The 144179-nt window shown below is 39.1% G+C and overlaps 3 protein-coding genes across 6 annotated transcripts; 2 read left to right on the top strand and 1 right to left on the bottom strand.

The window, feature by feature from the left end:
• The first annotated feature begins 9700 nt into the window (after positions 1-9700).
• Positions 9701-22205, top strand: cfap45 (cilia and flagella associated protein 45). The gene is made up of 12 exons (XM_056270224.1): positions 9701-9911; positions 10858-10977; positions 11060-11193; positions 11840-11984; positions 13923-14093; positions 14176-14354; positions 14436-14565; positions 14661-14807; positions 16287-16400; positions 16529-16722; positions 17904-18128; positions 22085-22205. The coding sequence occupies exons 1-12, from the start codon at positions 9909-9911 to the stop codon at positions 22158-22160; spliced, it is 1638 nt and encodes a 545-aa protein (XP_056126199.1). The 5' UTR covers positions 9701-9908; the 3' UTR covers positions 22161-22205.
• Positions 22206-44750: 22545 nt separating this feature from the next.
• tbrg1 (transforming growth factor beta regulator 1) lies at positions 44751-56283 on the top strand. Of its 3 annotated transcripts, XM_056270225.1 has the most exons (15): positions 44751-44909; positions 45017-45162; positions 46714-46771; positions 46848-46930; positions 47017-47053; positions 47320-47382; positions 48187-48399; positions 48896-48966; positions 49297-49535; positions 49622-49761; positions 52990-53136; positions 53230-53327; positions 54541-54651; positions 55289-55452; positions 56061-56283. In XM_056270225.1, exons 2-15 carry the CDS (start codon positions 45047-45049, stop codon positions 56150-56152), a joined length of 1632 nt encoding a protein of 543 aa, XP_056126200.1. In that variant the 5' UTR covers positions 44751-44909; positions 45017-45046; the 3' UTR covers positions 56153-56283. The 3 variants fall into 3 exon arrangements, with proteins under 3 accessions (XP_056126200.1, XP_056126201.1, XP_056126202.1); XM_056270226.1 differs by lacking the exon at positions 47320-47382; XM_056270227.1 differs by lacking the exon at positions 44751-44909 and having other exon boundaries at positions 45083-45162; positions 47310-47382.
• Positions 56284-65298: 9015 nt separating this feature from the next.
• Positions 65299-128645, bottom strand: LOC130103880 (protein jagged-1b). 2 transcript variants are annotated; one of them, XM_056270223.1, is made up of 14 exons: positions 128077-128645; positions 120689-121006; positions 88866-88923; positions 80487-80741; positions 79324-79384; positions 79040-79170; positions 74965-75084; positions 74420-74533; positions 71658-71768; positions 69213-69326; positions 68913-68959; positions 68645-68812; positions 66185-66335; positions 65299-66107 (listed from the first exon to the last, which is right to left on the bottom strand). In XM_056270223.1, the coding sequence occupies exons 1-14, from the start codon at positions 128302-128304 to the stop codon at positions 65677-65679; spliced, it is 2307 nt and encodes a 768-aa protein (XP_056126198.1). In that variant the 5' UTR covers positions 128305-128645; the 3' UTR covers positions 65299-65676. The 2 variants fall into 2 exon arrangements, with proteins under 2 accessions (XP_056126198.1, XP_056126197.1); XM_056270222.1 differs by having other exon boundaries at positions 71658-71771; positions 128077-128643.
• Positions 128646-144179: the final 15534 nt, after the last annotated feature.

Raw genomic sequence — 144179 nt, 5'->3', positions numbered from 1 at the left:
AAACCTGTTAGTACAAAATGTTGCTGTACTTCCAGGGTCCAAGAAGGCATATGTTCTGAGCACCTTGTGTCCTTTCTTAGCTTTCACCTGTACAGGAATGATGGAGAGAGTACAATGTTGATCTCCGGCCCCAGTACAACCACATGCCTGCAGCGACACCAGTGCGTTATTTACTTCTACTTCCTGTGTCTTAGTTATCTTGTCCTTATTGTAGATGTGCAAAATAGTTGGATGTTTCAGATTGCATTCATCACAGGTCAGACGACTTCTACACTCTTTACTCATGTGGCCCACTTTCAAGCATCCAAAGCAAACACCCTTTCCTCTCAAGAATTCAATCTTCTCCCTGTGAGGAATTTTGTTCAAGCCTGGACACTTGGGCAACAGATGACACTGCTTACAATAGTGACAGAATTCTAAGCCTGACTCCTTTGAAGCACTGGGCTGGCTTGGCATCGCCGAAATGTTAGTTGCAAAACTGCTTCCTTTGATATTACTCCTGGACACTGGCCTTCTACTACTCATAGCCTTCAAAGGGCTAGATTGTGTGTCTGCAATATCACCAAAAAGCGGATGAGACAAGATTTTGACTTGAGTCTCAAGAAAGTTCACCATATCAGGAAAGGTGGCTCGATAGCCTCGTCGCTCTTGTAGCTCACAGGCCATAGATCTCCATCTGTCCCGCAGCCTGTACGGCCATTTCATTATCACATTCTTCATATTTGATGGAATATTCAATTCCTCCATACATTGTATCTCAGTCATAACATTGCAGCAGCCTCGTAGGAAAAGTGCAAATTCTTGCAATGCCTTAACATTCTCAGCCTTTACGATAGGCCATCCGAACACCTTGTCCATGTAGGCGGTTGCTATCTTCTGTTCACTGCCAAAGTGCTCTCTCAGAAGACCTTTTGCTCTTTGATATCCTTGCTGCGATGACATATGTAAGCAACTTCGAACCAGCTCTCTAGGCTGCCCTGTAGTATATTGCTCTAACAGGTACAGACAGTCTTGATAGCTGCTAGTTCTCCCCTCGATACAGTGTTCAAAAGCTCTAACAAATGAAAGAAATTGTAATGGATCTCCATCGAATATGGCAATGTCTTTCTGTGGCAAACTTGATGACATTTGCTGCTGCACAAGCATTGCTGTAATCTCATTCTGCTTTTGCAAGATTCCACTTATAGCATTCCGGTCCACAGTGCTTTGCATTGGTGGAGTGTTCTGTGCTGGCTGAAGCCTGTGCAATTGCTGTTCCTGTGCAGCTACTGATCCAGCAGGCACAGTTGTTAAGGTTGTAGGAACATTTTCAAACCGATGCTGTTGGCCAGTACCATGTATTCCATTGTGTGGCTGTGACTGCAGTCTAAAAGTGCTATCCCTTGCTGATGATATGACACGACGCTGTTCGTGATTCTGTGAGCGTGCAAAGGGGTCCTTGACATGCATAGGAGACAAAGGTGGTTCTCTTGAGGTTGGTTTTGTAGCCATTATGCTTTGTTTAGGAACATAAATGCTTGCGTTTGGATTAAGTTCAAGACTTTGCCCTTTACATGCCTTACTCACATATGAGTTCATTCCATCTGATGCAGCCATTCCCACATCACTGCCTTCCAGCACTGAAAGCCTTGCAGCAGCCATAGCAATTTGTGCATCAAGTTCCAACTGTTCCTTTCTTTTCCTCAGCTTGACTCTTTCCAATCGGAGTTCCTCCTCTTGTTCCTCGAGCTGATGCTTCCTTTGTAAAGCAGCAGCCTTCTCCATCAAAGCTGCCTTTTCTGCCTTTTCCTTTAACCGTGCGGAAGATGTACTGGAACTGCCATGGCTTCTTTTGCTTGATCTTTTGCTGGACACATTAGACACACTGTCCCCTGGCCTAATGTCATCTTGACACACAGATTGAGCATCTTTGTTTTTCACCTTTCGTTGTGCACCCTGGCCATCACCATCATCATCATCATCATCATCATCGTCATCATCATCAACAATGTCAGCGGCATCATTCACATTTTCATCATCACATGAAGCTCCCATCTCCTTCAACCATTTATACACTTCCTCAACAAATGCATCATTAACGGACCTTTTTGACTGAAACCATTCTTCCTGTCTTTTCTGTTCCTCTTCAGGCAGAGAAAACTCATTGAGCAATGTATTGTGAAGATCAAAGGCATTTTGACATAGAGACTTAAACCCTTTTAACTTTTGTTGAACGTTTGTCACATTTGCAGGAACCCTTTCAACAGAACACAAAAACGGGACGATATCTGCTTTTATTTTGCTTGTTTTTTTTAAAAATCATACTTCTTTCCTTTTGAAGTCTTTCAATTATCATAACAATTCCTTTAGCGGTAGGCTTTCTTGTCCTTTTTTCGCTATCCTCAAGTTGCAACTCTGTAGCTTCATTTTCATTATTGCCTTGTGTGTCACTCATTTTCAACAGATTACTTTATACGATTCACGGGCCTTGTTATTGCACTATGTCGACTATTGCCTTTCAATTTTCCTAGGCAACACACTCGCAACACGTGACCTGTATAGCAATATTATCAACACTGCGTCATTTGTTGTGCAGACGTAAAAGTCTTTCAGTTCGTAACCTGCTTATCAAGAACGTCCAAGTTTTCCTTTGCCGGTCAATGATAAAATGATTTATCCTACCTTAGGATTGTCGATGGATGACCCAGTTTATAACTTTACCATGCTGCAGTTTCAGGCTCGATAAAGTAATCCATTTGCTTATTCAACTTCCAAAGCATTCCACAAACGAAATCCAGTCGCTGTCCCACTTCCAACGTATCCAAACGAAACCAGCTTTTCATTTGTTCTTCCTCCAGGACATCTCAGCGAGATCGGGGTTTTTACTTGTGTAGTGACTGTCTTAACGCAAATCAGACACTCGGCAGGGTGAGGGCTAGATCCTGTTTTTGACGCGCTGTTTGTCCACTTCGGATGAATTTGAAGTCCACAACGTTTAACGTCTTTGGGTGATGTTCCCATTTAATAGAAAGATGGTTTACAGAGTTCAAAGTATATGCAAACGTGAGGACTAATCTAGCTGTGGCGTGCCAGCGGTAAAAACCGTGTGATCTCCCCGCCACCCTAGCATACTTTCCCTCGCTACACCTGTGCATTAAATCAGCTGGCGCGCCTGTGCCACCGTAACCTTCGCTACTATAGCACAAGCACACTGCCCTCTAGTGTTGACCACCACCACTACATCAACAATAGCAAATGGCTCCCACACTTGTATCAAACAAAGTAGAAAAAATACATTATACAACAATTTAAGACTAAAGGAAGCTGAGATATAACCTTTTCTCTTTTCAGCGGGGGCCAATTTGGATTTTATGGATAACTGCCACTAGGGGGACCACCCCAACTTGTATCCATGGATTTTTGAAAACCTTAGGCCTATACCTAACACCCTGCCAAAAATCAAAAACTTTTCCAGAAGTGCCCAATTTTCATGAATTGCATCCTAGCTATACATGATTGGCTGTTAGCGTGTCACTCCCTACGTTGCTAGGTTACCAGAGTGAGTGCCTTTGTTAATGCAACCAAACTTGCTTCGCAACCTGTGGTTTCTTCTGATGAAGAAAAAAAATATCAAAAGTTTTATCGAACAAAATTTTTATTGATATCGATTACTTGTCTATCGCGATACATATCGTTATCGTGTTATCGCCCAGCCCTAATCAGTTATAAGCAGAGCCGGCTCTCCCTATAAGCGAACTAAGCGCTGCTTAGGGCCCCGTCGCCACTAGGGGGCCCCCTAACTACAGATGGTAGTCGCCGCTCAAAGTGTGGGGCGCGCCCCACTGGTGGGGAATAGAGACGTAACAGGTGGGGCGCGCCAACGGGAGGAAATTTTCCTTTTTATGCCTTTATATCTTTATTCGTTCATGGCGAGTCCGCATCGTCAACTTATTCTCTTCGCAACGACGCAGAAAACACCAGTTTATTAATAAACAATTAAATGTCTCCTTGCTATTTTTTACACATTCATAATCATTAGCCTGGCTACTTTTGCCGGTTCGTGCGCTTATAACACTCATTATCCTGTATAGCCTATTTAAGTTATTAAATCAAAATAAAGGGGTGATTTGTCCACTAATGGCTTAAATAAACAACTACTAGTCGACTAGAAATAACTTTAGTCGGAGGCAGCCCTTATTCCACATATTTTCGAACCAGCAGGGTTGAGCGCCGGAATGAGCGAGTCGAGGAATATTCAGAAATGTGCTCTGATCGGAACAAAGGAATATTAAAATAATTAATCATTAGTTTATATCCCATATCAAACACAGTAGCCTGTTATGTCTATTTTAATTTTTTTAAATAGACCTGTCTTGCCAAATGGATTTCTCTTCTTTTCTTTTTTTAACAGATTGCAAAGTGGCACTTTTATTTCTTTTCTATTTGTGAACTTGATACACATTTTGACACAGCTGCACTTTTATTTTCTTTATTTTTCAACTTGTTGTTATGTTATTTGATGTAGATAGTTAGTTTGTATTTAGATACTTGTTACTTCAATAAATTGGAACATTTTAAGCTTGTTGCGTATTTCATTGGCACTGTGTTGGGGCGATGGGGGCAGTGTGGCTTGAAAATTCCCCCTTGTCCAAAGTGGGGAATGACCGAAAAGGTTTGAGAACCACTGCGTTAAGTCAACCAACCGTGTCAGATCGTTGTCTTCTCTGGACTTGGAAATTTGACCGCAAAAATGAAATGAGTCTATCCATCGGGTGCAGAAAAAAGAAGAATATGTTTAAATCACTTTAGAAGGAAGCAAAGAAATTACTGGTCCAACTTCTCCCTCTTTTTAAAGTGTGGAATAGGGAAAGGTTCAAAGATCAAGACTCCAGTATATGCAACAACTTTATTGAAGATTTGTTAGATTGGGGTTAGATAGTTGCTGGTTTGCGGTGGCAATACTCCATTATTTACTGCAAGGCAGGGCCCCAAAATTTTCCTGCTTAGGGCCCCCAGATTTACAGAGCCGGCCCTGGTTATAAGGAATACGGCCTTATTAAATCAGCACGTAAACTTGTGTGACCTAACGTTACCACTTTGAATGCTCATGCAGGTTCATTCTCGTGTTACACAACACATTTGATCTTCCACAGGAACCAATGAGGTTCATTCTCGTGTTACCGTGTTACACATCACGTTTGAGCTTCTTCAAGAACCAATGCAATGAGCGTGTCAAGCAGGTTCGGTTGAGCTGCTTATGTGTCGCTGATCAATATTTAAATGTAAATTTGGACTAACATTAAACCACTAAACCACATTTGAATAAGAAACTATATCCAGTCGATAAAACGCATCCAAACTCCATGAAGTACAGTGAGAACACAGCATGATATTAACCGTGATCAGACTGCTCAGCAATTTTTTTGCCATTATACAGCTTGCTATCGTAATGCTGTGTCTACGCCTTTAAATAAAAGGGTTATTGAGCTGTTTACAGTGTTATTTACAATAAAAGAGCCTGCACAGCGTCAAGAAATAAAAATTAGCACAAAGTAAACTCCCTACCTTACACAACACCGAAGGTGTCTGTCTGTCTGTCTGCAACGGTCACAATATGACGTCACACTCTGCAAGTATGTGCAGCACCCAAAAAAAACACACACAAAAAACTGTGCAGCACCAGCGCCCATAGAGCCTCCGTCTATGAAAGCCTCATGTATTTAAACAAATTAGGTTAAAGATTTCAAGAGGGTTTCCAATGGATGTGTTAGGGGTTGGTTAGGACAAATGTAAATAAAGCCGCGTTTCCACCGCAGGAACTTTCCCCAGGAACTAGGAACTTTGGGGTGGTACTCCGTGTGTTTACTAGGGATGGCTGACGCGAAACAGTCGTTCCGAAGCTTTGCGAGATCCCGAAGCGCAGATGATTCGAAACACTGATCCGAAGCGTGATTCAAAACACCCACGTCACGTGACTACGGCTAAATGAAGCTTCTGAGTGTTTTATCAGGTGGAGTGCGAGTCCGCCGAGTCAGGGTTTGATTGACAGGTCGGTCGGGAAAGATCACACTATCACACACAGTATAAAAGTGAAGTCAACGCATTTTCACATCGTGGGTTTTTGTGAAAGGAGTTTGGTTTTGAGGTAGCGGATTTTTGGTGATATAGTGGCATTTATAGTGCGATTTGTTTAGTTATATTTAGGCTTCCATTTAAATTTACACATTGACTGAGAGACAAAGTACATATAGTGACACATTAATAGATGCATAGATAGAAATATATATATATATATAGACAGATAGATTATTAGATATATACATGGATTAATAGATAGATACATATAATAGATAGATAGATAGATAGATAGATAGATAGATAGATAGATAGATAGATAGATAGATAGATAGATAGATAGATAGATAGATAGATAGATAGATAGATAGATAGATAGATAGATAGATTATTAGATATATACCTAGATTAATAGATAGATGCATATAATAGATTTTCATTTTCATTCAGAGCCACAAATGTCAACATCAGGCCATCATCATCAACACCAGTAGAAACACAGGACAGTTTATGGGAACATTTTGATAATCATATCCGTGAAACCCAGATGATACACAATGCTACAGCTAATGCGACAGTGGAAGTGAAAAAATACCTCAACGATGCGTATTTGCCTAGAACTCATGATCCACTAACTTACTGGAAAGAGAGAGCAGTAATCTTTCCTCATTTGTATGTCCTTGCTAAAAAAATATCTTTGCATGACAACAACAAGTGTCCCTTGTGAGAGGATTTTTTCAAAGGCTGGAGAAATGATCTGTAAAAAAAGAAGTAGGCTGAGTCCTTTGACAGCAGAGAGATTGATATTTTTGAATAAAAATCTATAAGAAAGTGAGACATTGTGGCTTGATTTCTTTTATTCATTTTTCATGACCAAAATAACATTATGCAATGTGAAGAGACTACAGGTTACAAGCTTCATATATTAGAAACATACAATAAAAAAAAAAAAAAAAAAAAAAAAAAGTTTTTTATTGGCTCGTTGTATTAAAAAATCAAAGTTGTTTCAGATCAACACCTGCAAGTGACCACTAGGTGTCACCGTGGAGACGGGTGTCGGATTGATTCGAAGCCTCGAAACAATATGGACCATTTGGTTCAACTGTTTCATTGCTTCACGAAGCCTCGATCTGCCCATCACTAATAGTGACATTTATAGTGCGATTTGTTTAGTTATATTTAGGCTTCCATTTAAATTTACACATTGACTGAGAGACAGAGTACATATAGTGACACATTAATAGATGCATAGATATAAATATATATATAGACAGATAGATTATTAGATATATACATGGATTAATATATAGATACATATAATAGATAGATATATTATTAGATATATTTATATAGATTAATAGATAGATGCATATAATAGATTTTCATTTTCATTCAGAGCCACAAATGTCAACATCAGGCCCATCATCATCAACACCAGTAGAAACACAGCACAGTTTATGGGAACATTTTGATAATCACATCCGTGAAACCCAGATGATACACAATGCTACAGCTAATGCGACAGTGGAAGTGAAAAAATACCTCAACGATGCGTATTTGCCTAGAACTCATGATCCACTAACTTACTGGAAAGAGAGAGCAGTAATCTTTCCTCATTTGTATGTCCTTGCTAAAAAATATCTTTGCATGCCAACAACAAGTGTCTCTTGTGAGAGGATTTTTTCAAAGGCTGGAGAAATTATCTGTAAAAAAAGAAGTAGCTGAGTCCTTCGACAGCAGAGAGATTGATATTTTTGAATAAAAATCTATAAGAAAGTGAGACATTGTGGCTTGATTTCTTTTATTCATTTTTAATGACCAAAATAACATTATGCAATGTGAAGAGACTACAGGTTACAAGCTTCATAATAGAAACATACAATAAAAACAAAAACAAAATAAAAAACAAGTTTTTTATTGGCTCGTTGTATTAAAAATCAAAGTTGTTTCAGATCAACACCTGCAAGTGACCACTAGGTGTCACCGTGGAGACGGGTGTCGGATTGATTCGAAGCCTCGAAACAATATGGACCATTTGGTTCAACTGTTTCATTGCTTCACGAAGCCTCGATCTGCCCATCACTAGTCACTATATCACCAAAAATCCGCTACCTCAAAACCAAACTCCTTTCACAAAAACCCACGATGTGAAAATGCGTTGACTTCACTTTTATACTGTGTGTGATAGTGTGATCTTTCCCGACCGACCTGTCAATCAAACCCTGACTCGGCGGACTCGCACTCCACCTGATGAAACACTCAGAAGCTTCATTTAGCCGTAGTCACGTGACGTGGGTGTTTTGAATCACGCTTCGGATCAGTGTTTCGAATCATCTGCGCTTCGGGATCTCGCAAAGCTTCGGAACGACTGTTTCGCGTCAGCCATCCCTACACTTAAAAGTGTAAAAGCATCAACAAGGTAACTTTCAACAGACCATGAATAATCTCAAAAGCATCTTTCCACAGCTAAATCGGTCGGTTAAATATCACTGTGGTAATCTGTATTATGTAACATACGTTGCCTTAATAAAAAAGTGTTTTACTTCAGCATTACGTGATACTATTTTAAAGTGATTTCAGTCATTTTGACAGATAATAAATTGTATTTACCTGTGAAACCAAACCTGGAAAGAGACGTGAGGATTTGGAGAGGATTCCAGTGAATTATTAATGGTATACATCGTAAATTAAATCGGGAGAACAGACCACAAATGTGCAGTATGTGTTGACCTTTGTCATACGATTACAGCGGAATTCAAAAGGAAAAAAGAAAATAATCATGAGGAAAAGAATGCAGAGCTCTTACTATGTATATTCGTGTTATAACATGTCACGTTAAAATACCAAGCGTTACGTTATTCTCATGTTATTCTTAGATAAAACATGAAAGAAAACTGATTGCTCATTAAGTCAAACTGACGGATCAGGTTTATTTGTAGGGCAACCTTATGATTTGAAATGATTCGTTTCAGTCTTTTTGAATGGAAGTTCCCCAAACCGGAAGTGCCGCCCATAATTCAAAACGCAGTAAGCTTGTCAGGAATAAGGTGGATAGCTGATAACAAACGTTCTCTACTTTTATATCTAGCATTACGAGCTTTCTGAAATGAATACGCTTTGGTATTAGTGTTCGTCTCTTTTCTGCCATTTTGTTAATTACCTCCTTAGTAAACCAATAGATCGCACATAAAAGCAGCACAGCTTGAATCTCCTCAATATTAAAACTCAAAACAAGTACGCGCAGACTGGGAGGAGCAGTCGCACGCAGTTCAACGTCACCAGACTAATCTTCCCGGTACTTTAGTCCACGGTGTAAACGCAGTGAGCAATCGTTCTGGGGCAAAAAAAGTTCCTATGAAAAAAGTTCCTGGGACAAATAGTTCCTGGTAATTGCGGTGGAAACGCGGCTTAATTAAACAACTAAATCATTCATGAAAATTAATAAAAACAATTACAGAATCGAATAGTAAGTGCTCTGAAATAGTATAAACTGTTAGTAGTCTACATTAAAATAAATAAATAATAATAAACCCCGAGGGTCCTAGAAATGCGGTCCTGAAACGACAGCCTCCGGTCTTGCAGGAACTCTTCTATTCACTGTCCGTAACCGCAGTAACTGCGTCTCCATGGAAACGCAATAACAAACTACCACTGTGGGGAGTCGGTTTTATTGCTAGTAGGCTAACTGTGGTCAACACAGGTGTTATTCTCTATTTCTTTTATTTTTGCGCCATTTTTAAACACAAAAATTAGAAATAATTGAGTGACATCCGTTTTTACTTTGTCGTGACTCTGTTTTGTATCTGTGTCATAACGTCTATCCTTATGAGCTTTTTCACGTCAGCTCGATAGAAATGGTAAGTAACGTTGCTTTTACACACCAAGTACTTTTACTCACCATATAACTTACACAATATTATGGGCATTAATGATAAAATGTTCATTTATCTGGCTGTCAAAAGTTTGGAAGATTTTTAAATGTTTAAGTGTCTTATGCTCACCAAGGATGCATTTATTTGATGAAAAATACAATACATTCAGAACATACAGAAATCATTTTAATATGCTGATTTGCTGCTCAAGAGCCATTTTTTATTATCAACTTTGAAAACAGTTTTGCTGCTTAACTTTTAATTTTTGTTTATTTATTTTTGGAAACGAGATAGAAAATAGAAATAATAATTTAATTATTGATTATTAAAAATAATAACCATTTACATTTATATTTCAAATAAATGCTGTTATTTTTAACTTGATACTTTATATTAAAGAATGCTGAAAAAAAATCTCATTTTCCACAAAAATATCAGATTTTTTTTTTTTCTTGACAGCAATAAAAAACATCATTAATAATTGAGCACCAATTATAACTGATAATTTGAGCACTAAATCAGCATATTAGAGTGATTTCTGAAGGATTATGTGACACTGAAGACTGGAGTAATGATGCTGAAAATTCAGCTTTGATCACAGGAATAAATTACATTTTAAAATATATTCACATTGCAAATTGTATATTTTTTTTTATAAAATTACAATTTTTACTGTATACTTGATCAAATAAATGCAGCCTTGGTGGGCAGAAGATACTTTCAAAAACATGAAAATTAATAAATAAATAAAAACAATTATTCCAAACTTATAACCACCAGGAAATTCAGCAGGAAGTCTAGTCCAATTCCAGAACGAATGAATGTTATGAGTCGGTTCTTTTATAATGAATAAAAAATTAACCAGAAAGACTCCTGAGACTTAAATCACACAGTGACTCACTAGTAGTTGGTAATTTGAAATGCTTTTCAGCCTCAAAGCACCGGGTCATCATCTGGGAAACTATCGGGCAGCAGCGGTTTGACTCGCCGTTATCACACACGGGCCCTCACCTCTCATGTGGACGAGACCCTTTTTGGGACCCCCAAACAGGTAGAAAAAAAGCTTACTTTATGGTCTTGGACATTAAATGAAAAGTAAAGGAAGATCCAACAGTCTATTGAATCTTTCTCAGCATTCTGCTGCTGATATAAAAGATGATGCTGAAGGCAGAAGCGTGAGGTCAAGGTCACTGTCACGCTCTGCCCCTGCAACCAAAGAGCCAGAGACAGTCCGCATCATCACTAAAGACCTCATCAGAGACCTCAGGCAAGTAGAAGCAAAAGGTTTTTACTCTGTGGAGACATGTTCACGATCAAAGAACGCTCCCTTTATAATCGCTGGAGCTGCCAATCAAACAGTGCAAGTTGTGTCAGCGCAAAGTCCAATATAATCAATGACGCTATCTTCACTGCACAATGAATCTCTTATTCACATTGTGTTTGCACTGTTAGTTATGATGAAAGCATTCGTACGAGTGCAGAAATCGAGTTGCATTGACAAGATCCCCGCATTCTTGTGTCATCGGCTACATGCTCATCGTTGCAACCTGACATGCGACGGGAGTAGATCTAAATATAATGATATAATCAACACTTTTCACAATTATTTTATCTCGACAGCTGTAATAGTAAAAACGTAGTAAATGTTTTATAATACACATATAATACTTATTTAATATGCAAGCCAATCATACCAATGGGCGTTTACACTGAAGTCTCACAGTAGACACGCCCCTTCCAACAGAGCGCTCAAATGAGAGCCTTTTATTTCTAAATTATGACCATTTTTTATGAAAAAATCATACTAACATTATAAGTGTGCACCTCAGGAAACACAAAAAATTAATAATAATAAAAAAATGCAGTTCATAACCCCTTTAAGCCTGCTCTTTGCTCTTGTTTTGTTAAACCAGAATCCCAAGTGAGGACCCATCTGGACAGTCTGTCATCCTGTCCTCGGCTCAGTTCAGGCGGATCATGGTGGAGTCTCATGTTCCTAGTGAAGAGGAGAAGGCAGCTGTGCTGGAGGCCCAACGCCAAGCCCGCGAAGAAGCTATGGTGAGCCTGAGCCAACCATATCAAACTCTCAATCTGTAATTTGTCTTAAAGGACAACTCCGGGACCGGCGCAAAATTAACCTGTTTTCATGATAATCGAATGTAAAGAGTTTTATCTCTAAAATCTGTTTAGCTTATAACGCTAGTAGGCATAGAATAAGTAAAAAGAAATCGCTAGTTAATACCACTAACAAGGCTCAAAATAGCCCCACACGAACACAGTAATATAATGAGGGTTCCTACATGCAAACCGAAGCATTGAGAACTTTGTAAGTGTACAGACCGTTTAATAAGAAGATACTTTATAAAGACACCAATATGTTGAAGTCCAAATCAATGCAGTTTCAAAGGGCTGTGCACGTTCCCAGCTGAGGAATAGGGTCTTATCTAGCGAAACGATCGGTCATTTAAAAAAACAAAAAAACATTTATATACTTTTTAACCACATTTGTTTGTCTTGTGCTGGTTGGCGACACGCCAGGGTTTACGTCATCACGTTGTTATCACATATAAGTTAATTTCAACTTAATTATAAGTGCCATCATTTAGAAATAAATGAACTAGCTGCCATTGTTGTCACTGTGTGTGTGTGTTTGTGTGTGTGAGAAAATAAGCGAGAAAGCGTTTCACATGGAACTTCACATTGATTAGTTGATTTGTTTGTGCAGCTGAAAAAACAAACGTACAAAACGCATTGCGTTTTGATGAAAAGATGCAGCAGAGTCTTTTATGTTATCATGTAACATCAAAGGCTCTGCTGCATCTTTTAATCTAAATGAAATGAAGCTTACCTTGTATACTTTAGCGGGCCGTTCAAACAGAACTCGTTGTATTCCACATTGTTTTTCTAGGTAAACATGCGCTAGACAAATGTCTCTGACCATTAAACCCACGTCTCTTGTCTTTTGCAGCGTTTCATGCATAACACAGTGTTCTTTTCCCTGCATTCCCCTGCCTACATCTCATATTTTTCAATGCAAAAATGAGTTCTGTATTAATGGGCCCCACAGTATTCTTTGGTTGTTTTCCAAGCACTGCTATATGCTTCAGGAATCTAGTTCAGTGGCGTGCCGTGCAGTTGTGTTCTGAAATGAGGAGGAAAAGTCCTTACAGTTTTTAATTTTTATCCAATTTTTTAATCAATTGTAAATTCATGTCCCAGTTACACTTAATGTTGTCACATTTTCCTGGTTAAATAAACATTACTCTACATTACATAAAAAAAGAAAAAAAGAAACCAAATACAATTCTATTTTGTATTTTAACAATGTAATTATTGTTCTATTTATTAAAACCAAATATAAATCTCATTATAGTTTAAGGATGTTTACATTCATTTCAAAATAATATCTAAAGGCAGCAACTATTTAAACAATATGTTTTATTTGTGACCTGATGTTCAGCTGTTGTTTTTAATAGTCAAATTATTTTCGGATCATCAGTCATCAAGCTCGGTAAACACTGGTCACAGACATGAAGATGTACCTTTAATTTTACTAAGCAGATTGCTCACTAAACCAGTGTCATCATGTTTTCAGGCCATTTCAAGTTTGAATTTTGAAGTGACATGAAGCGGTGTTATCTGAGTGGCAGAGCTGTTTAATTACTTTTTAATTAGTCTTCCCATTAACGCATTCATTTTGTTCATTCAGACTGATTAGCGAACATGGAATACGCATGTAAACAGGAGGCGGGATTTATCACACGAACCAATCATAGCGCGATCGAAGGAGGCAATACCTCCTCTCACTTGACTTTCCCCGAATCATTCTTAATTACCCCCCACTAAACCCATCGCACACTTTAGGAGGTCTGTTAACATTTTGAAATATTTGCGTTGTTTTTGTTGTTTTATTTTTCTCATCCTATTTTTTGAGGAGGCACTGCCTCCCTTGCCTCCTCTGAGGAAACGCCCCTGATCTGGTTGTTGTCATATCAGGATTCTGCAGAGCAGAGAAAAGCACAGATGCGTCAGGCGGACCTCTCTCGGCAGAAGAACCAGAACCTCAGTGAGCTCGAGATAGAGGCGAGGGACCGCGCTCAGTACCTGTTGGAACGAGCCAACACCCTGAGAATGGAACAAGAGGACGAAGTCAAGAAGCTCAATGAGGTAGATAGGATCACACTAACAAGCCAAACCATGACGCACTGGTTATTTCCTACATGCAAATGTTGTCTTTGTACTCCTGCAGTTGATTCAGAAAGTGCAGTGCCATGTTGTCCGGGATGCGCAGGTTGAGGAGAAAAAACAGAACCGCACAAAATGGCTGGAGGAGGAGAAAAGGCTGGATGCCATCATGGAGGTGGAGCGTCGCCGAGCCTTAGAAACTCAGGAACAAATCGAACAACTGCGCAAAGAGCAGATGATTCAGTAAGGATGTTTACGCTCTATATTCTATATTCTCTGCATACAATGTATTGCTCCCTGGTTGATGGGTGGGTGTTATTAAAGCGGGAAGCTGCGCGTCCTCGACCAGATCCAGATGCGTCTGGAGGAAAAAATGCTTCAGGATGAGATGAAGGAGCAGGAGGGTCAGCAGGTCCTGGAAAACATGGAAAAGATGCAGATGGAGGAGCTCAAGGTACATGCAATGAATCTCTACATCAATTTGAATCAAAAGTACCGGTAGTTTTCAAACTCACATGCGGACTCACTCTTTGTGTAATGTTATCTCAGGTCATTGAAAGGAAGAAGGAGGAGCAGAGAAATTTGCTTCAGGAGATTCAGAGGATAAATGAGGAGAACCTGCTTGCTAAAGAGCGGAAAAAGGAAGAAGAGAGATTAGCAGATCTGCGTGCTGTAGAGTATACAACCAAGAAGTTGGTAAGAAAAGTCTTTTTAATGGGTTTCTCACTATCGCCTCTCTTGTCGTCCACCGCTGTAATGATCAAACTTTAAAATCAGGGGCAGACTGTTCTTGCAGCTCTTACCTTGTTAATCAAATACAATAAATAAGATTAATTAAGCATTCATATAGGCCAATTCACACTGCACCGACAGACAGCGACCAACGTGGACAAACACCAGATTACAGTACGTCACTTCTCAGACATTCCACAACCCGACAAGCATGATTCAGCATGTTAAATCGACAAAAAGCCCTATAAGCCCATGCCAATAGATGCCAACAGGGGATGCCGAAGAACTGCAGTCTGTCTGCGCAGTGTGAATTGGCCTTATAATGTGAGATCAAATTTTCCCTGATCCCTTTTTGTAAAAAGTACTAGACTATTTAAAGGGATAGTTCACTCAAAATTGTCGCCCTCATGTCGTTCCAAATCCATAAGACTTTTGTTCATCTTCAAAACACACAATGAAGATATTTTTGATGAAATCTGAGAGCTTTCTGTCCCTCCATTGACAGTCTACGCAACTAACACTTTGACCACTTTCTCATAAAAAGTTTGTAAAACTAATCCATACGAATTGAGTGGTTTAGTCAAAAATTTCTGAAGAGACTCGATTGCTCAGTTTTTCTGTCATTTGGCCAAAATCTCAAGTAATAAACTGTGAAGTGCTTTACACAGGCAATTGGGCTTGTACAGGATTGGCTATGACTCGAAAACATGCTAGACGTAGACAATCTTCTCCGCTCCTCAAATACATACTTACATAATTATTCATAACCACCCATTTTACAGAAAAAGTGTTTAAATATGAATATTTCAGTGCAAAAGTGCTGGTAATTATTGTGCTCATTGTTTTCATTAAGATCTGGCCGTGTTGGTAACATATGGTCTAGTTGCAAAAGTTCAAATTTAATCAGAACCTTTATGCATATAAGTCCGACCTCCATGCAACTGGACCGTAATATTTTTCATTGGAAATTAATTATTTCCAGTCTGTCATTTGTCTGTAATGGGGAAAATGCCACTCTCTGCAGCTAAGCGTGAAATAAAATGATTCCATGTTAGTATTTGTAAAAAATACACAAATAAAAAACATTATTTCCAATTTTTCAATTTCCAAACCGTTAGTATATCCTGGTAGCTTTGATAGAGTAGACAAGTCAGTAGTCTGAATGGGCCATTGCTACCCTGGCCATTCTATTGATTTTGCACAATATTAGAAATGGACCACAAGGGGAAAAACATCTTTTCAAGTCTGACCTACTGATACCTTTTCTGTGAACAAAAGAAGGATCATACAATGGTGGATTAATCATAGGAAAATGTTGAGACAAGCTAAACAAAAAACTTCAAGGGCCTGGCAATGGCAACATCAGCAGCTGCAGTTGGCTTTCCCACCAAGCCACAATGAATAGCCACATTAATCCCAGATCATGTGTTTAATGACCTCTAGGAACGAGAGGCAGAGTATGAAGCTGAGCAGATACGAATCAAGAAAGAAAAAGAGAAGGAAGTGGCGCGACTGAGAGCTCTTCAAGAACGGGACAGAGACCATAAAGCTGAGCAGGTAAAATGTTACAGTATGTCTTTATAAAAAATTACTAAATTCCTTTGTATGAGATGTATACCCATGTAATACATTTTGCATGCTGGATTCTGGATTTCAAATAAATTAGTTTTTCTCTTAACTGTGAGGATGAGATCAGGGCACGGAGGAACCAGGAAGCGGCTGCGAGGGAATGGAGAAGAAAAGAGAAAGAGCAAACTACGAAAAAGCTGGAAGTGGAAGAGAAGCTAAAGGCTGCTCGTTTGGTGCAAGTCACTCATAAGGAGCACTTGCTGTCCATTGAAGCTGGACGAGAGAGAGCAGAGTTTGAGAGGGTCCTGAGGTACAAACACCATCACATGTATTAAGTACTATAAGCATGGCCGTACACAAGGTTTTAGAAATACAGAGGTCCAAAAACTAAGCTTGCTAGGGGCATACGGGGACATGATCCCCCAGATCTACATTTGTGTATTTTAAAGGTGCCCTATGTAAAAATTGAGGTAAAATTATCCAAAAAATGAGCTACACGCATCAAAAGAATGAGAAGAAATAAGTGCAATGATGTCATTAAAAAATTGACAAGTTATAGTGCTGCCGAGATATAAACCTAAATTAGCATGCTAAATTACTAGCGCCGGCCCGACTGGTGTCGTAATACCAGTTTCGGTCATGGGAGGCGGTATGCGGGCAACATACATAACCACCAGCCAAACTGCAGTACACGAATAACTCGCACGGCTTGTGGGCGTACTTGAACCTGATGTCAATCGCGTCTATATGAGACCGGCCTTTATAATTTAGTGTTGAGATGTTGTTCATTGAGTCTCTAATCTCTAAAAAATCTCCAAATGAACTGCGGTCTTACTATCGTGTCAATTGATTTGATTAATATGCGCGAGGGAGAGAGCAGGAGGACAGCGCTCGTGTTGTTTGAAGACGTGAGAGTGCGCGCGCGCGGCCGGGGCGCTCTCTCTCTCTGCTCGTTATGCGCCCTGTCAAGCACAGCAGTCATTATATTCTACATCACTCACCGATCAAAAAAGGCTTTGGCGGGACAAAGCGGACGATTTGACGGTTTTAGAAGATTAACAACCCGAAACTAAAAAACAGAGAAGAGTAGGCCAACTTTCTGGAGGTATACTGCCCCCATCTGGTATGGAATATGTGGAGTATGAATTTATTTTTTGGCAGACAATCCACATGGCACCTTTAAAGGGCTCATTTGATGCTATTTTTAAAGTTCATTATTTTGTTTATTGGGTGTAATAGAATAGGTTAACTTGCTTTTATGTTAAAAAAAAACACAGAATTTGTTTACATACTGTACATTATTGCATAGCCTCTATTCCCAGTCTGTCTGAAACGTCTGATTTCTACAAAGCCCCTCATTCCGAAAAGCCCAGAGTGCTCTGATTGGCCAGCTGATTCACTGTACTGAGAGAACATTTTATCTTATGAAAGTGGAGGAGGGGAGAATGGACAAAGATATTGAAGATTGTATGCTGTATACTCCTTTTCCAGAGCACAGCAGGATCTCATTGAGAAAGAACGAGAAAAAGAGGAGCAGCGGCATCAACACATCCAAAGGCATGCTGAGGCTGTGAGGCAGCAGGTACGGGAGAGAGAAGTGCAGGCCGTCAGCCAGCGCAGAGAGCTGTTTCGAGAGGGGGAACGACTGGAAGAGGAGGCGCGCAGTCGCAGAGCCCGACTGGACGAGATTAAAGAAAAGAAGCTAAGGGAACTCAGGTATGTCCTTAGAGTAAAGTAGACAGAAAAATGCATTTCTCTCTATATATACTGTTATATTCCGGCTCGAGGAAGTAACAATAGAAATGGGTTCAGAGTCCAAAAATATATTAAACAAAATATTTATTTAGGTCTAAATTATTATTTTTTTTAAATAGATGTATAACAGTAAATAAGCAAACAATGAAGAGAAAAAGCAATATGAAGGTCTTGCTCCTGAGCACATCTGCAGGATAGGGATCAGAACACTCCTCCCACAAAGGACAGGCATCTTAAACACATTCCTAAAGTCGGGACAGGTGTGGATCCTTATCTGGCAACCTAAAAAAAGAAAGAGAAGATAACAGAAAAACCCAAAACAAACTTGAGCCGTAACACAAATTGGAAAAATGCATTTCTCTCTATATATACACTATTCTCTTGGCCACTGACATTGACTCATAAACACTAGTTTATCAATAAATAAACTACTAGTCAACCAGAAAAATCTTTAGTCGGGGGAGCCCTAAAAATTATATAAGACTGTAATGAAAATATGAGTTATGAATGCGTAATGAAATAAGGAATGATGGATTGCATACAGGAAAGAAGACACGGTGGCCTCAAAAAGTGTTTGGACACTTATGGCACAATTTAAAATGTATGAATTTCATTGCATTAACTACAAAATATCACACCAAGTGGCATTCAGGGTTGTTAGTAATGGGATGAAAAGTGGGAACAAGTCTAAGGGCCTAAAGATTGTCATAAATTCATTGATTTTTTTATGTAAAAAATGTGTAAAAATTATTTGAACCATAACTTTGTATGAAGCAAGTAGTATTTCAATCACGGGTGCCCTATACCACTCCAAAAAAAAAGAAGGAAGATAGAGAGAAATTTGCTTGCTATACAAGAATGAAAGGGGAAAGCATTATAAAGAGTATGCACATGACTTCAAAGTAGGACACTGCACAAAATGGCTGCGTAAAGCTAGTGTTATACTTTCCGCGTGCGCGAGGGTCCGCTAAATCGTCATCGGCGGGTGTGCGCGTAGGGCGGAGGCTCCTTGCAGACGTCCGCGTGCCTCCCATTTTTTGTGTCCGCGCGGTCATTATAGGTTAAAACCGCGAAAATGGACGTCCAATTTGAAGAGAGGCTGTGTGCAGAAGTCCATCGCTAACCGCACCTCTACAATCCGTCGTTAAAAGATCACAAAGACAGCCAGATGTGTAATAATTCCTGGAGGGAAATTGGCAAAGAAAAAAAGAAAGTTTAGGGAAAAAAGGAAAGTCTGTGTCGGCAGAAGTGGAAATATCTGAGAGACTGTTTTGTTAAAGCAAATAAATGAAAATGTTATAATTATATAGAGCTGACACTGCGCAAGAGAGACCGAGTGTGTCCGAGCATTAGTAAATTGGTCCATAGTAATTTATAATTACTATATAAGAGGCATGGAAGTTCGATAAATGGACAACAATATGTTGTCTACTGCGCATGCGTGGAACGCGTTCACCGAGCGGACCTCAGCAGACAGTATAAATACAAGTAGTGCGCGTCCGTGCTGTCCACAGCTGTCCATGTACGCGTCCATACTGGAGTTATAACCGAGCCTTTAGTGTTAAGCTAGTCTTAGGGTGTATTCACACCAGGAAAGTCCGATAGTTCACTTGCTTTGGTCCGGACCAAATTTTTTTTTTTTGTTTTTTTTTTTGGTACGGTTCGCTTTCACACTGCTCTTTCTGCAAGTGAACCAAAATTTGTAAACAAAACCACACGTGTGCTAAGGTCGTCCATTCATTGGACAAGGATTCTCAAGTAGGGAAATCAGGAAGTGCAAAAGCGGCTCAGCATGGAGATATTTCGTACTGCAATATTTGTTATTTGACTAATTTTGTGTTATTCTGTACAAACGCAATATGAAGAAACTGCGCAGAAGACGGATGAGGTATAAAGTTTTCATTCATAGAGAGGGGCTATGTTCACACATTCAAATAATGATGTAGCCTACTGCAAATATATACTGCTAACAAGTGCTGTCAATGTTAATGCTTGCGATTGTTTGTCCAGTTTAACGCAGCATCATCCTTGTATTGTAACTATCGTTACATTATATGCAGACTGATCTCATGAAATGGCGTATGTATGACACGCCAATTCGTATTTCCATTTTTGGCATGCTATCAACACGCATAATCGCTTTTCAGCGTGTTTATCAACGCCTTTAACTTAACGTTACATTACTGTATATAAATATATGACCTACCCCAACCCCGTCCCTAAACCTACCCGTCACTGGGGTTAATACTATTTATGAGTCTTCCCCTACCATCCTAGGAAAAAAAATATTGCTCCACAGATGTAGATATGAATTTTGCTTCGTTTCGCTCGGACATTTAACGGCGTACACATACATGCGGAATCACTCGGAAGTTTAACGGCGTAGACATACACGCAAAAGATGACGGTTCGTTTCGGCGTGGACATACACACTGATAGCTCAAAATGCGTATAGATAACACGCCACTTGACTTGAAAGTGGCGTGTATGTTTACGCAAAGTCATGATGTCATATATGACCTGCCAAAGCTTTTTTTGCATCTATGCGCGATTATTAGACTAAAGAGAACGCTCTGTGTGTGAATGTCCTGATGCACACACTCATTCATTCATTCCATTCCAATGATGCACACACGACGCGCAGAAAGACACGCAAAAGTATCGTGTGGCCAGACAGCGCGCCGGAATGGAATTCTCTTTCGCACTTGAACAACAATAACACAAACCATTACGCCAAAATCTCCGACTACGGAAGCCTGTTAACTCAAAGGCGCAGTGCTGTCTTGCAATTGGGTCGGTTCATGTTCACACCGTAAACGAACCGTACCAGAGTTCGTTTGGAACCGTACCGAGACCACCTCTTCAGCTGGGTCTCGGTTCGGTTGTTTGGTCCGCACCCGAGTTCGATTGCTGTATTCACACCTGCCCAAAAGGTCCGCACCAAGGGGGGAAACGAACTAGAGTTCGATTCAATCGAACCAAACAAGGCAGGTGTGAATACACCCTTAGCCTCAGACGTCACGCAAAGCCATTGTGACGGCAAACCCCTTCATGGAAGAAGAAAACCGTCGTTTTTACATCTGCGACAATGAGCGCTTATGAGGATCAACTAAACGCTGGATATTTAAAAGTATGTGTAGTTTGCAGCGCTATTGTTGCTGTAAACTTGCACTACGTTTTTGAATGTAGAAAACAAACTGTGATTGGTTGCTTTACATGTCCTTAGACGTCATTAGCCAATGAAAGCTGCGATGGAGTCCAGACCTTTTGCCGTCAGTTTGAAGATCTGGCTACGTGAGGATAGTGTTCAGCTTAAATACCAAAAAACTTTAAATGTGAAAGAGCTGCTGTGTTATTGACTATATTTCACAGTTAGGTTAGGAAGGAGGAGAGTTGAGGTGAGGATCTATGTGCAAACAGTACTTCAGTTAATCAAAAAAATGACAAAAGCACTAAAAGAACTAGAGAAAAAACAAACTAAATCCATTTCTAAGATAAGCTCAAACTGATAAATGTTAAGTCATCAATGAAGCTTGCATTTAATTTACAGGCCCACAACTAAATTGTTTCCCCTTTATAAAGTATTGCAAAAAGACCTTAAAAGAACAAGAGAATCAATAATAATACTTTAAAGCAAAACAAGCTTATTATGTGAAAAGTTTTTTTCTTGAGAAGTGTGATTGCACTTTATTTCTGCCATTTAGGTTTTTTATGTAATGCAATGATATTCATTTAAGTGAGGTTTAAGTGTCCAGATATAGAGGTTGTGAAAAAAAAGGGAGTTTCATATTAATCAAACCCTGAAAATCTTTTTCCTTCTCAGAGATTATATTTTGGGCTCATTGTGTCATGTTCACACACATCTTGCAATGATTTTAGATTTGCAATGATTTGCACATTTTCACTTCTGACCACAGGGCAGCTGGGCTCTCAGACAAGTACTGCAAGGAAGTGGAGCGTAAAGTTCACGCTCTTCCATCTTTTTCAAACTGAGGAGCAAGAGAAATGGAGGCTACGTCCAATAAATAAAATCAGAAAAACGTGACATCAGTAACATCAGCAAAATTAGTGTGTAAACATGTTTGTGGAAAAAATGGCATCATCACAAGTGGGAAAGAAATTAAATTTTAAACACAAAATACAATGAGATGTTTGTTTATTTTTCTCTCTGTGTTGCTGACTCAATGTGACTTCATATGTTGATGCCAAACGTGTTTGTCATTGAAAAGTCAGGGTTGCTTTTTTCAGTTACACTTTATTTTAAGGTGTCATTGTTACAGTGTAATTATATATTTAAGTACTGAGTAATATTAAGCAACTACATGTACTTACTATAGGGTTAGGGTAGGATTAGGATTTGGTTGGGGGTTAGTTGCATGTAATTATGGATAATTTACTGTTATTACTATGGTAAGTACATGTAACTTATGTAACAAGGAGACTGTAAAATAAAGTGTTACTTTTTTTGTTTGTTTTTAAGAGTGCTTACTGTATTATGGAAATAAAATACTCTAAAATAATATATTTTAGTTTAAACTGATTGTAATATTTTTGGACAGTTAAATGCAATTAAATAAAAAATGTATTAGAGTTTAAATACAGTTAGCTGAAATTGAGAGCTTTATTAGGACTTAAATACATCTTTGTGTAATTTTATAATTACTAATATTTGTCTTTGAAATATGGTTAAAGTGTGTTGAATGTGCTGACAAAAGAATTTATGTTGAACTAAAATATAATGTCATTAATGCCATTTTTTGATTGTCATGTATTTAAAGCTGCAGTCCGTAGTTTTTCCTCTTTGTCGCCATCTCTGTTCGAAATCTGCAATTGCAATTATTCACGGAATTATCTACTTTACGTGGGTTGTGCCTCGGCACGGCACAGCGCAGATTAATCCAATGTTTGAGGAGAATGTGCGGCTGTCAGTGGCCTTTATGTAACTGATATATTACCAACAATTAGGCCATCCTTAAAAATATTTTGGTTTGCAGTAACAAAAAAAAAAAAAAAAAAAAGGTTGGTAGGTAGGTCTTTTTTTTTTTTTTTTTTTTTTTATTCAATGAAAAAAAAAGGACAATTTTGGTCATGGTGATTACATCGGTATGAATTTAAACAAATTTGCATATCGTGACGCCACTGACAGTGTCTTCAACCCATGCCTTTGGGCGCACCATTGCGAATCTCATTCTGATACAGGTTATAGACAACAAACAATTTGAAATCTTTGTCAAAAAACATGTTTATTGCATTAATTCCAGCTGCATTCATTTGGGGAAAAAGAGTGGATTTTCAGAGGGAAACAAATAAATTAATGACTAATCTCACCAGCGCCGCGCCGACCAATAAAACAGCGCATTTAGCACTATTCGTTTAAATTGGACGGACCCATAAACATCTGCTATTATTAACGGAAATCAGTGAGGTCAAATGGCTAGGCGCATTGTAGAAACTATATTAAGTAGTCCTGACATATTATGGAATGGTCGATTTTCTTTAGTGTAATTTAGTACATTTCGGTATGGGATGTGCTGTTTTATTGGTCAGCGCGGCGCTGGTGAGATTAGGTCGCGCAAGCAAACACTTCCTCCCTGCGCTGTCGAGTCTGTCGCGCTCGCGCGTCTCGGTCCATTGAGCCACGCAGATTACATGTCCGCGCTGCGCGAACTCTGTAACACCCCGCCGTTTCGTCCCACTTTCGGTGTGTTTGGCTTCCCATACTTATGTGTGTTTGTCAGAGCCTGCCGTTGCTGTGTGACGCGCGTTCGCGGCGGCCATATCGTGACGAGCTGCTGGACGCGCTCCGAGAAAAGGCCGTTAACATCTATTCCCTATTTGACCATTAAGAATTTCGAATAATGAGCGCCTTAATGTAGGCTCATACAGACGTATTTCACAAGCAGCCGCGCCGCAGCCATCATCACCGAGCGCGAACCATTGACAGTGAATGAAATGAAGCGAACGCACAGACCATAGTGTGACATGCGTAAACCAATGGTGTAAACATAATCATCATGTAGATGACGGGACGCCACGGGTTTTTATTTAAAAGAAAGAACGTAGCCTGCTTACTATAATATAATTGATATTTTATTGCATTTGTATTAGTTGTTTGAAGAGTAAAAAAAAATCGGTCGGTCTTAATGCAAATTTACAACCGGCAAGTCGGTCGGACTAAAAGGGGAAAAAAATAAAAAATTGGGTCGGTCCTAAATTGACAGGGTCGGTCGGGTTACGGCAAACAAGAATATTTTTAAGGATGGCCTTACAGTTTTTTAAAAATGTACTTTTAACACTCCTCCTTGGAACAAATATCACACAACGCCACCAGTTTCATAAGCAAAGAAAACTTTAATCAGACTGGATTAGAAACTAGCATTCGAGATTGCAAACCAAACATGACAGAAGTGGCCATTTGTTTGGGGGGGCGGGGTCTTTACATAAAGACTTTAGGCCCACACCAAGAACGATAACTATATTAGCGTCACACCAGCAGACGATATTGTTCTGTTTCTTGTAAGCGTTCTGTAGTTTATGTCATCTGTCAACATAAGCTTGAGGGCTTTAAAGCAGGATGGATTCTGATTGGCTGTCAATGATTTTATTGTTCAGTAGCTGGAAAAAATCATTTTGAAAGTTATTCCAACGATATCGCTATTCTTCTATATTTAGAAAAATTTTTATTACTATATTTTATCATTATAGTTATCGTCCTTGGTGTAAACGGGCCTTTAAAGTCCCCGTGAACCGGAAGTTGCAAACGACTTTTCTCCAGTGTTGTGACGTATTTCCGAGAGAAACGGAATACTAAATGAAAAGGCAAAATGGTGGGCGTGGCTTTTTTTCCCAACTAGCACCTGGTTGGATCTAGAAAAGTAGGTGTTTTCATTCAGCCTGTCTACTGTCAGTTGGAGGGGCGTGATTATGGATGTTAAGAAGACGGCCAAACCGTGAAACCTACGTCATCAGGCAAGGTCCTCCAACGCAGAGGGGAGGGGAAATTTCAGATTTTGATTAAAGATTACGAAGCCAAACATTTTTTTTGTGTGGATTGACTTGCATGGATGAATTGTTCACCACAAAACTATCAATTTAGGCAAACAAAGTAAGTATGGTCAATTTTGAATTCATGGGGACTTTAAAGGGGTGATTGACTATGATTTCACTTTTCTAATTTTAGTTAGTGTGTTATGTTGCTGTTTGAATTAGTAAATGTTTGGACCAGAATATCTGCGTTGGTTTCTATGCTAATGTTGAGTGCTAACGGAAGAGATGAGTTTACTGTTTTCAGCTGTCTTCTGAATGCTGTCAGGGATTCTGCGTTCCGGATGAGGGCATGAAGATCATTCCACCAGCATTGTACCGTGAATGAGGATGTCCTGGAGAGTGATTTTGTGGCTATCTGTGATGGTACCATAAGCCGTTGCTCATTGACCAAATCGTGGGCTTCTGGTAGGGATGTAGACTTGTAGGAGTGATTGAAAGTAGCAGGGAGCTGAGCCTGTGGTACATCTGTAAGCAAGTGTTTTGTATTTTGAGACAATTTGATGTTACTTATGAATATTTATGCAATATTTATGGTCCATTTTGCCATTGAAAACTAATTTTTTTATTTTTTTTATTTATAAAAATATTTCTTCAATTATTGCAGTATTTCAGATTAATATAGAGACCTGGCCTTTTAAATCCAATTTTTGAAGTCGGATTACCGCCATCTGTTGAGAGAAAATAAAATAAAACATGTCGTCGCTATACAGGCAACCACTAGATGCCTGTATAGCTTTCTATGGAGAGGCTTGTGAGTTCTCTAATAGTTTTTGGCCAAAATTACCTACTTTTAAGATGTGGATTTGAATGTGGGTTTTTTTTTATTCTCAAATAATATTTTTTGCCATGGTTTATACATTTTTTTTTTATAAATTTGATGTGAAGTGTACACGTTTTTGCATTATTACTACAGTCAAACCTTAATACAGAGAAAGCATTTTGTTACAGGTAACATTACAATTTAATTAAAAAAAATACAAAAGTAAACAGTAATGCTTTTTCACAGCTTATTATTATTATTATTATTTTAAAACATATTAATTTATTATTTTTAATATTAATTATTATATTATATATATTAATTATAATGATTAATTATGTTAGGTTTTTCACTATTGATGTTTTTTCTGCATTGTGGCCGATTTGTAGAGAATTTGTGTTTGTCAATTTCCCATTCATTTCCTATGGTCGGTCAATTCACTGCTGTGTATGTGTATAAAAAGTGTGTTTGTATGTATGTGTGTGTGTGTGTGTGTGTGTGTGTGTGTGTGTGTGAATGTGTCTGTTTTGCACTCCTGATGTTTTAGAGTGTCACCCCTTCATTGTTGAGCACTTTTTTTCTGCATCGTGGCCGATTTGTAGATTGTACACAGTACACACAAAAATTCTCAAAGTTTTTGTGTTTTTGTCAATTTCCCATTCATTTCCTATGGTCGGTCATGTTTGACAGAAGAGCAAAAGTGTGACTCATTTTTTTATGACCACTTAAACTGCTCGAATCATGACCTCGATTTTTGTGTGTTCACATACCTATTGCCATAAAAGTCACAAAGTTTCATAATTTTCTGATGAATCTGTGATTTTTAAATATTCAAAACAGATTTCTTTAATCACAATTTATTGGTGTTTTGTGTATAAAAGTGTGTGTGTGTGGGTGGGTATGTCTGTTTTGCACTCTTGATGTTTTAGAGTGTCACCCCTTCATTGTTGAGCACTTTTTTTCTGCATCGTGGCCGATTTGTAGATTGTACACACAAAAATTCTCAAAGTTTTTGTGTTTTTGTCAATTTCCCATTCATTTCCTATGGTCGGTCATGTTTGACAGAAGAGCAAAAGTGTGACTCATTTTTTTATGACCACTTAAACTGCTCGAATCATGACCTCGATTTTTGTGTGTTCACATACCTATTGCCATAAAAGTCACAAAGTTTCATAATTTTCTGATGAATCTGTGATTTTTAAATATTCAAAACAGATTTCTTTAATCACAATTTATTGGTGTTTTGTGTATAAAAGTGTGTGTGTGTGGGTGGGTATGTCTGTTTTGCACTCTTGATGTTTTAGAGTGTCACCCCTTCATTGTTGAGCACTTTTTTTCTGCATCGTGGCCGATTTGTAGATTGTACACACAAAAATTCTCAAAGTTTTTGTGTTTTTATCAGTTTCCCATTCATTTCCTATGGTCGGTCATTTTTGACCGAAGAGCACAAGTGTGACTATTTTTTTTACGACCACTTAGCCTGCTCGGATCATGACCTCAATTTTTTTTGTGTGTTCACATACCCAATGCCATAAAAGTCACCAAGTTTCAACATTCCGATGAAGCTGTGATTTTTAAAAATGTAAAACATAAATTTTTTCGGTCAGAAATGACTGAAGAGCACCTGAGGGTTAATGCGAGCAGCGAGTGGTAGCCAGTGCAATGAGATGAGGAGAGGAGTGACGTGGGCCCTTTTGGGCTCGTTGAAGACGAGACGAGCTGCAGCATTCTGGATCATTTGTAGAGGTTTAGTTGCACATGATGGAAGTCCAGCCAGAAGAGCATTGCCGTAATCAAGCCTAGAAATAAGCCTAAAAATGTTAGTAGGCATACACCAAAAACAATGACAAGAACATACAGGGTTTTCAATGCAGATGTTTTTGCCTTTATGGAGAATATGCTGAGGACAGAAAGCCAAGTGCGAGAGAGAGGAGAACTTTTTGGAAATGAATAAAAAAACATCCTGAACATGATCCATCCATCCGACTTCCTGAGTATGATGAAACCATCATCCCACATTTTCCTGGAAAGACCAGGATATTGCACCAAAAATAGCAGTATCTGGTGTTGCCAGCATCTGCTTTAAGTATTGCCATGCATCTCGTTCTCATGGACTGGACTGGTCTTGTAGTGAGATGTTACATCACTCTTCCGCTAAGGCCACTTCTTGCAAGTTCTTTAAACACGTCTGGGGGAACATATGGTTAGATGTGGTCTGGCACTGCAAGGTCGATCAGATCATTATATATGTGTACACACAGTACAGTATATTATACATATGTAGTTTTTTGTGTTACATGCAACTATGAATCTTAAAACACTGTTGATACTGGAGTATGCGGTCAACATGCAGGTATGAAGGCGCTGTTGTGGTGGGACGTTCAGTCATGTTTAAGACATATGAAGGGTTAATTCATGTTGATTTTGTTTTCATTTTTCACAGCTGCATATGCGTATAGTACGTGTTTAGTCTATACAGGTATGCGCGTTTGAATATATATGTGTGCAGGCATGTAGTCTTTCTTTACAAATTGACCTAAACAAATTACTTTTTAATTTAAAACTAAACTAAAAAAAAATGATAATACAGATTTTATTTTATTTTTTGGGGGGCTTTCCGCATAGCCATGTGAACCGGAATCAATTCACTACTCACTGCTACTAATGTGTGTGCACTAACTTGGATGGGTTATAGAGGACAAATTCCGAGTATGGGTTACCATACTTGGCCTTCACTTTAAGAACACACCATGTTTGTTTTTGTACATTTCCAGTTGATCAGGAGGCGGTGGTCTGCTCTTATACTAGACAACTTCACTCTGCAAATTACTAATCATTCCAGATGTGTGCACTTTGTGTAGGTGGCCAGTTTATGTTTTTTTTTTTTTTTTTTTTTTTTTTTTTTAAGCTGTTTGCTGACATTGTTGGTGGGTGTCCTTTATCAGATGTGTCATTAAAAAGGATCATGTACAAGTACTGGATTGGACCCCCTCTGTGTTTGAGATACATGTTAAATTAATAAACATTCCTTTGTATTGGCAGAGCATGACAAATATATCAGGTTTGTCTGAGACAAATCTTGTCTGATCAGTAGTGTTTATATTGGTAGCAGTAAAACTTTACTGAAAGAAAACACATGTCCATGGAATGATTACAAGTTTTAAGATACCAGAATGTTTTTTTCACCCAAGAAATCCTCTTAAAAGATCTTTGCGCGATTACATGTGGCCACTGGTATGCAAAGCATGTTGTTTATGAAAGTGGCAATGGATAACATTTTTCCTGGCAAGACAGTAAGATTTGGTTTTTTACGGTTTAAGACATGGTTTTCCATGCAGTCGAAGTGTCTGGTATGTTAGCAGGCATGGGAGTCAGTTTGGTTTGAAATGTGCTGAAGACAGAGATGCATTCAAAAGTGCATTTTCAGAAGTGTGTGCATTTTTCTCTCTCTTTCACGCAGGTCATGTTTTGAAAGACAATGTCCATAGCTTACTAATGTAAATAAATAAATGTGTATACAAAAATGTGATGATGTCCGACTCGTTTTATGAAGAAGAAAGCCTTAAGTTTTCAAAAAGCATTTGACATTTTACCCACTACTCTGCCTCATAAGTAGGCCTACCATGTTGACAATATGACATGACGTGGTTTAATATACCTAAACAATGATTACCAAATTTCTCTCTCATATTGCTCCTCTTAACAACTGAAAACTGTCCAAAAAAAATCGACTTTATCTGACATGAAGCGTTTCTGCTTCATTGAGGCTATTGTAGGAAAAAGATTAACGGTTTAATGTACCTAAACGACGATTAGTGATCACCAAATTTCTGGTTAGATTTTTTGACAGTGTTAAGTGGTTATGATGAGCAATATGAGAGAGAAATTTGGTGATCGTTGTTTAGGTACGTACATTAAACCACATATAGCTTTTTCACGTTAGGCGTTTTAGAATGTCCCAAGGAAAATAGCCCTGGCCTATAGGCTACATGTTGATGTTCAGTGGGGAAATGTGTGGCTATGCCTTTTTGCTAATATTTTGATTTAATTCCCAGTGTAAGGTCCACCCATTGGCCCAACACCGGAATCCAATGGTATGGTCGAAGGAATAATGCGTGTATGTCTTTTCAGCGATCCAGTGAAGTTCACTTAATTTATTGGAATTTAGTTTAAATAATACTTTAGCTCTACGCTTAATCTGACTCCAATTTCAAATGTTAATCAAATTTAGATTGTGTTTCTTATTAGAAAACAGTCATAAATACTGATTATGAGTTAATTTAGATCTTTGATTATTCTGGCCATTTCATAATTTCAAATATTCGTTCATTAAGGACCTGGTGTCGCTTTGAGACGTCACGTCGCGAGTGTGCGCTCACGATCACAAACTAGCCAGTCCTAAAATAGTCAGAGGGTGCAGTGCAAACTATCTTACCCTACGCGGCCGCTCACTGCTGACTCATAGGTGTAATTTTTCTCAATAGTTGCAGCGTACAACATGCTAAGTTAGGAGATAGTCAGGAATCAGAAGGTCTAATGATGTGCCCCATGCTCCATTCATTAGTACCTTAGGTGTGATCTATCCTGGACAGAGATTTGCGGGAACAACAGACTACACATAATCTACTAGAAATAATGATTCCAGAAAACTTCAGAATAATCAAGGTTAACATTTATTTTTGTCAGGAAAAATGTACCGTGCCAATTTCACAAGTAAATGATTAAAAGCCAATTCAGAAATAATAAATGCATGACATCAATTACTCAAAGATGATTCTAAAAGTAAGCAATGCATTCCTGACAGAGACACACAGTAGTGTGTGAGAGCTTTCCAAGGGGAAAGCACTGACACAGCACTGTATGGGGGTTTTCCTGGTTACAGGTCCCAAAGATTGCTCTGTTACCTAGCCTTAAATACCCAGACCAGAAAAAGGGTTGTACCAATATTTTTCCAGTGTGTTTTGGGTCAGTTCCTGTACCCCAGGGGGTAGCACCTGGTCTCGGGGGAGAGGGGAGATGTCTTGAAGAAACATCACCCAAAGAGGAACACAGGATTCTCCTAAGTCCTCAATCTTTCTCATATTACCAATGACTGCAATGAAATTAAGACCATTTTACCAATCGCACCGAGTCACTTAAAATGATACCAAACACGAAAAGGAAAAACAATAGATTCCCAAGATACATCATATATGATATATAAGCATTCTTAGTAAACTTTTGGTGACTTGACTCAGGGGGAGAGGGAGAGGGGGATGCAGAGATAAGGTAGGAGAAACGTTTGGACAAGAAAATGTCCTGTGCTCTGTCTTTGCGATCTTCTGTCCAGGGTGCGTTTTATTGCTTTATGGTGAGTTTTATCTCAGCTTTTGTCTTAGCAGGAAAATCAGTTCTTACACCAGTAGTACAATAAACCATATCTTCACACAACACAACTTCTGCACTACAAATTTTGCCAAGATTGAAAAAGCAAAAATATGTGTTGCACAGATGAACGCTAATGATGACTGACATCACCCAATCACGTGCGATTCCCACACGGGGGATTCCAATCAAAGCAACAAGTTCCATTTGGCGTGCCCCTTTGGGAGCTGTTCTCAGAAATAGTTGCAGCAGGAGACAACAGTAGCTAGATCGGCTAAGTTACCTGAAGTGCAACTCGTGTGAAAAATATACAAACAGTAGCGCCACAAAACGGGCACTTCCAGCATGTCAAGACATATTTGTGGGGGGTCTAAGAAATAAAAAATGGTTTAGCCTATTAGATGAATACAAACGCTGCTTTGTAAATGTCAAGTCAAGTCAAGTCACCTTTATTTATATAGCGCTTTTTACAATACAGATTGTATCAAAGCGCTTCACAGTGATAACATGAAAACAATATAACAAGGTTTGTTTCTAAAAGAAATTGCGTCAACGTCCACCTTAAGTAAGGCAGATCAATAATATTATTGAATATTAAATGTCCCCAACTAAGCAAGCCAAAAGCCAAGGCAACAGTGGCAAGGAACCAAAACTCCATCAGGTGACAGAATGGAGAAAAAAACCTTGGGAGAAACCAGACTCAGTCGGGGGGCCAGTTCTCCTCTGGCCAACGAAGGAACAGTGCATGATTCGGGCAGCATTACAAGTCAGATTGGATCGGAACATTTAGAGTATTTTTTGGAAGTCCAAGTATGCACGCCGGTCTTAAGACGAGTTGTTGAGGATCAGTGGCGTCCACCATAGAGAGTCCATATCGCCCGTGTTGAGTCGTCACTTCATAGGCTTTGTGATTGGAGCATCTGAAGTCTCCGTGAGAGGCTGGATACAAACTGGAGCTGACGAACGCCATTTTCTCGGGACTCGCGTCCCGAGATAACAGCAGAAAAGCAAAGGGAAAATAATTAGCGTAGCTGCTGTTCATAATGATGATTTCCATAACACAGGCGTAAATGATAAAACATGAAGACAGTGACTCTTGCGTCCCAAAATCACCCCCCTCCGTCCCCCACTCAACTCAGCCCAGCTTACTGACCTCTACGTCCCTCCTGCTGCTGAGACCTAACCACAATCTCACAATCTCTCCGCAGCCCAACCATACGCGCCAACCCGTTGACTAAGGCTGTCGAGCCCCACTGGTGCGTGAATAGGCAGTTTCAGTGGACAAACATTTTCAAAATGTTGAAAATGTTTATTAGTATCTTATTAATATGATTCATATTAATGATCGTCTCTTGTTGCCAGTTAGGGCGATGTTTCCAAGCACTTTCGGGCTGAAATAAAGGCTGTTTTCATTTACATTACAATGCCTAGTAGTAACGGTCGCGGGTGCGGGGCGGGACGGGTTGTAAAAATAGATACAGCGGTGCGGTGCGGGCTGGGGCGGGCCAAATAATTTCATAAAAGCCGACCCGCGCATCACTAGCCAGCGCAACTGCAGAAAAGCTAAATTGAGCTTGAGGTTTTCAAAAAAAAAAAGTGGTGGGTACAAAATGACTCATTACGCAAACTGGTGTGAACGTAGGTTTTTACTAGGACAAGCTTAAGTTTAAGTTGGACAACAACAGCCGGTGTCAAGAAGGGCAGCATAAAAATTTCAATAATGTATTAGTAAATATCGAAATTGACATTAACTAAGATTATTAAATGCTGTAGAAGTATTGTTCATTCTTAATGAATAATAAATAACAAATCAAATAAGCTACTGTCAAAACTACAGCTCCTTTTTTAAACCCTGCTGACAGACAAACAAACAAATAAACACACGGAAGTGGACTAAAACATAAACTACTTGGTGCAGGTAATAAATCAAATGTTACAGCAAGGGACACCATTACTTGCATTTAAGTAATCAAAACATTTCTATTATTAGTCATGCCTTTGTTAGTAGATGCTGCTGATGCACAAAATTGTTGTAATTAGATATGCCCCATTGTGCTTCATCCTGGTCCTGCCTCCCAAAATAAAAGCTCAGATGGCCTATATAATCTGTTGTAATACGGTGACCGGGAGGGGACATATTCGGTGCACTTATTTTTGTCGTGGCCACAACACAATATCTCCCACAATATCTCGTGGGAACGTCATATTAAGTCGTGGCCACGAGATCATTTTGTTGAGGTAACGACATAATTATGTCGTGGCCACGCGATGCAAAGTCGTAGCCTCGAGATCATATGTTGAGGGAACGATATATTTTTCTCGTGGTTGTGTTATGTTGAGGGAGCCACAGCGGCCAATAGCCTACTACTTTAACCGAACCATTGCATAGACTGGGCTACAGCAGAGATGGAGATGACAGAAGAAATAACATTTTACTTTAAATTAGGAATGTCATATACATATATAGTGCGGTCTTTGGCATTAAGACATGGGTAGCCTACGTTATAAGTGAAAGACACCTGAGTTCGATATTCGCATTTTAGGGACCGTCTCAAAATTACATGCGACATTGGCATAAACGTTTCCAACTTCAATAGCATTTGAAGACAACGACTTACAATTATAAAACGACCTGCACATTGTTCACCCAGGTCTCATGTATGATGCACACCTTTAAGATGTTTGATATTTATGACAATAAACTGTTAAATCATATGCAAATATTGCTATGTATTTCACTACTGTCACATACCTGACACCTAGGTACAGTTGGTTTTATGACTGTAAGTCATTGTCTTTGTAAGCAGCCAAGTCTATTACTTTAAGCAGCTGATGGCTGCTGGACGGTGCTTGTTAATGGACGCGCTCGCTTGGGTTGTTATTCACAGCAATGTCCACACCAAGTTTAATATGCTTACATTGTAGATTTATTTTACCGTGACTGGTCCTCATTTCCATGTAAGCAAGAGTCCAACAAACAGTCAATAAATCCACAGTTACAATTTCTTCACCCTGGCAGATTTCCTACTGCACAGCATGGTACATCATAGCTCAGTGTAGCATAGCTTAGCGGTCAAAAAACTGTGTGCACCTTCCCTCCAGCAACACATGTCACCTGAAGGAAGGTTCCTACCTATATTCAGCAACCAATTACCCAAAGAGAGACCCCTACTGGACACACACCTGCATAAGGTTTAAATAAAGACAAAATGGCTCTTACATACCGGCCCCTAATTGGGATGAATCAAACATACCAATTCCCAATACATAACAAAGAGCCACAAATAGTGAGCACAATAAACACACATGACGCTTATCACAAAACCCCTCAGCCCATAGACTCGTGTAAAAAACAAAGCTTTGCTACAGGCCTGTCTATAACACTGGTCTTAGTTTGTAAACGCACAGAACGAACCAGCCCCTTTTTGTCAGGGAATGTTTCCAAAACTCTTCCGAGTGGCCAGGAGCCTCGAGGCGCCGTTGGATCCATAATGGCCACAATGTCTCCAGGCTTGAGGCTATTCTTAGTTTTATTCCATTTCTGCCTCTCCTGCAGCAAAGGTAGGTATTCTCTCACCCATCTCTTCCAAAAGAGATCTGAAATGTTTAGAGACAGTGTAGAGAAAAGAAATCTCTGATGACCGAGGCACTCCTTAGTTAAAATGTCTTTATTGGAAAAATGACATGTCCTAAACGGACAATTTTAAAACACCCACGCGTAGCGGCATGGAGCCTTCTTCAGGGCATAGTGAAGCAGATAGAAAACTGATCTTATAATAACAAAGACACACTAGTAGGAACAAACACAGGTGCAAGTAATCATACAGGTGTTGAAGGTCTACACAGGTAATTACTAAGACACGCCTCTCACACGGTTCCCAGTACTAAAACTATAAATCACAGTAAAAAACAAAAACAAAAAACAAAACACAGGCACCAAATAGCATGCATATATATTCATGCATATATTGCTAGGGCACATCTCTCACATGGTTCTCAGCAACGAATCTATTGATCACAATAAAAAAACGAAAAATATACAAGCAACAAAAACAGCATGCATATACACTCATGCATATATTGATAAGGCACACCTCTCACCTGATTCACAGCACTAAAGCTGTTGGTTGCATTGTAAATAAAACACAAGCAACAGGTAGCACGCATGAACTCATGCATACACATATACATATAAAATACATATGAGAAATAGGTAGTCACAAGAAAAACAATATTACAGAATCACAGAAAAGGTCTATAGTCTATCTCCTCATTTAATCCTGGATAATCCATTGCTTTAAAACTCCATATCCAAAAAGTTTCACGTTGCAATAACCGTTTTAAAATGTCACCTCCACGTATTGATTTTTTAATAATTTCAATGCCCTGAATTCTCAAAGATGATGGATCACTATGATGTACTTCTTTATAGTGTTTGGCCATAGGGTAATCTTCGTTGTTGACTCGGATTGCGTATTTGTGTTCATAAAACCGCTCTTTTAGTTTTCTTTTAGTTCTACCCACATAGAAACACCCACATGGGCATTGTAGGCGGTAGACGACATATTCAGAGTTACAGTTAATAAAACCATTCGTCTTGAATTCTCTCTGCGTTCTCAAATCACAAAAAATCTTACTCTGAATGACACCCTCACAATGGCTGCAAGAACCACACCTATATGTCCCCCACAATCCTTTTTCTAACCATGTTTTTTGTTTAGGACCTGGAAGGTAGCTTCTTACAAGTTTGTCCCTTATGGATGGTGCCTTCCTAAACACAGTCATAGGCGGCTCTGGAAAGACGTTTTTCAAAATCGGATCACTTCGAATTAACCCCCAATTGGACATAATTATTTGTTTCATTTCTTATGGGGGACATATAGGTGTGGTTCTTGCAGCCATTGTGAGGGTGTCATTCAGAGTAAGATTTTTTGTGATTTGAGAACGCAGAGAGAATACAAGACGAATGGTTTTATTAACTGTAACTCTGAATATGTCGTCTACCGCCTACAATGCCCATGTGGGTGTTTCTATGTGGGTAGAACTAAAAGAAAACTAAAAGAGCGGTTTTATGAACACAAATACGCAATCCGAGTCAACAACGAAGATTACCCTATGGCCAAACACTATAAAGAAGTACATCATAGTGATCCATCATCTTTGAGAATTCAGGGCATTGAAATTATTAAAAAATCAATACGTGGAGGTGACATTTTAAAACGGTTATTGCAACGTGAAACTTTTTGGATATGGAGTTTTAAAGCAATGGATTATCCAGGATTAAATGAGGAGATAGACTATAGACCTTTTCTGTGATTCTGTAATATTGTTTTTCTTGTGCATGAGTTCATGCGTGCTACCTGTTGCTTGTGTTTTATTTACAATGCAACCAACAGCTTTAGTGCTGTGAATCAGGTGAGAGGTGTGCCTTATCAATATATGCATGAGTGTATATGCATGCTGTTTTTGTTGCTTGTATATTTTTCGTTTTTTTATTGTGATCAATAGATTCGTTGCTGAGAACCATGTGAGAGATGTGCCCTAGCAATATATGCATGAATATATATGCATGCTATTTGGTGCCTGTGTTTTTTGTTTTTTGTTTTTGTTTTTTACTGTGATTTATAGTTTTAGTACTGGGAACCGTGTGAGAGGCGTGTCTTAGTAATTACCTGTGTAGACCTTCAACACCTGTATGATTACTTGCACCTGTGTTTGTTCCTACTAGTGTGTCTTTGTTATTATAAGATCAGTTTTCTATCTGCTTCACTATGCCCTGAAGAAGGCTCCATGCCGCTACGCGTGGGTGTTTTAAAATTGTCCGTTTAGGACATGTCATTTTTCCAATAAAGACATTTTAACTAAGGAGTGCCTCGGTCATCAGAGATTTCTTTTCTCTACACTGTCTCTAAAGATGTTCTACCTTGGACCGAAGAGCACCCAAATTAAACTCAAAAGGAATTGAGCACGCCATTCATCCTGAATCTAAACGAGATCTGAAATGTATTGGACCTGTCTCCACCTTCTTTTTATATACAAATCATGTACATCAAACAATCCAGGAGATAATGTCGGTTTTCCTTTCAGCAACAGGATATGATTAGGGGTCAGAGCTTCAAGATCCATTGGATCGTCAGACAATTTTGGGATTGGTCGATCATTTAAAATGGCCTCAGCTTCACACAAGACTGTGTGGAAACCATCATCATCAAGCATCTGCTGTTGGAGAACTGCAGTGAGGATTTTCCTCAACATGCGGATGACCCGCTCCCAAACCCCACCATAATGGGACCCAGCAGGAGGATTGAAACTCCACTTAATGCCCTTCTGGCATAAAACTCCTTGAATGTTAGCCTGATTCAATGATGAAAGTGCCTCCCTAAGTTCTCTCTTTGCCCCTATGAAATTTGTACCATTATCTGATAGAAGATGCTCCACTTGCCCTCTTCTACTGATAAATCGACGCAAAGCATTAATACAGGCATCCGTGTCAAGAGAAGTGGCCAATTCAAGGTGAACTGCTCTGCTGGACAAGCAGGTGAAGATGACACCATAACGCTTCGCTGTGCCTCTTCCCTTCTTCACCACTATTGGTCCTGTAGTGGCAATTTTAATGATATTCATTGATCTTTAGTTAAATATAGATGATTCAAAGAATGTCACATGTGTGTCTCTCACTTGTAGTGAGAGAGGATTCTGTTTATGTACCTGGGGAGGCAGAAGAGGGAGACACTCCAGAGAACAGACGAACAAGGACCTCTGACCTAGATGTCAGAAGGCCATTTGGTGCAGGGGGGCTTATTGGGCCAACTAGTGACGTCTATGGAAAACTACTGGGAGGAAGGCTCTGGGGGGAAGAAGGCCTTGAAACTAAGATAAAAGCTAGTTCAGTCTGTCTGGGGGTGTGTCACTCTTCTGCACAGGGTAACAACTGTGTATTAGACTGCTCCTATTCTTGCAAGAATAAATACTTCTATTTTATATAATTTGACTCTGAGTGTCTCTTACGCAGTGATGTTTGTTTGAGATGAATTTTTGCCACAACAGTCCAAAATAGTCAACACCTGTGTTGGTAAATGGCGGATGGTCTGGCAGAATCCTCTCCTTGGGCAGGTCAGCCATCTTTTGCCCCATCATCCGACCATTATATCTTTTACAGAAACAACATTCTGCTATGATCTTTCTCACAGCTGAGGTGGCACCTGTGATCCAATACCTTCTTCTTAACGTAGACAACATGTGGTTACGCCCACTATGGCCAAGCCGTTGATGTAAATCCCTCAGTATAAGGGTAGACACATGCTGATCTTTAGTGAGGAGTAGTGGATATTTTGTGTCTTCTGGCAAAGAGCATCGTGTCAGCCGCCCTCCGACTCTCAAAAGCCCATCATCCAACCATGGGTCCAGCTTATAGATGGAACTCCGTTTGCTTACTATATCCTTCCCAGAAGACAAAGCATCGATCTCTTCAGGGAATCTTTGCTGTTGGCAGTAGCAGATTATAGCCAGCTCCGCTTCCATAAGATCTTCTGCTGACAAGATTTGTCCTCCTGTTGCATCTTTAACTATCTGACTCTCTTGGACCAAAGCACTCTGCTTGTTGGCATCAGCAATATCTGGCTCCATCCTTTTGCGAGTTCTTCTCAACAATAATATCCTCTTCAACCTAAGCAACCAGCCAACTGCTACTCGAAGTTTCCTCCAATCTGAAAAGTAAGCCATCAGCCAATCTGTACCCTTCAGTGAACCTTGAGTATTTACCACATTTACAACGGCTTCTTTCTTGACTTCGAGGTCGTCAACCCCTACTGCAGTCTGTACAAGATTTTTGGGCCAATCCTCTTCTGGTTTACACAGAAACTTGGGGCCTTCTATCCATCTGGTTTTCTTAATAAAATCTCCAGCCCTTTTTCCTCTGGATGCATCATCAGCTGGATTCTCCTTTGAGCCAACATATCGCCACTGTGATGTCTTTGTGCCTTCCCTGATAATGGAGACTCTGTTGGCAACAAAAGTATGAAAACGCTTGTCCTCATTCATGACATACTTAAGCACAGATATGCTGTCTGTCCAAAAGACAGATTCTTGCAACTGGAGCCTTAGCTCTTTCTTTAACATCAGGTCAACACGAACAGCAAGCACAGCAGCAGTTAACTCCAAACGGGGAACAGTGATGACCTTTAAAGGTGTTACTCTGGCCTTGCCCATGAGGAAGGCAATATGAATGTCCTCGTTGCTATTCTGGATTCGAAGGTAAGTGACTGTGCCATACCCTTGTTCACTTGCGTCTGAAAAATGATGAAGCTGAGCATGCATGCAAGACCCACAGCTTACGGGCTTAACGCATCTCTCAACTTTGAATTCAGACAGTGCATTCAGCTCCTTCAACCACCTTGTCCAGTCACGCAAAATGTCGTAGGGCACAGTCTCATCCCATCCGTAATTCCTCCGACATAACTCCTGTAGCATGATCTTAGCAGGTAGCACAACTGGTGCCAAAAACCCAAGTGGATCGTATACGGAGCTGGAAACCGACAACATCCCACGTCTTGTGCAGGACTTCTCCTGGACCTCCATTTTGAACTTAAATGAGTCAGTTTCCGCACACCAAAGCAATCCAAGGGCTCTCTCAACTGGCAGGCTGTCCCTGTCCAGATCAAGCTCCTTCCACTCTTTGGCTCGGTGCTCTTCGGGAATGGTTTGCAGGACAGTGCGCTTGTTGCTACTCCATTTTGTCAGAATGAAACCACCTCCCTGAAAAAGAATGGAAAGATCTTCAACTAAGCAAACTGCTTCATCTTCAGATGCCACACTCTTAAGGCAATCATCTACATAGAAGTTTTCTTTGAGAGTTTGAACAACCTCTTCTCGGAACTCAGATTGATGATCATCTGCTGTTCTTCTCAAAGCAAAGGCAGCACAACTCGGAGACGAGACAGCTCCAAAGAGATGGACATTCATACGAAACACTGCCACTTCTTTTGTAAAATCTCCGTTCTGCCACCACAAAAAACGGATGAAGTCCCGGTCCTCTTCTGCCACCCGAACCTGATGAAACATTGATTGTATGTCACCCATGACTGCTACAGACTCCTGCCTAAACCTCAAGAGGACTCAAATCAATGTGCTTGTGAAATTGGGACCTTGTAAAAGGACTTGATTCAAAGATGTTCCATTAAATGCGGCACCACAATCAAAAACCACCCGCAAGTTCCTCTTCTTGGGATGACGTACACCATGGTGAGGAATGTACCACACCTTGCCGCTCTCACCTTTAAGCTGATGAGTGGGCACTTGCTCTGCATATCCCTTTTTGATCATTTCAGTTACAAATGATACATACTCCTGATAAAACGGATCATCTCTCTGGAATCTCCTTTTTAATCCGAGTATCCGCTGTTTTGCCACAGAGAAATTGTTAGGAAGATACACATTTTCGTTTTTAAATGGCAACTTCAAGGTATAATGATTGTCCTGAAGCTTGACAGAACTCTCCGCAATCTCCAAAAACCTAATATCCTCTCTTGATAATCCTTGCTCCTCTGCAGCTCTTTCATTGAAGTCATGGTTATATTGTTTATACAACATCTCCTCCAATCTACACACAGAAATCCTGTTAACCACTGCAGAACAGTCTTCAGCCTCAAAGCTGCCTGCATGCAAAGGACCATTGATGACCCAACCTAATGCCGTTCTCATAGCATAAGGGCCATCCCCACGGCTGTTTATGACTTCCCAAGGCTCTAACATCTTAGGAGCATTGTTTCCAATCAACAAATCAACGTTAGCCATTATGCTGGGAACTTTAACCTTTGCCAGGTAAGGCCACTTAGACAAATCTCCTTTAGACACAATGTTGTCAGAACTTACAGGCATTTGTTTCTGTGTGAGCGTTTGTGGAAGCTGATAGAAGATGTTACCATCAATAGCAGACACTTCCAAACCTGAGAGTGCGTATGCCGATACAACTCTTTCCTGTCCCATAGTTTGTAACAGAAACTGAGTTCCTCTACCAGAAAGATTAAGCCGCTGCATAAGACTTTCAGTACAAAAAGTCGCAGAACTGCCAGGATCCAGGAATGCATACGTCTGGATTATCTGATCTCCTTTACTGGCCTTGACTTGAACTGGTAAGATAGAAAGCAGACAGTGATCTTTTCCGGCCCCTGTATGACCACATGTTTCAGCAGATCCTAAGAACTTGCATGCCTCCGCCTCCTCTGAATTGGCTGTATATCTGTCAACATGAAGCACAGTGGGATGGTGCTGACTACATATCCTACACGTCAACCGCTTGCCACAATTACGACTCATGTGGCCAGCACTTAAGCAACCAAAGCAAAGCTCTTTCTCCTTTAGAAAGCCCATCTTTTCCCTTTGCTTCTTCCTTTTGAATTGTTGACAGTACTCCAATACATGATGTTTAGCACACCACACACATAATGGAATCAGTTTAGAATTGTTTGGTGGCAATTCTGTCCTCATATTCTTAGATGTTTCACCAGATTCCACTGGTGCAATGTTAGTGGCAAAGATGTTTCCTTTAACTCTGCCTTCTGGAGATAGCCTTGGTCGATTAACAGGTCTTGGGATAGTTGGCAAATCCCTAATATCACCAAACAAGGGATCCATTAGTATGCCAACCTGTCTTTCAATAAATTCCACAAGATCTTTGAACAAAGCTCTACATTGAGTAGTTTCCAGAATTCTATGTGCGACAGTTCTCCACCGCTCTCTGAGCTTGAAAGGCAATTTACACATAATAGCTCTCATATTGCTTGGCATATCTAACTCCTGAAGGTATTGCAATTCCTCAGTGACGTTGCAACAACCACGCAGAAAAAGGGCATACGACTGCAAAGCATTGACATTCTCTCCTTTTATTAAGGGCCAAGACAAGGCTCTTTCCAGATAAGCAGATTAATTTCACAACACGTTTTTGTTTGTCCATTTGAACATCAACATCAGTAAAAACACCATTGTTCAACTGAAGCGCTTCCATAGACCTGTGCTCAGTTTCAGCAGGCTCCATAATCCACCGAATATGCGAAGCACGATCGAAGCAACAATGAATCTAGTTCGCAAAGTTATTTATACTCTTTGACAACCAATGCATTGGAATTATGTCCCCATGTTGTGTGCACACAAAGTTTAATGGCCATTCAACAATAAGTAGCGCTACTGAACATACCTCTTCACGTTGGGCGCCATATGAACACAGCTCCTCTGCTGACGTTTGTAGAGCAGCTCCAGTGTCTTTTCTCGCGCTGGTAGATGGTCCCTGACCCAAAAGCAAAGATGCACACATATAATCCACAGATATGCGATGTCCTCCTGTCGTGGCTGCAGCTGATCTCAGTTGTAAACGAAATCGATGCAAAGTTCCTCCAACAATCCACTCAATCTCGTTCCACAGATGATGAAACTCCAATGCAAAAATAGGTAAACTCAGTTCCTTTTGAGTAAACAGTTTTTTGACTAAATGTAAGCAGCCAAGTCTATTACTTTAAGCAGCTGATGGCTGCTGGACGGTGCTTGTTAATGGACGCGCTCCCTTGGGTTGTTATTCACAGCAATGTCCACACCAAGTTTAATATGCTTACATTGTAGATTTATTTTACCGTGACTGGTCCTCATTTCCATGTAAGCAAGAGTCCAACAAACAGTCAATAAATCCACAGTTACAATTTCTTCACCCTGGCAGATTTCCTACTGCACAGCATGGCACATCATAGCTCAGTGTAGCATAGCTTAGCAGTCAAAAAACTGTGTGCACCTTCCCTCCAGCAACACATGTCACCTGAAGGAAGGTTCCTACCTATATTCAGCAACCAATTACCCAAAGAGAGACCCCTACTGGACACACACCTGCATAAGGTTTAAATAAAGACAAAATGGCTCTTACAGTCTTCAAATGCTATTGAGCTTTAAATATTGTCATATTCTGTATATGATTCCTAGTGCAATACATAGCAATATTTGCATATGATTAGCAGTTTATTGTCATAAATATCAAAAAGTTAAGTGTCTTGCTCAGGGACACATTGGATGGGAAATCACTAGCAATATTTGCATATGATTTAACAGTTTATTGTCATAAATATCAACAAATCTAAAAGGTGTGCATCATACATGAGACCTAGGTGAACAATGTACAGTTGGTTTTATGACTGTAAGTCATTGTCTTAAAATGCTATTGAAGTTGGAAACGTTTATGCCAATGTCGCATGTAATTTTGAGACGTCCCTAAAATGCAAAAATCGAACTCAGGTGTCTTTCACTTATAACGTATGTCTTAATGCCAAAGACCGCACTATATATGTATATGACATTCCTAATTTAAAGTAAAATGTTATTTCTTCTGTCATCTCCATCTCTGCTGTAGCCCAGTCTATGCAATGGTTCGGTTACAGTAGTAGGTTATTGGCCGCTGTGGCTCCCTCAACATAACACAACCACGAGAAAAATATATCGTTCCCTCAACATATGATCTCGAGGCTACGACTTTGCATCGCGTGGCCACGACATAATTATGTCGTTACCTCAACAAAATGATCTCGTGGCTACGACTTAATATGACGTTCCCACGAGATATTATCACGTTCCCACGACCCAGATAGCACAAGTCTATTTGATGTGATATTTACATCTGGAAGACGTAGGCCTATTTTTAAGAGTGTTTGCTCATCTGCAATATGTCTATAGGACGTTTCCTGTCAGATGTCAAATAGACGTTTAGAAGATGTCAGTTTAACATGCATTCTAAATCATTACATCTTAAAGACATCTTCTAAACGTCTATTTGACATCTGACAGAAAACGTCATAGACGTCTTGCAGATGAGCAAACACTCTTAAAAATACGTCTTCCAGATGTAAATATCACATCAAATAGACTTGTGCTATCTGGGGAGTTTATATGTTGTGGCCACGACAAAAATAAGTGGACCGAACATGTCCCCTCCCGGTCACCGTAATACCATACGCAGTGGTGTTGAGCAAGAAACAGATCAGATTCTCTGAGGGAAATGGTCGACTCAGCTTGTCCACTGCCTTTCTGTGAAGTGGCCAGATTTATTTCCTCCCACTGTAAAATGTTAATGGCAAACGGAAGAGATTAGCAGAACAGCACAAGGAATGCATGGTCTATAAACGAATCAAACATTCAATTTAAAGAATTACATAAAGTGTACAGTATTAGCACATTTAATAAAAACCTCCATCAGGATGTATAAAAGCAGGCCAAGATCTTAACTCTAATTGTTATTGAGGGTAACTGCATTTCATCATGTGTTTGTGTTTCTGTAAATTCCACCACCCACTCCCTCTCTTTGATTTATTTATTTATTTTTAATCATAAAATATACAGTAGGTGGCATTGAAGCGGATGTAATGTGTGCTCCCTAAATGTGCCCCCCGGAAACATAAACGGTTCACTTAATCGATCAGTGGTTCCCATGCGCACTGAACAAAAATGCTAAATCAAACATGTCAGCAAATTGAAGATCAGAAGCATTTTTATTATGTCCTGCACAGCATGAGTACTGTAATAAACATCGAGTAAGATTACAGGTGAACTTGCATCGGCATTTATTCTGAATTTCTTCACGGCTGGATCGTGTTGTTTTGTTTTGTTAGCCTAGTTAGCACAACTAATGATGTGTGTTATTTCGCCCCAGACCTGGAGGTAAAGCTCAGATCGGGCAGGGATGGATTCGCTGAACTTTGAGTCAGAGATGGAGGCGGATGGGCAGGGCAGTTATTCTCTGTTTCCAGCGCTGGACAGCATGAACAGCCTGACTGGAGCCGCCGAGAGTCTCGACGCGTGAGTTTAGGCGGAGGATCAGTAATTAATGTGTTTTTATCATCTAACATTCTTACGCAATGAAGCCACACAGCTGTTTTACATTAGAGTTTTACTGCAGCGTTTGCACAAAAACGCTGCAGTAATGTTTAATACGCTGTGCCACGATCAGGGTTGAAGTAACGTTAACGTTTACTGTTGTATACCATGGTGTTGTTCTTAAAATTATGGCACTACTGAAGTACATATCCCAAAACATGGGAACGTTAGTAATATAATATCTTGCCCAAAACACAAAATGCTGTCTTACCGAAAACAGGGCTAAAAGCACACCCTAATAAAATAAAATACAATAAAAAAATAATATATATATATATATACTTGAACATTGATGGATCAGCAGATTTTGTGTGAAAATAAATTATAAAAGTGGTTTGTTTTGTTTAAAAATCGTATAAATGTATACGCTGGCAAGGTGGGTAAAGGTAAAACGGGGTAAAACCAGCAATATGCTTAAGTGTGAACTGAATGTAATGTATTTGTATACTTTTTTTATTGTTTATTTATCCCAAAAAAAAAAAAATAATCACTATATGGAAAACAAAAACAAAAAAATGATCCATTTAAAACACTTAAATAATCACAAAAAGGATATTCATTGCATTAAAGTATTAAGTCACTTAAAACCAAAGAATAGATTTTTTATACATTTAACATGGATAAATCCTATACATTCTCTATATGACAATAACAATCAAGCAAAATAAAATACAAAAATATTAAAGAACACCTATTTTTCCGTTCACTTAATTGCATGTTATTTGTAATTAAATGAAAATGCATTATAGTTGACTTTTTTAACCCATTTAAGTAGGACTTAAGTACATCTTTATATGTAATTTCATAATTCTTTTGTCTTGAAATATGGTTAAAGTGTTCTGCTGAATATACTGAGAAGCATTTATGATCAACTAAAATATACTTCACTGTCATTTCTATTAAAACTTGTGTCATGTATTTATATATATTTGTAATTAATTACACATTTGTAATCTTGAAATTTACTACATGTAATATATTAACATTTATTATAATTTTAGCTAGTGTTTTTTGAAATTACATTTAAAGAGCTTAATGTGCTCTAGTATGTTAGTCAACACATCACAATTGTTAGTTAGTAATCGCATGACAAAACATTATTAAAACATAATGGCCTGGTTTCACAGACAGGGCTCAGGTTAGGTCTTAGTTCAATTAGGACATTGAAGTATCTTTTATAAATACGTGCCCAGTGTCAAAGCCCACTAAACCTGCTCTGAAACTCTGAGTTTGTTTAGCTAGGGTCATGCAACAGGCCATACAAGTGCACATTCAATACAAATTAAAAGCACTTTTTCACAAGGGCTGTGCGTCTCAGTGGGTTTTAGTATGAAGCTGTATTATTTTGTTACTATAGCAGTACTATAAATAATAGTTAAACTGATAACTGAGATTACTAGACACTGCTAGATCTATGGTGGATGTGTGTGAAAGCTTTACCTGGTCATATACTGTACTTCTGCTCTTCTTCAGTGAAACCCCCAGTGAGGTTGCAGAAAAACCGAACCTCACATGGCTCGATGCTGCTCAGGTGAAAATCTCTCTTAAACCGTGCTGTTTCACATACATTTCATGTGATCAAGTCAATGAGTTTTCTGATTTTTAAGATTGTTCTGGAAGAGGCTGGGCGGCCCATGCACATCAAGGAGATCAAGCAGCGGATCATTGATCGTGGACTGGTGCAGTCAAAGTACAGAAATATTCCTTCGGTTCAAATATTTACATCACAACGCACAGGTGTCAAGATAATCGCTGTATCTTTTACTCTATTCACAGTGCAAAGTCGAGCCTTGAGGCAGTCATGTATCGAGAGGTGAGGCACTGCATGATTTATGACACTCGCGCTGTTCACTGTCAGTCATGTTCCATATTTACTTTGTTTTCCATTCAGTACCAGCAATGTGTTTAATTTAGTGCATGATTTCACTTGTTTGTCTTTCATTTGTACATTGATTAAAGTTTTAGAATGACTGGTTTAGGAAACAGGGTAAAGTCAGAGCAGTCTGTCACAGAGAGAGTCTCCATGAAAAGTCAGCTGTCAGTCTTCAGCATTTGCTTTAGTTTCACAGTTTGTTACAGACACAGAAAGGCAGCAGACGCTTCAAGAGGATTGAGAGCAGAAATGGAGTTTTTGCGCTGTTGGTAAGTCCATATAAGCACGCGTCAGTTAGCCGTTACACTAATTTTAACTAGGAAATAGTTTTCATTAGGACACATGACGCCTACTAAGTTCCACATTGTTTTGTTGTTGCTTGTTATTTTTTGTGGCATTTTTCAGGCAACTGTCCAGTCATCATTTTCTTATTTTTATGTTGTTTGGAGTCTGCATCAACACATTAAACAACCACATAATTGTTGATCTCAGTTTATATTTTGTGTGGTCTACTACTTTAAAGGCGAATTGAGGTTTTTGCAATACTATAGTGTAATATGGTTCAAAGTTGTGGGAAGAATGAGGTGGGAACTGGCGAACATTTAACAACTTTTAATGACAAAATAAAAGAAATACAAAAAAAAAGATCCGCTAGAGCAACAAAAGAGTAAAGAGAAACAAAACACAACACAACATAAACTCCGGCGTTCATTATCACTCACGCCACCGGCCTCGCGCCGTTCTCTCACGTCCCTCGTCCTCGTCCTGCTCGCCACATATAGGTTTGCCAATTTATTGACAAAGGAAATATTGTCCACACATGCCATTGGTCGAACCAGCAGTTGACATTTGGCCCTCTAAATCAAACAGAGCTGCTGTGTTTATACTCTTTATAAAATCCATCTAATTTTACTTCTATGTTCGTTACACTGAGATGACACACTTCACCTTTAAATAGTTCCCAACAATTTAATGGCATAACCCATGTGACACTTCTGTCAATCTGATAAAAATGCTCTGCTGATTTTTTTTTTGTCTGTTAAACTCTTATTGTTTGTAACTCGCATATGCAGACTGATGAGGAGAGACAGCATGCGTTGCAGGCGTTTTCTGCTCAGTCGACCTTCTCCAGTTCAGGGTCCGGTTCGTCGCTGGGACACCTTCCTTCTCCCACAAGCCACACTGAGTCCAGGCCTAAGGTCAGGAAAGGTCCTCGCAAGAACCAAAATGAGAAGTACCGACTGAAGTACATCCGTCTGCGCAAGGCTGCCCGTTCCATGATATTTGTGAGTGAAGGTTTTTATACCAATAACACAGTGAGTTTAAAGCTGTTCACACTGCAAGCGACAAAGTGACATGATCCCGTTCATTTTAATGACACGAGTGACCTTTGGCGACAGGATACAAGTTGAATATGTTTAACTTCATGCAAATTAAGGGGCGACTTGCGGCAGAGACATCCAATAGGAGTGAAGTTAGCTACATCCTGTAGTGGAGACTGTTGGCAGGAAGATTAGTGGTCAGTAGAAGTTATTTTAGTGGTCAGTAACTATCCTTTCATTTATGATCTCTGTGTACTTACAGTGGTACTCGCCATGCTGACACTGAGCCTGAATGGTCTGGTCAAACCAGATAGACCGGCATTTGACATTTTCAACAGATAAATATCCAGCTAGTCGTTGGAACGCCCACTAGTGACGTCACTGGTGACACTGGCAGCTTAAATGTAATTGCCTAGTTATCGGTGTAACCGTGCTTGAATTGGTGCCCTTTGACTCACAGGAAAACGCAGCACTTTATGATGAGATTGCTCACCTGGAAGAGAAGTTTGTCCGGGCAAAAGAAGAAAGGAGGTGCGCCCACATTCACTTATCTTCATTACAAAATATTCTTGATTGCAATTGAGTTTGTATTTGAAACATATTTTTTTTCCCACACTCTTCATAAAGTCATTCAAAAGTCATTAAAAGCTACAGTAAAGCCATTTATAATGTTACAAAAGATTTCTATGACAAATAAAAGATGTTCTTTTTAACTTTCCATTCATCAAATAATCCTGAAATTTTAGTTTTTTAAACGTTGACAGGGAACGAGTTAACTCTGGGTGTATATATACATATATTATACACTACACACACCAAAAAGTGAGATACAGTCCACTTAATCTCATCCTGTGTCTCCAGATTCCTGCTGAAGTCTTTGTTGCAGTTTCAGTCTCTGTCTGAAGGAGAGGCCGTCCCGACTCCCAGCTGCAGCACACACACACACACACCCGTCACTATGAGCTCCAGCACACCAGGGGGCGCTGCTCTACCTGTGAGCCAAAGCCAGACCCCTGGACTCTCAGCATCTGAAGACTGCCTTTTGAAGAAACCCAAAAAAGAACGAAAAGAGAGAGGAAGAGAGACCGGCAGGGAAGAATGTGAGTGTTTCTCGCTGCTGTGTTCTCTCTTATGTGTCTTTATTTTGATTTAATAGTTACTTAGCATTTGTTTGCTCAACTTTCAGTCATGAAGAGGATTTGTAAGAGGAGGAAGGTTGCAGAGGGAGGAGTGCGTAAGCTTGTTCAGCCCATCTCGCTGGACTCTTCCGGGAGACCACTCTTTCCCATCGTCCTCGGTGGACTGACCGTGTACAGTCTAGGAGAGGTCAGACAATCATCCAGTCCTAATGTGTCAAAGTCAGTTCTTTTAGTCAAGTCACCTTCATTTATTTAGCGCTTTTACCAATATGAACTGTTTCAAAGCAGCTTTACAGTGATAATAGGGAATGAAAGTAACAGAGATTGTTTTGGCTTTACAGCAGCTCTAGAATGAAGTTAGTTTTTGATTGATTCACTTCCATTGCAAAGATCATAAGTTATTAAAGGGTCAGTTCACCCAAAAATGAAAATGATGTCATTAATGACTCTCCCTCATGTCGTCCCAAGCCCGTAAGACCTCCGTTCATCTTCAAAACACAGTTTAAGATATTTTAGATTTAGTCCGAGAGCTTTCTGTCCCTCCATTGTAAATGTATGTACGTATACTGTCCTTGTCCAGAAAGGAAATAAAGACATCATCAAAGTAGTCCATGTGACATCAGTGGGTTAGTTAGAGTGTGTTGAAGCATCGAAAATACATTTTGGTCCAAAAATAACAAAAACTACGACTTTATTCAGCATTGTATTGTCTTCCGGTTCTGTTGTGGATCCGCGTTCACAAGTCCGCAGTGTTACGTCTTACGTCAGCGGCGTCACTGAACCACAACAGAAACGGAAGACAATACAATGCTGAATAAACAGTGGCAGTGGCTCTTTAAGAGCAGAGTTTGACACGTGTGATATAATGAGTTCATAAATATTGTTTTCTTGGCAGTAAGAAGTAGCAGTAGTTAAAGGGATACTCCACCGTTCTTTTCATATTAAACTGTTATTCCCTTAACTAAGACGAGTTGATACATACTAGTGATCGACCGATATATCGGCCGTCCGATATATCGGGCCGATATTTGCGTTTTTTACGTGTATCGGAATCGGCCGATGCGCGGCTGCTGCGTTCGCCGTTAGTTTTTTCCCGGCATTATTTATAGACAGGCGTCCACAGGCAGCTCTGTGCTGCTGGAGACGCTGCAGTTCACGTGCAGACCCTGCACTGTCCCTCCCCCACTAGCAGAGTGCAACCTGCGCTTCAAGATAACGGTAACTTTTAAACTTTCAAAGCATCTTTTAACTGTTTGACTGCTGAAATATTGTCAAACACTTTGAAAATGGAAACACGTTGCTCTATAACTGTTATGTGGTTGCAACTATGTAGCTAAGCAAGTTTGTGGGTCCAAATGGAAAACGCGAATGACTCGTCTATAAAACTGCTTGCTTGCCATTGTATTTAGGGAGCTGCAAATAGCTGTAGGCTATCCGTTCAGTATGCATTAGGGCTGTCAATGAATATTCTAAATACGAATATATATTTGACTAGTTTAAAAAAAACTGAATTTTGAAGGTGAAAATTAATATTCGAATGTGGAAAAACACGCCCGCGGTAGCAGACTAACGTTACCACAGCACAGCTCGCTCGGAGCGCTCAGTGTCGGTTCTATGTACTGTGAAACTTCAATTAATGTATTTGTTTCAATCACTGAATGAAGCCTGCTATATACCTTAAATTGCTTGCACAAAACTCTTGATCAGCACTCAACATTTGTTTGTTGTTCTTCATTTAAACCGGTATGCGCGGAGAGCGTGAGGGTGAGTGCGAGAGAGAGAGAGAGAGAGAGAGAGAGAGAGAGAGAGAGAGAGAGAGAGAGAGAGAGAGAGCGCCTGCGAGTCCGGGCGAGCCAGAGTGAGCTCTGCGGTCTTGGCCATTTGATTTACTCGTTTTTTTTTTGTAGTAATACGTTGTCAAATATGTTTCAACTCAAATAAGCTACTTAATACTAGTAGTTATGTCTCTTTGTATTAATTTGTCCTGTTATTGACGTAATGCGCGTCATTGACCAAATGCACGACGATATGTTCAAATATGTTTTTTTGAAGGGAATATACAAACGCCATTTGAGCAATTTTGACAGCCCTAGTATGCGTACGGTAGCTGTTACGAACACTGGTCATAGGATTAAGTAATACCAACGTTGTTCCGTGCTTTTTGTGGAAGATTTATTCAGCGACCACCTGGCTGAGGTTTGGACGCGTGTGGTGTGTGTCTCCCTCGCCATCGCAGTGATATTAGAGACTAGACATGCTCATTTTATTTTATGTAGAAAAATTTAAACCATGGCAGTAAATAGTTTGTTACTTTTAAAATGAAGTACAGTGTGCACTGTGCACTTTATTATGCTGGTTGCTACTGTGTGCAATAATGTAATTATTTTATTTATGCTTAAATATTTATTTTCAGCAGTGAACTTTTTTTTTTGTTCTACCTCATGTTTTTAATATGTGTTAAATATAGTTTATCTACTTGTTCTTGTTCTACCTCACATGTTTTTACTATTTGTTAAATATTGTTTTTTTACGTTAAATAAATGTTACTTTTATTAAATTGAGACCTGTAACATTTGTTAACATCATGTCATTTTTGACAATGACATGATGTAAATTGAGGGAGCAAAATGTATCGGCTCCAAATATCGGCTCAAGAAAATCGGCAGCCCGTATCGGTCATCGGCTAAGGCTGATGGGAAAAAAATCGGTATCGGTATCGGCACTAAAAAATCCATATCGGTCGATCCCTAATACATACCTCTCTCGTCTAAATCGCTCTCTTGCGGCGAAACTTTGTTAGCACTTAGCTTAGCCCAGTTCATTCATTAGGATCCAAGCAGAGAAGCGACCAAACACCTCCACGTTTTCCCTATTTAAATACAGTTACACGAGTAGTGTAACTCGACCAAGAATGGTGACGCGAAATAAAACGTTGTGCTTTTCTAAGCGTGTAAAGTGGATAACTATAATGAATGGTGGAATACCACAGCAAGTGCTTGGGAGCACTTCGACTCGGCGCATATATATCTATGGACTCGGCGCAGTAATATCATCACTCCGGAGAGGGAGAGGGGGAGATGACTTTTCACGAGTGATGATGTTACTACACCGAGTCGAAGTGCTCCCATGCTCCCAGGTGATCGTGCTTTAGCGACTGCAGGCCTACAGTCTTCCTCTCGACGTCAGATTAGCTCCCTCTGTTTCCACCTTCAAATCTTGTTTAAAGACCTATTTATTCTCTTTGGCTTTTAATACTCCTTGATTTAGGTACGATTATTGTTTATCTATTGTTGTGTGTTCCTTTATTGTTTTTTTTTCTGTTCTATACAGCACTTTGGTCAGCCTTGGTTGTTTTTAAATGTGCTTGTATTGTATCTTTCCTTCCTGAGCTCATATGTTTGTGTTTTCATGGCAGATCATCACAGACAGGGCTCTGTTTCACGACGACACTGCTCTCTATCCTGTGGGCTTCTGCAGTACCAGAGTTTTCGCCAGCATGAAGAACTCTGATCAGAAGTGTCTCTATACCTGCCAGATCAAAGATGGTGGCCAGGGTCCACAGGTGCTCACGTGTGCACATGCATGCTTCTGCACAGTTGACCTGTCCTTGATGATTTTACTGAACATTCTTGTCATTTACTCTTGTAATATTTAGTTTGAGATCGCACCAGAGGATGACCCACAGAATGCAATCGTTGCTTCATCTGCGCTCTCCTGCCACACAAACCTGCTCAAAGCCATCGCCGCCCGCAGGTGAAGTCTTCAGCATGTCTATCAGCTTTATCTGGAGCTCGTACTCATTGCTGAAGGGGATTAAATTAGTCTGCATATTGCAAACCAGCATTTATCAGTGTAAATCTTTTATATTTTCATCACGTTAAAGCACTTTGTCCCCCAACATCAGTACTGTAATGCAAAAAAAAAAAAAAAGATAATTAAATTGTAAAATATATTTATATATCATTGTTATATACTGCTGTTAAAAAAAGGCATTATAATGTTACAAAAGATTTATATTTCAAATAAATTCTTCTCTTTTAAGCTTTCTATTCATCAACGAATCCTGAAAAATATTTCCATAAAAATATTAAGCAGCACAGCTGTTTTCTATGGAAGCTTGTTTCCGCCACAAAATGAAAAATAAAAAAGGTAATTGCGACTTTTTATCTCACAATTCTGACTTTCTTTCTCACAATTGCAAGATATAAAGTCAGAATTGTGAGATATAAACTATTCTGAGGGGGAAAAAGTTACTTTTTTTTTCTTAGAATTGGCCTGATAACTTGATGTCAGAAAAGATGTCAGAATTTCGAGATATAAACTCGCAATTATGTGTTATAAAAACAGAATTGCTCAATTGCGACTATTTCTCACAATTCTGACTTCATATCTCGCAATTGTGAGATAAAAAGGCGCAACATTTTTTTTTTTTTTTTTTTAAGTGGCGGAAACAAGCTTCCATAGTTTTCAACATTGATAACAATCAGAAATGTTTCTTGAGCATCAAATCATCATATTAGAATGATTTCTGAAGGATCATGTGACACTGAAGACTGGAGTAATGATGCTGAAAATTCAGCTTTGCATCACAGGAATAAATTACATATTACAATATATTCACATAGTTATTTTAAATAGTTAAAACTGTAATATTGTAAATCATTTTTACTGTGTTTTTGATCAAATAAATGCAGCCTTTGTGAGCAGAAGAGACTTCTTTCAAAAATATTTTAAATATCGTACCAATCCCAAACTATTGAACGGTAATGTGTGTATAAAATCTTTATAAAATGAATAAAAACATTTTAAAAAAATTAAATCGTAATGATCTTGCATTTAGGTTTATCCACCTTGTGACCCAGAAATGTGTTTGATTCAGCCTATAACCGGTTTACTCTTTGTACTACACAGAATATGTTCCCAAAATGATCATGATTTTTTTTTCTTCTTCTTTTTTTTTATCTAGTGCCAAACCCCTGATCAACGTTGTCCCGTCTGGAGCAGACTTTTTTGGTTTCTCTCACCCCACCATTCAGAACCTGATCCAGAGCTGTCCCGGGGCTCGCAAGTGCAGCAAGTGAGTGACATTCGGGTTTAACAAAATAATGTGATCAGATTAGTTTTATTGCTAGCTTTGAAAATGTCTATGGGCCCTTTCACACCTACCTGGTTTGGTCCGGACTTTCACATTGGTCTCCCCCCAAATGGAGGTGCCAGAGCTCGCATGATTGCTTGCAGTCTTCTCCTCCTTTCCTGCCGGCGACGATAAAATGTTCGCACGACGAGGACGTTCATTTTCGCGAATTTGAACTAGCCTTGTGTATAGTTGGTGCTGCAGGTAATTATGCCATAAAAATTACAATATAGTTGCAACCATATGCGTCGCTGACCACAACACACTGACGTCAGACGCACGTCCATTTACAAAACCAATCGATGTCAAGATGCAGCCCACACAGATGATGACGACAGGACACAAGTATGTCACGTAAAGTTCTTTACTGCGCTCACATAATTGCAGTGTGAAACCAAACCAAAACTTTCTGAAAGTATAAAATGTATCAAAACGTGAACTTTGGTTCGGACCTTGGTGCGGACTATCAGGTGTGAAAACGCCCTAAGAAGCCACAACAAAACTTTTTAGGCCATAAAAAGGTATTTATTAATGACATACTGTGCAAAATATGGAGTATCTGTTTGCCTCCCTGTTTCAGTTATCAGTGGGTGCGTTTCGAGGTTTGTCGGCCTGGGGACGGACAGGTGGCACATGGCCTTTCAGAAGATGATGCGTCTGTGAACTTTGAGTCGTTTCAGCGAGTGCAAAGCTGTGAGGAGAGCCTGACCAATCAGAACCTTCCGGCAGAACACAGCAGCACAGGTCCGACAGTCCCCACAAACCACAGCTAATCATTTATGCAGGATCACCTTATTGTTGCTCGTCAAGTCACGTTTATTTATCTAGCTCTTTATACAATACAGATCATTTCAAAGCAGCTTTACATGAATAAAAAGAATAGAAAAGTTGTAAATAACAATGTTGTAAAATTAATCAATTATGAAACTCAATTTAAGCTGTAAAGCATCTCTACAGAAGACAATAGTATTATTCACCTCAAGTCAATGTTAGGTTTAATTCAGTTCAATAAACATGTTAATATTGCAAAGTTCATTCAGACATTTATCCAGCTCAATTCAGTTCACACGTTTTGTTCTCATCCAATAGTGTCAGTGCAGTTAAAGGTACAACAAGACTGCATTGATTTTTGGTTATACTTCGGCTCTGCGCGACTTTCTCATGACTAAAAAAAGAGATTGTTTTGGAAGAAGGATTGATGACTCATTTAAATTGTTAATTTTAAACAAAAAAGGTTTCATAATGCACCTTTGAATTGATAATATTACTTGTCTTTTAAGCCCCAGGTTGTAGCCATGATAATTAAAATGATTGAGTTTATGAAGGAAATAAGCGGTGTGTTTCTCTGACAGTGCGACCGCTACAGGCCACCATCTCCTCGTCTCTCCTGCTGAGCTCGGCCGCGCTGCACAACACATCTGTCACTGCTCTCTCCAACACTTGAGCTGATTCAAACTCCTGTCTGAGCTTCACTTTCCAATCGAGGATCACTTCATATATCCAGATGGGTCCTGTTTACAGAAGTACAACTGAATCATGGATTCGTCATTTGACACTCAGATCTGCATTATGAAATACTGACGGTTAAACTGGATGCATCTCCGCATGCCACAGTATTGAGTTATATTGGTCGGACTATTTTATTTTTTTTTTACGTGATAAAAAGCAAAGTCCTTGTCATGTCTGTTTTATTCGTTGTACTCTTAAAGTGTGATGATCATTGTCCTTACTGTGAGATGTTTAAGATAAAACAGAGGAAATGGAGGATTCAAACCTTAAGGCTACAGCAATGACTATACCATATAATAGAATGAAACAAAGCATGATATTGTGCTGGTTATTTTAAACACACTGCAGGTTTTTTTTTTTTTATCATCTGCCGCTTTAAACGCTCAAGCTCTGTTTTTACCATTCATGTTTTCAGAAAAAAAAAAGATTCCTTTAAAGTGGTTCCAACAATACGGTTCCTCTGAGCAATTATCATTATAGTTATGGTGTGGAGAGCCTCAACGTCTCCTTCAGAAGCTACACTAAGCAAAACCCTTCAGGCTTTTATCTTTCATTATGTAGGCCATACAGAGAAATTCATAAGAAATATTTTGATATTATACCCAACTTATTTGTAATGCTATGTGATTATGTGGTATATGTGAGCCTTCAGAACATATTAAACTTGAAGTTTCATGCCATGACAAACGTGGTTGTCTGGGAACTGTGATGTTCGTTTTTGGAGGTTGAAATACCTCAGGCATCCACCAGATGTCACTGTATGACTGAAACACAGACTCCTCACGGACAGAAGCTGCACCTTCACGGGTTTAGCTTTAGCTGTTGCATCCAGGCCCGCCGACAGGGGGGGACAAACGGGTCTGTTGTCCCGGGCCCAGGGTAGGGAGGGGGGCCCAGGGTAGGGAGGGGGGCCCAGAACTGGGCCCTCATTAAATGATGGAATAATTGTAAAAAAAAAAAAAAGGCATATTTGTTGAAAAAAAATCTAATATTTGAGTTACATAAAAGCTTTTTATTCGTTTTCTTCCTAATTGTCCTTGAAATAGTGGTCAAGACCCCCCCCCCCCCCCCCCCCCCCAAACAAAAATGGTTTGGCCACTGATCGAAATATGATGTTGTCATTTGATTTGAAGTTCAGTAGGCTAACGTTACGCTCAAAATGTCCGGTCAACACAAGTCCGGTGCTCAGAAAAGAAAAGAGAAGAAGAAAATAGAGGCCTTCGAGATGCCCTAAACAAATATTTTTAAAAAGGTGGTGACGGTGAAGCTGGAACTAACGTTAGTAAAGTCAACGTAGAGCAAGGTAAGAAACAGCGCAGCCAGCGTTTATGAGTGTTGTCAAAGACCCGGCACTTCGGTACCAAGTCGGTACAAATTTCTTTTTAAACGTCACGCCACGGTACCAGGTTTTCTCAAACCCGGGATGCGCGTGCATGCCCAAAGCGCGTGCAGTTGCGTCCTCTTCATAAAAGCGCTGAGACATGGCGACCGGCGGTGCTGCTGCTGTGGTGGCTGTATGCTGTAAATCCACTTGTTGATAAGAAAGGAGGAAAGAGCCACATATGGAAATATTTTGGATATTAGCTCATAATAGCGACGCGGCGCGCTCGTTTTTACAGGCGCGCCTAAGTTTATTGTTGCATAGCAACGACAGACGCCACGGGAGAGCAAACGCTTGTGGAAAGGAGAAAGCGGTGCGAACTGCGCTCTCCATGATGACGAGGAAGTATTAGCAAAGAATTCATTGATTTCTAGCCCTTGGATTAGCTTTACTACTATTTATGGAGATGAGAAATAAAAAGCCGGCTGAAATGCATCACTGTCATCATCGGTGAACAGATAATGGGTCAGATCCGAGTCTATTTTTTCTGCGCTGCTCATGCTTAAAAGTGAAAGCACACTTTTGATGGACAAAAAAGAAATATGATTTCACACAAAAAGTGCCCAAAATGCACAGATTATGCATGTCTAGTGTGTTTTAACAAGAACTGCAGTAGGCTATGTCAGAAAAGAAAATGAAGACATTTATAGAAAATGTACCCATTTAAACGTGTTTTTATTATTCATTGTGGGTAAAAGTATATGGTGTTTTATAAAAATAAAAAAAATCGTGGGGGGGCCCCATCTAAGATTATCTTGTCCCGGGCCCAGGCAAGACTGTCAGCTGGCCTGGTTGCATCCATAGAAAGGTTACATCACATCCGGCTTTGAACGACACAGTTTTAAAGTCATCATGAAATCAGAATTGACCCTCTTAATGTTTTAATGCGTTTTCCTGGTCTTATTGTCAATTATTCAACAGAAAAATGTGCTCTGAGGACACTTTCAGCTGACATCAACCTCTTCTTTTCCTCACATATTTTAACTTTAAACGATTCAATCAATTAACGATGGATGGTTTTACTTAAAAATACGTCACAGTATTATGGGAAAGTATATTTGTGTAATTTAACATTTAACTATTGCAGGTTTGCAGAATATTCTGAGCATTTGCATAATATTCCTTGCATTTCACTGTTTTAATTCATTTTGAGGAATATTGAATTGTGTTTGTGTAAGTGAGACGAGTAAATGCATGTTCACATTTAGTCTAGATCTACAATAATCATGATGTTCACAGTTCACACACAACGTCTCTGCTCTTACTCCTGATTTCTCTGGGACAGGAGAGCTGTCAGTCAAAACATGGGGAAACAGCGTATTACTTTTCAACTGATGCGTTACTTTAGTTACTTGACAAAAGTAACCTGATTACGTAACTCGTATTACCCCCGACTCTGATAGCCACTGCCATATAGTAGCCTACCTTCCCAGAACCTTACATTCTGTGGGCCATTGGTTTTGAAGCGTCTGTGTTGAGTGTTGCATTGTTACATAGAAAACAATGGATTTGAGTTTTAAGATGTGGTGCTTGTCGTACAGCGCAACCCACTTTACGCTTCGTTGATGTTGCCTGGCATGGTTAAACTCGCATTTGGCTGGTTGGTGTATCTAAATTTCAAACTGAAACCTATCCAGCATTTGTAAATGTGACTGGCCACATCATTGTCTCTCTAACCGAACACCTCACTGTCATTGTGACTTCACACTGTTAAAGACAATTGACAGCTAAGACAGGAAAAAGACTAATTGAGATGCTGACCTGCTGGTCTTGAGCACAATGCTGTGAATGAGAGGAGGGTTGTGTATCCTGAGACCCAGCAGGTGTGAGGGAGGAGGTCCCGATTTCATCACTGTCAGTGTGTGTGTGTGACACGGCTCATTTATGTGTTTTAAGAGGACTGAACTTCCTACATTTCCTCTCGGACGGGTGGGAACAGGAAGGCAAGAGTTATATCCGCCCATTCCCTCTCTGTAAGAGGTCAAAGTTCACATTTGTCATAAGGCACTCTCACTTTTTGCTGACCTCTGACTCACTTTCCCTATAATGCACATCAGTTCGCACTTTATATTTCTATCATCGTTCTAGATGAGGAGTGATGTATGTTAGTGAATCACTATTTTGGACCGATTTGTAAAACATTTGTAGTTACGTTCGTACTGAGAGTTAGGTTGATTTTGTGAAATATAATAATAGGGATGACCAACATGTTGCTTGCTACTAAAATGAAATGTATAATCAGTGGTTTAAAGTATATAAAAGTACAAGTACATAAAAGTACAAGTACGTCATCATGATTTAAATCTGTCATTGATTTAATAACTAGTGCACTGTCCGTGCAAAATCCGTTTTTGTGTGTTTTTAGTAATTGTTGGTTTGGTAGGCTATGTTTGAGTTGCTTAGCCTAGGCTACTATTACTCAGGAGCCTAAACTCTGAGAAAACGATAATAAGTGCACCAGAATAAAATATAATATTCAGAATTAAACAGTGTAGCTGACTTTCAGATTCAGTTATTAGTACATTTTTAAAAAGCAATCGATACTTTTTAATACAATGTAATCGATACTTTATTATAATGTAACTATACATAGTTTAAAAACTTGAATAGAACTATTAAAAAGTGAATGATTCACTTTTTAAAAAGTGAATCGATTCTTTTTCAAAAAGAATAGATTCACTTTAAAAAGTAGCAATTCATTTTTGAAAAAGTATTGCTACTTTTTCAAGTGAATCTATTCTTTTTCAAAAAAGAATCGCTACTTTTTAAAAAGTGAATCACTACTTTTTCATAGTTCTATACATAGTTTTTAAACTATGTATAGTTACATTATAATAAACGTATGATTACATTGTATTAAATGTATAATTGCATTATAATAAATGTATAATAAGACTGTAAGAAATGTATAATTAAATTTTTTTCTCTACGTTTTCAAAAAGAATCACTACTTTTTTCAAAAAGAATGTAACAAAATAATAATGTAACAAATGTATAATAATAATAATGTAACAAATGTATAACACTGTAATGTATAATTACGTTGTTATAAACATAAAATTACATTGTAATAAATGTATAATAAAACTGTAATAAATGTATAATTACATTGTAATAAATGTATAATAAGACTAACAAATGTATAATTACACTGTAACAAATGTATAATTAAATTTTTTTACACTATTCAAAAAGAATCGCTACTTTTTCAATAAGAATAATGTAACAAAATAATGTAAGAAATGTATAATAATAATAATGTAACAAATGTATAATAACACTGTAATAAATGTATAATTACATTGTAATAAACGTATAATTACTTTGTAATAAATGTATAAGACTTAAAAATGTATAATTACATTTTTTACACTACATTTTTAAAAAGAATCGCTACTTTTTTCAAAAAGAATGTAACAAAATAATTTAACAAATGTACAATAATAATAATGTAGCAAATGTATAATAACACTGTAATAAATTTATAATTACATTGTAATAAACGTATAATAACACTGTTATCTATAATTACATTGTATAAAATGTATAATAACACTGTAATAAATGTATAATTACATTGTGATAAACGTATAATTACGTTGTAATACATGTATAAAAACCACCTTGAAAAGAATCGCTATCGCTACTTTTTTTACTTCAGAAGTGAACAGTGTAGCTGACAGAATGTTTATTTTTAAACCACAACTTCAATGTCTGCTTCTTTTACAGATATATTTAACGATATCTTTTGCATTTATAATCAAAACAGCGTCAAACTCGGCACTGCACTTACTCGTGCCCGTAGCAAGACACCTGTCAAGTTTGAAATCCATCTGCCTAACGGTTCGAGAGATATGCGATTAACAGACAGACAGACGTTCCTGTAATTTATAGATAGAAAGATAGATAGATAGATAGATAAGAATAATAAATAAATGTGTATCCTGTGATGAACAAGCCAATCAATCATGCTCCCATACGTTTATCTTTCCTTAAACAGCCAATTAATTTCTTTAAAGAATAGTTAACCAAAAAATTAATAAACAAATTTCCTTTATTTTCCCACGTCATTGTCATTCCAAACCTGCATGACTTCAGTGGATCTCAAAAGGAGAAGTTCTAAGAATGTTCATGATTTTATTCATGATGCTGATATGCTTTGATTCATGCTGTGCTGCTTTTTTGGCCAATTTTGGAATTTTCATAATTGTCAGCATCATTAAAATTCCAAAATTGGCCAGAAAAGCAGCGCAGCTTGAATCAAAGCATATCAGCATGAAAGCAGTCCATTCAAGTCATGTGCTGTATTCCAAGTCTTCTGAAGATCTCCATTGACTTCTGTTGTATACGCAGGAGATGTGTTTGTATAATAACCATCATTTGTAGATTAATGAACTCGAGTTAAGGGTGAAAACGGTTCATAATCCATTCTTGATTATCAGTCTAAAAATCACTATATTCAACTCTAAAAATCATCTGCTAAAAAATAAACAGGAGGATCCAGAATCTGCTGTGTCCTATAGTCTTACATAGTCAGAACAATGAGAAATAAGTGGTTTTAACAGGTTTCTTTACAGAGGCTTTCACTTTAGAGTGCTTAAAAAATGCAGTATTTAATGCAATTACATCAGAAGTAACTGTAATTAACTTACAGAAATCCATTACTTTACTTTTTAAGGGAAAAGTAATTCAATTACACTAATTACTTAGTAATGCATTACACCCAACACTGATTTTAACTTGTAAATATTGTCCTTTTTATAGCTCTTTGTAAAATTCTGCATGAGGAGCACATTTGAGTGATGAAGGATCTGTGAATCGAAAATGAATCAAACTCACTAACGCTGAGTAGCTGTAAAATAAACACAAACTGAAATGATTTAGGTGGTCATACGTCTTTGCGAACATGCTGTTATATTATTTATGCTAGTGAACATGAAAGTCAACACTGACACGTACAGTAAAATTGCTGTAAGGAGCAGGACGCTCTGTGAACAAATGTCCTTTTATTCACTTCACACAGCTCACCAAATGGCAATTAGACAGTAAGGAAGAGTCAGTAATACAGAACAATATTACCGAACACACACACACACACCCTGATATACCAAATGTGCTGCAATACCGCTAATGCAATGCACACAAACACGTGCTTTGATTGATAAATGCACTTTAATTACAATTCCATCTTGCAAATACCAGCTGAGTGGAACGAGTGAAAACAGGAAATTAAAATGGCCACATTTTGAAAGGAGTCAGCGTACAAAAATGGCAAAATTTTATATGTACAAAATATGTACAATGGCGGTATATACATCCAAGTATTATAAAAAAAATCATACATCTTGTACATCTCCAACATGACAGGCAATAATTAACAAGATTTTTAAAGACCCACTCCGATGAAAATAATGTTTTTCTAGGTGTTAACATGTTCTTGTGGCATTTTTCTGATGTTAGAGGACATATCTTGAGAGAAATCAGCTCAAAGTTGTATTTCTGAGTATTTCTACATTCAAAAGGCTGTGAATCAGTAGCAGACGCTAAAATGCCGGCTAAAATAGACTGGAGTTGTGACGTAGTAACTCCACTGGGCGTCTCCACACGCGACGTCTTGGAGTGAAATAATGATCGGTGATCGGTGATAACTTTGATTAACTTCGGATAATAATAATTAACGTGTATATAATACTGTTGCCCCACCGGTATTGGGGGTGTAAGCTAGCGGGAGAGACAGAGCTCTCAGCAACGGGCAGGGGGAGGGGCGTCTCCGTGCCAACGGCTCCGCCCACAACGCAGAGGCGAATTGCTAATGAGCAACTGCCGCTCTGCTGAAGCGAATTCCCAGAAAACGGCACAGGTTTTGTGATTTTGGCTAAAAATGGCATAATCATAATTTAAAGACCACTGGGAATGTTTAAAAATAGCTCAAAATATGATCGGAGTGGGACTTTAAGGATGTCACCTGGCACTTTTTCAGTCGGTGCTGCTATTTTCTCCATAATTCCTTTAAATGTCAATCATGGACACAAATATACTGTTTTACGCAAGTATCAAAAAGTCAGTGGCCTCATTTATACAATGTTGCGTAGAAACTCTCAAATATGCCTACGTGTGATTCATCCGTACGCCTTTCTGTCCAGAAATTTATGTTTGTGAAATTTAGAAATCGCAAGTGATCTTGAAATTGTGTGCAGCCGAATGGTTTCAGATCTCCACCTTGTAAACGCATAATTCATGTTATTAGCATATAAAAAAGAGCACCAGTCAATGTCCAAATGCTGTACTTGAGAATAGAGAGCGGCAAGAATTGCTTAGATTTCCAAATAAAATCTAAATGGGAAAAGTGTGTAGACTTGATTAGACCGTGACCTGGCGCTGAGTACTTTTCCACGGCAAAGACCGCTTTTATAAATATGAAAGTTGGCGTGGATTTTAGAGTATGCAAACTCTATGGTCAAATCTGTTCGTACGCATGTTTTATAAATGAGGCCCAGGGAGTTGTGATGATGTGCATGGCTTTGTGGGAATTTATGGTGAATCGTTCACAAACACAGTCATACATATACAACTTACACGCTCACAAACACACACTTACAATCCAACAAATGTGTACAAATATATAGGGCACAAGTGTAAACACAATAAAACACACTTAAATATCCAGGATTCAAAGAAGCTGAAATACTGGACTTTAAAAACACTTCTTGCTCTTTCTTCCAAACTCATTTCTGACCTGACAGGGTCCAAAATTGACTCTCGCCAAGCATGAAATGTGCATAAAAATGGCTTTATGATAACTAAAATGGATTTACTCACCAGTTGGCTGGTAACTTTATCAGGAACTGTAAAATTGATGGTTTAAAGCGATTAGTAAGAACGGAAATCTGATCCTCGCTGATGTAAATGACATGACCGATACAGAATTTTATGATGTCATATTGTACGTGTTATAATATTCCTCACAATTTTGTAGCAGCGCAGTTTCATGGTCTCATCTGATTTATCATCTCAATTATCAATGAAAGAAATGTATTCATTTGTTACAGTTTCATGAAATATTTATGGCTGTTAAATGTTCTTAAAGGCACACTATGTAAGTTTTCGCCACTAGAGGTCGTTTATTCAGAACAAAGGCGTAGCTTGATGACACCTTGATTTCGCAGAATCATGGGAGTTGTAGTCTTCACCTCTACAGCCGGTGGAGAATACGATGGACTCAGGCAGAAATCACATTTCATGGAGGACCAGTAATGTATTAAAGATTTATTAACGTTACGAAAGCTGTCGAGGCCGCTGGAGCGACTGCTAATGAGAGACGAGCTTTTATTGCGCCGCTTCTGATTCTTCCGGTCATGCGTATGTGAATGAATGAATGAGGCATTTATGAAGCTCTTTCATATGTACTACTGTACACCCAAATCGCTTTACAGTTGTATCAGGGAATCTCTGTGTGGGGTAACGCAGCGCTGTTTTATCATATTAGATACATTTGAGTGTGTTGAAAGTTGTTATAATGCTATAACTGCTACTATATGAGACACTTGTTGCTCACTGCGGTAAGCAAGATCAATGTTAGGCATGGTACTCGCGGTATATCAAGAAAACAAGATTTAAACAAAAAGACTAACTGTGTTGAGCTGTATAACAATTATTCGTTTTCTGTCTGTGAAATCGGAAATCGAGGGTAACGCGGGTATGATGTCATCGATAGGCGACTGTTTAAAAACTGCTCATTTCTCTGAATGTAAACATTCTTAGAAACATTTGGGATAATGTAAGTACACAAATCAACAAAATATATAACATTGTTCTATTGATTATTGGATATTTGAATCCAGAAATCTTACATAGTGTGCCTTTAATTCAACGATCATTGGCAAGGCAGCAAATACAAATTTTGGACTCTGTCTGTCAATAGAGTTTCTTCAGTTGAGCGTGCCAATAATATCCTTCCCAGTTTGAACCCTCTCAGATCTCTATAACGCAAAGCTCAGAGGTCAAGGTTCATCAGCAGAGGTTGATTAAGAGACCACAGCAGAAGTCATTTATTCCCCCAGAGGTCACAGTGCAGTCAGTCACACCTCCAGGTCCTGGTTTTCTGCATAGTGGAAGCGGTTGAGTTTCTCGCGCTGGCGGTTGCAGATGTCCATCTTGGGTCCGAGTGCTGGTTTGAGAGCCGGAGAGGGTGCAGGTGAGGGAGGAAGAGTGAGCTCGATCTCTTCGCTGCAGAGCACTGGCGTGGGCACCGAGGTGGGCACTGTTTGGGCAGGAGGCAGCAGAGCCACGCTGTGGTCCAGGTTACGGATGAGAGTGCAGAGCCGCTGGTTGTTAATGGCGTTGTCTTCGGGCGCTGAGGTGCGCAGCTGCTCTTTGGTTCGATGGCGGTGGTGCAGACGGGACAGTAGTAATGCACACACAGAGCAGCTGCCCGACACAAGCAGGGCAAACACACCCACCAACACCATATAAAGACTGAACCCGCTCACCCCTGGGTCTGACACGGCTCCTGAACAGCAAGAAAGATCATTTCAACATCGTTTCACATGTAAACAACTGTTTTATGTGACTGTTTATCCCTCTAACCTTGGCAATGGGGTTCATGACATGGATCCTTCAGGCTCAGGCAGTCGTTTCCAAAGTAACCCTCAGGACAGGCACACTTGTAGCCTCCTCCTGTACTGTGGCATGGCGCCCCCTTCGGGCAGGGGTTGGGATTACAGAGATCCAGTTCCGCCTAAAATACAGTCACAACTTTACAAACTAGATTTGCATTTTCAGCCTATGTAGGTGGTTAAATAGGAGGTCAAAATAGTTGCAAGAAAGAAAGATATCATTTATTATGTATGCAAGAAAGAAGATACATCACAATTGAGCATGCAAATATACAGTGGTATCATCTCTGCCAGTCCCATTTTGAATATATCAAACATTCAAAAAGTATATGATGACTTGGATTCCTTTTTTTGCTTCAGACTACGGTCAGATGCAGTTGGAACTTGGAGGATATCAAATATGATATTTTGAGCTGATTTTAGAGCTGATTTTGTGTTCATTTGTCGTGTCTCAAGGCTAATATTTATGTGTGAATACTCAGTCAGATCCTGTCATTTAAGCATTTTTAAAAATATATATTGCCAGTCAGCGCCAGCATTTAAAAAAAAATAAAAAAATGTATCATTTTCACAAAAGTTTCATGGACCCCAGAAAATTTTGTTGTATGAATATCTGAACATAAAACTATATAAAAAGAAAGAACAGAGCCTGTGCTTTTTATTCTAGCTTCATGCATTCTTTTATCAACACTTGAATGTGGGTAAGTAAGAATGTGAATGTGGGTAACATTTTGAACAAAAAGCTGAGAAAATCACATTTTTGTCAAAGACGAGTCTGGATGGGATTCAGGACGACGATCAAAACACAGATGGAGAAGATCGAGTCCATCAACACACTCAAAGCTTCAAAGTCCTGGGTCGACATTTCATTCAGTTACATTAGGCAGTTTTGATTTATATGTTTGATGATTTTGCGTTATTTTACATGTGCGTCAGCAATGCTTTTATCGCTTGTTTCTGCTTCTTCTTCACCTGTGTTTTGATCAGGAGATTCGTGACTCTTTCAGAAGATCTGTAACAGCGCCCACTACCGATTAATAGTGAAAACACGGAATGCCGGAAAAAAATTCGTTGAAAGAGTTAATGGAAATTGGTTACAGAGAAACATTGGTTACAAGTGTATGATGCCTATTTTTTAAAAATCTTTTCAGATTCAGAGAATTTAACACTTTAATCTTAAATCTCTATATTTAGAAGAAAATTTACCAAAAAAAATTAAAGCGTCAAAAAATGACACAAAAGTACCATAAGTCAGTCATATTTTGTCTCATTCAATATGCAAATATGTCACAATACTGAAGTAAAGTCAGTCGAAACTTCTGGTTCACACAGACTTGAAGTAAGTGTTTCCCAACCCTGTTTCCCAACCCACTCAACATTGCACATTTTGGATGTGTACTTTATCTGACCCATCTATCTCTGGGACTCAAATCTCTACTAATGATCTGATGAGCTGAATCATGTACGTTTGATTTGGAAGAGTTTGAAAATGTGTAGTGTTGGTGTGCCTCCAGGAACAGGGTTGAGAAACACTGCTGATTCGAGCTGAATGAACCTCAGAAACTAAGACTTGTGGGTAACACTTTACCTGAAGGGGTGTGCATAAGACTGACATGACACTTTCATAATCATGACATGACACACGTCATGGATATGAAGGAGGTTTTATGCATGTTTACGACAACTGTCATTAAGTGTCATTCGCTCAATTATGACATTTTTAATGCAAATATGACATTGTTTGAGATGTCTTTGTTATGACAACTTGACATAAACCAATACATCATAACCTGTCAGTGTCTTGGTCATGACAACTTGACATTACCAAGACAACATAAATAAATTGTCATAAATATGTCATAAACATGACATAGCAGATTAATGATCAAACTTAAGAAACCACTTAGCTTTATGGGTTAACATTACATTAAACTGTCATGTGGTTGGTTTTGACATTGGCTGTCATGAGGCCATTATAACTGTGTCATGAATATTTTTCTTGACCTCAACTACAGTGGTACACATTGAATTTGTCATTAAAATGTTATAATGGCCTCATGACAGCCAATGTCAAAACCAACCACATGACAGTTTAATGTAATGTTAACCCATAAAGCTAAGTGGTTTCTTAAGTTTGATAATTAATCTCCTATGTCATGTTTATGACATATTTATGACAATTTATGTTGTCTTGGTTTATGTCAAGTTGTCATGACAAAGACATCTTAGACATTATTTGCATTAAAAATGTCATCATTGAGCGAATGACACTTAATGACAGTTGTCATAAACATGCATAAACCCATATACATGACATGTGTCATGTCATGATTATGAAGGTGTCGTGTCATTCTTATGCACACCCCTTCAAGTAAAGTGTTACCGACTTGTGGGCACTGTTATAATAAACCAAAGCGTAATAATCTCTGACCTCACAGTAGGAGCCAGTGTATCCCAGCGGGCAACTGCACAACATGCCTCTGCCATCCTGACGCTCGACACACTGCCCTCCATTTACACAAGGATTGCTGTCACAGGCGTTTACTGCTGTCTGGCACAGTTTCCCAGAGAATCCCGGCAAACACACACACTGGGAGTCCTGCACATGTCACACGAGGAGAAGTGGTTAAAAGTCAAAGTAACTTCACATCCTCAAGGTCAAGGAGCAAGTAAGATTATCGCGGTGAATCGGTTCTTACCTTACAGTGTCCTCCATTCAGACACAAGCCCTGGCAGCTACTGTTCCCTGTTGAATAGATGACATTTCAAAAAATCAATAGCCAACCAAGTGGAAACCCACAGAACACTGGGTTTCATTGAAGAAAGTGACTAGCTAACTACATTCATCAATGACAGTGCGAGCGGACCATGGTAGGACAAGCTCACAGTGAGTTCACCCTGAAGTCATTTCCCACCAGCACTGAAACTGTCGTGTTTGATTTAAAACTCAATCATACAGTGTTTTTGCTGGTTCTGTGAAAACCACATCTAATACTCACGGATGTCACAGTTTGCTCCTGACCAACCGGGAAGGCAGTCACACAAATATCCTCCAATCAGATTACGGCAGGAGCGAGCATTGACACACACGCCAGTCTCACATTCATTAGTGTCTAAGGAAGAGGAACGAAACACAGTGATGAAGTGAGGCTATATTTAGCATACCACCATACTACTATTTCTGCAGTATATAGTGTGTATAATTGGCGAACTTTACATATGCAATATCCAGATGACCTTCTATATTTGCCAAAATGTGCAACATACAGCATAACATAACGAGCTGGGTTGTGTATCCCACAACTTGACCTCCAATTTCCAGTTTAACTAATGAAGTGAAAGTAATATCCACCACAAATTTTACCATCTTTTTCTAGGGTGCCAATAGACATTTTTATATAGGCTATATAGATTGGAATAAGAAAATGTATTTCCGAGATGACAACTAGATGCCACTCTGTGAATTAACTCTTTCCCCGCCACCGTTTTTTTTTTAAAGTTGCCAGCCAGCGCCTGCATTTCTGATGATTTTCACAGAACTTGCTCATGGCCCGCAGAATATTTTGTTGCATGAATATCTGAACATAAAGAACAGAGACTCTGCTTTTAAACAAACAAACAAAACTATTTTATTCTAGCTTCATGCATACCTTTTTTTATCAACCCTTGTATGTGGGTAAGTTTCATAAAAAAAAGACATTTTGAACAAAAAGCTGAGAAAATTGTGTTTTTTTAAAGACCGTCGCTTATATTTTACAATGCTTTTATCGCTTTTTTTTTTTTTTTGCCTGTGTTTCAATTTGGAGATTCAGTACTCTTTCAGAAGATGCGCCCCTACCGTATAACATTAATAATAATAATAATAGTAATAATACATTTTATTTGTAAGCGCTTTTCTGAATACTTAAAGACACTTTACATAGAATCATAAAAGCAGCAAAAACAACATCAAATAGTAAAAACACTAAAAAAACACACCGGACAAAAACACACCGGACTAAGCTAAACGTTAAATGCAATTAACGTTTGCATTTGACGAAAAAAGAAAAAAAACGTTAAAAACATTGAAAGCCAGAAAATTCCGACAATGGCAGGGAAAGAGTTAAATATGCATATAATAAGGTTTCACATACTATTTAAAACAATTATAGGCAGCTGAGAGTGACTTTATCATGGTTAAAGGATGCTGATTGGTACAAAGTGGAGTTCAATAAATAATTACATGATAATTATAGTTATCAGCAAGTAGTAGTCCATTAGTTAACTGGTGACAACTTGGTTGTCAAACAGCAAAAAATAGCAAAAATCGTTAACTTGCCACATTAACTTTTTCTATTTGAATATATTTTCAAATATAATTCGTTTCTGTAATGCAAAGCTGAATTTTCAGCATCATTACTCCAGTCTTCAGTGTCACATGATCCTTCAGAAATCACTCTAATATGATGATTTGCTGCTCAAGAACCATTCTTGAAAGCAGTTGTGCTGTTTAATATTTTAGTGGAAACCATAATGTTATATAGAGGTTCAAAAACAGCATTTATTTGAAATAGAAATCTTTTGTAACATTATAAATGCCTTTACTGTCACAGAGCATCCTTGCAGAATAAAAGTACTCATTTTCTTACAAAAAAAAAAAATTACTGACCCCAAACTTGCATATTTCTCAGTGTAAAATTTCTCGCTTAAGTTGTTCCTAATAAAATGCTCTAGAAAATATTATTTCTATCCACGGTTGCTGTTTTTGTGCTTATTACAACCCACATCTCGCCTTCAAAGACAGATCTGCTGACGCTGACGGCTGTTTTCTGAGGTGTCACTGTGACACATGAGTGTATTTCACAGAGTGCCAACAGTCCAGAGAGACTGATACTCTCCAGAGAGCCAGAGCTGATCTGGGCCTGAGGGGCAATGGAGTGTGTGAGAGAGACTCCCAGAAGTCAACAGCATCAGCGACACATCCAACCACAGCTCTCTTCATTCAGCAATTAAATATACGGCACACTGTAGCATGAAATTGTCTGATGTGGGTTAACGGATAATGGTCGGCGGAGCAGTGATGCTGATTAATAATTTCAATGTGGTTTGTGCTGATATGGAATTTATAAACACAAGATGTGTGAGCAGAGTTTCCCATCTCTGGATTTGATTGTTATGATTTAGTGGTTTCAAATGGCAAACATGGTGGTGGTCATGGTTTCTGTAATATTTTTTTTTATGGTTTCTTAGATTTAATTCCTCGGTGCATAGCTAGTCCCTGTACCCTGAGAGTGAGGTGAGGAACCGAGCAAAAACAAGAAAGAACAGACGGGTACGGTCTATGACAAGTTTAGGCAGGTAGAGGCAGGTTACGGCAGGTGAGACTGTGGATGGGTATGAGCGTAAGGCCAAGTCAGGCAAGTGTGGACATGTATGGACGGCTCAGGACAGGTTTATATACGTACCGAGCTGGCAGGTTCTGCCGGTCCAGAATGGAGGACATAGACACTGGAAACCTTGCTCCGTCTCTTGACATGTGGCCCCACGACCACAAGGACTGGAGTCACACTGCAACACTGCTGCATGCAAACAGAACATGTTCTCTGTCTCGTCAAGTCCATTCAAGTCTCATCAAGTCATCAAATCCATCCATCCATCATAATGATTTTGAATGCAACTTTCAAATAAAAACATTTATGTCTTTAATTACTTAGTTGCTTGGTTGTTGCAAGGTTTACAAAGTGCTTAAAAGGCTGTGACAGAAACAAGTTCACAGTCTAAATCTAACTTTTGCACCTTCCTCAAATCTCTGGCATTAAACTGAATGTTTTTTTGTCACCATCTCATGTCAACCAAAACTTCCATGACCTTTTCCTGTGTAACACAAAATGATTTAAAAAAAATGTCAATGTCTATCTCATTTCTAGACAACAATTTGGTTTAAAAAAAAGTAATATAATAGATTGTGTCTTAGACCCATGCCTCCTTGCATGCTAAACTGTACCACTAGACTAGCAATTTATACCCTGTAAACCTGTATGAATTTCTTTCTTCTGCTAAACTCAACGGAAGATATTTTAAAGAATGTCTGTAATGAAACAGTTGATGGACCCCATTGACTTCCATAGTATTTTTTTTTTCCTACTATGGTTGTCAATGCGGTCCATCAACTGTTTGGTTACCGACATTCTTCAAAATATCTTCTTTTGTGTTCAGCACGAGGTCCACTTTCCTGCAGAGTTCAGCCAGAGATTTTTGGGAGATACGAGGCTCCGTGACCATTGGAGAAAGCGTAACGGCTAACTTGGATCACGTGTGACTTGATAACCAATCACAACCTTGACGTCATTGAGTTGTGCGACAGTCAATCACTGTTTGCGGATACCATAGAAATGAATGAGAAGTGCTGTAAACTGAAATCTACCTGTCGTGCAAGTGTCCGTGGTTTCTCTGATAAAACAGCATTTTATTTGGTGTAAACTCTAAAGATAGATCAATCCAAAACAAATGTTTAAGAGCAAACATGTTGAAGATTAGCCAATGGGCTGTCGATTCATTAAATAATAAGCTATTTCCTCACAAAAAAAAAAGTTTTTTTTTTCAGTGTAGTGAAGCCTCTCTTCCAATTACATCCATTAAAAAAAAACCGCCTTGTGTCTCTTTCCCTGCAGCGTAAGCCGACGTTATGCTTTTTTCGACTAGGGTTGCAGGCTCGCCTTCAAGTGGCTTTGGTTTAGCTTCAAACCTAATCAAACACACCTGAACAAGCGAATCAAGCTCTTCAGGATTACTAGAAAGGTCTCAATCAGCTCCCTAGTTCAGTAGTCTGGGCACTGATCAGGGAGTCAAACATTTTAAGGGCTGTCTCATGCCCCTTTGACACGAAGGGAAGACACAGATATTTCCCTGCGGTTTGGCCTCTCATTTACACAAAAACCCCGTTTTTATCACAGAAATGTAAATGTGGCCTCAATCTCAAAATCCTTCCAGTGCACCGAAACATTTGATTCTTACTGGCCTAGCATGCATAATACAGCATTTTTTTGTTTTTGCGGATCCGTGTGAACGGGGATCGTTTTGATAACTTTGTTGTCCATAATATGCAAAGATTTTCAAAAACGCAAAGGAAAAACCTTTCCATCTGTAGTGTAAACGTACCCTTAAGCCGAGTTTCAGACTACAGGAGTTTTTCAATCTTAACCGACTGTGAAATCTGGTTGCATAAGGAGAATCTTCACAGATTTTCTTCTTTCAAATCTCAAACCTGCACACATTACAAGATTTGAAAATGGTGTCGCATCACACACTATACAACATATTCTTAAGATTATCATGCCAGATTTAGCACCTCACGTGATTTCACGGGAAAGCGGGTGTAAACAAAATATAATGAGGAGACATTATAAAGGCAGTCGTGTTGTTTCCACATTTTGACCAGCCGTTCCTCAATCCCCGTTGTCCACGTACAGCTGCTTGTTGTTTCACGGTCGCCATTTAAAAAAGTATAGACTTGTAGACTTGTCTCTCATTGGCTATTGTGGAAGTACTGACGTAAATCAACCGATTTAAAATAAATATCAAACTTGTTTCAGGTGTCCCTGATGTGTCCACGATCAGGTTTAAGATTTGATCTGTAAACGCCTCACATTACCATAAAATCTGGGCCGAACAAGGGAACCGGCCAATGCCCTTTTCTCCAAATGTCGGGAGGGATAAACCGGGCATAAATCTGGCCTGGTCTGAAACTCCTGTAGTCTGAGCCCGACTTTCATGTCTTCTAAAAACATAAAGGCATGATGCCCATGCTTAAACTGATGAGAACATGCTTTCCTGTAGCTCAAACAGTAGAGCGTTGGCGCTTGCAACGCCAAGGTCATGGGTTCGATTCCCAAGAAAAAAATGTGAATGTAAATGTGTACCTTGAAATGCAATGTAAGTCGCTTTGGATAAAAGCAACTGCCAAATGCATTAATGTAAATGTAACATGTAAAAACAATGTAATGGTCTTAAAACCAATGAACCAATGTCCTTAAATTTGAGGAGCTCTCACAACCTGATCTCTGAGACACATTATCATCTGAACATCCTACATGTGTGATTGCTGACTGTTAGGGAGCATTATTTTAATGTAGTTCTGACTAAAATTGGCTGCAGCAGCACATGAAATAGCAGCTGCCTTTGATTGGTGCTGATTGCAATCTGTGCAGGTGTGTGTGTGTTTAACTACCGGAGGCACAGGAGGGTCCCGTCCAGCCCGACGCGCAGACACAGCTGAAGCCTGTTGGGTCTTCAATACACGTTCCTCCATTCCCACATGGAGAGGAGAGACAAGCGTGCTCCACTGTTAAGGGGACGAGAGGAAGAGATACTTACTGAACAGCTCTATGTTTGGAGCAGAAATGACACACTTCACCTTTAATATGAACATAAGAGTGTATATTTTATGCTGTATTTGTCGTCTGACAGAGATTCTTGGTTTGAGGCATTCAACTCCAGTACATTCTTGTTGTAAATTTATCTCTTATCAACACCTCTCAGAGTCACATCAGAGATCACACATTAACACGGACTAAAATTATCCTTTCGCAGGAGATAATTGGTCAAATTCATGATGGGTGGCACAGTGAAAAAGAAGAGCTGAAGACATTCAGAGCTGAGCTTTGACTACAAATCTGCTGATTTTTTTCTTGTCCAGCACATCTGTGAGGTATGGTTGTATTAGGCTGTCAGGGCTGACAGAGTTTATGGTTGTGTTTTATAGCGTCAGCTCACCGATGTCACAGTTGCGGCCACGAAAGCCCTCCTGACACACACACAGGTACTCGTTCGGTTCAGTGTTGGTACAAGTACCAGCGTTCTTGCATGGCTGATGGTTACCACAATAATTCAGATCTGTAAGTGAGAGAGATAAAAAAATATTTGCAGTTAGAGAAATCTGACAATTTATTATATTAACATTGATTCGCAGGTGTGTTTTTAAAAAGCAATCAAGAATGCTTGCTCAACGTGTGAAAACCAATGAGGTTCATTCTCGTGTTACGCAGCACGTTTGAGCTTCAGCAAGAACCAATGAGGTTCATTCTCGTGTTACGCATCACGTTTGAGCTTCAGCAAGAACCAATGAAGTTCATTCTTGTGTTACGCATCACGTTTGAGCTTCAGCAAGAACCAATGAGGTTCATTCTCGTGTTACGCAGCACGTCTGAGCTTCATCAAGAGCCAATGAGGTTCATTCTCGCTTGTCAAGCAGGTTCGGTTGAGCTTCTGTCTATGTTCGCTGATCAATGTTTATATGTGAATAAAAGCCTAAATTGAATCTGTTCATCATATAAAGCGATCGAGTCTCTTCAGAAAATTGGGACTAAACCGCTCAATTCTTATAGATTAGTTTTAAGATCCCTTCATAAACTTTCTGAAGCGTCAAAGTGTCAGTTGTGTAGCTGTCAATGGTGGGACAGAAAGCTCTCATTTCATCAAAAAAATCTTCATTTGCGTTCTGAAGTCTTACGGGATTGGAACGACATGAGGGAGAGTAAATAATGACAGAATTGTCATTGGTGATTGCAAAGTTTTGTATCAAACATCCACTCTTCATTTTCCAATCATGAAAACGGATCAAATCAAGTCCTGTCCCACATTTTTTATGGTAATACACTGTTTAGTGAATGTTTATTCATGTTGACTTAAGAAAAAAGAAACTTGTGGTAAAGACAAAACCAATGCAAATGTATCATCATTTAAATTTTCCTTGCAGCAAAAGAGAGGAATAAACAGCACTCCAACCAACTGAGGACAAATTAAAACCACATGATTCAGACAGAGGAACATTGTCTATCTCAAATGATACAAAACACATATACATACAAACACACAGTTTTAAATGATTTGTTATTAAAATCCTTATTGATTATTCAAAATGACTAAAAAAGCACTGATAGCCGTGTGAAAACATATGTGATACATCTGTTCCACTTCCAGCAATACAATAAACCAACATCTGTAATATATATATGTGAATATATGTCTATAAAATCTCACTAAAATGTACATCTCCCACTGGGAACTGTTGCATGAAGGAGCATTTAACATTAAACAATAATTTCAAGCTCAGATTCATGGGGTTAAACAAAACGCCAGTTTGGTCTAGACACAAATCGGGTTTGACAACCAAGACATTGTTTAAATGTAGTTTGTATCATAAATCATACAAAATCTAACCAAGATTCCTACAAGGTCATGCTTGAGGGGATGAGTTACACTCAAATGGATTGTTTCCTGAAGATTTACCCACAACACAAAAGTATGCTTAACTGGAAGAATTACAACCAACAGACACAAACTAAAACCAAATGGAAATGATACAGGACTGGTAGACTGGCTCCTGAGATCTGAGTTTTGTGTGTGTGTGTGTGTGCTCTTTAGTTCTATGACCTCAATTAATCTGTCAGCACATTAGTCCTTTCACCTGTGTGTGTGTGTGTGTGTGTGTGTGTGTGTGTGTGTGTGTGTGTGTGTGTGTGTGTGTGTGTGTGTGTGTGTGTGTGTGTGTGTGTGTGTGTGTGTGTGTGTGTGTGTGTGTGTGTGTGTGTGTCAGTGCCATTCCCATAACTGCTAAATGGCAAGAGCCTGTTTTATCCTCCACCCCAAACAAATGCCCGGCTCAAGTTCTAGTCCGTATCATATGCACGCAAAAACTGCGTATCATATAGATGCAAAAAAACATTTTTGGCGTATAAATGGCACGAGAAATGACATTCGTGGTATAGATATGCACTTTTATGAGATCGGGTTGGATAATCATGATCTATTTACACAAACATTGCCTATGCAGCAAGTCTTGGAATCAGTGAACTTTTTTTTTGGGGGGGGGGGGTATTTTTTCCTCAACACTCGAACCACTGAAAGTGAGATACTTGATGGTGATTGGCTATTTTTTTTCAACGGAGGCAAAAGTCTCTGGCTATGGATTTGCCTCCCCTTCCCTTTTCTTTTCCCTTCAGAATCGCCTTAGCACAGTTTTCCTATCGGTAGATTTGGCACGATCAGGGAAGAGCAGCAGCGGTTCTGACTTCAGTAATATTTTATGGTGTAACAGTGGTGAAATTACAAACAAGAAATACACATTCTGAGACAAGAAATAAAATAAATAACTGGGAATTTTATTAACATTAAATGATCCTTCTCCCATTTTCACCTCAAAATGTTTGGAAGTCTGTGCTTCCCTTGCCTCCCCTGTCGAGCCACCGCTCTTCATTTTATTAAGGTTTTTTTCTTTTTCAATTTGACATTTTCACTTTCATTCTGCTAACTTCAACGTCAGCCTGTCTCCAAAACCCTGCCCTGCAAAGACATGACAGACATGGCGTTTTCAGCAATCCTGCACAAAATGATTGACAGGCAGACACCGTTTCAGATTAAAAAAAATGAAGTGTTTTCCTATTTTAATGACATCTGTCAGGTTGTACTTCTGACGAGCTGCAGAGCTGCAGAGCTGCAGTGCCACTTTATTATCCTCATCTGAAATAAAAAGGTTTTACTTCATAGGTCTTTTTTCGCCATTAATTTTATACATTTTACACTACAATTCACAAGTTTGGGATCAGTAAAAATAATACTTTTATTCAGCAAGGATGCATTAAATTGGTCAAAAGTGACAGTAAAAAAACATTTATAATGTTACAAAATATTTATTTTGAATTTTCCATTCATCAAAGAATCCTAAAATCTTTTTTTACATTTTCCAGAAAAATATGAAGCAGCACAACTGTTTTCAACACTGATAATAATAATAAATGTTTCTTGAGAGCACCAGCATTCAAATGATTATACAACACAGGAATAAATTACAATAGAAAATATAATACAATAGAAAATAGTTGTTCTAAATTGTAATAATATTTCAAAATATTACTGTTTTTCATATTTTTTTATGAAATAAATGCAACCTTGGTAAGCAGAAGTGATGTCTTAAAAAAAATATTTTTAAAAATCTTACGACGCTAAATTTAATACATTTGGACTGTGACGTTAAAGCCAGCTTTTGATTTTTCGGTAACACTTTACAATAAGACTCGTTAGTTAACATTAGTTAACTGCATTAGTTAGCATGAACTAATAATGAACTGCACTTATACAGCATTTATTAATCTTTGTTAATGTTAATTTCAACATTTGCTAATACTTTATTAAAATTTTGTTAACATTAGTTAATGCACTGTGAACTAACATGAACAAACAATGAACAGCTGTATTGTTATTAACTAACGTTATCAACGATTAACAAATACAGCAACAAATGTATTGCTCAATGTTAGTTCATGTTAGTTAATACATTAACTAATGTTAACTAATGAACCTTATTGTAAAGTGTTACCGATTTTTCAGGTCTTTGGTCTTACTAATATAAATCAGATGTATTTATGTGATTATCATATGCATTCATAATTAAATCAACATTTTAATAATTATTATATGTACATTTTTAACCGATGTGTTTAAGTTAAAAAAAAAGTTCACCGCTGTCATCTTTCAGCAGTTGGTCGGTGTTAGGTGAATGTTGTGTGATGCATCATCTCTTCCAGGGTGGAAAAGAGTGTGAGACCGACGAGTGCTGAAACTTGCCTCTGTCTGCTGCCTTTAAATATGCACATATATTACAGATACAGAAGTGTCATCCACACATGTTCCTTAAAAAGCAACTGAGTGTGTTAACACATTAACTACAATGAAATTATGAGGTTAAACACAAGTAAAGATTTAAATTGATTGATGGCCCTTATAATAACAATAGACATTTATGCATACACACGCACCAGCACATTTCCGTGTGTTGCAGATGTCATCTCACCTTTGTCACAGAGCAGGCCGCCCCAATTTGTGTCACACACACACTTCCAGGGTTCAGTGCAAGTGCCATGATCACACCCAGGAAACGTCTCGCACTCATCACACAGATCACCCTTCCAGCCATAATGACACCTACGGAGATAGAGAGAGAGGTTACAACAGTGAAAAAGTGAGAAAAAGACCGAAAACAAAAGCCAGCAGGTACTGCGGTGCATATGACATGCATCAGCGCTCTGTGGCGCTTGTAGACACGGTGTGATATTTCTGAAACCTGGGCAGACTCACTTGCATTCTCCGGGCACATCGCAGGAACCGTGGTCCACGTGACATCTCTGCTTACACACCGCTACAAAGACGCATATAGAAGGTTTATTCAGATATGATGATTAAAATGATCCACTACAAGTCATCTAACAAGTGCAGTGGATCATTTTCATAACACTCATTATAACACAAACTGAATTAGACAAACACAGAAGCTTTGGACACGTAATCCATAGCTAAATGCAGCCAGTCATGCTTCTCTGAGCTAGCTTTATGTTAACAATAGTTGAGTCAATGTTTTGACTTTGGTGGTAATATGGGCTCTTCCTGATCACAAATCATTAGGATGTGGACATTTCTCTCTCCATTAAGTCATTTTCTGCTGGAAAACGATTTGGCCTCTGTGGTGTGTTGGAAAACCATCTGAATAAATAATCCTGTAGCTAAAGTCTAATATGGGTTATTTGCAACAAACTTATGTTAGCTTAATTATAGCTAGGTTAGCTAAGTCCATAAATATCGCCATCATTTTAGTATAGAGGTGTAACGACACCCTCATGTCACGATTCGATACATATCACGATACTGAACTCACGATACGATATTATTGCAATACTCCAAGACATGTGGTAAAAGCTTAACAAAAAAATGACTGTTTATTGAAATGTTAAATTTGGTATTGCATTGGGGGTGGAAATGAATAGTCTTGGACTTGATGCTCGTAACCCAATGCACAAGACAATAGAGACACCAGAATAACAATATTGATGATTCTGAAGCTGAAAATACACAATTATTTTAGGCGAATATGCACTCTGTCACTGACAAGATGTATTTAAAATAATGTAGCACTTTTTACTGGTAACATAAGACATTTGGCATTATCAGGACCCACAAATATTACCCCATTGCATTATTATACATTCAATGCAACATTATATATAGTATTTTAATGTAGTACTGACACTAAAACTCTAAAAACTTGAATTTTTTTACCCACACAGAAATTTTCATTTTGGGTGAACTACACACACTTCATATTGTTACTATCCACGATACATATTGATGCACTTTTGTATTGCGATATATTGTGACACGATATCATGTTACACCCCTAGTTTAGTATGATACGTCTGTTAACAGTTTCTCCGACAAGCGGATGACAATGTGCTGGACCCACTCACCCTGTCGGCACTCTGCTCCAGTCCAGCCCTCCTTACACACCTTAATCCCGTAAGGATCACAGTCAAAATGGCCGAAAAAGTCATCTCGTGCTCGACAGAGTTTGTTGCAGAGTGGGCCGTAGTAATTGGTATCACAGCGGAATCGCAGGCGGTATTCCAGATTAAACCTGTGACCGTGATGGGGGAACGACTGCCACTTCTCACCTGGGTTCAGCATAGAGGAAAGCAGCACTCGCTCTATTAATTCCTCCCGACCTGAGGGGGGCGACAGACAGAGAGAGTAAAATAAAAACTAAACATCTTTTCTCATGTACAATAAGAAAAAATACAATACTATGTCCTTTTTTCTAATACTCTAATATGATGATTTGCCTAAGAAACTTTTCTAATTATCAATGTTGGAAACTGTTATGCTGCTTAATGTTTACATTGTAGCCTATACATATTACATGTTTTTCAGGATTCTTTGATTAATAGAAAAGTTCTAAAGAACAGCATTTATTTAAAACAGTGTTTACGTTTCCTATACATCCTTGCTGAATAAAACTATTAATTCCTTTTCTTTCTTTCTTACTAACCCCAAACTAGACTAATGTGATGCCAATCTTGAATGTTGTGTCTAATCTTTCAACTTCATTTACACAACAAATTCTGTTTATAGAGATTACGGTAACTTGTGGTGATAAGTCATAAGATCTGTTCATTTGTCTCTCCTTTTTGTACTTGGTGTACCAGAGGTTTTCCCTGTGACTGTTTTGACTGCTAGCCTACCTAATCTTAAATGCTGTTACATAGTGCATTATCTCCCACAAAGTGCTCTAAAAAAAAAAGAAAACTTGCCTAACAGATGAGATCATCTGGGCTTAAAAACAAAGCAATGAAAACAGGGAAGAGCGAAGGTGTTCAAACATAGATAAGTTATCATAGCAACTCCACGCACTTAATCAAAATAAACATATCAACCACATACAGTGACCCCAGAAATATTTGGACCTTTAAGGCACAATTTTCACACACACAAATCTGGACATGATGGCCTCGTCCTCTTCTGTTAATGGACTGCAGTGTGAGCACAGTCAGTAATTAGTGGTGTTGTCCAATTAAACATCATTCTACTACAATCCATTAGAGATGTAAATGACTACAGCAGAGCTGCACTCGTGCAGAAAGCCTTGAGCACAGTTTATCTCTGACATGTTCAAGCACATAAATTTACATGAACATAAGTCTGATTTCTCACTCGGCAATGTAAGATAACGATCACACAACATCCATCAAAACCATAAGAGAGGAATAAATTTGGATTTAGAGGGTGGTTCAATAATAAGAGAGGCTGCACATATATAGTTGTACGGAACCAGGATTGAGCAACATTTAGAATAAAAAAATCGTCTCCCCTTCAATTTATCAGTAGGAATAGAAATATCGAAAACCGGTTCCAAATCTCCAAGAACCGTGAATTCAATAAGACACACGCATTTTGATTCTGCTTAACCATTTCTGTGTGTGTATTTCAGACATGGGGACTTGTGACTTGGTGACTTGGATCAAGTCGACTCGAGTCGCTATTTTTATGACTTGTGACTTGACTTGACATAAAATGAAATACTTGAGACTTGACTCGGACTTGGAAGTTAAAGACTCGGGACTTGACTTGACTTGACTTGAGACACGATGACTTGAATGACTTGAGTCAGTGTTAATCACATCATGTTTTCAGTTTGAATATAAAATATAGAAAAAAAAATTTTTTTTTAAGTTGATCACGACACTATCATCAGTCATACCCTCTCGTACCTTACGCACACCACGCCCACTTAGATCCGATATCACATCAAAATGTCGGCCGGAGGGCTACCGAGGGTCATTGCTTTCGGCTTCAAGAATTATTCACACGATGGCAAAAGACGAACAGCGCTTTGCAAGACATGAGATGGGACCAAGTCACACATGTGCAAGTCTCAAGTAAGTCTCAAGTCTTAACCTTCAAGTCTCAAGTAAGTCCCAAGTATTTTTTTCCTGGGCAAGTCAAGTCAAGTCAAGTCAAGTCAAGTCAAGTCACAGGCTAAGTCAAGTCAAGTCAAGTCAAGTCTTGTAGTAGGTCAAGTCAAGTCCAAGTCAAGTCACCTTATTATTGTAATTTTACCTGCAGAATTTGATCTATGGGCGTCAGTTTGGTTTGAAATGAACAGAGGCGCATTCGGAAGTGTATTTGGGAACAATGACGCATTCATTCACTTTTCTCTTTCGCGCAGGTCATGTTTTGAAAGATGGTGTCCTGTAGCTTACTAATTTAAAGAAATAAAAACGTATACAAAAATGTGATGTCCGACTTCTTTTATGAAGAAGAAAGCCTTAAGTTTTCAAAAAGCATTAGACATATGACCCACTATTCTGCTTCGTGTAAGTTATTTATCAATGAATTCAAACGCGTTGGCTGGCGCTGAGCCAGAGACATACGCTCTCAGTGCTGTCATATATCACAACTGTTCAGTGTTTTCAACCACATCATTTTTATTTTAGGTTTCAGACATTTAAATACACATAACTACTAGCAAAAAAATATATTTGTAGTTTGTAAAATATACACTGATGTCTATGGAAGGGTCAATAATAATCCTTTCCATTATAATAAGACGCAAGTTTTATTCATATCAGATACACATTGTGTAAGTAGCTTTACATTTTACCCTTTTCTTCTCCCAGTTCACCGGTCACTTACTTTCATGTATTTCGTGAGAAGTTGAGAAATTGACGTGTTGTAAACTAACGTTAACATGGCACCGCCCATTCGCACATATAGCTCAACTAACGCGATCATTATAAAGGTGTTTAAACAACAAAACACATCCACTTGCACATACCGTAATTCCTCAAATAAAGACCGGTATTCAAATAAACGCCGGGCCTCTGATAGTGGCCGGGGGCGTGGTCAACGCGGACAAATAAAGGCCGGTCTCAAATTAAGGCCGGGGAAAAAATTGTGTGAATAGGTACACTTTAAATGAGTGTACACTCAAAGACGGACGCGCTCAGCGCTTGTCATATATCACAACTATTCAGTGTTTTTAACCACATGTTTATTTTAGGTTTCAGACATTTAAATAGATATGATTTATAGCAAAACAATAAATTTATAGTTTGTAAAATACACAATGGTGTCTATGGAAGCAGCAATAACAATCCATTCAAATATATTTGGCGACGTGTTTTATTCATATCAGATACACAGTGTGTAAGTAACTATAAAGTTTACTCTATTCTTCTCCCAGTTCACCGGCCACTTACTTTCATGTATTTCGGGAGAAACTGAAGAATTCACGCGCTGTAACTTAATACAACAGGAATCTGCGAACTGCGGTGCCCATCTCACGTTACAGATCAAGATAATTTATAAAGGGTTTTAAACGACAAAACAAACTCACTTACACGGATTTGAGAGTCAGAATAGAAGATAGTTGATGACATGGTAAGCAAGTTTGTTAATATTTAGAAATAAAAGCGCTACATCTGTCATACAGCGCTATTTTGGCTGTGGTGAACACGTGCCAAGCATGACGCGTCACCATGGAAACTTGGCTGGCGGGCGGGCGGGGATCGCGAATTAGAAATAAAGGCCTGCCTCTAATAAAAGCCTGCTTCAAATAAAAGCCGGCTATCATCTGCAGTTCAGGTAAATAAAGGCCCCGGCCTTTATTTGAGGAATTACGGTATTTGACAATCGGAATATCAGAGTGTTGCATGTTATAGCTAATACACTTGTGAACATTTTGAATAAAACAGGAAAAATTACATAAAAGCAGATCATTCATTCAGCGCTGTGTTGTGGTTGCGCTGTGTCACGTGACAAGCAATGACGCGTCACCATGGAAACATTAAAGTGAGTGACAGGTTCTAAATAACGGTCGCCTAGAAAAACTCACGCTGGGGGATCAGTTAGAATAGTTTAAACTTACTTGTGAAAGGGTTAATGGCTACTTTAGCTATTACATTAGCTAACTACCAACTAACATTAACAAATTGACAAGCACTTACTGGGCAGAATGGCTCTTCAAATGACGGACGAAATTGGAGGTTGTCGTCTGGCTGTCCGCAATGTTAATGTATTTTAATGTGACTTCAAGCGCAAGAAGACGTGAAAGAGAACTCAATTCATTCAAAGTGCGCACACAAAAAGCCACCTCTCATACAGTGTTCTTTTTCACGTCTTCTTGCGCTTAAATGGACAAATACATGTATGTATGTCTTAATATTAGTGCTGTCAAACGATCAAAATATTTAATCGCGATTAATCGCATTAATGTCATAGTTTAATCGTGATTAATCGCAATCAATCGCACATTTTTATCTATTCTTAATGTTTCTTGATTTCTTTTTGTCCCATTATTTTTTCTCATTTTAATGCTCTTATCAACATGGAAAAGTGGATCGGCTTGCTTTGTGCAAATGTTTTTTATTGAAAACAACGTTTGTTCAAAAGGCTCCTCTGTTACTTGACCAATCGCACCCTTCAACGTCATCACTGATCACGTGCAAAAAGAGGAAAAGCAGGCTCACCGAGCAGATGCAATGAACGCGAGCTGTTCCAAGATGACTCCACTTTATCGAACGTTTGTTGGCAGCATCTCAACATTACTGATGTAATATAGTGTGCGTGAATAGAAAGTAAGTGTATTTTGTCTGTTTTTCCTCAGAATATGCCGATCGTTCATGCCGCGATTCAGATGTATCTAGCGCCATTGCGCCATAGGAATCTGTGTTATCTGCATTATCTAAGTAATACTGTCATCCTGTTATTCCTTTCTCAATATCCATAATAGCTACTGCAAGTAATTCACGCAATTTACAGTAAAATATGACAATGTGTTCGATTATTTCGTGATTTAGGAGGACATGTTATCATTGATTTAAATGTGTTCAGTCACCATAAATGCGCTAAGGGCGCCATCTTGCGGGCTTACACAGAATGACTGTTCTATTTGTTTTCCTAATAATTGTATTAAGGGCTCAAAGATAATGCTATTCATACATATAAAGATCGTTGCCTTATGATCATATTACTTACAAATGTTAAAGTAAATTTATGTAAGTCACTCATTTAAGTTATATTTGTATTTTGTTCCAGAACCACACATGTTACATTTGAAATTATCATCAGTAAACTCTTTCAACGAGACTTGGAGTCTGCAGAGTGAATTCATTACATTTGATGTCATTACACAGTTCTGATCGACTGTCTGCAGGGGTTCGAAACAACCCGAATTAGTGTAAACTTAAACCTCAATTACAACGTTGGCATATACTGTGTTCAATTTTACACTAACATTCTCACTTGGAGCAAATAATCTCTCACACAATGTAAGAAAGAAATACTGAAGAGGTCCTGATATTGACGAGGGGGCGGAGAATTCGCATCAGCTGTGTGTGTGTGTGCGTGTGTGTGTGTGTGCTTGGCCATCATCTTCAGACTGGACGTGTTGCGATCGCGATGATGATAGCTCAGTTCACAACGACAAAACACACAGATCACTTTGGTCTTGTCAATGGAACCATTTGGCAACTTTTTAAAAGTAAACTGTCCATTCAGAATCTTATTGGCATCCATTTCGGCGTCTCGCGCTCGTCATCCACTCAAAACGTAACGTTAACCTACTATTTGGCCGGCTTGCAAGCCCAAACGAGTGTGTGCGGCGTGCCTGTTGTTTTGTTTCCGGTCTAGCTAGATCCGCTTGCGCTTTGGTCGGCGATGCAACAAAACGTCCTCGCGCGGCGCAAGCCATTGAAATGAATGGGTTTCATAGTGCAGCATGCCGCGTCCTGTTGCAAAAGCATGTGAAAAAAACCACAAAGTTTGCTAGGCCAAAAAGACTGTTAATCACGCGATAAAAAAATGAACGCCGTTAAAATGGGTTTGCGTTAATGCCGTTAATAACGCGTTTAACTGACAGCCCTACTTAATATCCCTATAAACACAGTCGTTTTTGTCATAAGTGAACGTAATCAGTTGAGAAAGAAAATGCATGTGTAACAGTCTGTTGGATCCATGCATTCGGTCTTAAAGTGACAACAGCCTAATCTTCCTCCTGCTGTCTGTCTGTCAATAACGATAATCAAACAACAGAAGAAAAAGAAAATCAATCACTTATTTTGACTAAATAACTTTGTAACTTTAACTCTTTCCCTGCCATTTTCTGTCATTAATAACAACGCTTCCCCGCCATTGATGGAATTTCCCGGCAATCCGTGTTTTCACTGTTATACAGTAGGGGGCGCTGTTACGCATATTTTGAAAGAGTACTGAATCTCCGGAAAAAACACAGGTGAAGAAGAAGCAGAAACAAGCGATAAAAGCATTGCTGACACACGTAAAATAACGCAATCATCAAACATTAAACAGGATACAAATCAAAACTGCCAATCGTTACCAAATGAAATGTCGACCCAGGAAGAAGTACAGGACTGTGAAGCTTTAAGTGTGCTGATGGATGCAATCTTAACGATCTTTGTTTTCTGATCCGGATGTAGTCTTTGACACAAAAGTGATTTTCTCAGCTTTTTGTTCAAAATGTTGCTAATTTGTGTTGATAAAAAAAAAGAATGCATGAAGCTTTTTTCTTTTTATATACGTATATATACGTATATTGTATGTTCAGATATTCATACAGCAAAAAAAAAATCATAAAAATAAAAAATCAGTTAATAAGGATTAATCTACATTATTTATAAAAAAAGAATACTATGCAGTGTTGTTACATTTGAATATATTTGATTTCAATTTCTGTACCTGAACTTTGTTCAGTTGTATTTATTTGTGCAATTGTTACTTTGTTTTATTACTGACTGTTACTGATATTTATATTAGTTAGTGTTTGTTTTGCTGTGGTATTTTTGTTAAACCCATAGGCAAAGGTTCCTTGCGTAAGTATTTTGTAGGCTGCTGATTTTAGTTCACGTTATTCATCTGCAACAGAATGTTTCGCAAAAAGACACTAAATAAATGTTTGATATCTAAATATTTGACTTATTTGACCTTACTGGAATCGAAACTGAGAATCGGTTAGAATAGGAATCAAAAAGCAGAATCGAAATGGCTGAAATTTAAACGATACCCAACCCTATTCATGAGTGTGAATTTGAATTGCATTGGTCCACAGGATGTTGAATTGCAATTTGCATTGGAGTGACCAGTAGGAATTTACAGAATTGCAATTCAAAGAAACTTGACATAGTCGCAACAATTACATATTCAGATTAATTAATTCTAAGTATTTCCAGATATTTTGTATTTTGCATCTCAACTAATAAAACATATTTAAAATGTAAAATATACTTCCTTTAATAAAAATACAAATTGCAAATTTTCATCATGTATTGTATACTGTTTAAATTCAGGAATTAATCTGCAATTTAAATTAATTCTTCATTCAATTCTGAATGGCGCACCACCCTGGATAGAAGACGATAAAATAAAAGGGAAACTGAGCAACACTTTTGTCCTTGCCTTTCCCTCTCTCCTTTTCTCACACAAAGTCTTTTTCAAAGATATAATGGGTCAGGACGGACTTTGCTGAAGACTGTTAAAGCTATACGGCACTCAGATACCATATATATAATATGGTTGTATAATAATCCAGAGCTGACAGGAAAAAACGGCTCAACAATTCCAAACTCGCATCATTTAGACTCCTGGATCAGCCCACCTAAGCCTCACCTCACCAGAGACAAGCTGTAAATCCAATGAACGAGAGAAGGGATGGGTAGAGTAAATGAAAAGATATGTCAGGAGCTGGAGGGCATGAGGAAGATAAATTAGGAGAGAGTAGCGAAATAGAGAGAGATTTAAAAGAGAATCAGAGGGAAAGAAAAGAAAATGATAATAAAAGAGAATAAGAGTGCCAGAAAAAAGACACGAGAAGGAGAAAAAGGAGCATGCATGTTTTTCTAACAAATGAAGTTTATGCAAATAAAGCTGCAATATCCAAATGATTAAAATGTATCTCAGCATTGTCTGAAGCGTGCACATGTGTCTAATTTATTCATTAAAGGACATAATTGGTGCATCTGAGTGTGTGTGTGTGTGTGTGTGTGTGCAAAATCCAGCAACATATTTTCAGTCATGGAGGTTTTCTTCAATTATAAGGAGAAACAATCAGAAAACAACACAGGAAATGAAAGAGTCATGGAGCCTGACCCTGTGTATTACTCTCTTGTAATCCCCAGAAGACAGCATGAGGGGTAAATACGGATTGGCTGTCTGATGTCCTCCTTTTCATTCTTTCGTTCTCTGTGCTATTATATTGCTACAAATCGCTTCTGTGAGGACACATTTGATCCATGGATTTTATGTTTTAAGTCTCACACACAAACGTATCATCATACCTGCCTCTGATGTTTCATTGTCATGATCCAGAGCCTCGATCACCAGGGAAAACGATTTCTAGACAAAGGAAAATAAACATGTCAGTGCATTTTATATTGCTGTCCACAATTTTTTGAGTGAAAATGCAACAAAATGCAGCACAAATAAAGTATAAATCATACATAATTCAGTGCAGAGCTTTTAATTGCTGAAATTGTGAATTTTTAATCAACAGTTACATAAAAAGTCAGATCACTTAAAAAAGTAACTACTTCTCTCCACAATAAGAAGTCATTGGATTTGAGTTATTAGCAATTAATGGGGTTATATTATATGCCAAAGTTTACTACTTCCCTTGTGAGTGTTTAATTGTTCTGAATGTGTACTTGTACTGTACTTTAAAGGAGAACTCCGCCGCAAAATGAACCTTTGGTCTAATAAAACATTGGTACCTAGTCAACCGTTCTCTTAGATTCGTTTTCATGATAATCGAATGTAAAGAGTTTTATCTCTAAAAACTGTTTAGCGTATAATGCTAGTAATGGGGGCATATAATAAGTAAAAAGAAATCGCTAGTTAATACCACTAACAAGGCTCAAAATAGCCCCACACGAACACAGTAACATAATGAGGGTCCCTACATGCAAAACGAAGCATTGAGAACTTTGTAAGTGTACAGACCATTTAATAAGAAGATAAAGATAAAGACAGTCCACTTCGTGTATACAGACAGGAGCCATCTTTGGAAAACAGTCTCGACTAATCAAACCACGAACGCCATTCATACAGTTCAGAAGTTCACTGAACTTCATACAGTTCAGCTTACTTAGCACGTCGTTCGTGGTTTGATTAGTCGAGACTGTTTTCCAAAGATGGCTCCTGTCTGTAAACACGAAGTGGACTGTCTTTATCTTTATCTTCTTATTAAACGGTCTGTACACTTACAAAGTTCTCAATGCTTCGTTTTGCATGTAGGGACATTTGTTACAGTGTTAGTGTGGGGCTATTTTGAGCCTTGTTAGTGGTATTAACTAGCGATTTCTTTTTACTTATTATATGCCCCCATTACTAGCGTTATACGCTAAACAGTTTTTAGAGATAAAACTCTTTGCATTTGATTATCATGAAAACAAATCTCAGAGAACGGTTATAGGTACCAATGTTTTATTAGACTAAAGGTTCATTTTGCGCCGGAGTTCTCCTTTAAGTCTTAAAAGCATATATTTTTAGTACACTTATTTTGGTGTGTATTTTAAATGTGCTAAATTGTAACTTCATCATTACAAATTAAGTAAATATACAAAACAAATATATTTAAATACATGACATACAAGTTTCAATAGAAATGACATTAAAGTGTATTTTAGTTTACCATTAATGCTTGTAAGGTCCTTTAACTATAAAGACAATAGAATTATGAAATGACAAAGATGTACTACTTAATTGGGTCGAAAAAGCACTCTAAAGTTCAGCTAATTGCATTTAATATAATTTTCTATAATTGAATCTAATACCGCCTTGCTTTAGTAGGAAATACCTCTTAGCAAACTTTTGGCCATAATGGTGTTGACCGGGTGCAAGAGTTCAAAGAGTAAACGTTTAGCAGGAGTGAGTTACTTTCAGTTTCTAGTGAAGGATCCAGTGTTTATAGGCAGTGGATAAAACCTGCAAAGAATTTGAAATACGGAGAGAACGCCGCAAATGTTTAGTCAAAAAAACCTAGTCATACAGTCATGATACAGGTAAGAAAGCTGCTGCCATAGTGTTCCATTTTACCATAATTTTTACCATATTTGCTGACAAATAAACGTGAATTTCTCAGTCCAGGTAACAGAGAAAGGGTAAACATTGTTCATATACATATACTACCAACATTGTAACAATACAAAGCACATTTTAAATGTGCTAAATTGCAACTTCATCACTACAAATGTAGTAATTATACAAAACAAAAAATCGGCTGTTTTTTTTTTACAAGGATTGGGTGTTTGTTCAAAGTATAAGCAATATAAATGCTGTAGCAAGCACCACTAATACAGTACAGATGTGAAATTGTAAATCATTGTTGTTTGCGATGTGCTCTTCATTTGGACTAGGCGGAAATAATTGCTATTGGATCTCATGGTTTGAGCTCTTTTTTCCGGATACATCTCTAAAGTCCAGTGGGGGAACAGATGGTGACACTGAAAACAACAGAAAACAGAAGAATGTCAGTAGCACTGAGACCAAGCCTGTCTACAGTCACTCTACGTACCCTTCATCCCCTGACAATAAGTGCTTAAACAAATAGAGTACTTCAAACACCATTGAACAAGCGGCCAAAGCATCACAACGTGATTTAAAGGGGGTTGACAAATTCATGAGAACAGAAATAGACAGACAGGGAGACAGAAAAAAAAAGAGGAGGACAATTTTCTTCTTCCTCTCTGTGTTTCCTAAATGAATAATTCAAAGCCACACTTTCGTTCTCCAGTGAGAGGTCCAAACCCTGCCATGCAAATGACACAGCTGCAGCATTCTGGGTAACGAAACTCTAAAAGGCAGTGTGGATGTGCAGTCACGCCTGTCTCATAAGTGTCCACCAGAGGAGAGGAGTGAAGGACGGAGGAGAAGACATGAGAGGTGTAGGAACGATTGGCAGGAGGAGTCGGGGAGCTTGATAAAAGTGGTGTTAAGGGTTGAGAGAAGATGATTCAGTGCTTGAATGGACATGAGATGAAGAAGAATCTTGCACTAAAGAACACACACCCACAACAGAGCTTGAGCTTCATAATTATATTCCTGTTTTAACAGCACACAACAGACTTACATTGTCGCAGCTCAAAGGACAAAAGCTCTTCCATTGTGTCACTAGATTGCGAGAATTAGCATTCCCATATCTATTTGCATATCCATTCACCTCGATGGCTGTTGCTTGGTGCCACTATTTTTAAACATATTTGAATATTTAACATTCAAATACTGCCCACTATTTTAAAGGTTCATTCAGTAGTTTGGTCCTAATTTTGTGTTGTTGTGAAGAGTCGTCTGAATGGAGTACACATGAGATGATTACCCATAATAGTTTTTATAAAAAGTGTTTTATTTTTGTATGGTGTGGGTCACCCTCCTCAATGTAGATGCAATAGTGTTGTTTGGTGATGCGAAGAGCGAAAATTGTTGCTCATGTTTTTCCTTGTCAGAATAAAAAACTACTAAGTCAGTATGAACTTGCAGTCTTACCCTTAGATGTCTACTTTGACAGCAGTATAACAGGTATGTGTTAGCTAATGCTAAGCGTCTAATACATGTTTCGTATAATAAGCTAACAGTCATTACACAATGTAAACAGACATGTTTTACATCCTTAATGGCCCCTTCAGAGACAAAGACAGCACTGAGATAAAACCAAATTTGCATTTTATAATTCCAGAGATGATTTGTGTTGTAAAAGCACACACACTCTTGCTCACTCAAATGAGTTATAGCTTTCCACAATTGCTCTCCACAACAGCACACTCAAAAATAACAACCAGCGCTATACTCTTTTTTTTCTATTCACACACACACACACACACACACACACACACACACACACACACACACACACACACACACACACACACACACACACACACACACACACACACACACACACACACACACACACACACACACACACACACACACACACACACACACACACACAGCATGCCCTTAGAGCCCTAACAAGCTTGAAGCATTCACAGCACCCACACCCTTAAATAAACAACCAGAACAAAGGCAAATTTATCAGACACACAAACAAAAATGTCCACCTACAGTGGTCCCCTCTCAGCCCCCTGCAAAGAGATAACCCAGACCACTCAAGCTCAGTGTTCGACACACACATACACAAGTCTCAGATGGAAATCCAGCTCCAAACTATAGCATAAACAGCCTCAAAGCCCAGACTGCCATTATCAAAAACATAACTCTCCATACGCCACCTTTGCAATAAGTCAAATCGTGAAATTTCTTCCCTGCTAGATATCCCAGGGTCAACTGTAAGTGGTATTATTGGAAAGTGGAAGCGTTTAGTAACAGCAGAAACAGTCACGGAAGCGGGGACACGAGTGATGAAGCGCATAAATTGCGTAAAAGTCGATAACGCTCTGAGGATTCAATTGCTGAAGAGTTCCAAACTTCCACTGGCGTTTACATCAGCAGAAAAACTGTGCGGCGGGAGCTTCATGGAGTGGGTTTCTATGACTGAGCAGCTTCATGCAAGCCCCACATCACTGAGTATAATGCCAAGTGTACAGCACAAGGCCCCTGGACTCTGAAGCAGTGGAAACGTGTTCTGTGGATTGAAAGTGAGTCTCGGTTTGACAGATGCCAGGAGAATGTTACCTGTCTGACTGCATTGTGCTGTAAAGTTTGGTGGAGGGTCTCTTTTTCAGGGTTGGGTTCCAGTAAAGGGAAAACTTAATGCTTCAGCATACCAAGACATTTTGGGCAATGCGCTGCTTCCAACTTTGTGGGAACAGTTTGGAGAAGGCCCTATTCCAGCATGACTGTGCCTCAGTGCACAAAGAAAAATCCATAAAGACATGTTTGGATGAGTTTGGTGTGGAAGAACTTGACTGGCCCTAACAGAGCCTTGACCTCAACCCCATCCAACACCTTTGGGATGAACTTGCGAGCCATAGGGGTGAATTCAGGTGGATTTTGAAATCACTTTTTGAGATGACTGGAAAAAATGTTCTTTCTTATTATTCTTTCAAATTATTATACAAGAACTTAATCTTATCTCTTTTGAGGTAAATTTACCCTTACAAACCCACAAAACAGTTCAGTGGTGGAGTCAGTGGGATTTATTCATGAGACATAGGCCGAATGGACTTTTGTATAAATTGTATGTTAAACCTGGGTTGTTGTTTTTTTAAAGTTTTTGATGACCAGGACTTCCAAATATGATTTTTATTGTATGGTCAAAAAAAACATCATTAATTACATCCAAACATCATTTGGATGTAATTAATATTTCCGTGAGGTGTAGGCTGATTCGTGTCGAGCCCATCGTGTAGGTGTGTTTGTACTGAAGTGTGTGTAATGTCTGTTGTGTGCGTGGGTCGGTTTAGGGAGCCGCTGATATTCTCAGCTCACAGTCTGTGTTTTGGCTCTGGGACATCCTGGCGGAAGAGATGTGGCAAAAGAACAGTGAGTTTAGGAAGTGAAGCTCTCTAAAACAAAACCACACACTAACACACACCCATTACATCAGCGCTGGCCGGTCCCCAGACCTTTATCTCCTATTCCTCCTTTTCTCTCTCTCTCTCTCTCTCTCTCTCTCTCTCTCTCTCTCTCTCTCTCTCTCTCTCTCTCTCTCTCTCTCTCTCTCTCTCTCTCTCTCTCTCTCTCTCTCTCTCTCTCTCTCTCTCTCTCTCTCTCTCTCTCTCTCTCTCTCTGCATCAGCACTGATCAGGCCAATGGCCCCGTTGCAGTGCCAAGGTCATACGCAGGCGTACACACAAACCCATAGGTGAGTGAATCACACACGTGCAGGAAGGGTGTACGAGTGTCTCCTGTCACAGGTCAAGTTCAGAAATCTGCTAAATCACTGTGTGCTTCACCACACCTCTGGCTCCTGATCAAATACTGTCATTTCCGTTCTAGCTAATTTATCTGTGATGCAAGTCGTACGTCCTCATGTTATGATTAATGAGTCATAAATCACTAATCATCAAAACAGCCATAAAGTGTTTTGACAAGAACTTAATGTTATCTCTTTTGAGCAAATTATAAAACAACGGATGATTCTTTTTCAAAACGTCAATTACAATTAATGTCGTGATTTTCAACCAGACTTCCCTAGTGAAAAATAAATATACAAAAATGTATTTGAAATACATTTATTTTATGCGAAGTAGACTACAAATACATTTATATTTATGTACTTAATATAAATATTCTGCAATTGTACAATAGTATACTAAACTAATATACTTAAAGTCTGTTAAATTGGAACAACTAATTGTATACTTGATGTACTTTAGTTATACAGATAGAGATGAGGTCCAACTAAAGATATCCTTAAATATGTTTGATTGTGCTAAAGTGGAACTATTGCAAGTATACTTTAGGTACACTTTATATATCTTGCATTTAAAGACTGATATTATACAGAGATCATGCTATCCTTTATAATAGTGATATTAAAACACATTTTAGGCTTAATATTAAGAAATGTACATTGTGCAGCAAAGAAGTACTCCAAATAAAGTATAATTATAATATTTATATCAGTAAGTTTCTAGTGATATGTCAGTAAATGGATTTGTAGTGTACTTAGTATGAAAAACAAACACGTATTTTAAAAAGATTTTCGTATAGGTTTCTTTCACTAGGGTTTAGAAAGCAAATTTAAACAATAAGTATCAAATTCAGAAAAAATAATATCCTAAGGTAACTTTGACAGCCCTAAAAAATACATTTTGGAAAAAAATGAAAAGGTACTTCAAAGAATACTACTGTTTTAATACCATGGCATGTCAAAAAATAAATGGTAGTACCATGGCATTTTTTGGTACTATTTTTGGTAAAAGTAGATCTCATCAAATATGTTCTTTAGTTTAATTAAAAAAATATTTTACAATTAAACCATATCTTTAGAAAAAAGTGCTTTGCAAAATAGATTGCATATTTACTTTTTTCCATTTAGCAGGATTAGAGGCCAAATTAAGCTTTGATCCACTTGAGCATGTTTCTAATATACAGTGTGTGCTCGTCTGAACTATTGCTAACACACTGTATATAGTTATGAGTTAAGCATTATTTAATTTGTAATTTAGTTAAAGCTTTCCAGGCTTTAACTATGACAGAAAGCTATAATTATCTCTTTGCTCATGCAGTATTCTTGAAACCTGTGGGAACCGTCGAAACAAGGCCAAAGACGGTCCCATTACAAAACACACAAATACATCATGTCCTGTTTATCATCTGTGCCTGTTTCTCACACAATCATGCCTAATCACACACACCCAAAATACACGAAATAAACTAGCAAATTAACGAAAAGACAAACATACGCCGGAAGGTCCAGCAGTAAACAGCACAGATAAGATAAGCCTCAGAGACAAAACTCAGACCGTTTTTAGCACTTTTCTTTTTAGGAGAGTTTTTAGGACAATAGTAGCAGGAGTGTGTGTGTGTTGCTGTGCACAGGTGAGCGTTAAGCATTGCACTTCAGCACTGATTGTGTCTCCTCTGAGGCCCCATCCACACTACTGCGTTTTAGTTTAGAAACGGATAATTAAAACGAATACGATCTCCGTCCACACCAGCGTTTTAGCTGCGTATTAGAATTGATCTCCGTCCACATTAAAACGACTGAAAACGCGGATCACGTGACCATTCACCAACACTGGGCACGCGCGTGCCGGTGTAAACACAACTTCATTGATAAAATTATCCCACCATGCTCTGGGTTAACCCCAAACCGACGCTCCATGTACGGTCAACGCCGCCGCTGCACATGGGAATTGTCACAGATCGCTCGAATAATAGCTTGACTCCGGCGCATGTAGGCAGTTATAACGTTGTAAAATACAGAATTTACTTGTACAACAGCTGCTAGCAAAGATATACGCAATGACTGATGACACCCAATCATAGAGCCGAGCGTGAGCCTCTACTACGTCATCGTTTCTAAAGTCCTCCGTTTTGAGCCGTCTACACTAAAACGCCCTCCGGAGATTCAAAACGAAAAACGGATCGGCAGCGTTTCTAAACTTCTCCGTTTTGGGTCTCCGTTTTTGCCGTTTTAGTGTGGACGGGAGGTGCAAACGTAGCAAAAGGTCTCCGTTTTTAAACGAAAACGCAGTAGTGTGGACGGGGCCTGACATTTTAAAAGCATTGTGTCTCATCTCTTTTCCTGCAGTAGCTGTGCATCAAAAAAATGACAATCTACAGGAAAATAATTTTACTGAATGGCTTCAAAAACCATCATGAACAATCACAGTCTATTATAATGACTAGCTGCCAATCCACAGATATATAAAGTATTCTGAAAGACCTTAATATGCAGAGGCTACAGTATCTCTCCCTCTAGATGTACATAATCAGTACAATATGCTTTAATTTCATGCCTAAACGGGATGTTGTGTTTGTTGTTTCCAAAAGCCTTTAGCAACAGAGCTGTTTGACAGTCTAATACGCTTGGATGCCTGCATATGAAAGAGCTCTATTCACACTTAAGGGAAAAAGAGGCACAATTGCACTGCAGTGAAATCATAATGAGCTAGCACTGTTTTTCACTGCATCCGGCTCCTCAGAATAGCAACACTTCATGAGGGGACTCGAAACTGGCCGGACCTTCTCAGTATAGCAACAAGCTCTTCTAATCCAGCTCTCTGGATTTATATAGCAGCAGCGCATCTGCAATCCATCATCCATTCAGTTACATTTAACAAAGATGTTTGGCTGAGATTAAAATCAGTGAATAGTGGGGGGTTAAGGCAAGGATTAAGTCTTGTTTTAGTCTGGAACTGTGTAGAGTTCGGTCTCTAGACATTAGAAGCCTGTGTCTATTTCTGAAATGAGTTATGAAGTCCATCGTCAGCCGAAAAACAGCGGAACAATATTTTAAACACAACATGATCATGCAGTTTCAAATTGTGCAACTATACAGATTGAATAACTATCAACAATACAATAAAAATAGATCTTGACATTTTATTTGTTAAAAAAGAACTGATAAGAATGTAAATGTGTACCTTGAAATGCAAAGTAAGTCGCTTTGAATAAAAGCGTCTGCCAAACGCATAAATGTAAATGTTGCAATGTGATTGCTAGGGTGTTCAATTAAAGGCACTGGAATCATGGGAGTCTTCTTTACTTCTACAGCCGATGGAAAGCAAATCCTGCTCATGGGTGAGCTAATGCATTAAAGTTTTATTAACTTTGGTATGACGCAGAGTGGAGCAGAGACTGGGACATTTTACGTTTCTGTTTTTATTACGCTTGTATGCCGCAGTCGGCCACGGCCGCTCCTTTTGTTTTGTTGTTTCTGTTTATTTTACGATTAAAGTTACATTTAACGTCCGCCTCCTTGAACTTTGTTACAATTACGTTTGATCAATTAAATTTACACTATTTTATTTCATTCTAATAAAACATCCGCAAGTCAGAAACTAACCTAAATGCTGACCCAGAAATCAAAAAATTGTACATATTGTGCCTTTAAACTAAGGGTGTGTTCACACTCTGCATGTTTGGTTGGATTAAAACGAACCCTGGTGTGATTGCTCTGTTAGTGCGGTTCATTTGAATAAGTGTGTGAACGCTGCCGTCTGAACCCTGGTGACACCAAACAAAGACATGTAAACAAAGCAAAAACGGGACATGATGTCTCAAGTTGCGACCCTAAAAAGGACAGAAGGCTCAAGCACACCTGTTTTTTCATCACAGTTCAGGACAGGCATCAGAACGCGTCTCCTTCATTCTTCGTTTGTGTGACAGAGGGATTACTGACGCTGTTTTGGCTCTTCACGAGTTCTCTGGTCAAAATACCATCATATGTAGCTACGCACATACAACGAGCGCATTTAGCCCAGAACACTGCATTGTTTTGGATGTTTCTGTAAGTTTCGTAGCGAAATATACATTTAAAAAGCCGACCAAGGTTGTGAACACATCCCTATGCCTTTAGGTTTGGTGTCTTTACATTCAGTATCTGTTAAAATGCCAATGTGAATGCTAAACAGACCAGGAATATAGGATTTTTTTTTTTTTTTTACCGAACTACAAGTGTGAACACACCCTAAATCCATAAAATGATCCCATGATAGGAAACCCTAAAAGGTTTTATTAATGAAGCAGCAACAGAACCCTTCTAAGAGTGTGGTCAAAAACCTTGTAACTTTATTTGAGCTTGATTTTGGTAAAATCTTGATAATTTGATTGAAACACATGCAAGTGTCTGATCATATAGCCCCGGTGTTTTTCCCTTTCCTGAAAAGTAGCCGTTTTGGACATACAATATATACAGCAACAAGTCAAGTCAAGTCAAGTCATCTTCATTTATATAGCGCTTTTAACAATGGATTGTTTCAAAGCAGCTTTACAGAGATAAACATATAATTTAAGGTAACAGATTGTTTTGGCGTTATAGCGGTTCTTGAATAATGTTACTTCCAGCTAAAGTTAACTTTGATTGATTCTCCTCCGTCGAAATGATCAGACTTTAAACGCGAACCTGTGATTAACGCTGACGGCGTTCACATGCTCATTCAGAATTCTATAGTTATGTGCTTTTTAAAATATGTGCGCAGGTTTGTAATTCATACAACCCAGCCTAAACAAACTACTTTTCTTGCCTATAAATTTTGATACAGAATTTTGTTTTATTTTATCACTTCGGGGTACGCGAGCCAGAATTCACAACGCTTAACAGTAAATATGTAAATAAAAAAAACAGTAAATATGCTATTCAGAACATGCTATTTCCATCAAACCACTGATGAAAGCTTTTGTTAAAAAGCCCTTTATGTTCTCTCTCACTCAACCTCTCTCTCCCCTCTCAATATCTGTCCATCCATCCATAAACATCTATATACTGACTTGCATTCATCTTTAAACTCATTGAACTTACAGACGCTCGCTCTCTCTTTTACTCTCACTCTCTTTGTCCGTCTTGCTCATATTAAATGACTGTCAAAATAATAAAGTGAGGTCGAAAAGACCTCAAGTGAAAATGCCTCTTTTTAGCATTTTCTAATTTTCAGTTCAAGTGGAAAGTTGAAAGTCTTAATATTTGGTTTGTGTCTTTTATTTTAATGACAGCAGCGCTCGACTGAATAAACTCCACAAGTTTGTGTAAAACCTGATGATCGGGATCTCCAGCATCATTTTTGATGATCCAAAGACTATTGAGCTGAAATGGCCATCTGTACAAAGCAGTTCACATTATCAAGGCCAAAATTCACTGACTTGATTCGTGACCTAGAAATAAAGCATAATAAATATTTCTTATTCAATTTATGTCATAAAACTTTATTTCCAGGTTTAATCTAATTTTAATTATCAGATTTTGCAATGTGGTCTCAGAGTGTTTTGGACCCCACTGTGCAAAGCTTATGAAATACACACAGACCATATGCAATACTATGTCTACATGCACAAAAAATGAAAGAAAAAAGTTCTCAAAAAAGCACTAATGATTTGCAAAACTCAAATGGTGTCCCACAGATGGGGGTACAGGAGGATATCCCGAGTGAGACAGCCTGTACAAACACAACTCATTCCAACAGGAAGAACTCCCAGCCCTCGGAGAGGAATTTCCCTCTCCGTCTCTCTCCATCACTGACTCACTATTCTTACATGCTGTTTTGACATAACCTTCCATCATGCTTGTGTTTCTATCACTCATTCTTCCCCAAACACAACCCCAGTAAACATATTAAAGTTACTCTCTTAATTTCCAAGGTTTACAATGGTCACAAAAACTATCTAGACAGATAAGCCACACTTAAAGGGTTAGTTTACTCAGTAATTACTCTCCCTCATGTTGTTTCAACCCCGTTAGACCTTCGTTCATCTTCGGAACACAAATTAAGATATTTTTGATTAAATCTGAGAGCTGGATCACTCCTCCATAGGCTTCTTAAGGGATCGAAACTGGCCGGCCCAAAAGTTATGAAAGACATCGTTAAAATAGTCCGAGTGACTACAGTGGCTCAACCTTAAGTTTATCAAGCGACGAGAATACTTTTTGTGCGCAAAACAAACAAACAAAAATAACGACTTTATTCAACTATTCATTTCCTTCTCCATCGGCCGTGAGATTTCACGTATACGCAAAGCTTCTGTGTTGTACGTCACACGCATCACACACACATGACCAGCGTCGGCCAATAGTGAGCCTACGTGTGACGTACAACACAGGAGCTTTGTGTTTATTGTGTTTCATCTGGCGCTCTGAGACGCAACTCATTTATGAAGTAGAGAAAAAGCCATGTTTCTTCCCAGATTGAAGCAACTTCCATTTTTATTACAGATATTTTACGCCAATTTTCCAGGAAGTGATGATTTTGTTCTCATGAACAAATGGGATTGAAACGCTGCTTTATTTTCAAATTCCCAATTTTGCGCACAAGTTAAATTTGCAACTTTGGATGGAAACAGAGTAGACTTGAGTAATGATGCTGCTTTGCATCACAGGAATAAATTACATTTTACAATTTATTCACATAGAAAACAGTTGGAAAATTGGAATAATATTTTACAATATTGCTGTTTTTACAGTAGGCCTATTTTTTATTCTTTCAAAAATCGTACTGCCCCCAAACTTTTGAACAGAATCATTCTCAAAATTCAAGATAAAGACTTGTCAAATGTTATCAGAACATGTTAAAAAGCGACTTAAACATTATATACAGCATAAATTGCTTGCTTCTACTGTGAGATACAAAATCACATCACATCCCTGCAGTAACATGCACAGATGCATCAAGGCCTACACATCGACCAATGAGGAAAAGCAGTCTCTTAAAACATCAATAGTAATTATACACGTTCACACACACACTTACCAAACCCCATAATAACTACACTTATCCAACCCTCTCTCGCTCTCACACACCTGCAGAGAGACGGTGTTGCCATGGAAGCCGAAGCATCCACCTGAGGTGAGACAGCATCAGAGAGGAAGAGGCTAAATTAGAACAGCTACATTAATTATCACTTTACTTTACCCTCGATGACCTCAGAGGGAGAAACGGGGGTCTGGAGGGGTCCGCTTTGTTGTTTGTGTGCTTAATTTTATACACACACAGGGTCTCATTCATGAAACATTCATAAATATACGAGTAAATATGAGAGTGATTTGCGCGTAAAGAGACCTTCCCGAAAACTCATCTCCTGATTTACAAATACTTTGTAAACGTCAGATGTGATGTGTGTGTGTGTGTTAATGAATTCCAATCAGTCGTAAATGGGACGCGCGTGCACGCTTATTCTCAATTACCATAAATCCCGCCCATATATCTGACTGACAACTATATATGGGTATCATATTATGACACCAAACGAAGGATTTCAACATGTCTTCTCAAAAGCGAATGAAAAAGAAAAATTTATCAGATGCAGAAATCGAAGTTTTATTATCAGAAGTTCATTCAAAACACCACATTTTATTTTCAAGCTACATAGTGGCGTATCAGGTCCTAAAAAACCCCAGCTTGGCAGCATATTACAGATGCAGTTACTGGAGTTTCATCTGTTAATCAAACAGTCCCAGAAGTAAAAAGAAAAACCGGATGTAATTACTATATATAATATTTTTTCAAAATGCTGTGCAAATATGTACCCGATTAAGGGGAATTAAAATGCAGCCTTAGTTATTAATGAGCAAAACGTTCGGATGTTAAACGCACTATTTGCGCGTGGCTGGGAGCAGGTGCAGATTTCTTTCGTACCAACTAACATTTGGAAAGTACGAACATTTTAATGAATCCGAAAATTTACGCCAGAACCACTTTACACACGATTTACACAAAAATTCGTTCTGCTCATGTTTCATGAATGAGACCCACAGAGTGTATCTCCAAAACATGGATGCCAATCTTCAAATCTACTGCTGGGTATTATTTCATTGCTTTCTTTCTGAACTATTTTCTTGTTCGAAACTGTTTAACATTCTCTGCTGTCCATCATCTTACTCTTTCTGTCTCGTTGGTTTTCTTTTTGAGAAGGTTGTATGGTTTCTGTTGAGCCTTTAGGCGGTTTGGCATTTGGCCCCAGTGTGAATTATTTTAATATTCATACGCACATGCAGTGAAGAAACTGACAAATGACAATAACTTTTTTTTTTTTTTAAATCAAGATAATAAACAGTGTTTTACCTTTTAGCTTTTTTCAGTTCATCCTGTATTGTCACTAATTAAAAATACAAATTAAAGGTCTCTCAATTAATGTGATGTCATAAAAACAGTGTATTCTGTGTTTTACATGAATTAGAAAAAAGTTAATTGGGGAAATGCTAAAATTTCCTAAACTGTTTGCCTTAAAGCAGTGTTATTGTATTTAGTTTGTTTTATTTTTGATTGTTTTATTGTTTTTGTATATTTTTTTTCATTTTTATTAGGTTTTTATAAAAAAAATTTTAGTACATTAGCATCTCACTTGTTTTATTTCAGCTACGCAGATCTTCTTCTTCGCTTGTTTTGGATCCAGAGATTCAGTAGTCTTTCAGAAGATCTGTAACAGCGACCCCTTCCATATAACAGTGAAAACATAGCCTGGATGCCAGCCCGAACCCAGCCCACAACATTTTTTGGTCGGGAAGTTCGGTCTGGACTCGATCCATTGAGGAGTAATTATGATCGGTTCAGAAATCGTCGGGCCAATCAAATTGCCAGGGCGGGCTTTATACGATGATGGACAGATGATCTGCAGTTACGTAATCATCACGTTATCAAAGAGCGCTTGGGTTGAACTGGTTTCCCTCAGAGATGACTGCAGCTGGAGAACTGAGATGTAGAGATCCCGCTATCGCGTCTGTTGTAAAAGAAATCGACAGCGCATTCATTTTAAAAGACGAACAGAGAACTGCAATCAAGGCATTTGTCGATCGGAAAGATGTGTTTGCCGTCCTTCCTCCGGGATTCGGCAATAGTTTAATTTATCAGCTGGCTCCGATGGTCTCTAAGAAGACGGGACGCAATGAAAACCCTGTGGTCGTTGTGGTTTCTCCTTTGGTCACACTCATGGAGGACCAAGTAAAAGAAGCAACACTCATTATTTTACTACTTCTTCCAGCGTGCGTGCAGTTGAGTTCTGTTGACAACTATGCGTAGCTCATAAAAAAACACTTACTGCGTTGCTCTGATTGGTTGTAGGTCTATCCAATTGAGTGCAGAGCTTTTTTTTTTCCTGGTTCAGTTAAATGTGAAATAAGTAACTTTTCTACCTTAACCGAACAGCTTTGGAGTCATTGTAATGTTTATATTACTGATTTCGTGTTGAATGGTGGTCGTCTCGCATCCCCCTGGTGTCTGTGAGCCGCAAAACCACCCTTGCAACTTTGGGCCGGCGAGTGTTAGGAAGTATCGTGTGATATCAGGTCTCGCGAGGTAACGAATTGCTTTACGGCAAAAAAAACAGATCTGATAAAATTCTGATAAAATGAGCATCAAACAGAAATAACCCGGCGCCGTATACATGTGGTGTTCGAGGCGCACATACAATACAGACTGCCGACAGTTAAACAGGGCGCGCGCAGCTCTTAAAGGGGCCATACCGTATTTCCACTTGTAACAGCCTCCATCCTACTGAACAGGTACCGGTGTACAGGGGGAGGGGATCCGGCCGTGAGTGCGAGCCATCTCTGCGTGAGTGCTATTCACGACAGTACAAGTACTCCACAGCGACTCTAGGGGTCGCCGTTTGACAAAAACGGAATTACTACTTAGTGCTGCTTTAAGACAAGCCTCATAATCAAAGCCCTATGGAGCAGTATCAGACTCACATTCTGAGTAGAGTATGAGTATGACGAAGTCAGGCTAGTGAAAACATGGATTACCAGAAAAACCCGTCAATGGCAGGGAAGGAGTAAACAAAAATGATTTTTTATAGATTTAGTTTAACACTGATCGAGATAATGTTTCAATCACATTACGCTACGTTAAAAAATAGTTCAGAATAGTTCAGACAAACACCAGCAAATAAGTAATTGTTTGACTGAATGCTTTTCATTTCCTACAGTGCCATATTGAGCATTACGGTTTCTCACATTACACATTTTTTGGTTAATCTCCTCCGTCTTGTACAGTCTCTGCCATCCCACAGCCAGACAATGAAGGGGGACAGGGGCCGTAAACACATATTACAGAGACCCTGACCTCTATCCTTTCGCCCCCTCGTATCACTCATTCTTGTGAGGTATTTCTTTTTGTATGATTACCAGCAGCTTTATCCCCTCCCTCTCTCACTTTCTCTCTCCCTTTGTCCCCACCCTCTCGTAATTTCCCCTCACTCTCAAAGTCAAATTCTTTCTGGTTTAATTGGCTTGACAAAGGTATGTGATTTCTGAGCACTAAAAACAACAGGCCCCCTCGAGTCGCTCCACGGCAGGGCCCAGGGCAGGGGCGAGCGGGTCCCTTTTGTCTTTCACAGGAAATTAGCCCGTCTGGCATGTTCACATAAAAAGCATTTTTAGCAAGTGTTGCTCTGTTCAAAAACTGAGTGAACTACCTATGAAGATGTCATTTTATGGCTTCATAAATGAAGAACATTTTAGCTAAATTAAAAGGCAGCATCACTTGTATTTTTTGCTGCAGTCTCATAATGCCCTGCAACGGCTCACTCATATGACTATGAATTGGAGGCAATGTGCAATATAGCAGAATAAGTCCTGCCTTTTAAACAGGTCATGAATTGAGAAATTTTGCAACTTTTGACATGTACAATAGAGTTCTCAACGGGTCGGGTCGGCCCGACAAACCCGACGGGACCCGCGGGTTCGGGTCGAAAATATTTGCAAATGACTCGGGTCGGGTCGGACCTCGGGGCTTAATCTTTTGATTTGTACAGTGAAAAAAAAAACATTTATTATTCATCGCTGCTGTTCACTGTAAAGAAAGTCTGGCTGCTGCGTGCAACGTGCATCGCGACGCGAGGGCAGACCTGACGCCGCTGCGTGCACGCCTTTACTATCTAAATATTGAAATTAACATTACAATGCTGTAGAAGTGCAGTTTATTAATAGAAATGTTAACTAATCTATTTAAGTGTTACCGATTTTTTTATACACCGATTCAGAGGTCTCGTGAGTTCAGTGTTGAGTTAAAGTGAATGGTTAAAAATGAGTCATTCGTTTGCGTATCGGACGTCTAGCCACGGCACACGTTGTGTGATTATCTCGGCAGTTTAGGACATCGTACACGATTTGCGTCAATACAGAAAACATTTCATCACTGGATAGGTTTTTTCGTTTATTGAAATGTGGTTTATGTCAGCTGGATGGGCGGAACGTGGGAGACGTGAGAGTGCGCGCGCGCGGCCGGGGCTCTCTCTCTCTCTGTGTCAAGCGCGTCTATGGTCAAGCGCAGCAGTCATTCTATTCTACATACATCACTCACCGATCAAAAGGGTGGCGTCGGGCCGCGGGCCGGGTTCGGGCAGATAATTCATGTTGATGTGTCAGTTTACATCGGGTCCGGGCTTTAAAAGCCACGGGCAGGGTCGGGTCGGGTTGTAATTTTCAGGCCCGTTGAGAACTCTAATGTACAAGGTCATTGTACTATAAAAACATCATGGGCCCTATTTTAACGATCTGAAACGCTAGTATCAGCGCAAATAACTTTGTGGGCGGGTCTTGGGCGCTGTTGCTATTTTACCGGCGGGATAAATGACTCTTGCGCTCGACGCAAGTTTAAAAGGGGTTGGTCTGAAATAGCTTCATTATTCATAGGTGTGGTTTGGGCGTAACGTGAAATAAACCAATCAGAGTGTCATCCAACATACCCTTTAAGAGCAGATGCGCATGTTGCATGGCGGATTGTTATTATTATGGCGGATTTACCAGGCACGCGCCAGGAGCGGTTCACAGCCGAGGAGACCGACGTTCTTGTCAGGAGAGTGAAAGACAGAGAAGTGACGTTGTATGGGGATGGGAGATTTTTTTTTTCTGGTTCTTGACGGACAAACTAATTTGTCAGATGTCCTTATATACATATGTGTCTTGCCACTATTGGGCAAACAGGTCTGATCCGTCATTACTACAATTAGCCTGAAAAATTTGGGTAAATGTGTAAGTTAGATTTAGGCCTACATTTTTTTACATCTTCATGGACACCACAATGATTTCCCTCATGTGTTAATATTTTTCCTTGTTATAATATATGATTTGCAAAAATAGAAACTGCTGCATCTGTGTTGATGAGAGAATCAAAGTGTATGCGCGTTGTGCACCCGCTACATTATGGCCAAGCATGCACGCTTAAAATAGCATTATGAACAACGCGCAACGCGCCACTGACTTTAGACTAGGTTTTATTCTGGTCAGTGGCGCAATTGTTTTCTGGAACTGAAAAATAGCACTAGGGAATGTTTGCGCCGAAACACGCCTCCTCTTTGCGCCGACCCGCCCCGGGGAGCGCAAGTTCAATTCTTCTAGTTTACCGGCGTGCGTCTGTGGCGGGAAAAGCCCGCTTTGCGCGGGTGCAAAATAGGAATGATATACATGCCAGTGTACAAAGTCATTTGCGCCGTGTGCAAGATAGGGCCCCATGTACGTTTCAGAACACAAAACTTTCTCGTTAGTCCAAAAACAGCTTTTATTGAAGCTCTGAAGACGACTCGTTTCAGATTTTGTCACATTATGACGTAATAGTGCGACGAAAGACTGTCTTTGCAGAATCAGATCAACGCCTGGAGAGCAGAGCTGAGAGACAGGTGCTAGCAAAGTAGTTATTTATTTTCAATTATGTGAATGTTTCAGTAGAGTATTGTGAAAGAATGGTTGGGAGGAAGAATCATTTTCACACATGATTGGCACCTCTGAGTCCAAACCTTAAACTCATTGAAAGTCTTTTTGAGACTTTACAGAGTGCTGGACTCTTGCATTGTCAATACAAGATCTTGACCAAAAACTGATGCAGCACCTCTTGATGGAAATAACATCACAACATGTCTTTCCATCGAGAGGTGCATCATCACAGGTGCAATATGACCATGATGTCTTCCTACATAGTTGTTTAAGAAATGAGTTAGGGTTAGAAGAACTGTTGCCAAACATATAACATGCTAGATACATAATAATCACTGCAATAATGATCCAATCATTGACTCTTAAGCATTATTTAAATCCAAACAGCAAATCAAACAAATCTGGCTGGGCAGTTTATGTTTACATTATAAATATATTCATGCATGGTTCACATTCTTGCCAAGCTGTGACTGATTGCACTCATGGTTTCCGTCTGCATGCAGCATCACTCTCATTTCTCTGAAGGAGCGGTGAACAAATGCAACAGCCACTGGAGAGAAAGAATAGTCACACTTCTAACAATCAGAACTGCAGGACATCAGTGACCTGTCCTATTCAGTGTGGAAATAACAGCCCTCAGAGCACCAGATCAATATACAGGACACCAAACCCTGTATTTCAGGAGCCGGGGGAGAAATGGAAAACACTTGAGGTGAAAAAAAAACTGAGTTCAAATTAATGAGCGAAGGAGGGGTTGAAAAGGATAAACCGAGACGAGTGATGAAATGACAAGAAAAAATGACAAGGCCTTGTTTAAATGAGAGTAGCCAACTAAAGTAACCTGCCAGTACGAGAAAATGGAGAGTAAATCCACCAAACTCAAACCTGTGTCTGAGAGTCCCAGCTCTTTAAATGGGTCATGACATGAGAAACCGAATTTGCCTTGATCTTTTGGTATATAAGAGATCTATGTACTATTAAAACTTCCTGCAAGTTTAATAGCTTAAGACGTCCTCCCCATTATAAACGAAGCATTTATTTAATCAAGCTAACCCTTAGTGACGTCACGGTACGAAGTGACGTACCAGTCGTTTGCATATGACCGCCTCCAGCGCAAGACAACTACGCCTCATTTCGCTCGATGGTGTTTTTAGCCCCCAATGGCTCCTTCCAGGCAGCTAACCCTAACCTCATCCCTAAACCTACCCATCCCCTCGCTGCCTGGAAGGCGCCGTTGGGGGCTAAAAACACCAAACACGCCTCAGCTCACATCATCGCATGCGTTGACGTGCAGCGAGTGGGTCTGTTTACAAAATGACTGCAATGCCACGCAGATGTGCTGTTCCTGGCTTTGGACAAACAACATGTTTGAATGCTGCCGAACGATCCCGACGTCAGGGAAAGCAGTTGGATGCAGTTTATTTGCAGCAAATGCAGCCCGCCAAAGCCTTATTTGTTCGGTGAGTGATGTAGATGAGTGTGACAGAGCGCATGTTACTGAAAGAACGAGCAGAGAGGGAGAGAGAGAGCCACGGCCGCGCGCGCGCCTTCAAACTGTCTTGCTCTCCCTCTCTCTCTCCCTCGCGCATAAGAATCAAAATCAATTGAGAATTGACACGATGGTAAGACCGAAGTTTCACGTGGCTGGAGCATTGTGTACATGTGATAAAAAATGATTAACTTTAATAATTTATGCATAAGCAGCACTGACGTTGAGTAGGAGGTCTCTGCGGAACAAAAGTGGGTGTTTCTAAACTTGTGGGTGTTTTCACACTGGTGGGTGTTTATAAATCATGCAATGAAAATGATGCCCTTCTCCCGACCCCACCCCTAAGACCTACCCACACTGTGACGTGGGCAAATCAGGTAACACGGTTGAAAACGCCCCTCTGTTTATGGCCTCGCCCCCTGATCTGGTAACTCCTATTACCGTCTGCAGAGACCTCTATTTGCTGACGTTAGCCAATTATAACAATGGGCGTTAACACTGAACTCTTAAAAGGGAAACACCTCCAAAACAGACTGTTTGAATCAGAGGGGGAGAAACAATGTGGGAAAAGGTCATAAATCACTAAATTTCATTTCAATTTTGTACAAAAAACTATATTAATACTATAATTGCACCTAAGGGAACATAGTAAACAAAACAAAAAACCATGTCATGACCCCTTTAATATGTAATAGTCCCAGCATTAGACAGAAGACGGGCTGATAAAGGACAAGGAACTGTGGGTCTGGAGTAGATAAGACCAGAGACTCGAGAGCACAGTCCAGCTAACTAGAGTGAGTAGATGAAAAGAGAGAGAGAGAACAAACGTGGGAGGATTGCTATGGATGAGTGACTTTTAGAAATGGACAAAATCCTGAGGCCAGGGAATTGAGCGAAAGGGCGAATAAAAGATACAGCAGAATAACAAGAACAATAGAACAGAGCATTAAATTATCATAGCATTTATCAAATCATTGAGCCGACTAAGTGACCGTCTAAATGTTTTATCTGGATGTTTCATTAATCTTATAAGTGTCTATCTATCAAGTCTCTCACTCTGTCTCTCTATCTGTCAAATTGAACAGATAGTGAAACTAAAGCGCTTCTCCTAACGTGGGCGGATGAAGACAACAGCGCTGCGTTTAAAGATCACTTTTGATGACTGACATCACAGAATTTATCGGTATTTTTAAGCTGATGTGTGAATGGTCTCTTACCGGTAAAAACCCGGAACACCGTTGCTTGTGTGAACAGCTTATTTGTGTATTTACCGGTAAAGTCATTCAGGCAATTTTACGGTAATTTACCAGGAGTGCAGTCTGAAAGGGGCTAGTGACTAAATGACTAAAGGACTCAAGGTGAATCATTCATTCAAGAGATTCGTAAAAAAAATGCTGATCCATCCAGTAATGGAACAAGTGAAGTCATTGAATAATTCATTCAAACAGATTTAATTAAACATTTTAAATAGACTGAAGCAATTCACATTTTGTCAGAACCTCCAGTATATTACGTTTTGTTTGTTTGTCTGTTCAGAATCGTAGGAGAATCGTGATCTCGATTTGAAATGGGAAAAAAAATCCAGATTCGTGCAGCTAATGTACGATTAAATTATGAAGGTGAGAAGAGAACGAGACCAGCTGCTTTATTCAAACGCCCTCTTCAATCCAATTTGCAAACAAATGAGAGAACAATGTCCCAGCGTCCCCCAACTCTACTGTCCCAAGGCTAGGGTCTTATCTTCAGCACATACGCGAATGAATGTTAATGGAACTAGCACAGCATGTCGATCAGTCAAAGCGTGTTTGTAAGTCTTTACAGGTGTTTTAAGATGCATACAGATAGACTTTGGAGAAAAGTGCAACGAGAGATGAAGGCAGCACATGAGAGAAAGACACAATGGCCTTGAAACAATTGCACAGTATACATTAGACTACCGGTATCTGCGTGAATGCACAGGTATGTGGTTGTAGTCAACAGAGAGGAAGAAAGACAGAAGAATCTCTCTCTCTCTTTCTCTTTCTGTCCTTGTGGTAAATGAGTTTCTCTGGTTCCCAGGCATCAAGAATGTCCAGGTAACTGAGTGCTGAAACTTTCCAAAATACAACATGACATAATGGAAGGGGATCAGTTTACAGCTCACCCTGGAGACACACTCTCATACTCACACACACACACACACACATAAATAATCACAAAACAGAGCGCATTCATCATATTACACGATACAGACACACAAGCAGTGTTTTGATAAAAATTTACAGGAAACAGTTGAAATATTTTCCCATGTCTAATTGTGTTGCCTCATGGGTGTTTCTTCATCAGCATGTCTGTAAACTGTGATCTACTTAAACCAAATGAGTATGTATGTACTAGTATGAAGTCAACATTACACACTGCAGCAATATTAATAACTGTATCGACTATGAAACCACATCAAATTCTCTCACAGATCCATTATTTCAGGACAAACATGGAAACCAAATTCATTTTAATACATTTTCTTCTGATGAATTGCGACTGAAACATTTCCACGGAAACATATGGGTGGATTTTCTTTCATTGAGATTCAATCTTCTGGATTTGCTCATTGGAATTGACGTGGAGTCATGGATAAATTGCTTTTCACGTGTTTAATTGATCGATGGGACCCATAAGCCCAGGCAGGGATCATGTCTGGACATGCCCACTCCATTTAACCAGGCATATCCGCTTCAGGTACATTCGATTGCCCATGTTAAAGCTCGGGATTACAGGTTTAAATGAAAGAAGAAAGGAGGGAAGAATTTAAAATCTAGACAGCTGAAAGATTTTAGGTTTTAAATGAAGGTTAAGGCAGTATTTATTTGATCAAAAATCCAGTAAAAACAGTAATATTGTGAAATATTATTACAATTTAAAATAATGTAAAAAAAAAACACTTTTTTGATCAATTTAATGTGTTCTTGCTGAATAAATATATATATATAAAATTGAAAAAGGCTGCATCTGAAATCGAATACTTACCTACTATATAGTAAAAATCCAGTAAAAACAGTAATATTGTGTAATATTATTACAATTAAAAATAATGGTTTTCTATTTTAATATACTTAAAATTTTAATTTATTCCTGTGATCAAAACTGAATTTTCAGCATCATTACTCCAGTCTTCAGTGTCACATGATCCTTCAGAAATCACTCTAATATGATGATTTGATGCTCAAGAAACATTTATTATTATTTATTATATATTATTTATTATATATTTCAACATTGATCTTACCATCAATGTTGAAAACAGTTTGTGGAAACAATTGTGCATTTTTTTCAGGATTCTTTGATGAATATAAAGTTAAAAAAAACAGCATTTGTTTTAAATATAATTTGTTGTTGTAACATTATAAATGTTTTTATTTTCACTTTTTTGATCAATTTAATGTGTTCTTGCTGAATAAATATATATATATAAAATTGAAAAAGGCTGCATCTGAAATCGAATACTTACCTACTATATAGTAAAAATCCAGTAAAAACAGTAATATTGTGTAATATTATTACAATTTAAAATAATGGTTTTCTATTTTAATATACTTAAAATTTTATTTTATTCCTGTGATCAAAGCTGAATTTTCAGCATCATTACTCCAGTCTTCAGTGCCACATGATCCTCCAGAAATCATTCTAATATGATGATTTGATGCTCAAGAAACATTTATTATTATTATCTTACCATCAATGTTGAAAACAGTTTGTGGAAACAATTGTGCATTTTTTTTCAGGATTCTTTGATGAAGTTAAAAAAAACAGCATTTGTTTTAAATAAAATTTGTTGTTGTAACATTATAAATGTTTTCATTTTCACTTTTTTGATCAATTTAATGTGTTCTTGCTGAATAAATATATATATATATAAAATTGAAAAAGGCTGCATCTGAAATCGAATACTTACCTACTATATAGTAGGCAAAAAACAGTTTGTGGCAAAAGAAGTAATTTACAGTAATCAAAAGAGTATGCAAAAAATACCCGAATGACCTGCTACTTCCAGCGAGATTCTGAATGCATACGATGGACACTTTAATATCCCATGATATTTTTTTAGTACTGTTTTTAGTACATCGTTGTCATGTAAATGTACCCTCAGTCATTTCATTGACCCATTAACTTAACCCTAGATCACACAGAGAAACTTTCCCCGTAATAAGCAAAAGAAAAGTTTGGTTAAAACTGTCAGCTAAATGGCAAATTACTAAAATTAGTCTCCAAGTTGACAAAGGCTGCGGACCTCTAATCAAATCTGCTCTGAGGTTTGACCTCAGCTGTGGGTGATAAATGAGGTGGAGGGTCACTAATGAACAAAGTGTGCAACATCAGGCTTCCTATAGGAGAACTGTTAGCCCAGTAACCATATACTGTAATCACTTTGAATAATAATAAAAAACCCATATGCTCAATCAAGAAATGATGTAGAGAAACTACAACCCACAACTACTGCTCATGAACACAGACCCCAGAGTATTGCTGGGACAGTGATAAATTGCTTCAAATATCTCAGAGGGTACAAATCCAATCTTCATCAGATAACCTTCAGGACTTAGCTATCACACTCGCTTAAATTCAGCAACATGAAGGAAATTGAACACACACCAACTGCACTGTGAGAAAATAACCCATAGAAAAAGGGATCATGTCCTGGCATAAAATTACCTACCTTTTCCGTTAAGTTTACAGACATTTCCTTCAACTAAAAAAAAAAAACCCACAATAATATGTAATTCCAAATATGGGTAAAACATCTGTGAAAAAATCCATACAGAAGATTTCTTCATATTAACACAGTATATTGGACATTTTTTGCATTTAAAGATTCAATACATGCACGAAAACAGCATGTTTTTGCTCCCACTCAAAAATGGCCATTTACAACATGGTATAATAAATGTTCTGTGGGGTATTTTGAGCTGAAACTGAGACACATTCTGGGGACACCTGAGACTTATGTTACATCTTGTAAAAAGGGGCATAGGTCCCCTTTAAGATATTGATTTAAGAACTGTTGTTAAGTAAGCTCAGAGACTATTTATATAGGGACATGCCACTTCCTCAATCCTCAATACAACTATATAGGGAAAACCCGTAACGTCAAAGATGGCGGTTGTCTGCACATGTCCCGCCCCTCCCGCAGGAAAGCCAATCGTCTGCTTTTAACAGTCAAGCCGGGAAACATTTAAGCCTATCGTCTGGTTCCACTGACGCATACAGTTGAGGTTTGCGACAGCGGAGACGTTGTCGCAAACCTTGACCTTGACCTTGACCTTGGTGTTGTGTGCAAGATCAGATGGAATCCACATGGAAGAGGGTGATAACAAAGCGAAAACACCGGACTACCAAGGTAGTTGTGGCGAGCAGGCCGAGGACGAGGGCCGTGAGAGAGCTGCGTGAGGCCGGTGGCGTGATTACTGATGAGCGGCACCTGCACGACGCATCGGTCTCGTATCTCTCACGGAGGAGCGGAGGCATAAAAGGAGGAGCGACGACATGGAGATCGAGAGAGGAACAGGCCTGATTTGATGTTGTGTTTTGTTTCTGTTTTGTGTGGCCAGCAGCTCGTCCGGGGCTGCTGGCATACTTCCATTTTTGTATTTGTTTATTTATTAAAATGGTTGAATGTTCGCCGGTTCCTGCCTCCTTCTTACCATAACATCTGAACCTTGTTACAGTAGTTAAAGCATTTTATATCGACCACAAATATGTTACCTTACATTCTAAGTATGTGCTGTAGAGCACGACACCGGCATTCTGGATAGAGACGTAAATGAAGTTGGTGTCGTGAACCCTTGCGCATGCGTAGTAAAAGTATAACCTGTGGGGAAAAAGGTGTTTTAAACCTTCTTTTGGGGCAAAGTCATCAAACCTTTTCAGCGATTTTTATCATATTTTACTGCTGTTTCTACACATGCAGTTTTTATGTCCCGGTGACCAGTGAAAGTGCAGTTCTGACTCTCTGCCCATTCATTTAGATAGGAGCCTGGTCTTGTTAGTCGGAAATAGCTGCCCGGAGGCATTGCCAAGATGGCGGCCGAGTGGCATGACTTGCCTAAAAGGACTTTGGTAAGCTTCATTCGTAATGCTTCCCGCGTTGCAAGCCTGTGCGATCTCTAAACTGTCCACTGCTCTCGCAGTTGCTGCCGCCTTCGTTGTTCTGACGTTATTAACAAACATTTAGAAAATGTATTTTTTTATTTATTTGTGAATTGATTCGAATTGGTAGAAGATATAATCGTCATTCATATGTGAATCGAGTTTTGTAATGGATATTTTGGGATATAAATTACTGTGATTACAATGTTGGTCATGAACTAAAATGATTACAATGTTGGTCATGCTGCCCTTGAACGGGGATTATTCAAATATCTGAGCTGTAGTCACCTATAAAACTACAATTCACCTCCAGTCCCAGCTCATCTGACCCAGCATTAGATAGAGGTAATGACCTCAGACGCTGAAGACATCAACAATGATTCCCAAACCTCCGACCCCGAGTTCACACACATCAGCTTCCTCTCCACATCCATTCATCCCCGATCATAGACGCCCTCCTCTCGTCTTTTCTTGTCACAACGGAAGAAAGGGAGAGTGATGATCTCATTTAATGTGCGACCACATGAAGGCCAACAGCTTCAATCACGGCACCATTAATCAGGAAACACTAAACAATGATGGAGACACAATGCGTTACAGTATGACAACACAGTTAAACGGTGAAACACAGTGTGTGGGTCATCACTCAGGAACCGACACTTACAGCGTGAACGGAGAGGCTGGGAAGATCAGAAAGCGAGCAGAGGAGAAGAGAAGGGAAGAAAGCCAGAGAGAGAACAGCTCACCTTTCCTCATAATAACTGTGCTCACCTGTTTGTCTCCTCACCTGAGGCTGTGGGATCCTGATACCATCCCTCCCTCCATAAACCACCACACAAAGATGGACAGATAATACTGTTCTTTCACCACCTTGATGCCCACAGAAATCCATTCACTCCCTCTCCCTGAACCTTCAGCCCTGCCCTGAAACTGATCCAGCCTTTTTTTCCTCCACAATTTTCTCACACTCACAGCTGTGACTCTTTAAACAGACCGACATATACTCATATACACTCACACACTTCAATGCATCTGTGCATAAAAGATAATGCATTAACTTCAGCACATTATTGCTTTGTTCTAAGTGTTATTAGTTTTGTGTTTGGATTAGAGAGCAGTAATTTTAACTTTATTACATCAGCGATTTAATATTATATAGCTAGCGCCATGCTCTCGGGGTTTCCCAATTCAGGGGTTCACGATGTTGATAAAAAAGCTAATAATTTATTTAAAATTAATAAGATAACTGTGATATAAGCCACTGTATTCAGCATCTCTGTTCACCGCAAACAGCGAAATCCATCTCTGCATGTGCTGTGAGTTTTGGGAATGCAACATCCGCTAGATTTACGTCTTTTACATATTCGCGTAATTTCCAACATTTTTGTGCACCGAATTTTACAGCATTTTAGCAGTTTTCAGCTGAATTAGAGCTTAAAGATTTGAAATGTTTGAAAGTAAAGAATTTAAAGGGTTCATATGATGCTCTTTAATGTTTTCCTTTAGTGTGTAATGTATCTGTTTGTGCATGTGTATGATCTGCAATGTTGCAACGCTACAATGTGAAATATTAGCATAATGTCCACCCAAAGGCATATGCAAAGAAAGAAAGCAACCGTTTCAGTAAACTGTAGTGTCGTCATGTTGTGGAAACGCTGTGTGTTTGGATGCAAAAGCAAAACCCCTTTTGCTTTCAGAGGTTACTGTAGGTACAGCACATTTTACAGAGGACAGCTTTCTGAACATCAGAGAGTCCAACGCAGATATTCAAATAATATTTTTACATTTTGTTGGCTAAACCTTACGTTTTTTTCCCATTCCACTGCGCTACCTTTCCATTCTTTTTCTATGTAAACATGCACTTGAAGAACATGTTTGACTGTTGCACTCGCGTCTCGCTCTGCTGTGCTTTTGTTTATGCTCGTAAAGCTGCTTCGCCAAGCGCGCACTTGCTGTGTTGCCATGTCCTCTTATTTTAGGCATCTTTGGGCTTGTTATTTTTTCCATATTAATAGGTGAAGTGACAACTTAGTTCCGTTGGAGTGTGTACATGGTCTTTAGCCAGTGTCATAGTTCTTTGAACGAGAAAAGTCAGCTGTTAATCTAGTCGAAATGCTTACGCAACAGGGGTGGCCGGAGGGGTAGCCGGAGGGGTGGCCAAGCTTCAATCAGGGGTGGCACTGGCCACCCATGGTCACCCCCTAGTTACACCCCTGAAACCATTCCAAAAAGGTTGTTTTAAAACTAAACCCTAAATTCTAAGACAACATCGCATACATCCTTTGCAGAGAAGCAAATCCCATGATGTATTGCTCAATGATAAGATGATGAATGAACCATGAGAAATGTTGATTATAAATAAACTTGCAATCCATTTAATAACAAATTATTGATGAAAAATACTTAAACATAATTTAAAAAGGTCTGTTTTACCCAATATTATTATTCGGGTGTGATGTGCCTGTGTATTTGTATGTTTGTTGCCATACATGAATTTCTATGGAAGACACCCGTTCCACTGGGTTCACCTCAAAGCGATTGGCTGGCACTCTGCGTTTTTCTGCGTTGCACTCGTGCATTTCTTACATTTTTGATGCTTGCATTAGCTTAGCAAAACACTAACACCATATTGAAATCAACCATAAGTCTAGTCTCCAGCTATTTACATGATGAGCTCTAACTGAAGTCGCATTGGGTTCGTGAGTCACTTTTGGATATAATAATATGCATAAATGTATGATGCAAAGATTTTGTACAATAATTGATATGTAGAGTGATGTTCCACATTGGCCACTTGTGAGGTTCATTTCATGATGCTAAGAGTGAGAGAACAGCCCAATTCAGACAACAATATAAATGTGGCGAGCAGGACGAGGCCGAGGGCCGTGAGAGAGCGGCGCGAGGCCGGTGGCGTGATAACTGATGAGCGACACCTGCGCGACGCACCGGTCTCGTATCTCTCACAGAGGAGCGGAAGCATAAAAGGAGGAGTGATGGCAGTGAAGGAAGAGAGAGGCCAGGCCTGGATTTATGTTGTGTTTTATTTTGTTATATGTGACAGCAGTCGTCCGTGAGGGGCTGCTGTCTTTACTTTCGTTTTGTATTTGTTTAATTTTTTTGTTTGTTATTAAAGTATTTAAATGTTCGCAGGTTCCCGCCTCCTTCTTCCCGCAACAACGAACTGCGTTACAATATATATATTTAAAAAAAACTAGCAAACCCTACTTGTACCATCCTGTCAGTCTCCTAGAGCTGGCAATTTATTTTGAAGGGATTCTGGGGCCTAAAGCTGGTTGTAATGCGGCACTGCACCCTACAGTAATTACAGCGGGAGTATATTGTAATGTTTTACATGAGAGAGATGTGGGTCATGAGACTCATCTTTCTTTCATTGGGGGTTTCTGTGACTCATCGAAGAGTTTGATATCCACAACCCCTCCCTTGAGATTCTGATCATAAGATTAGCATTATGTGTGATGACTTAGCATAGTGACTAGACTTTCATGATCTCAACCACAAGACAAACAAAAGAGTTGGTTTCCCTCTTGGGGCCTTGGGCATCTCTCTTTTTTGTTTCGGTTTGTATTAAGTTATATCATAAAATCACACCAGTATTAAATCACAGTGGCCTAATTAAAGATTTGGCTCATTTGTAGTGATGGTGTCTGCTCTGTTACTAAAATGATGTCAATACGTCAGAAAAATAAGAGAGAATAAACATGTTTCGTATAAGAAAGAGCCAGGAAATGATGAGACACAGTGGGAGGGTAAGAAAGACACATTTTCTAGTCAAGGCAATGACCACAGAGGAAATAAACACAAATTGAAGAGGAGTGGAGAAATAAACAAGCTGTAAATTATGATGTTCAGGTTTGACTTAACCAATCGAAAACCAATTCTGTGGTTCACGACACTGTAACCAAACTACTTTCATTGGCAGCAATATTGCGATTGTGATGTTGCTTTTGTGAATGTTATATTGAAGAACAAATATGACCAAATATATTGTTTATTTTTGCTCCATCAATGAAAATCGTTTGGTTACAATGTTGGTATGGATCGGTATGTGGTGAACACAGACAAGCGGAGAAACACTGAAGTAACCGAGTGCCGTTATATGAAATATCAGCGGCCTTATTAAATTATAGGACCGAAACAATACCCATTATGTTACAAAGACACTCTTATCTTCAGCCACTACACCAATACATAAAATTAAAAGGAAATGTAGTGCTGCAATCTTTCACCCTCATCTTTTTCTCTCACACACACTCTATCTATCCGCTCTAATCAATAAGTGCATAATCAGTTTAAAGACTGAGAAAGCCAAACACTGACCGCAGAACTCACGGTTCAGTACGATCCCTGGCACAGCATGTCTACCATCTCGCCAGCCAGCATTACTACCTCCATATGCTCAGCGTAATGCTACTGAGGTCAGATCAAGGTTAAATGAAAACTTCCCTATCAGCAAGCCCAGAAACAGCACACCAGCTTATATAGCTTTAAGGAAACAACTTTAAGGCTGCAATCCAAATAGATAGAGGCAAACAAATGCTTCTATACAACACCTCTAGTGCATCTACTTTGAAAAAGTTTCTATTAAAGGGATACTCCACCGTTTTTTCATATTAAACTATGTTATTCTCTTATCTAAGACGAGTAGATACATACCTCTCTCGTCTCAGTGCGTCCACTTAATCGCTCTGTCGGGCGGAGAACTTTGAGAGCAGTTAGCTTAGCCCCATTCATTGTATATGGGCCAAACAGAGATGAAGTTAGAAGCGACCAAACACATCCACGTTTTCTCTATTTAAATATAGTTACACGAGTAGTTACACGACCAAGTATGGTGACACTAAATAAAATGTGGCGCTTTTTATAAGCGGGTAAAATGGATAACTATAATGTATGGCGGAATAGCACTTATTGGGAGCACTTCGACTCGGCGCTGTAATATCTTCACTCGTGAAAAGTCCTCTCCCCCTCTCCCTCTCCCTCTCCCTGTCATTTCCGTCAATAGAACCAACGTGACCTGCACGCCTGCAGTAGTAGTAGTTTTTTGTGCAGAGTTGACGAAGTATCAGGGATAGGGGGGAGAGGGAGACTGTGTCGTCTGCGTATAGCAGTGAAATGACAGACCGTATTTTTTAAAAATGGACCCAAGAGGAAGCATATATAAAGGAAAATAATAATGGAGCTAAAATAGAGCCCTGCGGAACTCCATAGTGTAGGTGTGCTGTACTCGAATAACGTTCTCCCATCTTAACTGAGAAACTCCTATTTGTTAGAAATGATATTAACCATTTCAAAGCTGTACCTCCTATACCAACATAGTGCCTTAGACGGTCAGTTAGGATAGTATGATCAATTTGAAAACAATTTAAAAACAAAACATTGGCTCAACTAATGGAGTGAGTTTTGGAGGCGGCACTATTTTTCCAACACTGGCAGATGGAGAAGTGATCTGGAAACGTTTTCAGTCTTATTTTTTTTATCTTTGTAAATTACATGGTTTACCTTCAAGAACTTGCATGATAAGGGCAGCAGAGGTGATGTCGTTGCAACTGAGACAGTTTAATGGTGACATGACAGCTGCCCTTTAGAAAAATATCCCCCTGATATGTTCAAACACGCACTATTGTTTGTATAAAAGATCAGGAAAACCTGCAGATCATCCAAGTGTCTTCAGCAATATTTTGCTTCTATAAAACATGATCTATATAGAAATAAAATTTTCACTTCAGCTGTGTTTGCTCAACTGATAAATAAGTTGTACTCACTGGCCATGCATATTTAAATGGGATTACAATCCGTCCATTTCTGCTGTCACTTCCCTCATTTCCATGGTGATGTAAGGTGTGGGAGTTGCCACCCAGGACAGGTGTGCTGCCAGTGCCGTAAGTACAGGTGCCGGTCGGTGAAACCCGAGCCTGGTACTCCTTCAGACAGGCCTTGAAGAAGGTGTCACACTGATCACCTGATGAGCAGCGCTGCCCCCCGCTGGCCTGGGGGTCACAGCACTGACCACTCTGTAGAAAGCCCTGAGGGTTCAGCCACTGTCGAATCTCCACCTCAAATTTGCCCACCGCAGACACAACCTACGGGAGATCAAAAAAGCAAGGTTAAATAAACAGGAAATATGAAGTGACCGAGTGCATGAAGTCAATAAGATATCAGTTTAATGTTGCACATCTAAATTTTTAGTTTATGTTAATAAAGTGCAGGTGCCATGAGCCAGAAGGGAACACACATTTCAACCTAAGTTTGTCGAGGCTCTTTAGTAGTAGGCCTACACTAAAGTATACTTCGGGGCGCACTGTCCGCTTGCAGCCCAATTTTTATGTTTTATGCGATGCGAGTACAACAGCGCATGTGGAAGTGACTTGAGCGTGGTTGAATGAATCTCCTCAACCACCAACATTGTGCAGCATCCACTTGGATGATGCGACGGCAGCCATTTTGCACCAGAACGCCAACAACACACCAGCTTTTTGGTGGAGGAGCCGATCCGTATATGGGGATGATTAGGAGGCCATGAGGGCAAATTTTAGGGCTGGGTATTGACACAAATTTCACAATTCATTCGATTTCGATTCACAAGCTTGCAATTCGATTCGATTCCGATTCCGATTCGATTCGATTCAATATTGATTATTTTGGATATCAGGTACAATACATGGCAAATTTTCTCAAGGAAAACAAATCTCATAACTAATGCTGTAGCCTACTAGGCTTCATTGGCCTACTATTATATTGAAGGTAAAAATTTACTTTTGTAGCTATATAAACACTTAAAGTGTTACACTTTTATTTATTTTTATAATAATAAAGTTATATGAAATATAAACATTTAAATGGTGGCTGTCATAAAAACTTGCCAGATTTATTCAAACATGCATTAAATATCGAAGAACATTAAAAATTATAATAAATATGTAATCTGGTGCATATATTTAGCAAAATGCTCCTCTTTAGAGTAAATTTTTATAGCTGACTATCGAGTTTATGGTCACATAATGGTTTTTCTGAGGTAAATGTGACGTTACATGACATTGTTTACGAGTTGTTTTACTGACGTCTTTCCACGGTTGAAACACTGATTGAGCGATTCCATATGATACGGATTTCGATAAGTTGTACTCTTATCTTTTAACACACTTTCGGACGTTCATTCATGTTTATTTCGCACTGTAACTGGTATTAATAAGGCAGAAGAGGAGATCTGTGCGCTCCGCGCTGCTGCTTCTCTTGAGCTGAGCGGCCCCAGAGCGATCTCACGCCACAGCGCCAAAACGGTATTTATGTTTTGGAATTTCGTAAGAAAATGGACGTAATTTGAGACTTTATTTAGTATCAATAGTAACAAAGCACAAAGATTATTGCGATTCATTGGATGGGATGCGCGCTACAATGTTCCATTCATTCATCTAATGAAAACAGGATGACTAATCGATTCTTGAGATTTAAGAATCGATATCGGTTCGTAAAAATGAGACTCGATTAATATCGAAAAATCGATATTTTTTACCCAGCCCTAGTAAATTTGGCCAGTATTACACCGCTTCGAAGGACATCCTGGGATTTTTAATGACCACAGAGAGTCAGGACCTCAGTTTAACGTCTCATCTGAAGAACTGTGCTTTTTTTGACCCACACAGACCACAGGGTGAGCACCCCCTGCTGGCCTCACCAACACCTCTTCCAGCAGCAACCTGGTTTTCCCAGGAAGACTCCCATTCAGGTACTAACCACACTCTCAGAAGAAAAGGTTCTATATAGAACCCTAAAGTGTTCTATCAGGCGCTTCATATATGGAACCCCTAAAGGTTCCATATAGAACCCTTTTTATGCAACACTTCTTTGACTTGTCTTACAACATTTATGTTTAAGGTGTTTTTAATGTACTTTCTGGAGCATTACAGTACTCGTCCCCCATTCACTTATGATATAGAGGAGAGCATTCAGCATTCTGATTGAGTTTAGAATAACAGAGTGTGTGAAAATTCTGCTTTTTTTGGGAAGATTCAGGAGATTGAAAAGCACTCAACTGCATTACCACAAAATCAAAACAAAACAAAAAAGCACTGTGGTTGCATGAACACAGATGAATTTACTCTGAGTAATGCTCAAAGGCCCTGCTGGTTTGGACTGAGTAAAATATGTGAATTCAAAATAAAACATGACATTCAAATCTGTTTTTTACAGATGTATTCATTCAGTATACACAATGACGTTTCCTTGACATCTAACAACCTTTAAACAACACAAACACAATTCTCACGAGATCCAGACAGTTAATGACTCTAGTCTTTGTATCCGAAGGCAGATACAGAAAGGAAAAGACGATAACATTGGTTCAAAGCAAATCCCCTGTGTCTAAACGGACAGTCCTCTTCTGCACTATAATCACCCTCTTCATCTGCATGCTCACTTAACTTCATTATCTCCATCTTCTCCCCTCAGGTTATTTACCTCCTCATGTCTTGCCTCTCTCTCACGCTTTCTCTCCTTAATCCCTTGGGTTAGTTACTTCCTACTCTTCATCCCTTTGTGCTCTTTCTTCCATTCTTTTTTATATCAATACCCCTCCTTTCTTTTCTCTCCATCTCTCCTCAGGGGGGAAACATTTACACACCTCCTACCTTTCCCTCTCCTAACGTGTCATTCTTTTTTTCCTCTCTTTTTCACCTGGGAACAGATCTGTCCTTCTCTCATTATTGTGTTCAGAGCTTCCTTTGTTCCTTTAATCATTCTTTTTGTCTTAAGGAGGAGATGACACACACACACACACACACACACACACAAAATAAACCATCACTGAACTTACTTAAGCTGGACTATGACGCTATCTTCTTCTTGAAACAAACTTTGTTGCATTATTTTCCTGTTATCACTGTAAAGCTGCTTTGAAACAAGCTGTATTGTAAAAAGCGCTATAAAAATAAAGGTGACGACTTGTCTTGACACACACAAACACACACACTGCTGTAAAAACTCTACAGAGGGGCAGAAGAAAGTCATGAACGGGTATTTTAGACCCTGGCTTCATTAGCTATTATATAGAGAAGATATTTTAGACCATGGCTACAGTGCATGATGTATTTGCCATATGCAAATACAAGGAAAAAACAGAAGCATCACACACTCTTTCCCACACACACAAACAAACACACACACACACACACACACGCACACTGATTCTCCTGTGAATACGAGATTCCAAGCCGGGTCAGACAGTAAGACTCAGTGGTGCCTGTCCTCTCCCCGTGAACCTACGTTGAGCCGGACCGCTGAATGGCTGTACTGTCCTCCCATTGTTCCATCATGGCATGTTGTCCCATTCCTGCTCCCAAAACATGGACACATCAAACACTCGGCAGATAGACCACCGGCCATCACTCTCCATCTCTCTTTCTTCCTCTCCCTCGATCCTCTGCCAGGGTCATTCCCAACATACCTGTATTTCAGCAGTCTCTCTTGTGGAGCTGCATCACAGGGCTCATTACTGAGACATTAAAACCCCTCAAAGACTCATGCTGAACCTCTGCTGTCCAACATCACAGACAAAGACATGCTGCTATTCAAAATGAAAAGAATACTGCCCATTTTTGAGGGGACAACTACATTTGACAGACTGGGATTGCCCAGCTGTTACTGTATTATCAGCATCTTAACAGTACAAACGATATTTTTATCCTGCATTTCTGATTTAGTCGTTTAACCAGAAATTATTCTTGATTTCACTTTTTAATACTTCCCACAATGCATGAATGGCCATACTGTTAAAATGGCTATTCTCCAACTACTAATGGACTTAACTGCTAAAGTCCACAGTCTGAGTACAAGACGTTATATCCAACACAGCACTGGAGAGCACACCTGGTCTATCTGACACACTACTGTCATGCATATTTAGGCCATCATTTCTGCACATATGCAGGCTCAACAGATCATTATTTTCAGCTGGCCCAGTTGGGTCATTAGTTCTTACTTTAACTAGCAACAAATGCAATAAACGGCAACATTTGCAAGTAATAGCAACATATTTATATATGTGGCAGAAAAAAATATGCGTCTTTATGTTTACAGGATAACAGCTATAAGATAACTCATTCATTCATAAACACAATTTTTCTGGAAACAATGGCATGAGGTATACGTGATTATAATAAAAAAAATTAATACACACTACCTTGAATTTTGAGGATTTTATTTAAAGAAATGAATACTTTAATTCAGCTTAAATTCAAAAGTGACAGTAAAGACTTTTACAATGTAATAAAAATGCTGTTCTTTTGAACTTTTTATTCATCAAAGAATCCTGAAAAAATAATGATCACGTTTTCCATACTAAGCAGAAAAATTGTTTTCAACATTGATAATACTAATGAAAAAGTGGTTTTGAGCGCCAAATTAGCATATTATGATGATTTCTGAAAAAGCATATGACAGACTTAAACTACTTAAACTTTGCTATCACAGGAACACATTTTTAAATATATTAAAATAAAACAGTTACTTTAAATAGTATTTATTATATTGAGTATAAGAGAACCCCAAGCTTTTGAATGTAGAGTAGTAAATATTCATAGCACTATATCAAGTCATTTCTGCAATTTCGACAAAGCCAGCTATAACTAATGTAACCCTACGATATAGGCTACATATACAATATGTGATATATTTAAATTTGCAGAAATCAAACTGAACAACAAAGTTCAAATAGACAAAACCCAAATGTTCCAAATGTTTGCAAGGCATAAAAGCACTTAATCATGATTGATGAACATAAGAAGTAGTGACAGCGCAGTACTGGCCTGGATAGGTCAATGACATTTCCTTCAATGACCTCAGGCCACTGACTGGACCATCCTTATTGTTGAGCCCTGTTATTTATAGCCCAACCAACCGTAGATTTATTTCCATTCTCATCTATCTTCTTTGCTTTGTAGCACTTCTGATCCAAGAACCATCAAAGCATTCAAAAACCAAAACTCGTATTGCAAAAACTGCAGAACCAAAATATAAGTGTTTTTCACACGCCCTCGGTGTCAGGACAGGTATGTTCCCCGCCAGAACACACATGCCGTTTATGAGCTCAAAGGGTTTTCATAATGCAAGATCTGCCCTCCACAGCAGGTGACGTGTCAGACCAATAACCCCAGCCGAGACCTCACAGCCTGGAATAACAGGTGCTGCGGTGGGTTGTGTAGCATTGGGAGTCGATTCAGAAATGATGTACCTCGTTTTTATGTACCCAACCCAAAATAATAATTAGAAATGGCCAAATTGCCCCTCCAATATTTGATATTCTTAATGCTGCTCTGCTGCTTCCCATTATGCACCAGAGCGTTTGTAGTTAGAATGACAAGTTTATGCTGATCTGCCTCGTCAATGTCAAAATGATGGCCAATTAGATCAAAGAAGGCGGAGCTTACTGAGTGCGATTTAGTTTTTACAAGGAAAGAGGGCGAGGTAAGATGCAGGTAGCTAAACATTTCATATTTGACAACTGTTTTGCAATAGAGTGTTTAAAGACCCACAGTAATGTGAACTACTCAACTTTTTTTAATGGAATTTCACCATTTTTAATTGAAAATATGCCATCAATACATGTCATTCATAACTCAATGTGATGAGAAACAAGACATATGACATATTTTTCACATATTGTTGAGTCTTTTTTGACATATTCTGACTTACAAATAAGAGCGAATGTGTGCATATTTTTAAGTGTGAGTTTAAATGGATTACTTTACAACTAGGCTTCTTTTACCATTCTTATTTTTTTTTAATCCTTTAATTCAAGACATCAAGACATGGTTATAACTTTGATGCTAATTTGTTTTAAACAGAGTAGGCTTCTTTTTTCAAACCATGAGAGAGATTCATATTTTGAAAAAGTGATGATATGTGTTCTGTAAATACAGCTAAGCCATTTGGGTGGTACAAATGGATCATCAGCATAATTACAGTCACTGAATGCTTTCTGGGAATGCAAACAAAAGCAAAATCACATACCCACAAAGAGACCCATTTCTCTTTATAAAAATCTCCATAGCCACTACTTCACTGACTGATGTAAACATAATTAAATTAACAATAAGCCTAGCTCTAAACAGAAAAACACTGCAATGTCCTCATTTATATACTGGAGGAAAATGATGCGTTCTTGAACAAATAATCCAGTGCACCAGAGTACATTTCACTCCCAAATATGCTGAGCCTTGTTTTTAATTTCTCTAGTTACAGAGTAAATAGTATTAAAAGCAAAGCTTTGCAACAACAAATTCCAGTGTGCGTCAGATATTTTGTTGGCTATAAACCATACCTGAGTATGAGAATGAAATGCATGCATGAAAAATGAGACAACACGCCCAAAAGAGCGACAAGTGCAGCGAGCAACAAAGAAAGATGGAACAACAGGTGGCTGCAAACCATAACGCCACAGCATTAGGTTCGAAAATTAACCATGGTTTTAAATAATAATAAATAAATAAATAAATAAAAACATGGTAACCACAAATTAACCATGGTGTGCCTCACTAACCATAGTTTAACCATGGTATTTATAGTAAAACTGTGGTTATTATAGCCTACAAATGGTATAATCCGCCAAAAAAAACACATACTTTTACCCTGGTTAGGGGGTTTGACACCCTATTACACCCAAATTTTGTTAAAGAAATATGTTTTTAAAGTATATAATCGCTTTTAATATAATTTTAACAATCACAAAAGTTTAGTCAGAAATCGCTAAATGTGTCAAAAGGGGGTAACCATAGCAACAGGCGATCGGTGTCGGTACATGGACAAAAATAATAATAATAATTACTGTCATTATTTATCACGTTATTATGGGTTTGCACAACACACACACACACACACACACAAATGTATCTCAAAAAAATCGTTAGTGTTTTGTTGAAAACGTCTTAAGGTAGTTAGCGAATTGTGCGCGAGAACCTGACTGCGCCCAGAAAATAACTAAACTGACAGAAACTGTTTTGAAAAGTTGAGCTCCCTGAAAGTCACTCGTATGGTGTGAATCTCCTGTCCACACCTCTAAAGTAAGACCAACACTGCACTGAAGCTCTCACGACCGTGGGAAAAAAAAGTCAACGCGGGTTAAACGGTGGCTGAAAATAGCGCGTAATCGGCGGCTTACCTGCGGCTGTAGCGCGAGCGAGAGCAGGAGAATCACGGTCCAGTGCTGTCCGTGCACTACATCCCTTATCATCGCCCTAACTGCACTCCTTCTGCCCGTCCTCGAGCTCTCCCAGGAGTGCCAACTCTTTCTGTCTCTATCCAGTCTCATAGCAGACATTTGCGCACTTGGTCTGTGCGTACGCAACAGCCTTTCCCTGTTTGGTGACGCTCTCTTCACACTGTCCATCTGTCCATTATGAAGACAGCCTGAGAACGAGCAAATTAAAGGTGGCAAATGAGATGCACAGGTAAATGATAAAACCACGGAGGTCTTTCTACACTCCGCGCGCGCGCCTCCTCCTTCTCCTCGAGCTCTTCCTCCTCTTTCCACCTGCTGCGGTTAAGAAGCTTTGAATGTTCGACCTGCTGGTCTACTGACTGGATTTTTTTATCCCATTTACTTTCCCACTCACTGAAAGCTGCTCTTTACCCTCACGTGAACCGGACAGGCTGGTGTGTGCGCGTGCAGGGCGCGAGACTCACTGCGCATCACCGTGGGAAGCACTAGTGGTTAAAGTTGCCAGGAGAGGGTGTGTCCTCCGCATGGGGAAATCCGTCACCTGTCTCCAACTTGAAAATAATATACACACATTTGTCTTTTACAAACTGAATTAGATCAGTAAAATTGTTGTCATGCAATGTCAAGACTCAAGAGTGATGCTGTTACTTCCACAACTTGTAACACTTATAGACTAATTTTTGCCCGAATTTACTGTGGTAATCTCATAATTATTATAGGGTAGAAAGTTGAAATATGTTTTTTAAAGTGTCATTAATGCAAAATACTAAATAGACTATTGTGATAGACCAATGACAGACAAAGCAGAATCCTGGTAAAAGAGATTCATCTGAAAGGTAAAATTATTCTATTTTACGTACATACATGCATATGAATATTTACTTATTTAATTGCCCATATTTTAATTGAAGATGTGTCATAATAGCAACACTATGCATTTAATGACTTCACTCAGCTAACCTACAGGTTTTAATGAAAGCAAAGATTCTGAAAATACTGAATAATAACCCCATTAATTACAATAATTATTCATTTTAAACATGTATAACACTACTAACTCTGGTGGCCCATTTTACCCCAAGGGTCTAATTTCATCTTTTTACTATAAAAATAAACTTGTTTCAGAACGTTCAGAGAACATTGAAAAGTAAAGTTCCCATAATATTTGCAAAATTATAAAATGGAACGTTCCCTTAACGTTCAGATAACCAAGAGATGGGGGGGGGGGGGGGGGGGGGGTACACGTCACACACGGAAGCGTCCGCGCCCTCAGATAACTTGGACATGGCTGTGGTTACAAGAGGTAAAAACAATATAAATACTGTTCGTTTTCTCACAAAAACCACTCGTTTCGTGTCTTAGGGCATCAATGTGTACTTACATTTAAGAGTCATTAAATAATGTTTAATTTTGACTGCTCTTTGAGGAGGACCCCCTTCACCTCCATTGTATGACTGACAGACAACAACAGTTTTACCTAAAATTATCAAAATTGAAGATACTGTGGAAACAAAGACACCTACATCTTGGATGCACTGGAGGTAAGCTAAAACATATCAAAAATTAATTTCAAAGTGAACTATCCCTTTAAGGTGATGATACACGGGGCTTGTAGGCTTCTAGTCTTTGCTGGACTAGAACATTTTGAGCAATGTTGCTGGGCAATCTTGCAGAGGGATTGTTGCTTGGGCACTTTCCCACTGAAAATGGGCAATACATTTCTATCTGGATAGTTTAGGTCGGTCGTGGGCCCTGTGTCTCACGTGGTTGCCCGTTGACGGCAACATTGCTCAAAAAATTGCCCTGTGTATCATCACCCTTACTGGGGAGGGTGATGGCCATGTATAATGCTGAGTTCACACATTTCCAAATTGGGTTAAACTGATGCTGTTCATGAAGCACCTCTAGTTACATCACTTCTTGGTCTTCATGCATAAATGAGCCGATGCTGGACTCTGTCAGAAAAACACATGAGGTCAACCTCAACACATCTGCATCTCATCTGTTGAGTAATAATTACAGCAGTTTATAAATTACAGTGATGCCCATTTTTGGCTCCCCACAGAACCAGCGAAGCATTTTTAGAGGCGGTTCGGGGGCCGGTGCCTACTTGCGAACCAGTTCTTTGTGTTTCGACAGCCAAAGAACCGGTTCACGGCCAGGAAAATTGGTTCCAACTCTTCGGCACCAACTCTTTGCTGGACTAGAACCGTTCTTTCACCACGTCATGCTTACGCGGGGGCTGGGGTGGGGTTATTGTGACCAACAACAACGTACACAGTGACGTAACAACGTCGTTCACTGGGCTCTCCAGTCAGTGGAAAAACAAACAGGTTCTGAGAAGGTTCGCAAGTTGAACCAACTTTGAACCAGCACCAATTCCGAACCAGTTCTTTTTTGGTGGAAACGAGGTATCAAACAGTTATCAAAACCTTAGTTTTAAGAATATTTAAGAACCCCTTTCCACTATAAAGAATCTAACAGTAATTGCCCACAATAAACTATTAATCACCCGGAACTCTTTCCTCGACCTGTTGATGAAGTCTACAGCTGTCATTAATAATGAATGAATTGCTGTGAGAGTATGACAACTATAGTAGCCAGGGATACACTAGTGCATGCTATCCCACAATGCACTAGACTGGTCTGGAAATTCTCAGTAGGGTTTCTTTTCATGTGCACTCCCATGGCAGTTGAGGAATAATAGGTCTCAAGCTTCACTTAATCTCTGAGCGTGATCAAAGTGCTGCGGCACCAATTAAAAGACCCTGTCAGAAGCCGGACAATACACAGACAGAGGCCTGTTACACTCAATCCTCGTGCACATTTACATTACCGCCCGCTTGTTATCACATCACAGCTAAACGTGGAAGCGGCAGGCTTTCTCGGACTCAATCATTGTTGGGGGAGGAGGAAAAACCATTAAACCCAGAATCAGCTATTGTTTCCAAGACGAATACAGATGATTGAGCATTTCACGAAGATTAAATATTTCTTTGTGTTTACAGTAGATTTGTGTCATTACTGAGGACCACACACATTGCCTATTGACTGTTTATAATTCCACATGGCTGAAGAAATAAATGAGAAAAAACATTTCATTTCAGGAGTCCTTTAGAAGTAACAAACAAGCCTAGTAGTTGTTTACTGGTTTTAGAGAGGTTTTGGCCACTCTTCAGCTTCATTTTAAAGCAGCTTGGCCATACTAGATCAGCCTAAACCAGTCTTTTGACTGAATATTGTGGAGAATATACGCATAAAGCCTACATATCGGCATCATATCACTGCTTTCCAGCAATCAGTGAAGTTTCCACTGTGTGCTGCAGTTGCTATACACAAAGCATCCGCTTTATGCTGAAAATATAATGAGCCGATTTTATTGACTCGCTCCCGTTTCTCCCCCACTCGCGGTGGGATGGACTTGTTGCTGACGTGCACATCCCTGGAAATCGGTTATTTCCCAAAGTCGAGTGACCTATGGCCAGAACAGAGGGCTCTTCAAGTCCGGCTGAGATTAGCATAGAGCGGCTCTGACCTCGACTCAACTGAATTTTAATAGCTCTTTATTCCTACCGACCCTAAAGCCGTGCTGAGAGCTGATATTCAGAGATAATGATGGATCAGGAAATTACACCTGTGCTGCTGTGGATTCTAACTAAATATTTTCCTCACAACCTACACTGTAAAAAAAAAAAATCCCGTAAAAAAAAAACGGCAAATCTCTGGCAGCAAAGCTTCCAGACGGATTCCGTTAAATTACAGCAAATAACCATTTTACAAAATTACAGGCAAAAACCGTAAAAATTGTTTAAATTACAGTATATTACTGTTGATAATGGCTTATTAAACCGTGGAAAAACAGATAAATTATGTCAAATTACATTAAAAAGACATTTAACTGTAAATTTAGGGTTTTATATAATAATGCTGTCTATCTACAGTAATTATATCGTTTTTTCTGTGTTAAATAACAATGAAATTATGTATAAAAATGCAATAAATACATAAATTAAAATACAAATGTTTGTAAATTTAGTTTTATTTTTTATTTGTACAGATCCAATTTCACAACTTTGACCAATCTCTATTTAAGCACTTAATAACAACAAATTTCCAGTCAATTTCTGTTAATTAACTAAATGTATGAGTACAGAATACATGCACATTTACACTATTAGTAATTGAACAAACACTGAACATCAAGATAAGTGATTAATAGGAAATAGAAGCTTAGTATATCATTTAGAACATGTAAAAATATCCTCATTAAAAGGCAATTGATGTATACTTTAAACATTTACAATTACATTTAATCCAAAGTGACTTACCAATTAAGATAACAATAGAAGCAACAAGTGCAGAGACAAGTCCCAGTAGCACAGTACACATAGCAAGTTTTTTTTTTTTTTTAAAACAAAGATTTAGTATTATTGGGGCAAGTATTTATGAAAAAGATGGATCTTTAGCAGTTTCTTGAAAATGTGTTGAGTTGCGCCGGTCATTCCACCAGCTGGAAACAGTCCAGGTAAAGGTCAGTGAAAGTGGTTTTGTGTCTCTTTGGGATGATGGCACCACAAGAAGCTGTTCATTTGCAGAACACAAGCTTCTGGAGGACACATAGATCTAAAGTAGTGAGTTTATGTATAGGGCAACCTTTAAAGACCACTCTTGCTGCAGCATCTGGATCAGTTGCAGAGGTTTGACTGATGCTGGAAGGCCTGTCCTGAGAGAATTACAATATCCAGTCTGGATAGAGCAAGAGCTTAGACCAGGAGTTGTGGAGCTCTGATAGGAAGGGCCTGATCCTCCTAATGGTGTAAGGAAAATCAGCAGGATCACAGCAAGTATGGTTTGGTTGAAACCATAAGCAGTTCTGTCCTGGCAAGGTTGAGTTGAAGGTGAAGGTCATTCATCCAGCAAGAATGTTCCATCAGCTATAGGCCGAGATGCAAGCAGCAACCGTCAGATCATCTGGCTGGAATGAAAGGTAGAGATGTGTGTCATTAAGCAGTGATAGGAAAACCCATGTTTCTAAATCTAAACGACAGAGTCTAGTTACAAAAAAAAAAAAAAAAAAAACAGTGTTGAAATGAACTTTTACAACAATACCACAGCTGTATATCAACCTTTTATTGTGTTCTCGTCATTTTACTGACGATCGCTTCTCAAATCTCTGCGAGGTCAACGCGGGTTTTGCAAAACGCTCATCCATTAAAGATGGGTCAGTACCCATTTTATTTGGACCAAATTGCTCATCTGAATCAAAACCTGTACACTGTAAACCCTAACGCTCAAAATACTTAATTGGTTTGAGTAGGAAAAACTTAAATTAAACTAATTAGTTCAGTCAAATTAACTTTTATGAGTATTTAGCACTTTCTTTTTCTTTCAAGTTCACAGAATGGATATATTTTAAGTAGTGCTGGGCAACGATTAAAAATTTTAATCGCGATTAATCGCATGATTTTCTTGCCATTAATCGCGATTAATCGCATTGTTACGCGCAAACTTTAATAATGAATTCTAAAGTAGTGTATTACTCACTTTTGATTTAAATGTACTGCTATATACACAAAAGTGTAATAACATGTGGTTTGCAAAAACTTTAAACAAATAAGGTGCTTTATACCAGCAGTATTCCCTTTACACAGCATCAATAAAATATTTATTGTAAATCTCAACCTAAACATTAATGTAATCAAATCAAATATTAAAACAAAGCTTTGCCACTGCCAGGGCATTACCTTTTATCTAGCTTGTTAAAACGAGTCCAGTTTTCTTGGTTTTTTTCTTAACAGGTATCAACAGGTGTCTTTTAGCAGCAGAAACAGTCTATGTCAGATGTCATGAGATATAAGTCGACCAACGTTACTTCTCTGATAGTAGCGTTTGGTCATGCCATGGTTTCCCACGTACACTAAGATTACATTAAACAGAGATAAAGCCCAATTTATACTTCTGCGTCGAACTTACGTCGTACCCTGACTTGCACCTCTCCAAAAATGTAACAACGCGTCAATTCCACGCGTACCGCAAGCGCTGTGATTGCTAGAACCGCTCCACGGGTTTCACATGCTCCCTATGCATGTGTAATTGCGCGTCAACGCGGACAACGACGCAGAAGTAAAACCAACCAACGTAGTGTATAGCGACACTACGAACAATACAATACACTACGAACGACACAGAAGTATAAATCAGCCTTTTAGAGTGAGGTGAATTGGTCGAGCGCAAGGTGCAGCGACAAGCGGGTGCGTTCTGTGAAACTGTTGCGGTCATGCTCGCCTCACGCGCTCGCCTCACGCACGCGCCCGCGCGTTGCCGAAGTTGAATTGTCTAAAAGGACTTTGATTGTCTATAACTTTTTGTACACGACGCGCAGTACAAATCATTGGAAGAGAGACTGATCATCGGCTCGCTGTTTGTGAGTTTCCAATATTTAAAAGTTATCAGGACATCAACAGAAGGGAATTCACATTGCAGAGCATCCCCGCTAAACTACACGCAGGCACATCAGGTAAAGTTATGTATAATTTTAATTTAAGTTAAAAAGACTACAGCTGCGTAGCGCACAGAAGCCGTTGCCGTGGTTACTATCCATAGAGCGCCTGCCATTCACTCGCGGAGCGCTGTCTCCCTTTCTGTTCACCTGAGAGAACCTGCCAAAGCCTCTCCACTGCTGGTTTGGGTGGGTTATTGGCTGACCAACATCCCACCCCTCCTGTGATCATGGTTTGACTGTAGGCCTATGTCTTCTTCAGAGCCAGTGTGCAACGGACTTTTAAAATAAAAAAATAAAAAAAACTGCGTTAACGTGCGATAACAAAATTGTCGGCATTAATTAATAAATGCGTTAATGCGATAATAACGCGTTAACTTGCCCAGCCCTAATTTTAAGTAAACTGAACTGTTTCATTGTTTTGAGTTTTATGAAATTATTTCTTTTAATTTAGACGAACTTAAGTTTAACTGAAACGGCTGGGATGTATATTTCCCAGCATGCTTTGCCGATGGCACTCGAAAGGTAGAGTAAATGCTAAAATTAAGTGTAATACAATGTTTTTTTGTGCAAGATTAATGTTAAGCGGGTGATTTAGTAATGATTAATGTTTCGTTATTCTAATTTAGAAGAATTTCTGTTAATGTTGGTTTTAGGATAGTTACCATCATGGTGAAAAGTGGTGCATGAGCTTGATTTGAGAGCAAATAAAACCTTTATATTGCTGCAAGTGTTACTGTATTCGGTTGTTAAGTCTGACGTCACGCGTGACGTTTAGCCTCTTCCGGGCCCAAGCGCTCCGCTCGTCCACTCCAGATCCTAGACTAAATAAACCCTTTTCTTAAAGTGTCTATGTCAGGTTACATTTTTTTTTTAGATATATTAAATAAGGGTTAGATGTCTGAGTGAAAATGTAATTATCATTAAAATTATTACTGTAATTACCCTACAGTAAGCTTTATAGCCATTTCTGTCAAGATCATATTTTTAAAACACAGCTGAGCTGTGACGTCAGAAGAGGGAGACGTGCCACAAACGTTCTATTCAAGTATGGGGAGTTTTGAGTCTGAGCAGATCCAAAATCCCCCTCAAATCCCCCTCAAAATCCCCCCACAGCCATACACTTTTGAGCCTCCCAGGCGTGAGACAGATGAGGAGGCAAACAGAAATTTAAATAATTCCTATCGAAGAAACATAAATATCTGGTGTGAAGATAACCAGTGGAGAGTTGGGCAGGTGCATAGGCATAACTTAGAGGTGGAACGGTACATGTATACCGAAACGGTACGGGCGTCACGGTTCAGTGCATGAATACACGAGTATTAAAATAAATAAAACTCGCGTGCACATTAATTAATGCGGAACTACTGTTAGATACGCGGGTTATTTAGGGACACCGTACACATAATCTGTAGCTCCGTCTTAGCTCTGAAGCTCCGTGGCTATAATGAACAGGCTTCGATGTCAAGATTGCAATGCTGGAATATGTTGGTGTGTGTGTGTGTGTGTGAAGCAGCACTAAAGTAGAGAGAGAGAGACGCGCGAGAGAGAGAGACGCGAGAGAGAGAGAGAGACGCGAGAGAGAGAGACGCGAGAGAGATAGAGAGAGACACGCGGGCGCGATCAAACAGTGGAAACATAAAAACTGGAAGAAATGTGCGCTGCAAATGACCGAAGTCTTGGATACCGAAGCAGCACTGAAGTCAGCGCGTTTGGTCCGAACAAAGTTGACCCAGGCACGGAACACAGACCTGCTTTTTGGGAAAAAGTGGACTCTGTGACCGGTTTTAACTGTGTTTTAGCACCCAGCACTACCGCAGTAATTCACCATTGTGAAAATACGCCTGCATATACCTAACTAACTACCTAACTTAAATAGCTAACTAAATAAATAAATGTCCTAATCACTAATTCTCTCGCTCTATCACTCGTACAATTATCAACACAGCTCACAGACTCACTTTCTCAGCGCTCTGGGGAGACGTCTCCCTCTTATGACGTCAAGCGATCCGTTTGGGGGGAGGAGCAGTTTTAAGTGAGTCCTGAAAATAACGAACTTTTTCATCTTATATTCTGCCTTTAGGTATCGAAAATCATACAAAACAATACAACAACTTGTCAAACATGCATTTCCCCTAACTATTTTGTGTTAATCCTAATTACAAATTTAACCTGACATACGCACTTTAAGGGCTTTTTTCGCTTCAGTGCCAGTGGGTGTTACTAGGGATTAAGGGATAGCACCCACTGGCGCCAAAGTTTCTTCATTCGTTTAAGATTTGTAACTTACCTTATCAACTGCAGCCATTTTCTCTTATCTTTCTCGTCACAGGGAAAGCGGTAGAATGACAGTTGAATGTCACTTGTTTTTTAACTCCGATCTATTTAAACAACACGGGAACACGTTAAAACTCGGGCGAAAGCGGTAGGTAGGTAGAGAGGACCCGGCCTTTGGACCCGGAAACAGTATTATCGGAGAGTGGTTACGTCACGACTTAACAACCGGATAGCATACTATTGTTAAGATGTTAACAAAATAGTATGTTAGCAAACTAGCTTGTTAAAGCTAGCTAAGTTTATACTAATAAAAGTGTTCACATTGAGATTACATGAAATTTTAAGTTAAATGTATGAATTAGTGTACTCAAACATTTCAAGTTAAGAACAATTCAAATGTACAAATACAAAATAAAAATATGTCAGTTCTGCTTACTTAAACTTTGAATTTCTTAACCAACTTATTTGGGTTTACAGTGTAAGTATGATTAATTATTGATATATTTACCACAGGGTGTTCAAATTTTTTGTGTTTTACATTGTGTAGGTCTTACGGAAATTGTTCTGCTAATCAGCTGTGGGCCAATATTACCTAAAACTGTGTCAATTGATGCAGATTGCCTGTTGTTCTTACTACCTTGAGTAATGATAAAGGATGGAGCAACATTTTGGGTTACGAACTGTTACGTAACATCAGTCATTCACGTTAGTGCTCAGCTGCGTATGCGCTGTTATTGATACAGAAATCGGTTTGTTGATGGACATACACTTGCTAATGCTAATGTATTATGTAGGCTACGACAACTGAGAAACGTCCTGCTCAAGTTGTCCTCGCGATGGAGGCTCGGTTCGATCAACTTTCTTCCAATGTTTCATCGCAGAGGATCGGGGAAGCCTCCAGGCTTGCAGAAAGGAGGGGTTTAGAGAGAGCGAATCTTCAAACACACCGTTTCAAACTCTTTGAGAAAAAAGACGATCTGCAATGCGCTGTATATTATGAGAAAATGAAAGTGTTTTTGACCTTTGATGCCTTGTAGGAGATTCCAAAACAAAATGAGAAACTTTTAAAATAGTATAATAGGGGCAAATTAAAATGTTCTGAACACTAAGGAAAAAATGGTTCTTTTAACAACTTGGCTATTCACTGAAATGTTCTTTGGGGAACCAAAAATTAATCTTTAATGGCATCACTGTGAAAAACCCCCTTTGGCACGTTTATTTTGAAGAATGTAGTGACAGATTATTTTCGCAGGGTTCTTAATATATTTTCATAGCCTGTTGTGTGATGAGTGATTATACACATAGCAAATGTTTCTAGAAAAAGCAAAGATGACAGCTTAAATGTTTCTCATAAGGCAGAGAATCGTTCAGGTACAGGCCTTATAACCAACAGTACAGCTGTGCTCTGAGTAAATGTCTCCATCTGGTGGACCCATGTTAATCTGAAACTCTGTGATTAACATGACCAATAGATATGTGCTTATTTGGCATGGAAATAAAGTAGACTAATAAATAATAAAGAAAGAATAAACGAAACCTATCCAGATAAACGACATTTCTAGGCTTGAATCCATAACAGCCCATTTTGAGGGATCAAGGCACTGTGATAAAACAATGTACATTCACTGAAAAAAAGCCACGATGAATCAAAGTTCATCACAAGTAAATACATTACTAATAGAAACTCGCGCACACAGTGTAATGCACACAAGTACAAAATACCATCATGATAACACAAATGGCAATAAAACAATGCGACAAACATTAATTTAACAAGTTAAAAGGATAGTTCACCCAAAAATGTAATCTTCAGAACACAAATGAAGATCTTTTTTTATGAAATCTGAGAGTTTCTGTCCCTCCATTGACAGTCTATACGCAACTAACACTTTCACGAACATATACAACTTATGAACAAAAGGTTCATAAAGAGATCGTAAAACTAATTCATATGAATTAAGAGGTTTAGTCAAACTTTTCTGAAAAGACCCGATCGCTTTATAATAATAATAATAATAATAATTCATTACATTTATATAGCGCTTTTCAAGGCACTCAAAGCGCTTCACATTATGTAAGGGGGAATCTCCTCAACCACCACCAATGTGCAGCTCCACCTGGATGATGCGACGGCAGCAATATTGCGCCAGAACGCCCACCACACACCAGCTTACTGGTGGAGAGGAGACAGAGATGAAGCCAATCAGTGTATATATATATGGGGATGATTAGGAGGCCATGATGGACAGAGGCCACTGGGCAAATTTGGCCAGGATGCCGGGGTTACACCCCTACTCTTTCGAAAGACATCCTGGGATTTTTAATGACCACAGAGAGTCAGGACCTCGGTTTAACGTCTCATCCGAAGGACGATGCTCTTTGACAGTATAGTGTCCCTGTCACTATACTGGGGCGTTAGGACCCACACAGACCACAGGGTGAACGCCCCCTAACGGCCTCACTAACACCTCTTCCAGCAGCAACCTGGTTTTCTCCCATCCAGGTACTGACCAGGCTCAACCCTGCTTAGCTTCAGTGGGCAACCAGTCTTGGGCTACAGGGTGATATGGCTGCTGGCAGTGTGACACTGGGAATTATATGATAAACAGATTGAATTTAGGCTTTTATTAACATATAAACATTCATCCACTCACACATCAGTTGTGGTAAACGGAAACTCAAGCAGAAGATCCTTCATTCTCTTGTTACGCAGCACGTTTGAGCTTCAGCGAGAACCAATGAGGTTCATTCTTGTGTTACGCAGCACGTCTGAGCTTCAGCAAGAACCAATGAGGTTAATTCTCGTGTTACACAGCACGTTTGAGCTTCAGCAAGAGCCAATGAGGTTCATTCTCGTGTTACACAGCACGTTTGAGCTTCAGCAAGAGCCAATGAGGTTCATTCTCGTGTTACACAGCACGTTTGAGCTTCAGCAAGAACCAATGAGGTTCATTCTCTTGTTACGCAGCACGTTTGAGCTTCAGCGAGAACCAATGAGGTTCATTCTTGTGTTACGCAGCACGTCTGAGCTTCAGCAAGAACCAATGAGGTTAATTCTCGTGTTACACAGCACGTTTGAGCTTCAGCAAGAGCCAATGAGGTTCATTCTCGTGTTACACAGCACGTTTGAGCTTCAGCAAGAGCCAATGAGGTTCATTCTCGTGTTACACAGCACGTTTGAGCTTCAGCAAGAACCAATGAGGTTCATTCTCTTGTTACGCAGCACGTTTGAGCTTCAGCGAGAACCAATGAGGTTCATTCTCTTGTTACGCAGCACGTTTGAGCTTCAGCGAGAACCAATGAGGTTCATTCTCGTGTTACGCAGCACGTTTGAGCTTCAGCAACAACCAATGAGGTTCATTCTCGTGTTACGCATCACGTTTGAGCTTCAGCGAGAACCAATGAGGTTCATTCTCGTGTTACGCATCACGTTTGAGCTTCAGCGAGAACCAATGAGGTTCATTCTCGTGTTACGCATCACGTTTGAGCTTCAGCGAGAACCAATGAGGTTCATTCTCGTGTTACGCATCACGTTTGAGCTTCAACAAGAGCCAATGAGGTTCATTCTCGTGTTACGCGGCACATCTGAGCTTCAGTAAGAACCAATGAGGTTAATTCTCGTGTTACGCATCACGTTTGAGCTTCAGCAAGAGCCAATGAGGTTCATTCTCGTGTTACGCAGCACGTTTGAGCTTCAGCAAGAACCAATGAGGTTCATTCTCGTGTTACGCAGCACGTTTGAGCTTCAGCGAGAACCAATGAGGTTCGTTCTCGTGTTACGCATCACGTTTGAGCTTCAGCAAGAGCCAATGAGGTTCATTCTCGTGTTACGCAGCACGTTTGAGCTTCTGCAAGAACCAATGAGGTTCATTCTCGTGTTACGCATCACGTTTGAGCTTCAGCAAGAGCCAATGAGGTTCATTCTCGTGTTACGCAGCACGTTTGAGCTTCAGCAAGAACCAATGAGGTTCATTCTCGTGTTACGCAGCACGTTTGAGCTTCAGCGAGAACCAATGAGGTTCGTTCTCGTGTTACGCATCACGTTTGAGCTTCAGCAAGAGCCAATGAGGTTCATTCTCGTGTTACGCAGCACGTTTGAGCTTCAGCGAGAACCAATGAGGTTCATTCTCGTGTTACGCATCACGTTTGAGCTTCAGCGAGAACCAATGAGGTTAATTCTCGTGTTACGCATCACGTTTGAGCTTCAGCAAGAGCCAATGAGGTTCATTCTCGTGTTACGCATCACGTTTGAGCTTCAGCAAGAGCCAATGAGGTTCATTCTCGTGTTACGCAGCACGTTTGAGCTTCAGCAAGAGCCAATGAGGTTCATTCTCGTGTTACGCAGCACGTTTGAGCTTCTGCAAGAACCAATGAGGTCAGGGGCGGACTGGCCATCTGTGTGATCTGGAGTATCACAGAACGGCCGGTACTCCAGGACGGCCGGCGGGCCGGCCCACCACCCGCCACACACGCAGTCATAACCTGTTTTTTCCCCCCACTAATCTGTTTCACACTCCAGTACTGTAGGTGGCAGCAATGCACCTTTAAGTTGGATGCCAGCGCGGAGCATTATCAGCTCGGCCCAAAAAAACTGCGATCGCGGCCGAAGCAGCTGTGCGGACTGATCTCGATCACGCGAACATTATTACACAGAGTTGCGCGATCCACTGAGAAGCATTTCAATTCAGCGCAGAATTCTCTATCTCTATTATAAACCCACAGATGGCTGTGATTTAAGCTAGTTAAAAGCCAGATTAAACAGCGCTGATATTCTCAACATCTTGACGCAAAAAAACAGGTGAAACATTGTTCCAAGAACAAACCAGTTAGAAGACATTTCACTCCACAACTTATGAATTAACTGTAACTTAGTAAAACAAACTTTTTTGGCAGAAATGTGCCTGTATTCATATTAAAAATGCTGTTATATTAATAGTCATGTAGGTCTATAAATGTAGGCTATTAAATGTAATGCAGTAATGTTTTTGTTTAGAAGTTATGGCAGTTTATTTATTTATTTTGCATTAAATATTTATACTAAATGTTTATGCTACAATAGGTTTTTAGAGAATAATATATATATATATATATATAACAAATTTTTCAGGAATTGTTGAACCAGAATATCAAGATATTTTATTATTTCGCATATGATGGTGAAAAATAAAAAAGTTAAAGTTAAAAGTAAAGGTAAAGGTAAGGTAAAAAACACCACCATGTTATATGTATAATAAATATTTTTGAGTATAGCCCTTCTAGATTATTTTATCCCTTGAGGTAGCCCTCACACACAAAAAGGTTGGAGACCCCTGGTATATAGTAACTAAATGTTTTATAATTACAAGTTTGTGTAATTAGGGTTTCTGTAGCCAGTGACATTTCATTATTTGTATTTTATTTTCAATGCAGATGTAATGGCATTGTACATTTTGTTGTTTTTATTTGAAGACTGAGGCTTCATTAATAAACAAAACCCCAATTGTCATCATTGTTTTTGAGATATTACTTGCTGTGAATACCTTGTCTGATATAGGTTACAGTATTGTGGCATAGTATCAGGACATCCTAGTGGCTAGGGGCGAATGGCTGGATGATGGGCCTATTTGGGAGAAAGTCCAGGGCTGTTTTTTAGCCCCAGTCCGTCCCTGAATGAGGTTCATTCTCGTGTTACGCAGCACGTTTGAGCTTCTGCAAGAACCAATGAGGTTTGTTCTTGCGGGTCAAGCAGGTTCGGTTGCGCTTTTGTTTATGTTCGCTGATCAATGTTTAAAATGTTTTCATCAAAAAGATCTTCATTCCAAAAGTTTGGAACGACATGAGGGTGAGTAATTAATGACACAATTTTTGGGTGAACTATCCCTTTAAGATGTGTCACACTGGGAATTTTGGAAATGTAAGTTTACACTGTACACGGTTTTCACTGTAAATTCATTAATTAACTTTAATCAGTTAACAGGTTTTTACTGTAGCATTTTTACAGTTTACATTGTATGCAATTTTCTCAAACCGACCAACCTGTCACTTGGTCATATGATTAGTGTGGGGGAAGAAGTGTCCCACACACATGCTGGCATAAGAAGTGTCTGTTCTGTGACTCAAAAGGGACAGTGTTGCAGGACAACAAACTGCTGGGCATGATGCCAATTGCACACGCACAACCACACACACACACACACACACACACACACACACACACACACACACACACACACACACAGACGCAGCAGTAGTTAAGGTCAGGTTTTTCTCAAGGCAAAACAGTAGAGTGAGCAGAGGCTTGGAAAAACTGCAGAAGAATGCACATTTGTGTACAAAGAAAAAAATGTTGACCTAGTCATTTAGGTCACAACACAATGTAACTCAAGGCGGGCCCTTTTATACAGCTGACTGCACAGAGTCCCTCAAACTTCATTGTAGAGTAAATCACCTCTTATACCATAAACAAAAGACTCCTAAAACATGAGAGGCTCATTTACCTTCAATAGAATCAATCACTCACTGCTTGAGATTAAAGAGAGTGAATGTATGAGTGCAAAAAGCCAGAAGAACAGCTTATAAGTTTGTGAATGATCTGCCATAAAACTTACTATAATGCAAGAGTTTCACAAACTGGGGTTTATTACAGAGCAAAACGTTTTACATTCACTCATAATCTTGGGTAATTATAGTTTGAAAAAAAAGAGAAAATTCTTAGGAAACACTCATGAGTTGAAGCTCAATGAATCACTTGCATCACATCCAGAGAGTGCAACATAGACTTGATCATCTAGGCTGCTTATATATTTTACAGGGATTTTTGATTGTTTGATGTCAAAGGAATGGTTGTCCTCACCACATCTCCTGCCCACAAGCCAGTTTGGTTGTAGACGGTCACTGAGATGAGAAGAGACGATAACCTCCCCTGAGTTTGCTGGCTTCCACTTCAAAAGGAGGAGAGACAGACAAGGACAACCACAAGTATAACAAGGACTGGAACTGGATACTGTGGCATGAACTGAATTTTTTAAATGATGTGTCATGAATAAGGAGACTGAAACAGTAAATCGTTGAAAGGGAAAGAACACTGTTGTCAGGCGATTTGAAGGATCATGGGAAGGCAGCCTTCGGTTCACGTCTTTAATTCAGCTTATTTTAAAGGATGCATTAAGTGTATCCTCGACAGCCTCCAATCACCCACAATCCTCAGCACACATTACAAATCACTAAAAATAATTAGTGGGAAAATGAATCGGCACTGAGATTCCCCAGTTTCATTACTTAATGCAAG

Source organism: Rhinichthys klamathensis, unplaced genomic scaffold (genome assembly GCF_029890125.1).
Source record: "Rhinichthys klamathensis goyatoka isolate OS25496 unplaced genomic scaffold, OSU_Roscu_1.1 h1tg000299l_1, whole genome shotgun sequence".
NCBI classification, from domain to species: domain Eukaryota; kingdom Metazoa; phylum Chordata; class Actinopteri; order Cypriniformes; family Leuciscidae; genus Rhinichthys; species Rhinichthys klamathensis.
This window is presented reverse-complemented; position numbering and strand designations above follow the sequence as displayed.

Bases quoted from the DNA above. Each gene is read 5' to 3' on its own strand.
- cfap45 (XM_056270224.1), top strand. The intron at 16,723-17,903 runs GTACAAACACCA...CTCCTTTTCCAG, and splicing joins GAGTTTGAGAGGGTCCTGAG to AGCACAGCAGGATCTCATTG. The intron at 18,129-22,084 runs GTATGTCCTTAG...TTCTGACCACAG, and splicing joins AAGAAGCTAAGGGAACTCAG to GGCAGCTGGGCTCTCAGACA.
- tbrg1 (XM_056270225.1), top strand. From the start codon at position 45,047: ATGGATTCGCTGAACTTTGAGTCAGAGATGGAGGCGGATGGGCAGGGC. The intron at 47,383-48,186 runs GTAAGTCCATAT...TCGCATATGCAG, and splicing joins ATGGAGTTTTTGCGCTGTTG to ACTGATGAGGAGAGACAGCA. The intron at 48,400-48,895 runs GTGAGTGAAGGT...TTTGACTCACAG, and splicing joins CTGCCCGTTCCATGATATTT to GAAAACGCAGCACTTTATGA.
- LOC130103880 (XM_056270222.1), bottom strand. From the start codon at position 128,304: ATGGACAGTGTGAAGAGAGCGTCACCAAACAGGGAAAGGCTGTTGCGT. The intron at 121,007-128,076 runs GTAAGCCGCCGA...GATCTCCCGTAG, and splicing joins CGCTCGCGCTACAGCCGCAG to GTTGTGTCTGCGGTGGGCAA. The intron at 74,534-74,964 runs GTGAGCTGACGC...TCCCCTTAACAG, and splicing joins TGGCCGCAACTGTGACATCG to TGGAGCACGCTTGTCTCTCC.